A 139,417-nucleotide genomic window follows, 5' to 3' on the forward strand; every position below is an offset into this window, starting at 1 on the left:
CAAGGAGGCAGTCACCATGTACAAATATGTCACCGTCTGAAGGTCAGTGAATGACTCACAGCTCAGACATTCATTTGATATACTGTGAAGACTGTATATAATTAAAATATTAATTTAATTATATATGCATTACATAGAAATCTTAAGGTTATAGCACAAAAAATATAATGTGAGATGAGACCTTGGTGACCTCATATCTGGCTTCAGAGACGTATATACGGTTATTTATGGGGTTAAGCTTTCATCACCATCACCTGCCTTTATATTTTATGCACATTTTTATATAATGAAAGTTTGTTACAATATTTTTTACTTTTAACTGAAAATTTTTCTTCTACTTGCCTCTATTATATGGTTGGTCTTTTCTCCCTGGTCACTCTGTGTTTCCATGGATTTGAATTGTTGGAAGTTGAATTAAAAACAACTCGTCAGCCTCACAGCTGTGTAAATAGCCAGCACTTACCACAGTTCCCACAACTTTCCACGGCACATTTCTGACGTGGGGTGTTTTATATGTGTATCTCATAGTGTTGTCACAAAAGGAAGCAGAACATGATGATGAATGTGCTGGACCTTTACAGCACACTGAGTAGTTAAAAAAATAAAGTGATGCATATTAAAGTACGGCTGACAAAATTACAGTTAGAGCTTTAAAAACTGAGAGAGATCAGTATCAGTGCCAGTATCAGAGTCACATAGAAACCTCTCCTCTAGGACTGCTGACAAATCACAAAGAGGACATCTATGACAAAAACAAATGCTCTCACGTGGATCTCTGCGGGTCACATGAGTTTATTTTAATTAGACTCGATTTTTTTCCCTCTACTGTGCAGTTTACATTTGTCAAGCTGATATTTACTTAGGTATTGCCAAAAGCATTTGCTCGTTTGCTTTCACACGTATGTGCACTTGAGTGACATCCCACAGGGTTTAATATGATGTTGGCCCACCCTTTGCAGCTATAACAACTACAACTCTTCTGTGAAGGTTTCCACAAGGTTTAGGAGTGTGTTTAAAGGTCAGCAAATATGTCTGGAGTTTTGATCTCCTCCATACCTGCTTCATGCCCTGGAGGACGGGGCTGTGGCCCCCCCACACCCTCTAGCAGATCATTACATGAAGGAACCTTTTAAAAAAACAAAAAACAAGCGCGTCCATGCTCACAGGTGTACACACGGGTGATCACACCCACAAACTACACCCTTTTTGGCTCCTACCTCAAAGCACACTGTGTTCTGTTGATCTTATGTGCTGCACAATAATGTTTAATATTTAGTATTTACTGTCATATTCCCATATATCATTGTGATGCTGTTTATTCTATTACTCTTGTTCTCTTCTGCTTGTTTTCTTTTTTCTTTCTCAACAGGTGATCCAGGTGATTGATATATGCATTTTTTTATTTCTTTTTCTCTTTTTTTTTCTCTGCTCATTCTGTTTGTTTGTTTTTTTTGCCCTTCTCCCCCGTCCCTCTTCTCAGCTGTTTCTCTTTCCCTTTTTCTTTCTCCCCTTCTTTCCCCCAGTCAAGTCTGTCCCGTATTAAGCAAGTGAAAATAAAATAAACAATAAAAGGTGAATCAAATGGACCATTACGGCAAGGCTGGGATGGTCAATTTGGTAAAGTAAATCCGTTGGGCATCTTTCTTTGCCTTTAGACAACAATTCTGAGGGCAAAAGAGCCAAACGGGACAGGCCAAAAAAAAAAAAAAAAAAAAAAAAAAAAGGTCAGCAAATATTTGTGGAAACCTGACATAAGTAACATGCCAGAACCTCAATGCGCATTAAGATAATCCCCCAAAGCTTCTCTTAATCTGCTTGAATTATTTTCTATAAATTCATTCTTCTTGCACTGTGCTACTGCTGCACAGTAACTATTGTAAGTGACCACAGGGAGGCAGTATAACAGCCTCCCTGTGCTGAGGGAGCTGGAGACCCAGCCCTAACCCTAACTTTTTTGAAATTCCCCAAATGTCCAAGAAATAACATCCCTCTACTCTTTAAAGACCTCTGCATTTTTTAATCAACATCTTTGACATCTTGGAAATCTTGAAAACATTCTGGAGACATTACATGCTAAAATGTGACTGCTCTGTAGTGTAGCTCTTATTTGATTCAGTGAGCAATGACTGGTACTCCAGGCCTGGAGGCTTTAGCACACCTGCTGGTGACTGTGACAGGCAACACTGCTGAGCCTATTTAGGCTGTCTGTGTCCGTGCTGTGACCGTAACTGCTGTAAACAGCCTTGCTTCACAAAGACCCAAAGAGTGGATCAAAGAAGACACAAAAATGATCTCTGGGAGACTCACAAAAAGCAGCAGTCTTAAAAGCATCATTAATAAAGAGAACCACCAGCAGAGCCATGACAGTTAAGTTACACCAGGATACAACTGTTCAATAGGACCGTTGCTGTTAGGCTTTGCTCTGTTGCACCAGTAAAACAACTGTATTCACTCATAGAAACTTTGAGATATGTGGCCTTCTGTGTTTTCATGTTATGCTCTCTTATTTTGAACAAAACTGCTGCATGTATACTAAAGCTACATATACTTGAGTGTTTCTCTGAGCAGAAGCAATAAAAAGACAACAAGCATTTCCATTTCCTGTCTCCAACATGACTCCTAAAAAGACAGCATTTATCTTCTCATGGACTCCACTAGTAACCTATTATGTGCTCCATAACTCAGCACGAGTCGTCCAGTTGTGGAAATGATTCCTCGTGAATGTTCAGGAAAAAAATCATCTCTGTCATTCTTAGCCTAATTTCCAGGCAATGTATGATACTAGAAGTGATGTGGTAACAGTGACTGCTGTACACGGTGTAACAGCAACAGACGGATAATTATCACACACTAAGGAGGAGGAATGGTGAATTAAGCACTTACCAATACTGCACCAATACCTTACTAATATCCTACTAATGCTTAACAGCCTGACATTGTTATAAAGTTACCCAATTACCCTATTTGGGCTTCTTTTTTTAAAATTTTCCTGAATAACGTGGTCTATAATGTATTTCTACATTTTCTGCTTACTCTGTGCTCCCTTGGGTTTGGATTACCTGGAGTCAAATTAAAACTTGAACATGCACCTGTGTAAATAGCTAACATTTGGCACAGCTCTCATGACCTTCGGTTGCACCTTGCTTGTGTTCGGTGTGCATATAAGATCAAAGGAAATTAAACTTTACACAACAGAAAAAAAAATCAACCAAATATAAAAAGCATTAATGTGTTTGTGCTTGCTCTTATATGCATGTGATTGTGTATGCACCTGTTGCTTATTTACAATACATGTGGATCCATATACGTTGTATAAGGTATTAAATAAGGGACTGGATGAGTCCCAGCAGCTGGTCAAAGCAGGACCACCTCTCAGTTGGACGGTCAATATAAAGCAACAGCTTTACCCCAAAGACCATTGAGACACTTCTCCAGTAAAATGCATCTGAGTCATTCTCTGCTCATTGTGCTCTTCGGCCTCCCAGCTCGTAAGTTTAAAAGTATTTGTCATGACAGCTCTCTTTCAGTGAAACTGATATCAGAAAATCTCCCAAGAGGCTTGAGTTTTGATTTTGCCTGATGCAATGCCAGACAGTTCTGGGATGTGAACCTGCTACATGTCTCTGTTGGGTCTCGTAGTGCTGGGTTATCGAGCTCTGTGGCAGTTCAGGTCCATGATCCTGTGCACGGTACCCGATAGCTGGCCAGCGCTGGACTACGCTGATTACGGCTGCTACTGCGGGCTGGGAGGCTCTGGCACACCTGTTGATGAGCTTGACAGGTAAGATTGCTGGAGTCGTACTGCTCATGCTGCCTGCCACGTTCTGTCCCCCAGTGAGATATCCACCTCTGAGTCTCCCACAGTCACTGTGAGTTATACGGTGTATCGCACAAAGTATTTAAACAAACTTAGCAGGAATAGCAAATAGTTTATGTAATCCAAGTGGATGTATCAAAAAAAATGTCATTAAACCCAAGAGTGTTTTTCTGCAGTGTTAATATCACATGTGAGGAGATTTCCCACAAACTGCACAACTGCATGATTATTACTTAGCTGAACACAGGCTGGAAATCTTTATTCACTCTAATCTTGGTCATGGCAGACACGAGTTAAACTTGTCTTTTCTCAGCCACACAAACAGTAGAAACCACATGAGGACCACAAAACTACTTAATTCATTATTTGAACATTAACAGTCCCATGAGCCTTTGTGCTCACAGTAACTGTTTCCTCAGAAAAGCCATTCAGTTGTATGTGTAAATTAAATCTATTGCATTAATGGAATTTAGCTAGAATTTACAGTGTTCAGTGAAAAGCGTTTCTTGTGCAACTTTGCTTTATTATCTCTTTTTGTTTTATTAATTAAAAGCTCATTAGATAAAATTGATTAGTGAACTCAAGGCGTTAAAAATGTCTCCATGGACTGAGCCGCACTGTTACAGACATATTTTTTAATGTTTGCTTTTTGCTTGTTATAGACACAGATAGATATAGATAAAGAAAATTAGTAAATTTAAAAGGGTTGCTTTAATGGTCTGTGTTTGTTGTAGGTGCTGTCAGGTCCACGACCAGTGCTACAGTGATGCCATGCAGCACGATGACTGCTGGGCCATCCTGGACAACCCCTACACTGAAATATACAGCTATAACTGTGACAAGGCCAGCAAAACTATCACCTGCCTGGGTGAGTGTTAACAACAACAGCAGTGTACTATCGATCAACCTTGTCTACAGCTAGATTTTCTCTTACTGTGTACAGCAAACACTCAACCGTCTTCTCTGCCTTTCCCCTTGTAGATGACAACGATCCGTGTGAGAAATTTATCTGCGAGTGTGACAGGAATGCAGCCATGTGCTTCAGTGAGGCTGGTTACAGTGAGGAAAATGCTGACATCCCGAGTGACCGCTGCCAGTGAGCTGAAGAGGGCATCATCATTTGAAAAAATAAAACATCAGTAAATGAATAGAAGTGCTATTGTTTCCATAGCTATTTATTTATTGTCCAAGAAAAGACTTAAAGACATACATGCACGTTTCATCTATTTCTGTGACACATCAGCACCAGTAACATCTTTTCCATCATTCTGGACTCCTGCCTGCCATGCAGGGTCTGCCTTGCTGGCGAGGAAGGGGCGGGGTTGCCATCTCAGGGCGTTCCCCTGTTCCTCATGCCCTTTTCTCACAGATGTAGCGGTACGTGATGTTACAGTCGGCATCATTCCACAACCTGCGTTCACGTCTTTCAGGCGGATGAAGCTGCCCGCAGTCCTCTCCATTCTCTCTGTATTCCCAGTCGTCTGGCTGACCTTCATCCCAGAAACTGAACACAATCAGAAGAGGGAGGAGAAATAATGATGCCACACACAGTGATGACTTCCTTCTGCCTCGATTTGTTCCTCCCACTCATCTGTCTTTACTTTTTTTTGTTACATTTCTCTTACGTTGGGGTTGACCTGTAGTCAGTTCCGTCCACCCAGCTCCACTGTCCCTCGTGATGTCGTTCCACGAGTCCGATCCAATAGATATACTTGATTGGAACAATTCTGGAAATGTAGTCCTAGAAGTGATTAAAAAACCCCTTTGTTTAAGACTATGTGTGCTTCTTAACTGGCATGTTCACAGCAAGCTGATGTGATAAGGAGCTCACCAATTCCTCCGCAGTGTTCAGAACCAGCAGGTGTCCTCCGTGTGCTTTGCACTGCTCCTCTGCTTTGCTCCAGGTTATACTGGTGATGGATACCAGGTAACAGCTACTCTGGTAAGACACCCAGCCTTCGCTGCATGTTCCTATTATGATAACGATTAGCATATGTTGACTGTAAAAAGAAATAAAATCTGATATAAATGATTTAAAAGCATGCGGTTTAATACCTCTAACTGGGGTGAGCTCCTCTAAGGCGTCACTGTGAACTGTCATCTCGCCTTAAATGTGGAAAACCACAAAACGACAGCGCAAGATTGTGAAGAGGACTAAAAGGTTTATGTGTGCACATATTCAAACCAGATATCATTTTGTTTTTTAACCTGAACTGAGAGCTGATGTTGTTCCTCCATGGTTCGTTTTCCCAAGATACTGTTTGAGATCTGTGATTTCCCTGCTTAACTGTGAAACTTTAAGATAAAGGAATGATAGAAAGAAAAAGGTTAGATTCTTATACAGTTATGTAATAATATATGAATGAACCAGCTTTACTTGACTGTGGTCAATGTGGACTATAGTCGTACATTTGATCCCAGTTACCAGCAGCAGACTCAACAACAGCAGCACCAGCAGGCCATAGAGCACAAAAATCACAATCCTCTTCATACCTACAAACAGTAACCAACCAAATCACTGGAAACTACTGGAAACTACTTGATTAAAATGAAGTGACGTGAAAATGTTACCTGTCTTTGTGGTGTTTTCATGGACAGAGCTTCTATCCAAAGATCCAACCTGGTGATACTGAAGCTCCATTGCTGAAAGAAATCAGCAGATGCAAATGTGTGCATAAGTACTTAAAGCGCAGTTACCAGGATTCAGTCTAGAGACATGATCAGACTACAAGAGGTTAACCAAATGGTTCTTGTTTGTTTTTAGGCCTCATATTATGTTAACTATTAATGGTTCAATAAATAGACGCTGGTCTTTTAATAGTCTAAAAGCAAACACTTTCAAAGGTGTACAGCTAAAATTTGAGTTATTGTAAATTTAAATTATGTAAATACTTGTTGTATTTATTGATATTTAGATGATTACATTTATAACCCCCTGTGTCATGCACTAGTCTAAGCCTGCAAAGCCATATCAAGAGCAAACAATCCCAACCAATAAAACTTATCACTCACCTTGATCAGCCAGAGTATCTGCGTATCTGGACTCTGACCATGCAACCCCACAAAATCCTCCCCTGTTTAAAGAGAAACACATTCCAGGCACAGGAGACGTTCATAATGTGTTATAGTTATTTAAGGTTCATGAATCATTCTCTTGGGGTGAAGTTGAGAGAATTTAGGGGCTGTAACAAAAAAAAATGAAAGTCAAAAAAAAAAAAACTAGCTACAGTGGTGTTGGGGATCTAATCAAATTTGAGTGAATTATAAACACAGAAAAGTACAATCAGATTTTGATCCACCATGCAATACCATGTGGAAAGGATCCCAAACATTACTGGAGCAGCGTGACAGACTACTTAAAGAAATTAGAAGAAAGCTTGCTTAAGACAGTTCAGGCTGTGCTGAAGAATAGAGGTGACTTTCAGGATCATTAGAAATATTTTTTTCCCTCCATATAAACTGTATTGCATGCTACATAAATTGCTGCACATAGACTGCTGGGGGACTCCCATGATGCATTGAGTTTTTCCTTTCCTTTCACCTTTCTCACTCACTATGTATTAACAGACCTCTCTGCACTGAATCACACTTGTTATTAATCTCTGTCTCTCTTCCACAGCATGTCTTTTATCCTGTCTTCCTTCTCTCACCCCAACCGGTCGCAGCAGATGGCCGCCCCTCCCTGAGCCTGGTTCTGCCGGAGGTTTCTTCCTGTTAAAAGGGAGTTTTTCCTTCCCACTGTCGCCAAAGTGCTTGCTCATAGGGGGTCATTTGATTGTTGAATTTTTCTCTGTATGTATTATTGTAGCGCCTTGAGGCGACTGTTGTTGTGATTTGGCGCTATATAAATAAAATTGAATTGAATTGAATTGAATTTTGCATTCAATATACAATATACAGAAACTGAGGGGAGGCTGAACTAAATTATATATAACAATATTTTACAAAGTTACAAAATATGAGAAATACCTTTAATAAATACAAATAGCCCAATTATAAATATTCAGGATATTATAGGGATTAAATATATACGAATGATACATATAGAAAACCTCACATCACATGAAATCAGAGAAAACAGATCACGGTTACAGCTGTGTTGTATTAATGTGAAATGCAGGCTGCAGTTCTCCATCTCGCCGCTTGGTGACACAGCAGAGCTCACAGTTGTCTGGCCTTTACGTCACGCATGTGTACAAACCTCTTCCGGTCTATTCGTCAGCCAGAAAGGAAAATGGCGGCCTTTGGACGTTTCTCTCAAGTGTTGCTGAGGTCTTCTTTGACCCAAACCCGGCGTCAGCTCTCTGCCGCTGCCGGACACGGCGAGCAGTCAGGTAATTATAACGCTCTATTTTACACAAGTGGTTGCATTTAATTTGTTTTGGCTTTAAGACGACCTGTTATGTTAGATCCAGTGACCTTGCTGAGCTAGCTAGCGTTAGCATTAGCAGTAGCAATGCATCCTTGAGAGGAGAGCACGTAGTCGCTGCCCCCCGAAACTTGTGATTTTCTTGCATTTGTTGTTGTCTGTGTCTCACAGCAGCGCAGTCTGTTAGTTAATATGATTTAAAAGTGGAGCAGTGTGACGGAACAGCATGTCTTACGAGCTAAAGTGCAACAAAAGATGAAAGGATAGTCACAAAGACACCTGATAATCGTTATGACCGACAGCTTGTAAAGGAAGTATTTATTTCAACACGAGAAAGGCAGACCAGTGTTAAGATAAAGAGAGGATAGGCATGCGTTTTGAGCAGGAAGGAAAAGGACAGCTTTGAACTGAATTGACTTGAGTTGAATAATTGTGGAGATGCAAGGAAGTTGAACTGTTCTTGTATAAATGCACAGTTAATTTTGCATTTCGCATTGACAGTCTTTTAAAAGAGAGACTTTAAACCGTGTCTAACTATTCACTAAGTGAGGTCATATCTTACAGAATCTTATCAGAAATCTTACAGCTGAAAGTAACAACATGCATCCAGTGGGGCCTTTTTATATGGTGTATTTTTGGACCAGATTTGAATGTAACTGTCTTTTAGTGAGTTAAACTGGTTGTATTTCTTGGATTTAGTTCTGGTCAAGGGCATGCTCTGTCGACTGTCTCAGGGGCGTTCATATGATCTAACAGTGTCAGATGTCAGCACATTGTTATCATTTTACTTCTCTTTCGCTCTTCTTTCTATTGTTACTTGTTAGTTAAATAATTCTGATTTCTTATCCCCAGGTAAGACCTGGAAGATCCTCACCTTCGTGGTTGCCCTTCCAGGTGTTGGAGTTTGCATGTTGAACACATTCTTGAAGGAGCAGCACCACAGCCATGAGCAACCAGAGTTTGTCCCCTACACCCATCTCCGCATTCGCAGCAAGGTCTGACTTCATGAGACTTGTAATTTTAAGTGCTGCCTTTAAAAAAACAACAACATTATTTTTGACTTAATTATGTTTTTCTTATGCTTCCTCTCCCATTAGCGTTTCCCCTGGGGTGATGGCAACAAAAGTCTTTTCCACAACCCACATGTGAATCCTCTTCCTGATGGCTATGAGGGACATGAGTAAAAAACAAACCTCCAGATGTCACAGATGGGATCAGTCCTTGTTAAGCAGTTGTTATTGGACCACACTCCTATTCACAGTTTACTCTTTCCTCTTTAATCGTTTTACCTCTGTGCTCTTAACACAGGGCACCTGAACCAATAGCTCCTTTGTTCTGGACCATTATACAAAATGTCTGACTTAACATAAATAAAGTAACTTCTATTACCTCACTTCATGTTTCTTGTATGTATCCATGCAGTTTGACCCATTTTATTTCCAGTTAGAAAATAAGTAGAATTACCCAGTTGGGCTGTTGTTTGTTTACCCTGTACATGTCCTTGGCAGTTCCAATGCCCTGCTTTGGGTTTGCTCTGGCACTGGAATACTGCACCTTGTCCTTTGGCCTGTAGGTGCTGTTGCAGACTCTGAGGAGGAGCCGCACGTCACTCATCCTGGCTGGGGAAAAGCTGGCGGTATTTTGTGACAATAATGTTGCCAGTGCAAAAAGTGAAATAGAACAGCCCAGTCTCAGTATGTTCCTCTACATTCTTGCTCTCAAACAGTGACCAGTCGGTATCCATGAAACAGTCCTGTCACAGAGACGGCCTGTTCTGGCCAGATTTTAACCTTTTTTGTGAGAGGTTTGGATCCAATTTCTAATTACTAACAGCAGTTTTATTGAAAAAGCATACTCACAAAGCACAGGAGTTACAGTTTGTAAATAATTATCATTCTTCAATATAAAGCTACTCTCATCGGCTGCCTTAGTCACGACAGGTAGCAGAGCATGTTGATTTCATGGTCACGGTCACGTGAATCACTACACTATGCAGCCATCATTGTTTAATATCGTTTGTTTTTTCTTTTAGATCATACACAAAATCTTAATAGACCCTGTTCATAGCAGACACTGAGAAGTCCTAATAGAGGAGCTGGCAGTAACGAGTGTTCTTTCCCCAGTAAAAGCTTTGATGTCTTGCTGAGGGAGTGCCTGCAACTCCAGCGCTGAAGCAGCTCTTGTGTATTGTTCACACCTGTCTTCCTCTGTTACACATAAAAGAAAAAACCCTTTTCTTTGTCTCACTCAGTAAAATCTGGGTCAGGCTTGTGCCCGTTCAGTCTGTGGCTACCCCCCCAAACCCGACATGACTCCTACGTTTTCCACAGGTCACCAGTGTCTATAAACCAGCTCCGTAAGCTTGTCCCGACCCAACAACCATTAACGTTATCAGTGATGATGTGATGATTCGCGCACGTGACTCGCTCTTTGTTACAGACTCCACCTCTTTCACGTGAACGCGCTTTAAGCCGAATTAGAAAATCCAGGGTTAACAAAGCTCGCTGATAGACAGCTCAATGACACCGTTTACCTTTGCCCGCTTCTGGTTTTTTCGAGGCTAACTGATGATGGGACTCGTGCCGTAACTAACCGTGGCATCGATCAAGCTCGGCTTTACTCCGTCTCGCGACCGCGGGTTACGATTTGATTACTAAATCTAGCATTGAAACATCTCGGATAACTGCGCGTCCCCGCTCCTCCACAAAGGGAAGATCAGTCGCACGCAGAAACCCGGATCGAAATCCATGAACGCAGACGGAGGTGAGGAGACTTTGTGCAAGATCACACAAACTGTAACAAAACCCCCAAAAAACAATCAAAACCAACAACAATCATCACGTGGTTTTTGACTCTCATTCGTGCACATTTATAGTACATTTATATTTCTGTGTTATTTTAAAACAGATTTTCAGATAATGAGGAAACAGGAGAGGGCGCATTTTTTCAGCTCCAAAGAGCAGGAGCTCATTCTGAAGTTGTATGAAGAGGAGAGAGAGATACTAACAGCTAAATCCAACACCACCAGTGCCTCTAAACTCAGAGAGGAAGCCTGGCAGAGAATTGCTGATAAAATAAATGCGTAAGGACATTTATTCACTCGTGTGAGTGTGATTGACCTATATTCAAATTATTGAATATAGACCCTACTGACACATCATCTTTATTTTTCCTGCTTCACAGGGTCTCAGACAGTGGCTACAAAAGGACATGGCAGCAAGTAAAAGTCAAACACAAGAACATTGTGCAAACAGGTGCAAGCACTTTGTCTTAGTTTTGATCTCAGCGAGTCAGCAGTTGCTTCGTAAAAGAGGTTTTTCTTTGTGGTTTTCTGTAAATCATTAAGTCTAAATGAATGAGTTTATGATCTTTGAGCTTATGAACTCTCCGCATCATTAAAATGCTTTATGCACATACATGCACTAGCATGACGGAGCTGTATAACATTCAGTGTTTCTCTTCCTGCACTGGCTCAGAGTCGGTAAAGTCCAGGTGTGTTACGTACCTGTCAAATCTGTCCCTGTGCAGCAAAAAGGAAAAGGGTTGCAATGATGAGAAACGAGGGCGGCTCGGCGACCCCGTCTCTGAACTCGGGTGAGGACGACGTGCTGCATCACAAAGACAATGGGCTGAGGGTGGAGGTTCTCCCTGGAGGCGCCTGTATTGACCCAGCAGCTGTGTCTGACAGCTCTTTCATGAGCGGTAGGTGAAATTCACGAGCATCCCTGCAAAAGTTTCCACATTGGCTTATTTAAATGTTTCTTCGCTGCTGCAGTGTCGGGCCACCCTGTCCTGCTGCTGCCCATAACAAAGACTGAACCAGAGAGCCTCAGCAGCGACGAGACGGACATTAGTGACACTCAGTTTGAAGGGGTGAGTACTGCTGCGCGTGCATCTCCTGGAGCTTTTGCCTGTGAGTACTTGGCGTGAAGACTGGATTGCTCTTTTTAACAGGACGTTCACGGCAGCAGCTTGCAGGAGGGCGCTAACGCGGCCGGGGCTACAGCTGGTGGCAGAAGCGGAGAGGTGAGGTCCATTTGTCACAGCTGTCCTGTGCTAATGAGAAGAAACGAATGCAACAAGAGCGCATGTTTTGTGTAATCTGATTCACAGAAGCAGACAGAAAACCTCAGGTCTCTCTACTGCTCCTACCTCAAGAAGGAGATTGAGAACCGGGACCAAGAGATGGCTTACAGAGCACTTAAAATGAGGAAGCTGGAGAAAGAAATCTTATTACTTGACAAGCAGCTGATGTGATTGCAAGGAAAAAACAAAAGTACTTCTATCCTTTTATGTGGAAAAACAAGAATTTGTTGAAATGACATGTTGCCTTTTACCCCGGCACGCTCACAGAGGTGTGTTTAGGTTGTAGTTGGCTGCAGCTGTAGGCAGCATAATCTCTTACATGCTGGTCAGGGTTGTAATGATACATGTCACTACCCTTTTTTTTTGCAATATTGCATCACACAACTTATGCAACGGTGCTGATGCTGCCGTACACCGATTCTCAGACCACGAGAGTGTTTAAAGCGCACTGATGGAAGGCAGCATGGCTGCTTGAGGGTTCACAGTAGCATGTAAGTGGAGCCTGTGAGAGCACCATGTTCACTGTACTCTACCACAGCAGGTTTAAATGAACGAATGCAACAACAGATGGCTTTAATGTCAGAAGAGACTTTTAGGGCCTTTTATATGTATTTGTGACAACTGGTCCAAATCTTATGCTTAAAATTTTAAATTGAAATTCTCAAGCTCCTTGGAAAACATCCTGAGGTCCAGGAAAGATGTGACAGAGAGTTCTTGCTGATCCACTTTTATTAACCTTTCTCTGAAGTCACATTAATGGATGCCGTTGCTAAGCAGATGCAGCTAATGCAGTCGGTGTTCCACCAGAACCCTCGTTCTGTTTTGATGATTTTATTCCGGCCAGTTGTGGTTATTTATAGAGATACTTCATTAAACCACACAGTGTCTCACACAAGGAGACATCTTCATGACATGACAGATTTGTAACAGTTCATCATTTTCTTGCGGTTGCCTAAACGAAGCTCAGCGCGGGAGATTATGTGATGACTTGCGTCATTTCTCAGTCATGTTGGTTTTTTAATACAGGACGCTCCAGCCTATCCTCTGCTAAAGGATAGGAAGCATCTGAGCATCTTTAGCGTCCAAGGAATTTCACCAGCTCTTATCATGGCTGCCATGCAGATACATCTAAGTCACTTTGCTCAGTTGGAAACCTTCTACAGCAAAGCTGACTCTTTGTTTTTAATCACCAGCACGCAGAAAATTGGTGCTAACTGTTCTGTCACTGCTGGAGGCCTCCTAATAAACAGGCCGCTGGGTCACGTGATTTTCAAACGCATAAACTTCGCAGTTTATAAGAATCGTTGTCTGCTCGTTGTCTATGAACAGCTCTAACTCTCTGACATTTATCTCCAAAGAGTGATGTAAAAATCATGAGGTTCAGAGTAGAAAAAAGTCAACTGTTAATCATTATGTTGATTAAATATTAATTTTGGTAAAAGTGTGTCTGCTTAGTGTAACTATTACTACTTCATATCATCGCTGTTGAGTCCGGTGTGCCGGAGAATGGGTTGTGAAGACTTTTATACAGAGACAGGTGTGTCCTTGGACTCCCACAGTGCACTGCGCGCCTGTTTGTGGGTCCAGAGTTCGCCGTTAGGCGTGGACATTGCCCAGCAGCTGCACGTCCTCAGGAGGCTTGGACACTAAATCAAAATGTCTGGGCTGGACTGAGAGTGAAAACAGCGCTTCCTCGCCAAAAATATTAAACTCGGGTCCCTCCTTTTGAACAGCTGCATGCTTAAACGTCTCACTCTGTCACCTGATAAGCAGCTGAGTCCAGTGTCATCGCGCTTTCCTGCAGCCATGGGCTGGCTAGCGGTGCGCGTTCACGGCCCACGAATGGTAGCCATCATTAATCAAGAGCGGAGAAACGGATGTGCGATGGCTCTGCGGAGGAAAATGTGAAGTCAAAGCGGCTGTAAGATGTAGAGCGTTTCAAAATTTTCCGATCCAGTCCCAGTGGAAACACGCGTGATGCTGAGAGGGGCTCGTTACAAATGCGTTCTTATTGCGCAGTTTTAAATCCACGCTCGACCTTTAACACCGTGCGCGAGAGTGGAGCTGCTGGAGGTCACCTTTCCTGCCAAAAGCCTCTGGCACTGCCTTTCCCAGGATGAAGAGCACGCGGGCATCTCACGTTTCCAGGCTTATGATCGGTTGTTGTCGAAGTCTTATGGAGCAATACACAGAAACGGTCCATGTAATGTGCCACCGGTTTAATTTAAAAATAAAATACAATAAAAACAGAACATTAGTTTTGTGTGGATGTGATTTCTTCGTCTTTTTTAAAAGTTCTACCTAAAGCATCCGTTTCCACATAAATCAAAGAGTAATTTAAACAGTTGTAAATGACTTCTTGGGCTATAATCTGTCAAAAACACCTCAAACATAACTCTCATGAATGATATCAAGTCATTCCGAGGCAGAAAGAACGGCCCTGTCACAAAGTAGAAGCTGCAATCAAGTTTTGGTAAAGGGACTATTTACTGAGACTAAAAAAATGTCTCTTTAAAGAGAGATCTGGCCAACATGGAAACAAATATCACATTTCTATAAAGATGTTTTAAGTGTCAAAAAAGAACTGGACAGACTGTAAATATGGAGTAGGAGCAACCAGGCTTGCAATGCTGATCATTACTTGATTTTAGCCCTTCATAAATCCTGTTCATTTCCAATAAAAATGGCTTAAAATAGACACATTTGACTGTGCAGGATTCATACATTCAAAGATGTTTAAGAAGCACGTTGTCTGAAAACGCCATGATGGTTTTACAAAACAAACAAACAAAATAAGAAGAAAGTGACACTTTTCACAACAATTTCACGTAAAAGCACCGACACTGGGATCATAATCAATGTGACACTAAGAGGCAATCCGCCAACCAGCAGTGAGTAATCCTCACACACTCTCGTCTTCACCTTTCTAGTAATGTGCAGCGTAATGGCGCACTAGTTTGTCCCTGTGAGCTCGCCGTCCTTTCACATGATTTCCACTGCGTGTGACTGCCCTGCATTCCTCAAGTGGCGATATCTTCTCTGTGTGGAAGTAATTAAAACTTACGGCGAGCGAAACGTAAACATGGCGTGAAAACACGCTCCGTGGCCGTGTTTTGAGTGATCTGCGGCAAACAGCGGACCGTCTGCGGCGTGACAGGCGATTACTAAGATCAGAATTCGCGGATAAAACATCAGTTCCACTTTTTGTGTTTTAGTAGTTGTGTGTGTGTGTCAGAGTGCATCTGCAGCCTGCTCGGGCGGATGGATACAAGATACTGAGGGGCTCCTGGGGGCTTCGCGTCGGTCATGGCTGAGCTTCTGCAGCCAGATTCAAGAATGTAAGATCCGCTGAGAGCCACCTTTACTACAGACACCAGCTACAGCATGCAGGATGGACCATAAACATACACGGCTTTGCTACTTAGCTGATAGTGAGCTACTACATTATTATAGCAAACCAAACACATATCTTTATGCACAAAGTTAATTAGATGCTTGCTTCCAGCACAGTATTACTACTGCGTGGTTGAAATGTGTCTTTTCTTGCTTCTTTATTTCTTAAATGACACATTTAGCCACTCGTGTGTGTTTACTTCTGCAGGTGTAACTATTTCTTCCTATATGATGGATCCAAGGTCAGAGGAGAGGCTGATCCTACAAGAGACGGAATCTGCTACTTCTACCCTGAAGAGGTCTGGCTGACACAAAGTGCTGCAAGCTGCACGTCTAGTGTGTGTGTGTGTGTTAGGGAGTGTGTCGAAGATGATAACAATCTCCCAGCACTTGTATTTGTGTGCGTATGTTCTTAGCTTGATTTCAGAGAAGTCTGTGAAAGCATCACATGTCTCTGTCAGACCCCACTAGACAAACAGGAGCTGCTGTGTGGGCAGCTCGCCGGCGTGGGCCGCTGCGTCTCCGAGCTCTCCTCCTCTCCAGCGCGCACGCTCAGGCTGCGGCGCAACAAGTTCGCCATCCGCATGAAAGACGACTTCTTCTGGGTGAGTGGGGCTCTACTGGTGGTCCAGCAGCAACCTCTTGTGATATTTCAGGCTTCCCTAATGGTTATTCTGGGGATGTGTTTTCTTTTCTCCCCCAGGCGCTGGGCTGCTCGGTGGATGTCCCTACTGTCAGCGTGTCTGAGTTCCTGGACCAGCTGATAGACCTCTTCTGTTTCTACAACGGCCCTGTCCGCCAGAGCTATCAGGTGCAGCTGCACAAATACTTCTGCTTTGTTCTACGTAGGTTTAAGAAACATTTACATCAGCCGTCACAAAAAGATCAAGATGTCTGACAGCACAACCAGTGACAAGTTAAAGGGGCAAAAAAACCTTTATGTGTGTGGCTTTCAGCAACACTGTGGGGCTTTTTATTGAAATGGTTTTGGGTGGACTTAGTGTGAAGGGTCAGTGCAAACTTCATGTCTGGTCTCTTCTCTGAGGAGCCTCCCTGTGCTTCATCCGTAGCACTGACTATGACAACAAGGTGAATCACACGCTGTGGCAGGCGAGCAATCTCGGCCCATGTGAGACATTTCGGGCCGTGCCGTTAAACAGTGGTCTGCCACCTTTATGTTTGAATTTCCTTTAATTTGCCACCTGTCTGAATAAAATCCCCAAATGCTCATTGTCATCGAGTTTGACCTTTGCTTGGCAGCTCAACAGTCAGGAAACCCTGGCAGCCCAGTGGGCGAGGTACCTCTCTCACCTGCAGTCAGGATCCTCAGAGCTTAGTCACATCTTCAGCTGCTTGAAGACCATCGACTCGACTAACGTAAGTACTAAAGGTCACATGTGGGGTTCTGCTTTTAGCCTGCCGCCACTCAGAAGGCAGAATATATAACAACATCTTGTGGTGTTGAGTAAGACCTCAGCATGGCTCGACAAACCATCAGCGGTTCATTTCTGCTTATTTAGTGTGCCTCCAGGATACATGTAAACAATACAGTGGGCACACGCTGGAGATTTGCTCAGTAGATGATAATATAAAAGCAAAATCATTTTTTTTATTGTTTATTTCTGCATGAGCTGCAGGTAACATTTCATCGGATTCATTTCCTCAGGTTGACCCTCTTCTCCTGCTCAAAGCGGCCCTCATTCTTCAGGCCTGTCAGCGCTGCCCTCTAGTGTTAGCTGGATGTATTCTGTTCAGAGGAAGGTGAGCTCGCGTTTGAAGAGAACGGCCACGACTTCTTCTTTTAAATGTCAGCTTCTGAAATCAGAAATTTTTTTTAATGTATTTTTTTGTGATCTGCTTCAAAGAGTTGTCAGCACACAGATGTCTCCAGGGCTCACAATGAAGGTCATGATTCACGAGAGTGAAACATACACCAAGGTAGGACTTCAACATCTGTCCAGAGGTTTCCTCAACTTTTTTTTCTTTTTTCTTCAGATCAGCAGTAGTAAAATCGTAGATATAATGAAAAGTTAACGTAAGTAAAGCAGCCTGAAAAGACGAGACGCACCAGCCCCCTCCCCCATTCACACGCATACACATAATTAGGGGATGGAAGCTCAAGGGTACTTCGCAGGTCCCTCCGCTGTGAGGACACCATGCTTGATTGATGCACTGTGCAGTTAGTGTTTTGTGACAAATTTCTTTATTTGAGCAAGCTGCAAAAGCCATACTTTAGAAGTCAGAGAATAACTTATTCTTCATCCAGGGTCACTCTCTTTGATGTGATAGGTCTATAAACGCATAATATTTCCACGTCTCCACTGACTCTATATATTTGTTTCTCTAAGACGCAGGCAATCTTTAATAATGTCTAAAATGTAACAAAAAATACAGCATAACTTTGGCCTGCTGTTAAAGTGCAGAACGTCACTCGTGGACGGGCTATAAACAATCAAGAAATTGTTTAAGTTTGAAACAGCAGCTTGTATGCATTGTAAAAATGAATGAATATTAAGTGTTGGCATATTTTCAGCCTGATGAAAACTTGGTGTATCTCAACATGGTGTGCAGTGTGTCCTATTAATCTATAACAGATTAATAGAATCTGAAAGCAATGTACTTAAGAAATAGGGGAGAAAAATCCAATAATAATGAAGGGAAACGGGGAGAAAGGTTTTATGGAGTGATGAATCCAAATCTCCAAATGTAAAAGTTTTGTTTCAAAGACACTCCGAGTGTCTGTGACCATCTATAAAACACAGCGGAGGCTCTGTCATGGTTTGGAACTGCATTCCCACCAGTCGTTTTTGAGATCTTGTCAAAATTAATGGAGTTATGAACCCAGTAGAGTTCCATCATTTTCATCCACTGTGCCAAAAAGTGTTTTATTGGAAGCAGCTTCATTTTTCAGCATGATGATGATCCCAAACACACAGCCAGTGCCCTAAACCGGGGTAAAAAAGACACAGTGGAACACCATCAGTCATGGACTGACCACTCCAGAGACTGGACATCAACATTATTGAAGCAGTGTTTTGACAGACAGACAGAACAGAAGGCAAAAAGAAGAGCTTGTCCGTGAAGAAGCCTGGTGAGCTATTCCTGAAGACTATTTAAAGAAAAGTATAAGAAAGCTCGTCTAAGACAGTTCAGGCTGTGTTGAAGAATAAAGAATAAAACCTATAAATGACAGAAAACAGAAAAACTGGAGTAAACCATGACAACTAATCTCAGCACACGCAGTGATTCATCCTGTATGCTGCTGCTGTGACCCCGGGGTAGCTCAGCTATAAGCAGCTAATGCAAAGACGCAGGCAGAATTGCAGTGTGGTGCCAGGTGTTCTCACAAGCTAGCAAACCTGTTAGATTCCCTGGGAGGATGTGGGCTGGTGGATAATTAAAGTGGGCTGATGATGCAGCTCTCACTCTCAGAGGTGCTCAGAGAGCCTTTATTGTCATTGTGCAGAAAGACACCGAAGTAAGGAGTGCTGCTGCTCCTGGTTGTTGCATTTAAGTGTTGCTGCTGTATAACAGGCAGCAACAAATAATAATAATATTTTTGTTTTTTTGTGTAGGCTCAGCGGCCTAATGGAACAAGTGCATCAAGCTCATTTAGCGGTACTGTCAGCTCCACAACTGTGTTCCTGACCGCGCCTGAACTCCAGGACCTGCAGTCCGCTCCTGTCGACAAAGGTTTCAGGTGGTTTCTCCTTATTTATTTTACAGATGATATTCAGTGAAGCTTATTTAAACAAGCTGCTTGAATCCCTTTGTTACACAGTTCTGACATTCTAAAACCTTCCAGCTGTCCTACCACGCCACAAAGAGATGGTCCCTCAAAGAAGACCCGCCTGTCAAGGACTTTATCCGACACTCCTTCTCCTGAGTCACAGGTGTCAAATCCAAGTTTATCCAAACCTCCTCAGAAGGCGTCCCTCAGCCCTCGTTTGTCAGACTCCGATGTGTTCAGCCCGGCTTCGTCCCACAGCGCTGCCAATTCCCTCAACCCATCTCCACAGTCGCTCAGGTTTCTCTCAAATGGAGAAAACACTGTTGAAGATGAGGCGGAAGAGAGCCGCTCCCGCGACAGCACAGGTGGTCGCAGCCAGATTCGCAGTGAAGGAGACGGCTCCGTGTTTGAAGAAGACTCCCATCTAAATGGAGGAGAAGTGGAGGGAGCTTTTGGGGGTGTGTTTGAGTTTCAAGCGGTCGAGTCTGGAAATGAGCAGCCGCACGATGATAAGGTGGTGGAGGAAGACAGCAGAGTCTCCCGTGGGAGTGTTTCAGGCCACAAGGCAGGGAAGAGCGATCCTCCTCCTCTTCTTCCTCCTCCTCATCGTCTCTCTGACGCCTCAGAGGAGAATGCGCTGATCCCCATGACGTTGTACATGCACAGAGTGAAGGGCTTGGTGCTGGCTCTGCTGGTGGAGCCTCACTTCATGAGTGACGCCACTTCTATGGAGGAAGTGGTGAGGGCTGTGTTTTGTCTTTCCTCTGCAAACTGCAGCTCAATTTAAATTCAAGCAAATGAGTGCGTTGTTTTTGCCTTTGTCATGCTGATACGTGGCATTGTCGATCTGTCTCCAGTATCACAGCAGCCTGGCTTCACTCAATGGACTGGAGGCCCATCTGAGGACCATCTCTCCGGGTGCCCCGGGAGGTCCAGGGCCCTACACCTTTGCCCATTTCGACTGCATTCAGAGCACGCTCACAAGTAATAACTGCCCCTTAAATATCTAATCAGCTGTCTCCCTGCATTAAATATTCGGCACTCCCTGCGCTTGTCTTTTCAGCTTTTTTTCATATCTGATATTCCCAAACATTCTGTCTCTTCCAGTTTTCCAACTTTCACTTTTCTGCTGAAGTGAGTATAAGTCCCTGCATCTCTACCCAGGGCAGTGGGGCTAGGAGGGGGGAGGGTTGGTAGATTGTCTTTGCATGAGCTAACTGCTAATTTCAAGGACTGTGATCAGCATTCTTTTGAGCTGCAGGCATGCCTGTCCAGGTTAATGTGCCTCTGTTATTGTGTGTCTCTGCAGCCAACCTGTCTGGCCGGTCAGGGGGAGCCTGGGATCAACCCTTTGTCAGAGCCACATCACTTCTTCACTCGCATTTCTGTAACACTGAGACTCTGCAGGAGGCTATTATCAGGTCAGCATGGCAATGATGCAGTAGCTTTTGGTGTGAGAGGGTGGAGGGGGCAGGGGGATTTCTTCTTCTTCTTCTACTCAAGTAAAGGTTAGAAGGGAGGGGGGATTATTTGACAGTTTATCACGTTCATCCCTCTGAACCTAAACCTTCCCTTAACTAGCGTGGATCTCGCTCTGACAGCTGATGTTTACTGGTAAAAACCTCCCACACTGTTTGCCTTCTCTAGTGTGTTTGTTTGTTGCACAGCGGGCTTGAAATTTAAATCTGCGTGACATTATGTCGGCAGGAATGCCAGCACAGCTGTGTATGGCACCCGCAGCGTGGCCCAGGAGACTTACTTCCAGCAGAACGGAGGCTCGCTGAGGAACTCGGGCATCCCGAACCACCAGGACAGCGCTTTCTCGCTACCCAGCAAGGCCCGGCACAGACTGCTGAAACACGGGGTTAACCTGCTCTGACAGGGCAGCGTCGGGTCGCCCGTTCAGGAGGAAATGTATTTCACTGGGAGAAGAACTGCCCTGTAAGTAACATTAAAAAAATAAAATGGAAAAAAAAGCTCTGCTGTAGGAAATTTTACAACAGGATTACATCTTCTTTGCTGCCCTCCAGCTGTGGTTTACTTGTTCCCATGCTGTACATTACCGTACACTGTGGCACTGTGCTGTAAAACCCTAGTGGATCTCATATTCACAGCAGAACTGTTTTTTTAAATTTATATTGTAACTATAAATTTGCTATGACAGTGGATGCTTGTTAAAGCTTAGTTAAAGTAGGTTATGTTTACTTCCATGCTTGTATGAGTCTAATTTTATTTGTTACATTTAGACAAAAAAAATAAATAAAGTAACTGTCTGCAGCAGATGTTTCTGTTGCTTTCACTCATGCATTTAGACTGAAGCCAGAATCGTTATCCTCTCCCACATTTGAGAAGAAAAACGTGCTTGTTCGCTGCTCCTGTATTGGCTTATTTGTCTAGAAGTTCTAAAGCATTTTATAATCAACTCTATGTCAGCAATCAAAAAGTGTTATTTAAATATTTGGCTATTAGGACTGTGATTTGTCTTTATTGCTGCCATTTACACAAAATGTGTGTATTCGAAGGTTGTCTGAGAAGAGGTTTGCTGTGATGAACTTCTGTGTGTTTTAAAATAAAATGTGATCCGCTCTGAGTTGGCCTCTTATGAGTTACTTTTCTCATAACTTGTTGAAAACAGCTGGGGTTGCCTGACCTTCTTATGACTTCAGTGTGGAGCCTATTGTTTTCTGCCTCTTGCTTAATGCCTCCGTTCAAACGACCATGAACAGGTGTCTGAAATGCCAAACGCATGCCTGTAAGATGTTCATACTTTTGCTCTCTCAGAATATCCTCCCCTATACGTGTTCCGAGTAAGGTCGTTCTCGACCATCCAGCTATGGAGTAATTAGGGCAATTAGCTAAGTAGCTGAATGTGAATGGGCTTGCTCGGCGCTCTGGGGGCGCCTAATTATGCAGGCGCATTCAATAAAAGGCAGCGGGGGTCAAATGGGTGGGCAAGGCACAAAAGGAGGGGCAGGGACTGTGAGGAGGGCCAGGATTCAAATTCTAAGTGGTGTGTTGTCCCCCATTGTCAGTGGGGTATAATAGCGAGGGGTTCAAACTGGCCGCAAGGCTTTGGAGAGCTGGCATCAGAGAAGAAGTGGCCGCTCCTCGTCGCTGGAAAAGCACTGGGCGGAATTCGGGATTTCACCATGGCCTCTTCAAACTGCACGCGGATTACATCACTTTTCATTTTAATGATGCTGAGCTGCTGTGGAGTGTTCGGGCGCGCGGTGGGCACATCGGAGCGTTTGTCACGGGAGCCACACGAAGCGACTTTACGCACGGACCGGTGCGCGGAACTGGAAGCACCTTGGCTGGAGAACACGCAAGAAGCTCGCGTGGATAGCGGGACGCGTTTGGAGATCAGCATGCGGCACTTTTCCGCGAGAGCTTCACGTGGGTTGGTTTTTCCAGGAAAACCTCTGTTCGGCTTCGTCCGGCGCGTCTACCGCTGCTGTCAAGAAGGAGAAAACTGCAGGAGGCTGAAAGGGATTCAAGGTCGCATGAGAGGAGGTAAGAAAAAAAAGAAAGAAAGAGAGAATACACCCAGGCAAAAGAAACTTTAACTTTTCACTTTAACTTCATGCTCGTCCTGTGGAGGTCAGATGTGCTGAGCGGGATTGATCCTGATGGGAGGGAGTATTTCTAAATAATCCCCCAAACAAACAAAAAACCCAACTAAAATCGAAGATCGAAGATAATCCCTGTGGTTAATCCTCCAAAACAGAGTTCAGTTCAATACATAAAACTAGCTGTGTGGTAACCACGGGAACGGACTCTTCACATCTGTAAGCATCAGCTGGCCTCCACACAGCTTCTTCTCATATTTCTTGAGCTTACCTGCTATATTAAGAATCTTAATAATTCCAGAGTTTAAAAAAAGTTGTGCTGCAAATTAATCAGGAGAGAAGAGAAACTTTGTTCAGTAAACCATTCTGAATGGGTCTAATGAGCGATGAACTAAGTGAATAAATTACAGGGATGAATTGGTACCTAATTTAGCAGAAAATTAAGCAAAAGAAACATGAATAACACGAAGCAGCCACACACAGAGTATGCATTCTGGCTTTTCCCTTTAAAAATATCATTTTTCAGCAGAGGTGAAGTGAAGACAGAAAGGCAGTTTGGGGGTGGATAATGACTTGAATAATGCAGCTGCAGGGAGGACTGTGTTATCTGCACACAAATGAGTCTTAGCTGGCTTAATGTTCCCTTCAAGAATTGTTGAGACATCCTGCTGACTCATTAACAAGGCATTAGGAGTGAAAACATCACCTCTGCGGCAGAGCCTGACATGAGTGAATGTGCTTCTCTGTGACATGAAATGCTGTACCGTGACTCTGGCAGACTGTTAATTGCCTCTTCTCCGCCTCACCAGATACGGGTGTGGAGTTTGTCCTCACCAGGGAGATCTTGTCATTAACGGTTACAAGAGCCGAGCTTCACCTTCAGCTTTCCAACCCGCAACATCTGGACATCCGCCCTGTGCTTCCATCCATGGCGAAGCACAAGCTTCCTACAAGGTACAGGCTCAAAACTCAAGAAATGTACTTTTGGTGTTTTTACACACACTCTTATTCAAGACCCAGTAATATCATTTGACTGATGGGCTCTGGGAATGGCTAGCCTGATTGTGACACTGTCTCTTGCCACCTTTAGGTACACTCTGGGGTCACGGGGTCACACCGTGGAATTGAGAGTGGACCTGCTGTTCCTTTTCCACAGCGCACAGGAGGTCATAGGTGGTCGAAGGCAGGGCCCCAGCTTGACAAACATCTGGCGGGTGGCGTTTTTGTCCGGTGGAGATCCGCCGGGTGAAAACCCCTTCGTAAAGGATCCGCAGGACAACATGTTGGGGAGTCGTCCTCTGGATCTGGGCTTGGTCCTGGGTTGCAGTCAGGGTGGAACTGAGGTGTCATGTAGAGCTGGTGGTGTTGACTTTACGCACACACCTTTCATGGCTCTTTATTTTGGATCAGGTTAACAGTTGGACCTGACTGTTTTTGCATGGCAGCATTCATCAGTCTATTGCCATTACCAGCTGAACACAAAAGGATGCACTTCAAATGTCAAAATGATTAATTTATAGGCTAAAGCTTATGTAAACTATCTATTTCTCTCTCTATATATGTAAATATGTACATTGTAAATATGACATACTGTAAGTTTGTGTAATTTTGTGGTTATGAGACTCGGTCCAGCAGCAAACCGCGTGGCCTCAGTCTGCTTTGTTCAGCAGCTGTCCTCCTTTAGCTACGCATGAATCTGCCTCGTGCTTCTATTTAAAGAAGTTTTCACAGTTGGTGGGAAAAGAAAGAAAAAAAACAACACCTGGACAAACAAAGGGCTTGCACATGTGCTGCGACCATGCTGAACTGAGCTGTGATTATTCTGTTCATTTGTGAGGACGTATGGTTAGACCCTCGGACCCTGTGACACTTTTCTATCCTACCTCAGAAACCGATGATTATCATCGTTCACTTTTTTTTGTGATTTTCATTTGTTTCATTTGTTTACTCAAAATTTGCTTTGCTTATGTGGTTGAACTGACCATAAAATAACTTATTGGCTACACAATAAATCAGCTATTAATAAAATTCTTTAGACGACAGTGTTGACTTTATTTATCTGTGTTGCTGTCCCTAAATTTATGGCACCGAGGAACACAAGGCATAAGATGGCACGACGCTGCTGCCATTCAATAAGGATTTCAAAATAAAAATATATACTTATGAAGGACAAACAGAAAATAAGAGATGAGAGTCCCAGCTAAAAACACCCCAAAAAAAACCTGAGGTGGTGCTTTGCCTGACTTGGAAGAGATTCTTTTTTGTTTATGGATTCAAAATTGTTATTTTCTGGAACGATTCTTTACCATTGTGAGATACAATTTTGCATCTTATCGCCAAATATATACCAAACTGAAGGAATATGACACAAAATGAGATCCAGATGTTCCTGATGTGGTGTGGCATGTGTGTTTTCAGCCTCTGTGGAGGTATTCAGTTTCAGGCTTGTTCAGTTTTTAGCCTTTTTAGACTATTTGAGTATTTCTATTATTACACACACACACACACACACACACACACACACACACACACACACACACACAATATCTCACCCTCTGACTCAGTTTGCCAGTGGGGGGTGAGGCACTCAAAGCTATTTGAGAGCTGCTACCCTTAATCTGAATAACAATAATCTGGCCAAAGGGTTCAGGCAGTGAGTAGCCACCATCATCTGAGAGACAATTATCCATTTGTGAAGTAATTTAAAAAAAAAAAAATGAATAATGTATGTTATTGTGTTATTTATGCAAGGCGTCACATGACACGGGCACTTTTAAGGTTAAGAGGTTTAAGGTAGAGCCTTGCTTGTCCTGGATTTTTAGCTAACGCTGATATTTAGGCGGTATCAAATGATGTACTGGTTTTAAAGTAATAACAAGAATTATCTGATGACCTGATCTTTACTGCAGTTCAGTTAAAAAACAAATTCTTAAAAATATATTTGCACATATCAGACGACATATACCCTGATACAGACAAATGTGTGATAGATCAATAATAATTACCAAGCCAAGCCAATATGTTGGAAGCTATTCATGCATCAACAAAAGGTACAGTGGTCCCTCATTTCTTTATATGTTGTTAAGAAAATGGGAAATAGGTGCTGTGGATGACTGAACCATGCAGTCAAACTTGGATCTAAATCTTTTTTGAACTTTGTGTTCATAATTTCACCAATTTTGGAAAGATCGCCAACGCTGTGTCTCAAAGATGGCTGTCTACACTCACTGTTGTACCTCTGTACATACTGGATTAATCACTCCATAAGATCTGTTGCTGTTCAGTCCAGCTCGTGTCATTTAGCATAGATCAGTGTTTTCTCCTCGTTTCTCTTCATTAAGCACGACTTCTTTCCACTTAGACCACTTCTGTCCAGATGCATCTCTCAGTATCAGATCTTTTATGGATTTTTCAGTAAAGACCTCATTAGATTCCATAAATTACTTTTGCAAACTGTTCATCTGGTGAAGATATATTTGTTTAGGCTTTTGCCATGCAGAGAAATACCAAGTTTTCAACTAACAGCTCTGTGGGAGTCTCCTTGTTGGAGTAAAAACACTAGTTTGTGTGTCAAACTGTTATCTTTACAATTTTTCATAAATATAGCTAAAGAAATAGGAACAGATGTGTTCCTGCAACAGGCTACAAGCAGTAAAATGATTAAATACTACTTTTTGTTTTGCCAAGTTCTCTATTATGTGTAGATATTACTGGTTTATCCCTTACGAGTCTTTTATGCTCAAGTGATTGGTAACGTAACAGAATAAGTTCCTCTGAAAGTGGGGGAGGAACAAGGACTGCAGGGAAAATGAGCAGATAACACTACTTAAATACAACTCTGGCTCCTCGGAACAAAAGAAAGAGAAATGAGGGGTGGCTCAAGACTTTTGTACGCTACACCAAGTCCAGCATACTTCACACTTTAATTCCAAAGTACTCGGCCTAAAAGAAATTCAATTAACCAGAGCACTATGTTCAAATATTAACTGACCTGGAATAATTGTAGGTGGTAACTCCTGGGTGGTGGAGGTGGAAGAACAGCAGCAACACATTCTGATAAAATAGCACATTTATTAAAAAGACAGCATTTATCAGCAGTTCCCATATATGCCATATCTGAGGCAGAAGATCAGGGGTCTCGTATACAGTTTCTCAGTCCACCTGCTGCTGCTTACATCCCTCAGAAGAGCAATTATTTACCAAACACGTGCGTATAAGGTACAACTTGCACACTCCATGTCTCACGCATACACATTCACGGCAGCAGACCCGGCTGTTCAAATTGAATGGGCTGCTGCCTGGGCAATGGGCAAGTTGGCTGATTTCTGCTGTTCAAATTTGTTTCCGTTTAAGTTGATCTCACGTTTCGTTTAAAAAAAAAAAAAAAAAGTTTAAAAGAAAACATGCCAAAACAAAAACAATTTTACAATAATTACAGAGCAATTCAAACGACTCTTTTACAATGATTTTTAAAAAACAAAACAAAAACAAGATTGAGTATTCTGGCATGGCCTCAATAAACGCGATGACAAGACATGAAATGACGTGTTAGCTTGATTTAGCACGTTTCCCAGGTGAAAGAAAGGATGAGAGGTAATTATTTTGCACCATGTTAGGACTCTGATGAACAATTTGGATGGAATGACTGAAATTCTTTGGTTCTCTTGTGGGAAAAGAAAAAAAGCAGAGCAGATCTTCATTCCACTGCGGTAGTTAACTACGAGACCAACAACAAAAGGTCTGGAAAGAAGGATGTGAGGACACTGCTTGAAATAAGTTGTGGGTATATGTTTATTACACTTTTCCTGCAAAACTTTTGTGTTTTTTTAGTTGAGGTTAAGAACAGACTTGATATACATTTTAATTCTTCTAACATGTGTCCTGTTCTCCTAAAAAGAGTCCTTCCTGTGGAATGAAAATCTAGCCCTGAAAAGTTTTTTGTACAGAGAAGGAAGAAAAAAAATAAAATAAAAGGCTGTTTTGACATAAGCCAACAAAAGAGCCACCTCAAGGCGAATGATGGTAAAGCGCATTTGTATTTAACAATTCAAGGCAACAAAGACGCATGCGCACACACACACACACACACACACGACATTTTAAAATACACGAGGCAGTGCAAAATGTCACACCAATAATATATCACGTTTTAAAAAGTCAAACTAAAACAAATCCTGAGGAAAAAAAAATTTCAAACAAATCCAAGCGTATTATAAAATATCTCCAGGTCAGCCCCGCTCCGATTTAAATTACACCTAACGCAATGGAAGATCCCATATATTCAGAGATAATCTCATTTGTTTAACAGACAGCTCATCTGGCTGCCTGTTAGAATTTTTATACTCTGTACCAATAACCATTTCTCCCCAGAAGAAAAGGCCACAAAGTCATCTTCATAAGAAACAAAACAAGATCAAAAACAAACCCTCACTTAAAACCCCAAATTAAAACCAAAAACATTGTCGTCACACGATAAAAAGTGTGATCTTGTACCTTATATACAAACGCGACTGTGTAGACTTGCAGAGGAGCAGAATATGGTGACTTTGGCGCTGGATTAAATGAACGTCTTGCATCTTTTCAGAGGAAAGAAAGGCGCTTACACAGATTGGTGACAAATGAAATAAAGAAAAAACAAACAAACCCCAAAACAAAAATCAGTCACACACTTGACGACTGCAGCGAGGAGACCTTATTTTCTGCTGTGCTATGAGGCATTTTGATGGGATGGCTTGGGTCCACTTGGCCCCCTGAAGCTGGTGTTATATTTTCCCTGCAAGGGGTGAGACCAAGGCTCCAAGAGGACATTGTGTGCCCCCCCCCCCCCTTTTTTTTTTTTTAAACCATGCAAATTGTACACTATATTATAAATAGTACACTATTTATAATAAAGAACTATAAAAATTTCTTGATGGCTTCTTTGAGCGATGGACGCAAGCTTGCACATGACAAGGGTGGAGAGTCCACACCAAGCTGGGAGCAAGTTGTTGCCCCAAGTGGAGGTGGTTGAGTATCTCCAGGTCTTGTATGTGAGACAGAAGGAAGGAGCAGGTGTATGCTCCAGTGCTCTGTCATGGTGAGGAGAGCGCTGAACTTGAAAGCGAAGCTGTCGATTTACCTGTGGATCACTTATGGCCATGAACTCTAAATAGCAACCAAAAGAAAGACTGAGCAAATACAAGCGGTGGAAATGAGCTTCCTCTGAATGGTGTCTAGGTTCTGCCTTAAAGACTGGATGGCTATTCAGGTCAGCAGAGCTGCTGGATCTCTGCAAAAAAATGAGCCAGTTCAGCTCAATCAGGCATCTGACTTGGACCTGATCTGCGCTCCTGGATGAGGTGTTTCGGTTACGTCCAACTGGGACTAGGCTGGAGTAGACCCCGGACACGCTGGAGAGATTGTGTCTCTCTGTCTTAGGAACACTTGAAGGTAAAGGAGGTGGCTGGGGAGAGAGAGATCTCTGCTTAAGGAGCTGTCCTGGGACCTGGATAAGTGGCAGAAAATGCAGACAGATGGAAGGACTACACATTCTCGATATCCGTGTCATCAAGCGAGCCTAAGTGCCACCATAAAGGCAAAGGTCAACGCAATCAAATGGTCATCTTTGTCCTACAAGAAGAAACAAACAAAAAACAAACAAAAAACAAACAAACCTTCAAACCCGATGGGAGTGACTTGAAGGAGGGTCCAAGTCTAGTCTCACTTCCAATTAAAAAAATAAAAAATAAACATGCTGAGACTCAGTCAAGGCATTTTGGCATCACCAGCAAAATTCTGAAGATACTAACAATTAACCACTTAGGAAACCCCACCAGGTTTGGCTGCCTTAACCCAACCAAAAATAAAGTGAAAATATGAGTAAACTTCACACTAAAACAACCCAAACATGCTAAAGCTCCCGCATAAGACACCAGTCAGTTTCCTTCGTGACACACTTATCTGGAAACTTCTGGAATCAGTGCCAAGGCACACTGAAACACTGTTGGTTTGTTCTTTCATTTCTCACCAGTCTGTATGAAATAAGAGTAAGATATTACAACATTCAAAAGAAACAAAAAAACAAAAAAAACAAAAAAAAAAAAAAACACAACACTACCATAAACTGGCTAAATATTTTCTGGCACCAAATTTTTAAACCACCATCAATCACAATGAGGAGGACTGAGGAGTAAGGAAGCATCCACGACGCCTGAATTATTAATCACTTTTCAAGTACTGCGTATGGCAACAGCAATACTAGTCAGAGAAGGGAGAGGAGGATTGGGTGGATGGGTGGTGAGTACTTAAGACGCATTAGTGAAACAGGCAAAGTTACAAAATCATCCTCAGAGTAGAGCTAAGCACTTAAGGTAAGTAACTAGATACATTAACAGGAGACTTCACAACAACGCCACCAAAACCAAGAAACAAAGCTTCTTTTCAGTCTGCGTGGAAAGCCAACAAGAACATTTTTGTCCAAAAGATCAAAGCGGACGCCGACAACATAGATATGTGGGGGGGGGGGGGGGGGGGGGGGGGGGGGCCTCATAGATTTCATTTTGTCCCAATTTGATCAACTCAAAAGACCGAAATATGACCCCACGGGAAATTCACAATGTAACTACTCAAAAATGTACAGGCAACACTGAAACGTTTGACGACAACAGAATGGAAAAAGCTAAGAGAAGAATTGAATAAAGGTTCACACATAACATCCGGTACACAGTTGATTATTATTTTTTTTTAAACTTATATTATTGTTGTGCTTTCTCACCTCTCAGAGGACAAACATCCGATATACAAAGAGTGACTTGGAGAATACATGGCAAGTGTATCGAGGGGGGGTGATTTGTAATCATTTAGAATCCTAATATCAAGAAGTCCTGACCTGTTGTGATAGTTTAACACTTCAGAGTCAACTACTCACATTTGTTTTAAAAACACATTTTGGACAGAGATATAAAATTCAAATTTAAAAAACAAAACAAAAAAAAACAACAACAGGCCACCATGTTTGAAGTTTTCTGATAAAATAACAAAAATGACATTCTTTGGTGAAACAAAAAAGACACGCACTAGTGAATGAACAGAAAAAAAAAGGCAGATGTCACAGAAAATACAGCGATGTAACTGACTCAATGAAGCTTTTCACAGCATGAACTTTGCCTCTCACCAAATATGAATATGGCGTCTTTTACTGAAGGAAACTGCTTTTTTTTTTTTTAAAGATTAGATGTGCGACTTATAAAATAAATCCATCCTCGGGATGACCCCCCCCCCAAAAAAAACAAACAAACAGACAAACAAAAAAACCGACCAAACAAACTCCAATAGGGTCTTGTAATTTGTTATCACAGATGAGCACATTTTTTGATGCCCCTGATTTAGTATTTGGTGGAACAATACCAAAGATGTTCATCACTGCACACAGACGCATTTCTGAAACCCAACCTACATTTACGTAAAGGCAAGGCGAATTAGACAGCAAGTGAGCCCACCGGTTTGCAAAGGACTTTCTGATATTTCAACATGGCAGGTAGAAGATGGCACGTCAACAAAAAAGGACCAACTAGAACAGAAAGATACGAATATTCCATCTCTGCACTTGTCTCTCAGATGACAACTGCATTTCCATTAACCGTGACCGTGTTTGATTTCTAGTTAGTTCTATTTAATCAAATTCTCAGCAGTACCAGTTCCAATTTGAAAGTAACATGTCTGGCCAGATGCTGAGCAGGAGTGCATTCTTTCTACGCCCCGTACAAAGCAATGCTTTTTAGTTTACAAAAACCGTCCCGGACCAAACACTCTTGAGCATCCTTTTAATGCCGAAATGTTTGTTTTTTTTCTCCCCAGCCTTTGAAGGACTGGTGTGGAAATGGCTAACACTGTTCAAAAGGGTCAGCAGAGGTGGATGCAAACAAATTCACAGAGAAGCGCACAGCATACACTTCCTGCATCCCCCCCCCAATTCTTACAGCATCTGCGTCGTCTTGCAGTGGGTCTTCCAAAAGTTATTGTCTTCTTTGTGTACTTCCTTGTCCAGCCCTCTCCTGTGTGTATGTTTTACCTGTGCTGCTGTTACCATCCCTCCCCCCCTCATTCTCCTCCTCCCTTCCTTCACAGTCCCGTGTCCGTCTCGTTAGTAGATAGTTTTAGCTCACAGCCGGCAGAGGCAGAACAGTGTTGGGATGAACACCCCAAACGCAACGAGGATGGGAAACATTAGGCTGCTGTTGTCAGCTGCGTATGGGTTTGGTGTTCGGGGGCCTGACTGGACCCTGTGATGGGTACCTTTTGGGGGCTTTTTCTTCCCACCTTCCTCGCCTACTTCACCCTCATCATCGTCGTCGTCATCGTCCTCAGGCTTCTCTAAGCCAGGGTGAGGTTGAAGCTTTGGTACATCTTAAAAGATGTAGAACAAAAGTCAGGGAGAGCTCGCTGGTCCCAGAAAGTCAAAATGCTTTAGTCAACACACTTCACTGTAAAGTGCTGAACAAGTGTTTAACAATCTCAGGACTCACCTTCTAATGTCCCCTTCATCACGTAGAGAGCGCAGATCTTGGGGTTGTCATAATAACCCTGAAACAGCAGATTCAAATGTAAGCAAAACGTGTATCCACATATACTTTCAAAGCTCCCATTTAGTTGTTTGAGTTTTCATATTTGTTTCTCGACTTCCCATTCAGTTTGTGGTGTACATTTAATCCCATTTTGTGTCCAAATGGAGTTCAACTGATTCAGGGAAGGAAATCTTTTTAGACAGGAAAAATGCAAAGAGTGCCAGTGGTCCACAAAAAAAATGGAAGAAAGAGGTCACTGCAGAAACTTTCCCAAGTATGCCACTTTATACATTTAGCATACAGTTGCATGCCCTACAAACAGGCTACCTGCTGTCATTCAGAGCTTTAAAAGGAATCAAAGCTGTATTTTTTTCCCCTATGGCTGCAGCTCATTGATCAACATTTATTAGTATAAACTGAAAAGTAATAATTATGATGCATGTGTGCGAAAATAAATGGTGACTAGACAATTTCAATTTGGAGTCACTCAGTGAAACTAGTTAAACACATTTGAAATGAGAACACTACATAGAATATTTGTACAGTAACAGAACCCATGACTTAATTTTGGTCATGTTGCCACGTCACTCCAAAACCGCAAATAGCAGTCAATAAGAAGTCACACGCATGTGCGCATTTTATTATTTTATTGATTTATGTATTTTTATATGTGTGTGTAAGTAGTCCTACTTAATTAGGTCAAGTAAATTTGATTTTAATTCATTCATGCTCTTATATCTCAAAAGTCTAAAGTCGAACATGATGGATTATGTGAATGGGAAACACAATACTGCTGCTACACTCACACTGGAGATACTTAACAAAATAAGAATTATTAACTTCTGATAAGGAAATAAATAGCAGGTCACATCAATGAATTAAAATAAATCTCAAAAAGAAAAAACCAACAACAATAAAAACTTACTTGACCTAATTAAGTAGACAGACAGACAGACAGACAGACACACACACACACACACACACACACACACACACACACACACACACACACACACACACCATTTTCAAAGGCACTTATTGGGAACCTCACTGATAACATCGACTCCACTATTAACAGGAGCATGAAAGAGATTCAAGATATAAAAATATGGTACAAGATGCATGATCTAAACTATTCTAAAGACAATTAGGTTGAAAAGCTTCAAGACACTATGGGGGATAAATGATACCAAGGAAGGCAACAAGGTTTGTGAGTCAGCTGAGACAAGGGCATGCCTCAAAACACAGGGTTCAAGCACTGATGAAATTATTATTATTATTTTTAATCATTACATTAGCATTACATTGTTTAAAGGAAAATAAGATGTTACAATGTTAACCAATCCAACCATTTTGACACCCCCAACTTTCGCAGACATTACCCACAAAACTCTGACCACCTGTGTCGATATGAAAATAGATGCAAGTAAACATCCAATAAATTCACAGGCAGCGCGGTTGTCCTCTACTCAGACAACACCCTGGCCTGAACTAAATAAACCACTTCTAGCAGTGAGAGTCCTGTTTTGCGCTGAATGTTGGAAAGGACAGCTTCAGATAATATCTTGATGTGATTCTCCTGATATTTACCAAAGCTCGTGTGTCAAGATGATCCAGAAATGAATAAACGCAAAATCACTGAAACGAATGTGAAACAGCACGCTACATCTGTGACATGAAAACAGACTGTTCAGAAAGAATGAAAACCACAGATGTGCCACACTCTTAGTAATCCTGTCCTTCCTCCGCTACTAATTTGAATTCACCACCTGCAAGCATCAAAGCAAGTGATGTACACCTAGGTTTAATTTTTAGCTTATTTATAACAATTCATAATCTAACAGGTAGTTGTAGTGATATCAGGGAGGAAAAAAAACAAAACATCATTTAATTTATTTATTTGTTTTTTTTAAGAAGCATGGTAGGGTCTGGGCTTTAGGCTTTTTTCTTCAGGGGCTTTTGAGTTTAACAGGTTCTGTGACTCCACCCATAAACAGCATAAACAGCATCTGCTGTGCCAGTTATTTTCTTCAGTTCCTTGACAATAATAGTAGGAACAGGAAAAAAAAAAAAAAGCCACATCAAGTTCACTCTCCCCTAAGAGCCAATAAGATACTGGATGGTTATCAGTCAGTTTCACAGCCCACACACCAACTGGCTATCAAGAGACACTTTCACAAAGGGAGTTCATTATGCAAAGCTTTATGTGTGTCAGGGGTAATGGCACCCATGACACACAAGTAGTTATGCTCATATCTAGATCAAACTGCATTTGAGTTATATTAACATAAAGTGAGTACTACCTTTTCTCCCAACCTCTGACTATTACACATAGCTGCGTGTTGCCATCTTACAATGCTAAAACACTATTAAAGATATAGAAAATAAGAATTAAACACTTAGTTCATCGCTGTTTTTGGACATGTTGGGTTTAAAAAAAGAAAAATAAAGAAAAGTGTTTTAAGCTCAACAATTGACAAATACTTCCAAATACAGCACTCTTATGTAAATGGCCTGCATTACACATTCATGCACTGGTGATGGCAAGCTACATTGTAGCCACAGCTGCCAGGGGGGCCCTTTGACCACCACCAGTTGGCAGACATGGGGTTGCCCAAGGATATTTAGCATGCAGCCAGGAGGCAGCCTGGGATCGAACCACTGACCTTCTGATTAGTGGCTGACCTGCTCTGCCACCTGAGCTACAGCCCCATCCCACACAGTATGTAAACTGTGTGTAAAAATAGCCAAGCTCAGATAATTCAACAAATTAGAACTCACCTTTACAAACTCCACAGTGAGCTTGCCATTGAAAGTGGACACCTCTCCCTGCACGCTCAGCTTGCCCCGTCTAATAGAGAAGGGCACGATCTCATCATGAGCAGTACTGTGTCCTACTCGATCAAATATATCCAGGTCCTTCACCACCACGTGGCCATTTAGACGAACATCAAACACCTGGAAAAACATTCCTGAATCAGTAATGATTAACACCTCATTCTTGTACTGTCACTCACAGACACGTTTAACAGGGAACATTAACAACTCATAAAGTACAAGAAAATGTGGATTAAAGGTGAGGTTATGATGTTCCTTTTACACAGTGGTCATGAGATGGGAAATATACTGGGCCATAACCAATTTAAATGCAACAAAAAATGTTTTTATATAAAAATGCTTCCTGTCCCTTTATTCATTATTCTCACTAAATTAACTTCTTATTAATTAGCAAATCATACCATGAACAGCCTTTTAAAACTGCCTTACCTTTTGCTGTGACTGAGCAAAGTAAACTTCTGCATACTTCATAACCAGTATATACTCTCCTTCTTCACGAATGGGGACGTCATATCCAAAGCTGTCTTCATTGTAGCGCTCTGTCTGGTACAAAATCTGGTCCTCCTGATTGGACCGTAGTATTGGCAGACGCATCCCATAATTAGAGGCTACAAACGGACAACATCATCAGGCTCGGTATGCAATCAGAAGACAAGATCTGCCTAACAGCAAGAGTACTAGAAATGTGCTGCTTTAGTTGACTTGCAGCATATTGCAAAACCCCACAGACCTTCTCTACATTTGATGACATAACAGCACCGTGCGTCAAAAAAGTAACCAACCATGCTGCGTTTTCACCAAGGTTCAATAAGTTCGCCTCAAAAATGGAACCAAAAACTGTTCTCCAGTCACGCTGATCACATCACTACCTGCTTCCTCTACATATTGAGTGGGGCGGGGCTGTAGCCCTCTATGCTGACTCCTCATAAGTTTGGAGCTACTTGCGGAAGCCAGAACACGCAGGGGTTTCTGCAGGAAATGCCAATTTTACCTCCGTGGAGCACCTACCTTCACAATGTCACTCTCACTAGAACATCAGAGGTGAAGCCTAGCGAAGACACGCACGCATCTTAACAGTTAATCACGTTCACTCACCTTTACCAAGTTTCCCTTCCAGTGGGTCCTTTTTGTAGTGAATACCGTGCACATCTACATGCGCGTCGCCCCCGGCATTTACAGCCCAGATAACCCGTTCAGAGAGGCTGGGCCCCCCACCATCTGCCCAGGACTGCTCGGACAGCAGCGACAGCACCGCTGCGACCAGCCCGGCGACGAGCTGCGCCGTGACCCGCTGCATTACCTCACACCGCCTGCTCCTGGACACACAGACAGATATTCAGCGTCGGTATTTCCCCGCATGCGGCATGTAACATTAACTGTACCACATTAGCCAGTGTCAGGAGCTAGCAAGCTCGTCTTGATGCCATGAAACATGATATCTTTAAGTTAGCCAGTATGCTAACAGTACCGGCAGTGGCATTTTGCACATACACACGGAAAATGTCAGTCAATTATTAAACAATTATTGTAATTTCACGGTGACAAAGTCACGACATATCACCTCTGTATTCATTGGCCAAAGAATAAAAGACGACGAGAAATTAGCAGTGAATAACGTTGGTTATTTAGCTAGGCTAGCTTGCTAGCTAACCTACCTGTCTAACCAGAAATTCTTGGTGAATGAGAGCCCGGCAAATCTTACCTTCCCCTGCCACAAATATCTCCAACCTGGATTTTTCCAAAGTATAGGCGTGTCTCTGCTTGCCCTGTGAAGCTGAGTGCCTACAATCTACACTGTGCGATAACTTCACCTAGTGCAGATATTGTTAGTTGCTGCTGACTACAGCCTCCTACACTGACTTTCATTCAATGTGTGCATCCAAATGAACATTTGCTCTGCTGCTAGCTGCAGCTGCTGGCAGTTTGCAGGGGGCGGAGCAACGCTACCTAACTACACTTCAAATGACTGACAAGTACTTCGTCCAATCACTTTACTCCGCCGCTTAAAGGTTTCCCGGACCGTCAAACACATTTTGTATAACACAAACCAATCACACAATTCTTTGTTTAAACACAAAAAACACAGCTATTAATTCACTTTTAGAAGAATATGACAGAAAATTACTTTTTGAGGGCTGGAACAATTATGCACACTTAATAGAAACAGGCAAGACTTGTCGTGCGTCTTTTTTCCACGTCAAGTGAGGGATTTCAGCTTGAAAGCCCCGAGTTTAGCCTTAAAGGCAACATAGCGCAGAAGAGTCTTTAGAAGAGTTTTAGGAAGTGACTATGAGGCATAAAAATATTTTAAAACTTCTAAACTCTAATGAAACTATCATTGTGGACTTCACAGCGTGTGAAGTGCTGTATTTTTCAATACTTGCTTAGGATTAAAGCTTTTTTTTTGCCCGTCGGTTTAACCATCAGTCCCTTCAAAAAAGCCGCTCGAGGGAAGGCTGTTAAGAAATCTGACAGCTCTACTCACTCTGTAAAAACAAAGGGGAAAAATATTCAACGCTGTACTTCCAGTATTTTGTTTTTTCTTTTAAATACAATGAACTGAACTATCTAGTCATACAGCATGCAGCACGTGTTCTTTAAGAAGAAGTACCGCCCCCTGTTTTTCCGGTATGGTAGGGTCTCGGCCAATTGGGAAAGTCCAACGCAACGCGCATCCAGGAGAGCCCTCTGCGCGAACACGGGGCACCTGAGATTTGACCAGAAAGAGATGAATGAAGATAGTTGCTATGGCAACGGCCAACCGCCACGGATGACAGGTGTTTTACGACTGCCCTTTTCCCTTTTTAACTTGCTAAATATCCTTTCTTCTTAAAATAAAGCCTAATAAAAAGAAATAGTTTAGTGCAGCTGTTTCTCTGTTTGAACCAGTACTGACCGTAGTGTTACGGCGGCACACGCCTACAGAGACCTAGTGTTTCCACGAAGCACATTGGCTTGTTGCTGCTTTACAGACATTTAGGGCTCGGCTACATCTTTTTCTCCAGAAGACAAATAACCCAGAGGCAGCACGTGATAGTGCAGCTATGTCGTGGGTGTTGCAGTGCCCGCCTCAGTGTTTGGTTGTTTGTGCATGAAAACTTCATCTTGCACTGAAAATGTAGGCAAAGCATTAAAACAGACGTGTTCTTTAACTTTGTTGGTTGCTGCACATATCAGAGTACTCTGAATATGGTCAGTTTCTGAATAGTCTTACCTGTGAATTTTAATAAAGAGATTATAAAAACAAATGTATGTATGTTTGTTTTATGGAAAATTATTAATTTGCATGTAATTGTCAAACATATTCTCAATAACGAAACTGATAAAAGTTCACACAGGAAGAAGGCACAGTTAACCTCACCCACCTTCACCCACCACTCCTTGCATCCTCACTGTTACACCAGAGCATACCTCCAGTTCTCCAGGCTCTGTTGCACCTGTCCCCTCCTCTCACTACAGATCACAATGTCGTCTGCAAACATCATAGTCATAAAGACTGCTGCCTGACCTCATCTATCAGCCTGTCCATCACCACTGCAAACAAGAAGGGGCTCCCTGATTGATCCCTGATGTAATCCCACCCCCTTCTTGAACCTTTCTGTCACACCTACCGCACACCTCACCATTGCCTCACTCTGCTACTCCTCACTTCCTCATGCAGTACCACAGTTCCTCTCTTAGTACCCTGTCATATGCTTTTTCTAGAACTGTAGATGACATTTGATGATTGTACAATAATATCAAAACATACCCAGCTAGCAGACTCACAGACATGCCCAGTACAGTATAACAGTCTTGAGCTACCTCTTTGGTTTTAAGCAAGCCTTATTGGAAACACCTTCCGTTTTTAGCATGAAAATGATCCCCAAAACACTGTCAATGCACTAAAAGCATGTCTAGATAGAAAAACACACAATGTTACATTATCAGTCATGGATTAGGCCTCCCCAGAGCCTGGACCTCAACGTTACAGAAACATCTTGAATGGAACAAAAGGCAGAAACATCCAAAGAAGAGCATTGAATGTCCTCCAAAAAGCTTGGAGAACTATTCCTGAAGACAACTTTAAGAAATTACAAGAAAACTTGGCAGAGGGAGTTCAGGCTGTGTTAAAGAACAACATTTGGTCTCACCAAATGTTGACTTTCAAGCTCTTCAGAACTGCACAAGCTCTGTTTTTGTCTTTTATACCGACTGCATTCCCACGCATGTTTGCACATATTTAAATAAACCGCTGCATCTGTTTGCCGCGTTCCTAGCAAAATATAAAGGAATCAGGGTTGGCTTGTGATTTTTGAATACTGCTATATGAATGACAAATATTATAAGGAGGGCGGAGATTTGTCCTCAGGACATGCAGTAACAGCAGTCTCACAATCATTCTTAAAATGAATGCATTATAGAAAAACAAACAAAAGGTCCACACTGAAATAATCTGTTGTCATGTTTTCATTTTGATCGAAATATCAAACTAAAGACAGCAACACATTTTCCTTGGCAACATCACCACAATAAAAGGGGCTCAAATGTAAACACCTTTTATTCTTCTACAGTTAACTTGGCGGCTATTTTGTTTACTTTGTTAGACAGGAATGCAAATGTGCATACTGAATGTAATAAATGTCTTTGGCATGCATAGAATTTTCTTTTGACAGCACTGACATGTGGAGCATTACCACAAATACAATCATTGAGACACCGACAGACAGTACATTTACAACGTTATCACATCCACTGTAAATACGCTTCATATACGTTATTTCTACTGTGTAATCCCAGACAGGGCAAGGTGTTTCTTAAAAGAGAAAAACAATCTTGACATTGGCAGGATAGTGTCAGTTTGGCTCCACGGATTTAAAAGCTGTGCATCTTGTTCTTCTATAAATATTTCATCTGCCCTTCATCCCAGACAAGTGAATAACATACATGAAAAGTATTTATATTCAGCAGCTCATTATCATCAGTCTACTGAACTGCATGTCACACAGTGGTGCATTTTATCAGACTTTAACTGGCACAGTGAAAAACCACAGATGGTCACACAGTTAGGATACACAGTTAGGACATTGCCACCACATGGTTTCCTCGGTGGAGCACCAATGTCACACAAAGGTCGTTCTGGTTACAGTTTCTAATATAACACATACTGGGTGAATATATAGTGGAATTTTCAACAGTACAGTGACCTTTAACATCTTTTCTACAAACATTCGGCCTCTCATTCTGACGCCGTTGTACATCAAAGGTGACATTTTGTGAGACGCGTAATTAGACCACGTAAAGACTAAGACACCAGCGATTTATCCACAGAGGAAGTTATTAGTGTTAATTAAAGTGCAAAAAAAAAACAACCCAAACATAAATTAGGTAATCATCAGCTAGGCTACAGCGAATTCTGCCTCAGTTGAACTGGAGACTTTTCAGGAAGAACACTTATTGACTGAAAGCGTGAGGTGACGCCTTCACTCTGTAACATTCAAAGTAGTTTTATTTTCCAGTGTCATTCAGAGTTGGATGGCTCAGAAGTTCTCAGTATGTCGTCTTGTTGTAGTTAGTCTAGTGTAGAGAAGGACGTAGCTTCACATTCAGGACCGATCATTTTAATGATCTCAGCGAGACATCATCCGTACAAACTCTGAAAGGAGAGAAGAAAGAGCACGAAACTGCAACTGCAGCTCAGCCACACTCTACGCTACACCTTAAACAGGTTGTCTGAAAAGGACGTTTTACCTTCAAAGTCGACAAGTCCGTCCCCATTCAAGTCCACATCCCTTAGGATGTCTTCTACTTCCTTCAGACCAACCTGAAAAACCAAAACCAAACAGGATGGTAGCAGTGAGTAAAGCACAACAAAAAACGTCTATTTCATTAACGATAACTCTCTCGCTCTGAGCTGAACCTTACTTGTTGTCCCAACAGTTTTCTCATTGCGTCTCTGAGCTCCGACGTGCTTATGGCACCATCTCCATTAGTGTCGAACTGAAAACAACAAGCCGAGGTTCAGTATTGAAAACAGAAAAGTAGCTAATAAAACCACTTGAATCCAGACAGTCTCACCTCCCTAAATGCGTCTTTTAGCTCCTTTATTCCAATCATGTCCGCAGTTTCGGCGAGGAGTTTTGGGCCCATCAGCTCTACGAAATCCTCAAAATCAACATGACCTCCCACTTAAAAAAAAGAGAGGATTTAGTACAAATTTCAAACCTCAAAAGACACAGAGGATATAGTTATATGTGTGATGTGTATAGATGACTGCTTGTCCTTACAGTTCATGTTGATCTGTTGGCTTAGTTCTATCAGCTCCATTTCAGTTGGCATGTATCCCATGGTCCTCATGCAGTTTCCGAGATCTTTGCAGCTGATGAAACCGTCCTTGTCTTTGTCAAACTCTTTGAAAGCATCTCGGAGCTCTGTTATAAAAATAGTAACAGAAATCGTATTAGTAATTGAATTGTATTGATCCCTAGATGGTATATATAAAAGATGGCTGTAAATGTACAAGTATAGAGCAAGTGGAAGGGCAAAATTGCCTTAATTATCCATTCTTACAAATGACCAGAACGGGGTGACTAATTTGATTGCACTTGATTTATGACCCCAGTAAACATGTTCCTTTTTTCAAAAATCCTAGTTTTGGGTCTCATTTATTACACCAGGATGTTCATTTAGTAAATTGTTGTCTCATTAGAAATTAGACAATAGCTAATAAATCAAAGTACGATGTGGCGTGTTCTTGTTTTTGCTCAAAAACACCAGTCGCTCCTCACATATGGTTCAAAAAAGCAAATAATAATAATAGTCAAAATATTGAACTCAGAGCATGAATACAGTTCCCCCTGCCATCCTCAGAATCAGGTTAAAGTTCTGCCAAAACGAAGAAGAAGCGAACATGATCCAGAACACGTCTCTCTACTTTTAGCTACAACTCATTTTCACTGACTGAGGCAAAGTATGAGACAAATCAAAATTTATAATCCTTTTTGGAAAACATGGATGCTGCATCCTCTGGACTGAAGAAGTCGGGGACCATCCAGCTTGTTATCAGCACCCAGTTTAAAAGCCTGCATCTCTGACGGTATGCAGGAGCCTATAGAATTTGCAACTTGCACACCTGGAAGCGCACTGTCAATGCTGAAAGGTATATATGAGTTTTAGATCAGCAAATGGTCCAGGCATCGTCTGAATGGGATGACCTCACATATTTAAAAAATATTGGAAACATTGCAAAAGGGAAAATATGACGAAGAAGAGCCAGGACTGTTTAGCAGCTAGAATCACATATCAGACAAGAATGGGACAACATTCCTTTCCCAAAGGTCCAGCAGCTGGTCTCCTCACTTCGCAGACATTTACAGTGTTGTTAAAAGTAGAGGGGATGCGACATAGTGGTAAACATGGCATTGTCCCAACTTTTTTGAGATGTGTTGCTGCTATTAAATTTAAAATGAGTTCATATTTTTTCTTAAAATTATCCATTTCCTCAGTTTAAACATTTGACATGTTTTCCATGTTCTGTTGTGAATATAATATTTGTTTATTAGATGTGCATTTTGTTTTTATTTACATTTTTGCACAGCGGACTGGGGTTGTAGCGTCTGTGCATTGATCTGTACTCTAGCCCTTTCATTTGCACGTTGTTTCCATTTACAAATCCTGGTAATTTTAGACTTATGTTATGAAGGATTTGAATAATTTGTTTCATCTTTTCACTCTCTGTTTTGTTTATCTTAATGGCCTCAGCAAAGAAAGAAAGCGACAGCATTAAGCAAAGGGAAACTTACCATCCATCTCTTCTGGCCTCAGCTCTCTGTCCTGTTGAGAAAAAACAGCACAAAATCAAAATTACAATCCGCGAAGAAAACATTCATCATCATCATCATCATCATCATCATCATCATATCAAATATTCTTCTGCATATGTGCTCTATGTAGACATACTGATGACAATGCTGTGACTTGAGTGACGCCTGACTCTAAATCAGCAGTATTTTCCATAACAGTCCGCAGACGCCAAGTAAACTTCAGCTAAAGTAAAGATGTAAGAGCAGATTGGAAACGATCTCATGTCGTGATGACCAAACTTCTGGCATAAATAGGCCAATTCCTATAAAGCATAGCTGGGAATAAAGACTCTGGAGATCATAGAAGAATGTGACTGTTTCTATTTTTTTCCTGCTTGCTTACAATGGCTTACAATAAGTGCAACCTTTAAAGGACAGAGAAAGAGGCAGACATGTCCCAGAGTCCTCAGGGGTTAACAGCAGGAGTCGTGTGAAGTCTAAACACAACACTGAGGGCTGACATTGGGCCCGAAGAGCTCTCAGATGGGAAAAAACTGACATAGAAAACAAAGAAGAAATATGAGCCCAGAGGACCAGCCAACCCAACATGAATGCACGTGCAGTCCACGAGCAAAGCCTGTGTCAATCAGTCACTGCTAATACATCAACCATTATCGGTTATCCAATATACTTATGCTACAGAAAAAGCTGAACGTCTTTGCAGCGCAACACATCAGAGCAAAACGTTTCAAAGACGCTTGTTTGTTTTATGCAAATCACCATCGCGATCAGTCACCACAGTGCAGACAGGAAAATACATGAGCTGTGGATTTTGTGTGTTCTTACAGGAATAGGTTGACATTTAAGGCAATAAAAACTTTTTGCCTTTCTTGCCAAGAGATAAATTACAATGACATCATTCTCATGTCTGTGTGATAAATATGTTGACTCAGGGGGGAAACAGCTAGCCTCAATCTGTCTGAAAGTAGCAAAATCCACCTATCACCCTCTAAAACTCACAAACTAACATATCACACCCTTTTCTTTACAGTGTGTTGAAGTGCACTTGCTGCTCTAGCAATAGTATAGCAAATAACCTCTCTAAAAGGGGACCTATTATGTTTATTCCAGCTCTATATGTTTGTTGGACTCAGCTGGAGTGGTTGTGAATAATTCAGTTAAAAAAAAAACCTTGTTTATCTCAGAAAAAGAGTTTTTACAGCAGTCTGAAGCCTGAGGTTTTAGCCACAAGGATTACTTCTACACACACCGTTCAACACCTTGTTAACACAGACATCTAATCAGCCAACCACAAGGTTGTTTGTACCAGAGGTTGATCTGGGTATTTTAGAAACAGCTGATCTGCTGGGATTTTCCCCACACAACTGTGTTTTATGTGGTTCGCTTTATAGATACTGGTCTGAAAAAGAGAAAATATGCAGTAAGCCGTAGTTCTCTGGATGAAAACACCTTATTGATTACACAGGCCAGAGGAGAATCCCCAGACTGCTTCAAGCTGATAGGAAGGCGACAAAAACTCAAATAAAAACTTGTTATAACCAAGCTATGCAGAAGAGCATCTCTGAATGCACATGTAGAAGACCACACTGGGGGCCACTCAGGTCAGCTTAGAACAGGAAACTGAGGGTACAGTTTACACAGACTCACCAAAATTGTGCAACAGAAGACTGGAAAAACCGTGCCTGACATGACGGGCCATGATTTCTGCTGTGAAATTTAGATAGTAAGATCAGAATTTGGCCTAAACAACATGGATGAAAGCATGGATCCATCCTATGTTGTATTAAAGGTTCAGGCTGGTGGTGTAATGGTGGAAGGAATTTGAATATATTAATGTATTTTCTTGGCTCACTTTTGGGTCCTTTGGGACCAAATGAGCATATAATCACCACAGCCTACCTGAGTATTGCACATTGTGCCCATTTTCTGATGGCTGCTTCCAGCAGGTAACACACCATACCAAAAAGCTCAAATCATGTCAAACTGGTTTATTGAACATGAACATGAGTTTACTGTAGTCAGATAGCCTCCTCAGACACCAGATAGCAATCTATAAGAGCACTATTAGGATGTGGAGAAACAGGAGACTCTCATCACGGATGTGCGACTGACAAATCTTCAGCAACTGTGTGATGTTCTCATCTTAATATGGATCAAAATCTCTGACTTCCCCACACCTTGATGAATCTGTGCCATAAAGAATTAAATCAGTTCTGACTCAAAAGTGAGTCCAACTTGAACTAGCAATGTCTACACTACATATACACATTATCCATCTATTTTCTTCTGCTCATCAAATTCAGAGTTGTAGGGGCTGAGGCTCATCCCAGCTGTCACAGGGCAAGAGGCAGGATACACCCTAACCCTGGACGGATTGGCAGACTGCTGCAAGAATAACACATAGAGATAAACAACCAATTACATCTACAGTCACTTTAGAATCAACAATTAACTGAACCTCATTCATGTTTTTGGACTGTGGGAGAAAGCTAGAGTACCTAGAGAAAACATACAAACTCCACACAGAAAGACCCCAAGCTGGATTCAAACCCACAACCCTCTTTTTATGAGGTAACAGCGCCAGCCACCATGCCACCTCTATACACTATACTGCAAAAATGGAAAAGCATAATAGGCCCCCCTTAAAACCACAACATGCCCCCCCCCCCTTAATACTTTTTTATATGGATCGAGTAAACAAGCTGCAGCACGTTAATTAATGGAAGCTTAAGCAGTGCTGGGAGGCGTATGCTGTTATCTTTGGACAGGAACAGGCTTGATGTTTGCCCTTCTTTTTAAATCTTGGCACTAAGCTAACTAATCCAGCTCCAGCTACACATTAACCTGACAAGCGGAGCAGTATGTCAGAATGCTGCTGTAATATTTTGTGCACTCACTGCACAAACATGCAGATTTTTGATGTTAAAGCGAGAACAAGAGAGACAGAGAAAAGGTGTGTCTGCATTGCTACAGCTGGTTGTCCACGTGTGACACATGTTTGGACTGTTGTTGGGTTACATGCATTGCATTTAATCTTTCTGACCTTCTTCTTCACCAGTGAATTCCAAGCTTATAGCTGAAAATGATGTACAATTAAGTTGCAGCTTCTTTAATAATTGCAGAAATGACAGCTTCTCTGACAGGAAGGAGTCATTAAAGAGAATTTTTGTCCAGACTTACGTACAGCCTGCCTGCACTTTGCCATGCCTTTACTCAGGAAGACACAGGATTGTCCCAGTATGTTGCTCACGAGAACGCAGTTTTGTGTCACCGAAACAATGGAGTCCTGATAAGACCCAAGATACCCAGACTGGCCCATCTCCTCACAGGACAGCACCACTCTGACTCTCCGCTCAGCATCCTGGAGCATCTTTCCAGAGGGGTGCAGAGACACAGCAGAATGGAACAAAGATACAAGTTGAGAGGGGAATCGTGAGCTCTTATGAGAAAGTCACTATAGACCTCCTGTATACTTTGAGGGATGACACAGCTGAGCTTTGCAGAGTAGAATAATACTATCTAAGAATTATATATCAGTGCCTGTGTGTGTGTGTGTGTGTGTGTGGTGGTGGTGGTGGGGTGCAAGTGTGTATACAATAGAAACAATGTGGAAAATATGAAGACACGACTGAAAGGTAAATACATCAATAAACCAGCATGCTGCCAACTTTCCACTCATCGTTCATAACAGTTTACTCGCCACATTTTACGGACTGGCACCTCACACCTATACAGTGTCACTGGAACAGTAAACACACACACAGAAGCAGAGAAAAGGCAAGTGAAAGCACCGGGGAAGAGGTTACACATATACTGATCACAGACAGACATCACAACATCATGTCTTCTACAGGAAAGCAGTTCTGGATGGTAACAAAGATCTGCAAGTTTCTGAAACCATCAACCTGACTTGAGTTTAACAAACTATACTCCAGAGCAAGGTTACAAAGCAGTGCAGTGCACGCACATCTGCAGAATTAAACATCAAACTCTGTTCTTTTTTCTTTCTTTTGTTTTTTCTGTGTGTGTGTGTGTGTGTGTGTGTGTGTGTGTGTGTGTGTGTGTGTGTGTGTGTGTGTGTGTGTGTGTGTGTGTGTGGAGGAGGGGGGCTAAAATGAGTATTCATCTAATTAATAATTAGGTGCATGCTTCTTGCACTACCATGAGCATTTGCAATAAAATAAACAGAAACAACTGCAGAAAACTATGCACCACCTATGCAGCAGTACAGTCTGCTTCCAAGTTGCAAGTGCTACTGTAGCTAGTACAAGAGCTATGAAGGAAGCTGAGAAAGGCAGAGTGCAGCAGCACGGGCTTACCGTTCTCAGAGGCCAGTCTAAGCAGTTTCCCATACCAAAGGAAAGAAGAAGCACCGAAAAGGACCATGTGGGCCTTCTCTCCGTTAAGCTTGCACTCTGGGTTCTGAGAGGAGTGTAAACTCTGGTTTCAACAAGACCCATGAAGCCTGGGCTTCTAACCTGTTCCTACAGCCGAATGAGAAACTGTGAAGGATGCTGTTCTGGACTGTGGAGTGTAGCAAAAGCAAGACCAGCAATGATATGGAAAGAGTGAGAGAGAGTTGTGGGGGTAGGGGTAGAACATAAACGAGGGCGGGAAGTGGATGGACCAAAGAAGGAAACAGAATTATGCAAGGAAAAGAAGACATGTGAGCAATATTTCACCTGACTGTCACACTAACCAGACTACTATAAACAGCACGGACAGCTCCAAACAGATTAACAGACCTCCAAACACGAGAATAAATGAGAGAAATGGCGTAAACTTTCCTACAGCAAAACACAACAAAGCATTAACAAATGTAAAGTAAACCTTTACGTCATGGGTTGCATGCACTCTGGGAGGGTTTTGGAAAATCTGTAGCAGGCAAGTTTGGAGGAACATTCTGTGATGACCTATTTACAGCTTTGTTTTCCTCCTTGGATGAACTCTCACTCCAGAACAGTTTGTCAATGTCCAGCCTTCAGATTACATTTGAATTCATTTATGGCCTTTTTATATTTTATGAATTTTGATTTTTTTTTTTCTTTCTCTGCCTTCCACCCACTCACCCACCCACACACACACCCACACATCATCCTTTGCCCTCTGCAGGCTAGAGGAAGGTCATGCTGACCTACAGCAGCCACATGGAAGAGACACATATAGAAAGACTGTGAGTGGCAGGAATACTGTCAACATGTAGTCCAGCCATTGCAGTTAAATGTATATCTACACGTGTAAGTGCTCATTTTCATGTGTGTTTCTCTTCTGTGCTGCAATCAGTGCAATGTAAATCCTGCTTATTTTGTATGTACTACCAGAGGCACCATGCGTTGGTATTGCTCAAACCATGCGTTACAGCATCGTTGCTTCTGTAGCTGTCTCATCAAAGCCCCCTTTCAGGTCATGCTAATGTTTTCATAGAACTGCTCACAGACTGACTCATGGGTTATTTGTAGAAATGGCTTTTGTACTACAAAGCAATAGAAAATGTTTCTCTGGAAGCCACAAAGGTTGATCTCCATGTTCCGGTGCTGAGCTTATTTTACGACTGAGATCGGCCTATTTTGGCAACGTATGTAAATCACTCCCTGATTCATAATCTGACTAAAACCCAAACACTATAAAAGCAGCAAATAAACTCTTGGCCTTTGTGGAAGAGAAAGAAGAGGAAAATGTCCTCAGTAAACATCATTACCAGCAGTTTAAGCAGCAAGCTGGAGCTTAGTTCGGATTTTTCAGTGTAAAATGAAACCTGGCTGCTTTTATACATACCCCCCCCCCCCCCCCCCCCCCCCCCAACACACACACACACACACACACACACACACACACACACACACACACACACACACACCAAAATGAGCACTGATAAAAATCCAAGCACATTAGGCTGAACTCCTTTCTTCTGTATAAATAGATTTGTCGCCCAAAATAGAAGCCCCCTCATCATCAGCAGGAACATCAATTTTATTTCCTTCAGTCACAAAACAGAAAACGCAGCAGTGTGCCTGACAGACTGATGCTGGAACATGAATGAGCTCCCTCCCCCCTATTTTTTCCTTTGAACAAATACACATTAACACATGTGAGATTTTCACCTCTCTGATGTTGGACCATACAGGACTGAGCAAACCTGTAGGAGGAAGAACTGTAAAATTATATAAGAAATGAGATGTTTAGATGAAGCTTTTTCTTGTACGTCCAGCAGTGTCAGTGTTTGCTGACAGCATCACAGGACACACACAGGACTCAAGGGAAGCCACATGTACACTTCACTGCTTCATATCTGTGTGCACCTCATGCATAAAAATATACTAACAACAAGGCGGCCTTCAGCAGAGAAGCCTCAGAAATCAATGCAGATATAGTCTTTTTTTTAAAAAAGGTTTCTAGTAGGGTTAAAAAAAAGAATAATCATTTTCATACAGGTTATGGAAATGGGGTGTCACTGTCACAGCGTGTAAAATGACATTTACCCAGCTGTTGTGTTCTAACTGAGACCACACTACTGCTTTAATTCTCCCGTATATTTCAGGGCCTTACCTGCCCAAAGAGTGAATTGAGGATGGTGCGTAAATTAATATCTGATGCAGAAGAAGCAGCGCTGGACCTCCGAGAGCGACGAGAAGACCTGCTGGACAGCGGGACCAGGGAGTAAGAGGACGGGGATGGACTGCTGACCTGACCGCCGCTGTTGGCCGCACTGGCCCCGTTGCGGTCCCTCGGCTCGCAGAGGGGAACCCTGTCGTCATTGCTGTCCGACAGAGAGGGCACCCTGGGGACCGCGCGGGAGTGCGTGTGACAGCGACGGGGATGCTCCGGTTCGTCCGGTCCCGCTGCTGCCGGACGCTCGTCTCGGTTGTGCTTCCTGCGGTGGTGGTGACGGTGTTTTGATGTCCTGGAGCGCTCCCTCACACTTCGGCCTGCATCTCCGTTCGGCTCCGGCGGAGCGGAAACTTGGCTGTGAGGAGCATGTGACTTGCACTTGCCCCGAGTGGCTGCATTATTACTACTGTCCTGGCTGCCGACGAGGGAGGGATGGCACAGGGGTCTCCGGGCACTGACGTCGCACTCGGCCGACCAGAAGGATTCCTCGGCTTTGCTGCTGCTGCTCAGAAGCGCGGCGGGACGCTGGTTGTGATGCTGATGGTGGTGCTGATGGTGGTGCTGACTTCTCTGGCTTTCTGCCGTGTGCTCTGGGAGGTGTGTCGGTCTCCTCGCGGCCGAAGACGATTTCAGTAAGGAGGTCGTGGAATCAGATTTTGGAAAGGGGGTGCTCATCGCGGCGAATCTGGTCCGGTCTCTGTGTGCGGGCTGCTCATCGACACCATTTGCCGTTTTCTCTCCATTGTCGACACATATTCTCCCGCAGAGCCCGCTCGCTTCAAGTTGAGCTACCACCTGATTGCTGTGCGGCAGCGGTGCCGGAGCGCGCACAGACAGTGGAATAGAGGCTGCAGAGCGCGTCACCTTCTCATTGATGTGAATGTCTGTTTGTGTGACATCGGCTGTGATGTAGGTGAGGATGGTAGTATCCCAAGACAACACGGTGCTCTAGTTTTCAGTGAGAAAATAACAGATACTAATCTGCTCCTTAAATTTGAATTCAAAGACTCTAAAAATAATAACGTGAACTGAAACAGGTGGAGAATAAATATCACAGGAGCTTTAATTAATGACAGAACTACGCATTTGGATAATATTTACCTAAAACTGAGAAAGTGGCTATTCTGCACCATCAGGGGCGTGGCTAGAGCGGGTGTGGTTCAAATTTGTTTTTGGCCAGCATCCTCGAAAATTATGTAATGGTCAAGGTGGTGGGAGGGGGTGTCGGGATCTGGATCCACCTCGTCCTAAATATAAAACTTTAAACCCTATAAAAAGTTATGTTGCTAATGTTTTATTAATGTAAACTGCCCAAACAAACAATCAACAGAGGAAGAAGGAATAAAAAGAAAGCATTATTATGCACCGTAAGCTCTTATGTAAAACAAGACTATTCAAGTTTTGAAAATTGAACTCCCCCGCACATGTCTCACAGTGGTTTGCGCCGTTTTCTAACTGTTTTACTCTGAAAAGTTGAGTGTTAGACAAAGGAAGTGTGAGACCCCACACTTTCTGCCACATAGGCAGATAAACATATTTACACATTTCGATATGGATTTGGATTGTCTTCCTGTTGCGTCATTGTGACCACCAAAAGGAACTCATTGCAATAAAGTAGCATTTTTATAGCATTGTTCTAGAGTTACTGACCAATCACAGGAGTTTGGACTGCAAGCCAGATTTAACCTCACTGATACAATGTTATATACTATATAAACTTTAGGTACTTTGTTTATCTCATTATGGGAAAAGCATGGACTGTGGGAGGAAGCAGATTACCCACAGGAAACTCATGGAGGAAGAACATGCAAACTTCACAGAGAGAGGCCCCAGCCAGGTCTCAAACCAGGAACTTCAGTGCAGTGAGTGACAGTAGCTGGCAGGGGTTAGCACACTTTACTCACAGCAAGACGGGAAGGTTCCTGGTTTGAATTATAAGATTTTTTTGTATGTTTTTGCACTTACCTGCTTATTATTGAATTTTTCTTTGACTCAGTGACATCAGTGCAGTGCATATATCTTTTATCCACTGATAATCCTTGTTTGTATATATGTTGCTTACATTTCAATAACTATATAATCTTAAAGGTGGTCTAACCTTCCACCAACATCAACTATTACTGCACAGACTACTATGACAATGTTGTGCCTATGAAGGGTGCAGCTTAGACAACCACTGTGTTTCCTGTTCTGTGGCATTGGCATCAGGCCTTGAACAATCAGAGCTATAAAGCCCACGTATGGAAACACGAATGAAACTTTAGAGAGGTACTACAAATACAAACCACACTGATCTACCGTGTTGTGCAAAAGTCTTGAGCTATCACTCATTTCTTTATATTTTGCCAGGAGAAGGGGAAATAGATGTAGTATTTAATTGAAACGTGTGCAAATATACATATAAATACAGTATATAAGGCAAAAATAGGATTTGTACAATTCTAACAAGCTTGAAAGTCAGTATTTGGTATGACCGCCTTTATTTGTTAACTCAGCCTGAACTCTCTTCTTGTCATGTCTTTAGGTGGTCTTCAAGAAAATACATGGGAAATCGGAAGAAATTGTGTTTTTGTGACAGACTGCTAGTAATAAAGTGGCTGTTTGCTAAGCTGTCTGTTATCTACTTGAGTTATGTGCCTCTCTGGTCAGAAACAAGCACTGTACTGAAAATGAGTGAAAAAGCAGCCAATGTCCAAAGAAAAACTTTGAATGACCTTCAGAAAGCCTGGACCACTTTAAAAATTACACGAAAGTTTGACTGCTTAGAAACAAAATATAGACATGAGAGATGGCTCAAGACTTTTGGACAGCACTGTATAGGAGACACACAATTTTTTTTCATTTGAAATTTTTGCATTGTGGCACAGTGTTTCTGACTTGACATCATATACAAGTAACAAGTTTGAAAGGAAATAACTGTCACAAGCAGAAACCGGAGCAGTGACAACATTGTTGCACTGGTATGCCTCCTTGTGCCAAAAGTATAAAACTGCATCTAGATGACAACAGGGAACAAACTCTTGCTTTATGTTGTGCAAGTAAAAAACCATAAGACTTTATCCTTCACACAAGTTTTCTCTAGCAAATTGAAGCCTACCTCCGACTCACATCTGTAACTCCTGCGTGCAAGTGAGAATTCAGACACCAGCTGGTTAAATAAGATACTCGACCATTTATTAAATGTACAGAAATACTGTTCAAAATTCACACAAGAAGGTGTCAAACAACAAATCCTCAGTCCAAATGTAAACAAAACGGTTGCCCCATCATCATGTAGAAAGCTTTAGGAATGACAGTTTTCATTCTCTAAGATGGATTAACAGCGCTCATGATTCGAACCCAATCACTGACAGCTGAGCGTCAGCGTCATCCGATGCCGTCGACAGCTCGGAAATGATCACGCCTTTGTAAACATTAGAACTGATGGGTACCTTGAATTGCAGTGGACTAGTAAAGCTGCTGAAGACTCATTTTCACTAGCTTTTAGACTGTGCACATATATCCATCAAGTGCTGTTAAAGAGTTAAGACTGTGGCCTTGAGAATAGATACAGTGCTGCAAAATTACAGTGATTGAAAGAAAAGGGAAATATAAACCCATCACAGAACATCAGAGCTTTACTTTATAAACATTTTACAGAATATACTAATTTAATCGATCAAAATGACCTCATGGATGGCTCTTTGAAGTGGACAATGAAATGCAATCACTTTAGCTAGAAATCAGGACAACACAAAAGTCTGAAGCATCGAAGACAATTGTTTAAAAAAGAACAAACATCTGAGACCATTCAATTTTTTTTGCTTTTTGTGTTTTTTGTTTGTTTGTTTTTTACCTCAACCTTATTTACAGAAATACAAACCTCATATCAAATGCAACCAAATTACAAGAGTTTAGTAAATTTACCAAAAACACTTCATCTCCAGTGGTACGGCACAGGTCGACTCACACACTCGGATCTAAAAATGTGCTTGCCTAACCATGTCTTGTGAAAGCGGGGGGATGTTTCCAAAGGGGAGCACGACTGACTAGCACACCGGCAGGAGCTGGGACAGAGGCATTAGCTGCGTCTGTAAACAATTAGGTCATGATCGGCATTGGACCTCAGTTAGCAAACCACACATGGATGTATCGGTTCGCCTTACTGCTGACAAGCAAAGACAACATTCCTCTGTAGCTGCTCTAACACTGTTACAGCTCTATCTGCGATCCATTTCTATTTCCGTATCTACGTAACGGCTGCCAGTTGGGTCGGAATACTACAGAAATCCAACACGGCACCCAGCTCCAAATTAGATTTCCAGAAGGATCCTGCACTGCTTATTAAATCATTTTGTACAAATGGCTGAATCTGTCTTGATGTGCGTATCACAACAGTTGGCACAGCACGCCAACAAACACCGGAGCCTTTTCTTCACCTTTACTCCATCACTAACCATGTGGTGGTTTCATATAAATTATTACAATCAATAACAATATGTTAACATTCAATAAAAAGGAAAAAGTGTGTCCTATATGTTACTATAAATGAAACCCTCTGACAGCTGAGCTGGGAATATGGCTGAATGATAAAAAGCTGAATTATCAAATCTCCCCCAGCAGAACTTCAAGCTTTTCTGAAACATACCCCCTTTATTAGATTCATCAGGTCGGATCCCCCTTTTGCCTTTCATCGTAGCACAGATTCAACAAGGTGCTCTCAGAGAATTTGGTCCATATTGACATGATAGCATCACACTGTTGCTGTAGATTTGGCACGTCCATGACTACTCTCTTGTTTCTCTACATCCCAGAGGTGTTCTTTTGGATTGAGCTCTGGTGAATGTGGAGGTCATTTGAGTACAGTGAACCTAGAGTTTCTAAAATCCTCACACTAGCCTTTCTGGCACACAACAAACATGACACTTTCAATTTATTAAATCACCTTTCTTTCCATTCTGAAGCTCAGTTTGAACACACAGAGGCTGCCTCGATTATGCCATGCGAGTGGCTAATATGATCTGGGTTCATGAGCAAATGAATAAGTGTACCTAATAAACTGGACAGTGAGTGTACACTACACTATATATAAAAAACTGGTATTGCCAAAATAAACACAGTCAAAGGTTTAAATAATGAGGCAAAGTTATGGAAAAGTAATCAGTTTAGGGCAGAGGTTCAGCATTCACACAGCTCTAAATGCTTTGCTCCCAAAGGTTTTTTGTACTATTTTGCTCGACTGACATCATCTCGACAAGGTTTTCCTTATTTGGTCACCTTAGGCACAGATAGAACTGTGGCTCTTAAAAATGGCTTGCTTCAAACAGACGGAGTGTGACTCGTAAAAGACAAATAAAGGATGTGTTCAACAATGACACTCTAGCAGTGTTACAGAAAAATATTATGAAGTTAAAAATGAGTTAACAGATGTTGGCTGTCACCAATTGCCTTTCTTAAGGCCTCGAAGGAAGCGAGGGGTCTTTAATTCATGCAGAATGACTTCACTTCTTTGGGACATAACAGGTCAGACTGACTTATGGACCGACGTGTGCTGTGAAAGACTTCCGCGACAGAGTGACGCGCTATTACCTGGCTCGCAAAGAGACTTTGCCCCACATTAGCATACTGCTGCTGAAATAAATGTGACGCAAGTAGAAGATAAAATCCCCAATTTTTTGCTGTTCGGTGACGTCATTCATCTGTACTCGAATAAACATTCAGTGATTCAAAATAAAGCAACACAACAGCAAGAAATGAGCCAAAAGGTCCCTGCTATGGTGTTATTACACATTAATAAAAATGGCTGCGTGCACCTACTAACCTCTATTTAAAAAAAACTTTTAAATATGGCTGCATTTTATACAATTAGACAGAGAAAAGGTGTTTGATAAAAGAGGCCCAATGTTTGGTCATGTGCTAAGAGGAATTAAGAGCAAGACTGCATGAGCTGGAGAATATGTACACAGTGAATGTGAGAGCTGGTCTGGAGGCAGGAAAAAAAAGAAGAAAAAAAAAGGGCTGCTTCTCATACTACACACACCTCCCTAAATGCCATCTGTGTCTCACTTGGACACACGGCTTCTCACTCACACCTATTTCCCCTCCCTGTCCTCTAAACGGCCCGGTGTAAAAATGTAGTCCAAAGCCTGTCTCTCAGCGGCGGCCACGTTGGGGTGCCACAGGTCCACCATGAAAACCACCCTGGGGCCGTCCTCCTGGCTCCCTGCGTGCATAAAAACAAAATCGATGTTGTGAACTTAAATCTATAACAGACTCGCATTAAAAGGCTCTACATCTACCTTAGCTGCTGGATTGAATTAGGCCAATCCTCTTTTAGAATAAATAAAATGACACAGCCTAAGCCAAGATTGAATTTTAATGCCTTCTTACCCTCGTGGAAAGCCCTGTGAAGGAAGGAGTCGTCGAAAAGCAAACAGCTGCCCTCAGACCAGCACTGCGGCTCTCCACCAACCACAAGTTCACAGGAAGGGGGCACTCTGAGACCTGTCGAGAAAAAGACAAAAAAACAACAAAGTAATAAACGAGCCAATGTGTCGTTATAATAGTTCAAAAATAAATGCACTTAAAACATTTGTTTTGTTTGGATTCTACTGCGCAGGTGGCCTAATGCACAGGTCATAAAGGGCCCTGTGTCATTACAGCACGCTGCTCTAAACGCTCTCACTAAAATGACTGCATACGTAACGATAAACGTGACTGTTTAGAGCCATCTCACAGGGTACAGATGGAAAGGGAATCAAAGCTCAGCTGCATGAAAACATTTTCTAGCATAACACGACATTTTAGCCTTTTGCCTCCATGACTCAAGAGAATTCAGGTTTTCAAGAGCAGCTGATTCTCTGCGTTGTTCCTTATAAATACACTGAAATCATCTGCTGTTGCATTGGCTTAAAATTCACACTGAGACTCATTAGTTCCAGTTCAGTGAACTCTCTTACCCAGGTGGCATCGGAGCCTGACATTTGTCGGGCCGTAATGCTCGGTGATGAGCGCCCCGGGAGTCAGTACTGAGAAGCAGGCGTTCCCAAACACGTTGTTGGAGATGAAGGTGCGCAGCTGGCCCAGCACCCTCCAGGCTCGGGGACATCTCCTGACATTTAGAACCAGAGGGGTGCCTTGGTTGACCAGGTAGTAGGTCCACCACTGCCCGCGAGGAGTATTGTTGGCCTTCCACCCCGGCGGGAGGGAGGAGCCGCTGCGACCCGGAGGCTGGTGGTAGATGCTCTCGAACTCAGCCAGGAGTGCAGGGAAGCTCTGCTCAAGCAGCTCCACGTCATGTCTCTGCACTTCCCTGGAGAAGAAAGGCGCTGACGGCAGGTCGGGCAGGAAGAAGACCTCTGGCCGCTGGATGGTCGGTCGGCTGTTAAGGTACCGGCCTTGATCACGGACTCCTTTGTGCACCCTGCCCATCCCTGACCAGGTGTAGCGCTTGGCGTATTCCTGCAGGCTGTGATAGAGCCTCTGGTTCAGGCTCTCTCCAGCGCTGGTGCAGCGGAAGCACTCTGACGACTGACAGAAAGCAAAGCCGTTCTGCTCCTCCAGCATGGATCCGTGCTTTCCCTTCCCCCTGCTACGACAGTCTGAACTCATGAAGCCCCCCACCACACCTCCAATCCGTCCCGTGCCAGCTAGATACCTCCCACGCAGAGGGCTAGAGCCATGCTCCCGGCCCACCCGATAACAGTACCACATAAACAGCAGCAGCACACACATGGCTATGGCAAAAGCACAGATCTCACACTCCCTTATAGACTGCATCCCTCCAGCCACCATCTCCCTCACACTCTCTAGTGACCACTCCATTCTGGCTCGTTTCTGGGTTGCTGAATCGGTAGGAAACGCAAAACGATGATGGGGAAGGATCAGTGAATGTGTCTTTTCTTGATTGTGATTGAAAGGTGGCCGTAAACCACACACACACTCACACGCGGGGCCACGGGTCTAGTGTCAAGCAGCTCTTATCGCCCCTCCATGATGGAAACAGTCTGCTGATTCAATCTGACACGCTCGCTCTTCAGGCCCAACATTTCAGCACTTTGCAGCGAGTGAAGGTTTCTCGTTGCATGATGTCTGGCCGTGTGGTATTTCTGCTGCTGCCTCTCCTGCTCTTTCAGACAAATGCAGACAGACACCACGCCTTAGGGTTATCAGTTCTCTGGAAAACAAAGACAGAAGGGAGAGAAAAGGGGGGCCATGAGAAGACAGGAGGGTATAGAATTCACAGCAGGAGGACGGTGCCATCAGTGCGCCAAACTCTGTTTACGGTGTGACGTGGGACTCGTTACACTTTGCTTTGTATCTGTGTGAGACACACCTGCCTCTCTGACAAAAACTTACCATCCTGGATCCACCACATGTTAAACACAGCTGCTGGAAGTCACCCACACACTGTTGACTTCAAAACAACTGCACCCCATGCACACACACACACACACACACACACACACACACACACACACACACACAGTGAACACAATTTTGAATTCAGCCTTACACACACACCCACACACCCCTGTTCTCCTCTCTATAAAATCATGAGTCATGGGTACATCGCTGCATTTAATTCAAATTTCTCCCCTTTTCTATTTTTTTGCGCATGCACACACACGCACGCGCTCGGAAGAGTGAATTATATAAACGTAAACAGTTGCTGATACCCACCCACATTTATAATTTGGCATTCATAGGTTGCTCAGCAGGAGCTGCATAAATGGATCCTCGGGGGGAGGAAGGAGAAGGGGGAGCGGGTTCTAGTCTGTGGAATCGTATGCTGAGTATATAACAATAATAAAAAGGCTGGATTACATGAGTATGATTATATAATGATAATGGGACCGGCAGCCAGAATGCGAGGAGTGCAATGCGTCAACTGTGATCAGAACTCCAGTCTGCGCTCTCACCAAAAATGGTCGGGTAATCCTGCTCCAACAGATCCTCCCCTACATCCTGTCTGACACCATCAAGACGCCCCCACACCCCCCTACACACGCACACAGACAAACACTCGCTGCTTTTAGGACACACTGACCACCAAACCCTGCCGAGGAGAGCGATATAAAACGCTCATTCTTCCAAACACTCCACTGTTTGAATGTAATCCGAGCACTCACGGATGCTGCCACCGGGATCGAGCTGTCTACAAACTGATGCCCAAAATATTGATGAGCTGTAACGTTCCACAAGGCTCGGTAAACAAGCAGAACTAAGGTCACGTTTCCTCCCCTCTACCTGAGTGTCTGAGGCGGGTTTCAGATTCATACCTACTCAACATTCATGACTGTGGGCATGTCGAAGAGACCGGCGCACAGGTGTTTCTCCAGGCGAAGCTGCGCACCACTGCAGTGCACACGGCAGACGGATATCACTCGCCAACATCACAGGAAACAGCTCCAAAATGCACAAAAGAAGTCGTGACTGGAACCAACAACAGAAAATAAGAAAGAAACAGAAATGAGAAGCTGTTCTACCGACAGGAGGAATCTTTGTCTGGCTGTCTGTGGAGGACGGCAGCGGAGGACAGGCTTCAGATAATATTGATGTAAATACTAAAAGCTCCACCAGGGAAGCCACCCAACACAGAAAGGAAAGGAATACCCACCAATATTTCCGGTTATGACTTTCAAAGTAAAAGTCTAAAATTGTAAGCGGAGGAGGGCAGACTTTCAGTCGTAGATTCTGCTGTAAAACTGTCCCTAAACAAATAACAACAACAACAACAACAATTATTATTATTATGATAAGAGCTTCCTCATTAACCACACACTAACCTTTGTGCATAAAATTGTGTTAGCTATGTAAGATTTCAATAAATTCATTTAGGGTCTTGGCATTTTCCTCACAATGTTAAGAAAAGTAATAATTCCGAAAAAAGTAATAAATTACCGTGGCAGTAAAAGTAATATATGGGAACACCATTAACAAATGTCTTGAGATTCCATTTACTGTAGTCAGTTATTTTACTTTGAAAGAAAAACTGCCTTCCCTCTGATTTTGGTCTCTTGATTATTTTTACTTGATGGAGCTCTTCCGCATGTCTCATGGCTCGCCCATCGACTGCTGTTTAACATTTCTGGAGACATCATTTCCCAAAATGCATTGCAACTTGCCCTGATTTCACCCACAGCAGTCACAAAGCAATAGTTTGCTGGTTATAGTTTATGACAGTGCACATCAAACAACCTTTCCTGGAAGGATTCAACTCACAATCTTAAAAATTTGAGCATTTTTATTTTCTTTGAAGTCACTTTGTCGCTATGTAAATGTGTATATATGTACTCGCATTCAAGGGGTTCCAAAGTGTTTTCTTTAAACAGGACATCTGACAAACACTGACAAAAAGAAAAAAAAAATTAACAGTACAGTTAGGCCCATATATATATTTGGACACTGACACAAGTTTAGTTTAGTTTTTTTTTAACCTGTTTACTGAAACATATGTTTTTTATAAGAGACCAAAGGTATTTGGACAATTGGCTCAAAGGCTATTTCACGGGCAGGTTTGGGTAATTCCTTCATTATGTCATTGTCAGTTAAGCAGATAAAAGGCTTGGAGTTGGTTTAAGGTGTGGTGCTTACATTTGGAAGATTGTGCTGTGAACAAACAACATGCAGTCAAAGGTGCGCTCAATGCAGGTGAAACAAGCCATACTTAAGCTGCAAAAACAGAAAAAACCCATTCAAGAAATTGCTACAATATTAGGGGTGGCAAAATCTATAGTTTGGTCCATCCTGTGAAATACAGAAAAAAACGGATGAACTCAGCAACACAAAGAGACTGGGATGCATACTGTGTGCTCAAATGCAATCAAACTGATTGGGCAGTGTTTCATAATACAGATGGACAATGACGCAAAACATACAGCCAAAGCAGCCCAACAGTTTATTAAAGCAAAGAAGGTGAATATTCTTGAATGGCCAACCTGATCGTAACCCAACTGAGCATGCATTTCACTTGTTGAAGACTAAATTTCAGACAGAAAGGCCCACAAACAGAAACTGAAAGCTGCTGCGGTAAAGGCTTCAGGCTGTCATTGCCCGCAAAGTGCACCTAAGTTCTTTATTTTAAATTCATTATGGTAATCTACAGAACCAAAATTAGTAAAAAGTTGTCTCTGTCTAAATATTTATGGACCTAACCATATTTGCATATTTAACAATATCCAGAGCACCTTTAAGCTAGAATCACTGCTATGGTTGTTTTGACTCAGCCAAACAGTTAATTTGTGGTTTACATCCATGTCTGTGCACTCATGATACAGTATACATATGCAGTCAGTTATGTCCAAAAACACACCTTTGATTACAGAATTGCATTCACGTCATGAATGAATCCGAGTGAACATTTGTCCTAGATTACGGTACCACTGTCGATTCTTTACCTTACGATATAATGCGCTCTGAGACAAGAACTGTTGATTGTTAAGTGGTGCTATATGAATAAAACTGAACAGATCTAAAGAAGGTGTTCCTGAAATTTAAGTTTATTAGAACAGGACATATAATAAATAAAACACCGAATAAAACATGAGCAAAGTACAATTAGAAGTGCTTATTCTGATGGAAACATTAGAACTGTAGACAGCAGCTAAGTCAATAAGGATCTGTGTACACACTCCTCCTATGTCCAAAAATCCCCAGAAGTGGCATCGCTTGAATAGAATAGAATAGAAGAATAGAATAGCTTTTATTGTCACTGTTACAGGAACAATGAAAGGCTGTTTGGCATTTCTCCAAGTGTGTGAAGTACACAATAGCATAAGTATTTACACAATCACACACAAATTTACATTTACACAAGAAAGATATGTACAGGTTATACCTGCAAACATACGGATACACCCATACAAACATACATACATATGTGTATATATACATGTATGCATGCGTACATACATGCACACACATATTTCCACATACACGCTTACATATATATATACATATAAATACATGCCATCTATTGAGAGGTGCATTGAGAGGTGCAGTGTGATCAGTGATATTGCACATCAAGTGGGGGGGTGCTGTTGCAACTATACTAAATAAGGCTATAATAAATACAGTTTAAAGAGGTAAGGATGTTGGTTGCATTGAAGTATAAATAGAAATACGGTTTATAAATAAGGTGTAATGTCCATGAATGTTGTAAGTGCAGTTATCCTCCAATCAGGGTGGAGGTAGGGCATATTGAGTGCCATAGTTCAAAATCCTCAGTGCCACTATTTTCTCTGCTGTCTTCAAGATGCTCGCAGCTGTTTAATTTTAGGTAGGGGAGAAAAGTTTGACATATTTCACGACCATTAAATGTTAGAGAAATCTCTGAAAACCAGGTCACGGTTACTTCCTGAGCAAAAACCTCTGCTTGTGCAGGAAGACAAAACTGCTAAGTGGCACCAGCTGAAGAGCAAGCATTGAATTGAGACGCTGTGTGTGTGTACAGTGCACACTCTTGTTCTTGGTACCTCTCTTCATGTACCAGTGTGACAAAGTCCAGAATGGAGCCTTCAATGTCACCCCATCAAGTTCCACCTGAGCTTTACAGAAAATAAACTCAACTTTTCCTTCGTTTGAAGTTTTTCAGTTCATCCAAGAACCTCAGCAGTTTCTGTTAACATGTTGCTGTTATGCTCCTCCATCTCAACAACTGAGCCTGGTCAGGATGTCTTTAGAGGGAAAAGACAAAAAGGAACAAAAGGATTTTTTTGAAAGTTTTTTGTTGTTGTTGCTGTTGTTTACTTTAAAGCAAATAAATAAATAAATAAATAAATAAAATGAAGAAAAATGCAAAGTTTAATACTGAGAAAACTGAGGTAGAAAATAACTGAAGAATAAATTGATGTAATCGATTTGTATACTTTACCATTAAAAGAAAGAAGTTTTTAGGTGCAAGAAAAGGCGTTGCCTGCCAGAGTCTCTCCATGGGAGATACTGAGATAAGTAAGTAAGTAAGTAAGTAAGTAAGTAAAACTTTATTTATATAGCACCTTTCAAGATAAAAATCACAAAGTGCTTCACAGAAGCTGAAACCTAAAAATCAAAATCAACTAAAAGCAAGTTTAAAAAGATGGGTTTTTAGCTGTTTTTTAAAAGTGACCACTGAGTCCACAGATCTCAGGCTCAAAGGGAGAGAGTTCCACAATCTGGGGGCCACAGTTCCAAAAGCTTTGTCGCCTTTTGTTTTCAGCCTCGTGTGCTGGACAGCAAGCAAGCCCTGGTCACATGACCTCAGGGACCTGCTGGGTATGTATGGATGCAAAAGTTCACTTATATATGTTGGTGCTTGTCCATGCAGGGCCCTGAAAGTCAAGGTTAAAACCTTAAACTGGATCCTGAATTTAACGGGGAGCCAGTGCAGCTGAATCAGCAGGGGTGTGACATGGGAAAACTTGGAGGACTTGGTCAGAAGCTTTGCAGCAGCATTCTGAACAACTTGCAGACGATCCAAAGAGGCTTTACATAAACAAGTAAACAAAGAATTACAGTAGTCCAGACGAGATGAAACAAATGCATGAATGACAATTTCTAATTCGGAGCGCGATACAATGGGACTCAGCTTAGCAATGTTTCTCAAATGATAAAAACAGGAGCGAACCAAAGATTTTACATGGGCATCCAAAGTCAGAGCTGAGTCAATACTAACACCAAGGCTCCTGATAGACGGTTTTGCAAATGTAGCAAGTGGACCCAAGTTTTCCATAACACTAGGTACAAAAGTTTTAGGAGCACAAACAAGAACTTCAGTCTTCTCCTCATTTAGTTGAAGAAAGTTTCCAGCCATCCAACATCTAATGGAGTCTATGCACTTGTGCAAAATTTGTAGCTTGGAAACATCATGGGGCTTAAAGGAGATATATACCTGAATATCATCTGCATAGCAGTGATACGAAATGTCCTTAAAAGTGCTCAATAAGTGTTGAAGAGGAAGTAAATACAGTAAGAACAATAAAGGCCCCAAAACTGAACCTTGTGGCACACCATAGGCAAGAAAAGTAGAAGAGGAACTGTACTTAGAGGTAGCCACAGAAAAGGATCGTTCATGCAAATAGGATTCAAACCAGTCCAAAGCAGCCCCTGATATACCCACCCAGTCTCTCAGCCTATCTAGCAGAATATGATGGTCCACAGTATCAAAGGCGGAGGTCAGGTCCAACATCAACAGAACGGAGCATTCTCCTGCATCACATCTCATTAAAATGTCGTTGGAGACTCTAAGAAGTGTAGTTTCAGTAGAGTGAGCTCTACGAAAGCCAGATTGGAATTTATCCAGAATGCTGTATTCATCTAGAACAGCTATAAGCTGCTTAGCCACAACCTTTTCTAAAATCTTAGAAATGAACGGTAAGAAACTCACTGAAAAAAAATGCTACTAATTCTAATTTTAGTAGTAGTAGTAGATTGTTGTATACAGTTAATGACCCCGCCCCACTGCCACCCCATAAAATAAAACATAATATGTGTGAGAGATGTGAGATGAGCAAAGCAATGATACCAGAGACTGCTTATGTATAGATCCCTGAGTTATTTCCTTCATCCTTACATGTAGGCCTGCATAAATACAAAGGAAGGCAACTATATCATATCTTGAAAACTTAGCTAAACCAGGAAAAGTGCAAATATGTAAATATAGCAAAACAAATAAATAAATGTAAAACTAATAAAACTAAATATTTATCTCTAACATACTAGTTATAAATGGACACAGCATTTAAAAAGTACAGTGTTTCCTTGTGATGTAGTAGGTTAGAAATCAGTTGAAGTTTAATTATACGAGGACAGGACATTAGAGTATACTCAAAACACGAGCAGATGTATGCGTTACCTTCCAGCACTATCCATTATTCATCTGATCAGATAGTAAATTGATTGGTGTTCCTGGAGAAATTCGAGGTAGTGCAGAACCACACAGGCTTTATGGGAAGTTGCCGTGGGCCGACCTCTTTCAGCCGACCATCAAATTAGCCAGAGAAGGATTCCCTATTTCTCAACTCCAAGGTCAACACAACTCGGAGACTGTTAAAAATGACAGAACCCTGTTGCTTCGGTATGAAATACACCCACAATGTGAGTTCAAAAATATGAGGATCAAATGATGATTGTTTTCTCTCACTATGTTTGTCTTTTAAGACGTTTTATTCATATATAACTGGGAACCTGCTTAAAAGCCATGATTTTGTCAAATTTGAGAAGCTGGATAAAAACTTTGGAGATGATTGCAGAGCAGGGGGCAGATGTGTTTTACATCAGAACAATAAAAAAGGATTTAATCACTGACATACAGCAAGCAGGTATTGTCAGACAGGTTTCATCCTGCTCTCTTTTCTGACCATTTTCTATGTCTGCCAAGCACAATGATCTAACTACAAACAAACAAAGCAATTGGCTCTGTGAATATTTGCTATGATCCCTCACAGGCTACACTGTGAGTTGTCTGGATCAATTAAAAGTATTGATTATAAGATGCGTTGTGTTCAGTTTTGCTCAACAGATTCATTTGTTTCACTGTTTTTGCTCAGGAGGAAACTGGAGGACTCGGCCTCGTGTAAAGTTACAGTGACTGATGCGTGGAATATGTCTTTGGGAGAATACCAGATGTACTTCCCTCTTCCCCCTGCAGGAGGAGCCCTCCTCACCTTCATCCTCAACATCATGAAAGGTTCCAATAGACACTGACTGTTGAGCTGCTGCTCATGTACACGTTGAAATCACAAAATCACAAACTGACATTTTCTTGAAATCTTAATGTGTTGAGCTGAGCTGTTTAATTTAATAACTGATTTAGTTATGGCTTGAACAGTGGTGGAAGCAGTATTTAGATCTGACTGGAGTAAAAATAGCAACATTCCAGCACAAAACACTAAATATAGATAATATATTTAAGTGAAGCTCCTGGTTTCAAAAAATGATTATTATTATTATTACTAAATTGATGGTTATTTCAAACTAGAAAAAGGCATAAAATTTTAAACAAATAAGTATCAGAGGTTTTTGAACTCAAATCTCTTTAAGATTCAGCTTTAATTTGTTGTTTGTCTTTGTCTCTCATTATTTTCTCTAATGCGTTTGTTTTTGCAATCACAGAGCTTTGCAGACAATATATGGAGCTTGATCAGCAATACTCATGATCTTCAGTATTACGGCATCACATCGTATTTGGAGAGCATGGGTACCACACATGTGTCTGTGCTGACCGAAGATGGATCCGCTGTGTCTGTCACCAGCAACATCAACCACATGTCAGTGTCTGGATGAATCTGTTTTACTGTTAGGAAGCAGCTATCAAAAATGTGTCTTCCTTTAAAACTGAAAGATTGAAAAGGTTTAAGAGATTATTTTTAGAAGCTGCTTTGTAAAATGTCTCTACTTGTATGTGTTGTAGATCATTTAGCATTTTGTACTTACAGATTTGGCTCCAGATTCCTCTCTCCAAGCACTGGAATCATCCTCAATGATGTGCTGTTTGACTTCTGCACAATATCTAATTTTGGTAAGGGATCAGCTGGATACATTTTACACTTATGAAATACAAGCATAGGGCAGAGCAATGTTCCTCACAGCAGTGGAGGAAAAAGAAATAATTGACACTGTACACATGTGCAAATATAAAACATCTACTGATTGTAATGATATTTACATGAAAATCGTCAAGAAGGTCATAGAAAGAATTGTAGGACCTCTAACATATATTTGCAACTTATCATTTGAGACGGGAAAAGTTCCAAACAAAATGAAAATAGCTAAAGTTGTGCTGTTGTATAAAACTGGGGACAGACACCATTTCACAAATTACAGGCCTGTTTCTTTACTTCCACAATTATCCCAAATCCTAGAAAACCTGTTTAATAAACGATTAGACAAATTCTTAGATGAATATAAATTACTTTCTGACAGTCAATATGGATTCAGATCAAAAATATCAACATCTCTGGCATTAATCGAATCAATTGAGGAGATTACGAATGCTATAGATCAGAAACAGTATGCAGCTGGAGTATTTCTGCATCTCAAGAAAGCATTCGACACAATCAATCATGTTAATTAATAAACTGGAACGGTACAGGATAAGGGGGGTTGTACTGCACTGGGTCAAAAAATATTTAAGTGACAGGAAACAATTTGTGAAGCTGGGTGTCCATTCCTCATCATGCTTGGACATTGCTTGTGGTGTTCCACAAGGCTCTGTACTGGGTCCAAAATTATTTATTATTTATATAAATGATATTTGTAAGGCATCTGATATATTAAAATTAGTATTATTTGCAGACAACACAAATATTTTTTTCTGGAGGGAATCTAAAGGAGCTGCTGGATAGAATTACTTCAGAAATGTGCAAAATTAAAAAATGGTTTAACAGGAACAAACTATCGCTAAATCTAAGTAAAACTAAAATAGTCTTATTTGGGAATTCCCTTAGAAATGCACAAGTGCAGATTCATATAGATGGTGTGGAAATTGAAAGAGTACTTGAACATAAGTTTCTTGGTGTGATTTTAGATGATAAATTAAACTGGAAGTCTCATATAAATCATATACATAACAAAATTTCAAGAAGTGTTTCATTTTTGAGTAAAGTAAAACTCATTCAAACTGTTTTCTAAAAGAGAACGGGGATACAATTTGAGGGGGGAATTGAATTTAAAACATCCTTGTGTCCGTACAACATTAAAAAGTTTTTGCATCTCTGTGTGTGGAGTGAAGCTGTGGAACAGACTAAGTAAAGATATGAAGCAATGTCCGAGCATGGCGCAGTTTAAAAAGCGGTTTAAGGATATGGTTTTTGCAGGATACAGGGAGGAGGTAGAGATTTGATAGGGTGTCCTTGTCCAATATTTTCATGTGTGTGCGGGTGCACGGGTATGCTGGTATGGGTATATATATCTGTAGGTTGTGTATCCTTTGAGGTCTTACTGGGGTTATTGAAAATGTGTATATGTGTATGTATGGATAGAGAGAAATATATATATATATATATATATATATATATATATATATATATATATATATATATATATATATATATATATATATATAAAACAAAACACAAACACACATAACATATAATATAATTGCAAGGAGGTATTTCTGTAGTCTATTGATTACTAGATAAGGGGTGGGATTAAATAAGCTTATGCTTCTTCCTGCTCCTTTTTGAACATGACAGTTATTTGTAGATGTGGTTGCTCGTTTTCCTTTTGTTTTGCTTTGTTTGTTTGTCTCTTTTTAATTCTATGTGTTTGTACTTTTTCAACATGTTCAAAATAAAGATTCAATCAATCAATCAATCAATCAATCAAACGTCGTAGCAGCTACCTCTGCTTACCACAAACACACTTCTCTGCTACGTTGTGCCTGTCAGTACTCACACAGCGGATATATGTGCGCCATACGTGGTTCTGGGAAATCAGGCGGTTAACTGTCAGAGGAAGTGAATTACCGACGTTTATGCAGAGAAGAAAGCAGCGATGCCTGAATCAACCGAGCACGTTGAGGGAGGAAATATGTCTCCCATTTCCCCCCTCAACGAGGACACTGAGGACGAGGACGTTGGGGGGGCAAATATGACTCCTATGTGTCCCCCCAACGAGGACGTTAAGGACGAGGATGTTGAGAGCGCAAAAATGACTTGTACTTGCCCGCCCAAAGTTCACCCCCTATTAGTTGTAGGTGCAGTTTGTCTAATTGTAGGTGCTCTAGTAGTTGGTCTACCAGCTTTTATCCTTTATTTGAAGGGTAAAAGTGAGTGTGTCAAGGAACCCAGTGCTGATTGCCCTTTTTCAAAAGCTGCTGTGGCCGCAGACTCCGAGAAATGTTCACGGATTGGACGGTGAGTAACATTTTAAACTTCTGACACATTTTTGTTTTTCACATTACACATAATATTACGCACCAAATGCAAACTTTAGCGCTAAAAACATCTTTGAGAATTACGCATGTATAATATTTATAAAATGTTTACAGTTACACAACAAAATATACCTTAAAATATGCTAAGCAAAAATTTTAAAAAAGCATCAAGGTAACAGTTTGACTGTTTAATTTTTCAACCTTTCCAGACGGTTTTCTTTGTACCCACTGTTGTGTGTGTGTGTGTGTGTGTGTGTGTGTGTGTGTGTGTGTGTGTGTGTGTGTGTGTGTGTGTGTGTGTGATCAGATCCCATCATTAACTTCAAAGACCCGGATCTAAGACCTGTTTTGTTCCCAACTGAAAAATCAGTATTGTTACTGACATCGTCTGTACTGACAACATAGAGGCATATAGGGAATAATATCAGTACAATATCAGGGTAAAGCGTGTAGACATGCTGGTCCAACATGTGGATATCACACTTTGCCTCTCCTAATTTAAACGCATACTTGTGTTGCAGTAAGCTGCAGTACCAACAGTGATATTTTATTTCAAGCCAACATGAAAAGAAATTTTTAAAGATTTTTTTGCTGCAGATTGTGAAGAACAATGCATACTATTCAGTCAGTTAAACACTGGAATGTATCTGGAGTGTATCTTATTCGAATGATTAGTGGCATATGGGGTGGCTGTAGCTTAGGTAGTAGAGCGGGTCACCTCTTAACCGGTTGTTGGTTCGATCCCAGTCTGCATGCCAAATATCCTTGGGCGAGATACTAACCCCAGGTTGCTCTCCCATGCATCCATTGGAGTGTGAATGGTTTGGATGGTAGTTAGGTAGCACTGAAAACCTGGGTGAATGAACAAGTTGTATAAAGCCCTTTGCTAGTAGAAAAGCCATTTACTATATTACGAAAACATTTACATGTAAATGCATATCAGCTAACTAGCATAACCCTTGGTATCAACTTGTTTAGGTCACAATTCTAGTATCAAGTCTTCCCAGTCACCTAAAGAATATCAGCTTACATTCACCATTTTTCTGATTCTGTCATTTCTTTTTTTAATTACTCAGCTTTTTCTCGTGTAGCGTTCAATTCAGTTAATTTAAACCTTGTAATCTTCAGTCTTATTTAAGCTTTTTTGCTACAACTTTTAATATTTTTCTCAGTTTTTTTGTTTGAAACAGTATGTAATAATTTACTTCCACTTTTTTTTTTTATCTGCAAACACAATGCTACTGTCTTTTCTGCATTTTCTGCATACAAATTTTAACTTTCTCACTAATGTATAAGTCTTTGGATCAAAATAAAGTTGGTCCTCCTTATTCACCTAAATTCAGTGCAGGTTCAGTGCAATTACCAAAACCTAACACAGGATTAAATCCTTTCACTTTTAAACTGCTGTTTAAATTGCGTTTCTACTGAAACTGAGCGCTCAAAGTGCTTAGTTCCATCAGAGAGCTTTGTGGTCAGCTTCATCTGTCCAGCATCAAACCCTATGGAAAAAATCTTGTGTGTGATATTTGACATATTTAACTTGGTGGTTAAATACTGAAATGAGGACTCTTCTTTCTGTGATAGATGGTTAAATTGGAATTCATGCTCTTATTTCCTCCCACTTGGACGATTGCAACTGACTTTACACTGGTCTCAGTCAGTCCTCTCTGCCCTGTCTCCAGCTTGTCCACAGTCCTGATGCTAGGCTCCTCACAGACACCCGAAAAAGTGGATTTAGGATTTATACAATTTAAGACCCACCTGTTTGTCTGGAAATGATCACGTTAATTAAAAAAAAACAACTTTTTGTTTATCGAGTGTTTTTTTTCTTCCATTTTTATAGACAATAACATTTGAACATAAACAACAAAAGGAGGACCAACCAAACAAAAATAAATAAATCAGGGAGATTAGGCCATTTAGGTATAAGTTTGACATACACAAGGTTACAAGTTGAAAATTATGTACAACCTGGATACATATTATTACCAGAGATAATATAAAGGAATACCACAAGACTAGAGAGTAATTTCTCAGAAAGAAAATGTTTCCATTTCTTCAAGTATTGCTCACATTTTTCTGAGGACAGTCTCAAGGAGAAGGTTAGTCGCTCCATAACGTGAATTTCTTGTAGTATTTCTGTCCAGTCCGAAACAGTTGGAGGTTCCTTTTTCAACCACTTGTGTGTTATAGCTTTTTGGCTGACCACCTGAAATACCTGTAGCAGGTATCTGTCTTGTTTCTTCAGTCCAATTGGGATGTTGGCTAAGTAAAAGACACTGAAACTCCTCTCAAGATGTAACCCAGTTATCTGCTTGGTTCTTTAGACCACTTCTGTCCAGTAGGGGGCGATTTTAGGACATTCTCCAAAAATATGGAAGTGGCCTACTGAAGTTTATGGAGTTCTTTAATCTTAGGGGCGATTAAAAAAACCTCAGAGTTTTGTTTCCAGGTGAACTCTCTCCATGGATCGGAGCTTGAAGTAGTGGCTGTGGTTTTACATATTTTAGACCAATCTTCTTCAGATGGATTTATTCCAGCCTCTTTCTCCCATCTGAGTTTAATGTAGGTGGTAGACAGTTTCCTTTCTGTCTGTAGTATTGAGTAGGTCATAGAGATTTGTTTTGTCAGTTTCCCTTTACATGCATTTATAAATATTTGCACTAATGGCTATTTCTCCTTGGACACAATATCTGTATTAAAATTATGTCTTAATTGGAGATATCTAAAGAAGGTTGTAACTGTCTGACATTTGTTGAACGGTATCAACACCTTATTGAGATGATATTTTTCAGTATGCGGTAATACCAAAGTTTCACCAATATTTAAACCTACTATCAGTTTTTGCGGGGGTGAATTTTGTGTCATATGCTGGCCAGTGTAGTATTCTTGCATCACTTTCTTTTTTTTCTGCTCTTGACGAAGGCGGTCGCACTTTTCTCCTCTCCTCCTCTCCCTTAGCTTCCCTGCTTAGCCTCTTATGTCCTTGTCTAGTCTCGTGTATTACTTTTCCCTGGAACACTCTCTCACAGTCTGTTCTCTAAAACCTAAAAGAGGAATTATGGATTTGATCAACTGGTCCCTAAATGCAATTGACACCCCTTTCTCAACAAGATGTTTGGGCTCGGGTGAGCCTGAGTGCTGAAGATATCTACCTATTCGGAACCATGGTAACAGGGTTCTGGCTGATCGGAGCTGGCTTGGCCCTGACTTATCGAAGGATTAAGAAAGCGGAACGGGCTGTTCAAACCCCCACAAGGCTGCCCGCTGGGATTGGAACGATGGGAGAGGCGTGAGTTTCTCAAAATGGGCTCATTGAGTCAGCACGGATAAGATCTTGGAGAGGCTACGGCTGCTGTGAATACTCAGAATAAGATCTCTGACTGCAGACTGGATACATCTCGGAAGGGCTAGCTCGGAATAACATCTCTGGGCGCAAATTGGATGACATCTCGGGGAGGCTCACTGCCGTGAGTTCTCAGAATCGGCTCCTTGAGCACAAGAAATGGCAACATCACAGAACGCAAGTATGGTGAAGCTCGCGGCTCTCCAACGGGAGATTGAGAGACCAGTGTTGGACTGTAGAACTGCTTTGAAATTCATGTGAGCTGTTCGCACTAAAGTAAAAACCACCATCACTTCACGCGGATACCCCTTTGGCCCCAGCTGCAGTGGTCTCAAGGCTGGAGCTGAACAACACCCTGATAACGACTGTTGAGTCTGTTCTTTCCCATTCCATGCAAGGCCACCTGGGTTGGCTGGAAGACTGTTTACTTAGCTTGGCAGGGCGAAGGACACTGTCTCAGCTGAACTCTGGACACGCACACACATACATATACACTGATATGCACACACTCATCCCCCCTCCCTTTCCAAACGCCTTCGATGCTTATTCCCTTCCGATGCTGACGGGGATCAAGGAGACCAACGCACAGGCTGCAGGCCCGGATGTACTGTCTAATTCGGCTGTCTCTCACCCTTTACCCACTCCTGTTGCTTGTCATGTGTTTCTTTGGCGTATTAAGGGTTGTTTCATGATCTTTGTGCAGAGGTGTTTTTTTTCTGTTCTCAAACTGATCTCCCTGTTGGAGCTCAGTCTGGGGGGAGTTATTTTTTTTCTCCTTATCTTTCCTCATGTGGTGCATTTTCCATTGTTATACCTCTCTGACCTGTCTTTCCCATTTGATGTTTTGTGTAATGTATGTATGGTCGGAGGGTAAGATGACGCTGCCATTGCGTGCAATAGGTTGGTTAATTAGGTTAATTTGATTGTGGGACGTGATTGAGATTAAAATTCAGTGAACTGTGCGTCCCTAGCACATGCATCAACGAAGACAACACATCGTCGTGTTATTCAGTCATGGCAATTTAATTGCGGGACATTATAATTTTAATAAAGATTAAAATTTAATTGTGCACACATGATAACAATAACACTAAAGTGATAACGATGAACTCTTTCAGGGACATTCTTCGGAAAGGCGGCTCTGCAGTAGATGCTGCCATTGCTGCGCTGCTGTGCACCTCCATCATCAACCCACAGTGCGCAGGGATCGGAGGCGGGGTCATATTCACTGTGATGGACAGCTCTGGTAACAAAACACCCTCGCTCCTCTTAGCTCAGCCCTGCTGGGGAATAACATAATAATATGTCATCTTTTCAAAGGTAAAGTGAAAATCATCAACTCCAGAGAGACTGTCCCCAGAAATGTGAACCCTGACCTGCTTAAGTTGTGTCGTAAAACCACAGAGCAGACCACGGAGTGGCTACAAGGTGGGCTGTTTTTCTGCCATAATGCTAATATTTATAATGTTTTAGTCTAATCTGCTCTTGGACTCACCTTTATGCCACAGTTAATTTATTCTGTACAGGTGGCTGCTAATGCACACTGAGTCATTCCTCTTTCCTCAAGAAAGCAAAACAGAAATGATAAAAAAGAGAGCAAACCACTACAGAGGGTTTGGCCGTTGGCATTTATTAAAGACAGCGAGTCAGTTTCCTATATGACATCTGTCAGAGTAATCGAACATAAACACAATGAAACACATGCTAATTAGATTCAGAAAAAGCCAGAGAGATTGGAGTAGTTAGATCTTTCTCCAAACAGGTCTTAACAGGTCTTTCTCCAAATCATGCACAAGATGTAACACAAAAATGTTAAAGCTGTAGTCAGTTATCTGTAGAGGTTTTTTTTTTTTTAATTCAGCACTTTAGTCTGCAAGACAAACTCAAGATATGAAGGATCATACCTTTGTTTTATCACCTGAGAGGGTTCTTGTCATCAAAGAAGCGAAGGAAAGAGACAGCATGACAGGTATCTCGTTAAAATGTCATCCTCCTCCTCACCTCAAACCTCATCTACTGAACAAAAGTCAGGACTCTAACACACTAAGGAGTGCATAAGCATTATTATTTAATTACTGTAAACAGACTGGACAATCAGCGCTTCCAACTCCAGGCAGTCAACAAACCAGCTAAAGTACAACAGCTGGTGATAAGCTAACATTAAAGCTTTCTTGCCAGAATGCTGTCCCATCTTTCCCATTTTCTGGTCTTCAATTAATGTTAATTCCTCCCCAGGACAAATCTTAACTCTCCTCACAAGTCCATCTTTATCAGTCATTGTTTCTAATTTGGCTAATCTCCACTCATTCTGTGGCAGATTATCTGTCTGTGGAGGTGAAGCTGGAAATGTTGTGAGATGCTAAAGTGGGGCCAGAGACACAGGCTGCTGTGGATGCACATGTCCCTGTCCCATATGTTCCTGTCAGCAGAGTACAAATGACCTTCATGCATTACTCCCTGATTGTCTATAGTGTGTTGACTTTGAAGGGAAGCTGTGGATCCATATGTAGAATCAGCATAGTCTCTGTTAAGAAGCGTCTTTTGACAGGATTTGAGTATGGGATGGACAGCAATAAGAACTGGGAGTAGTTATTGGAGCAGTTCACTTGTGTCAGACATAAAAAAAATTAAGAAAATAGAAATTAGAATATGTGTGAGAAAGATGAATCAAGAAAAAAAAAGGGGGCTACAGACACCATTTATTTATGGGGCCCAGAGTTCTGTGCTACACTCCTGCACACAGGCTGCATAAACAGTAAGAAAAGTAAATATAAGATATGCTAAATGCTTCTTCGAGCCAGAAATAGTGTAAATATAGTGAAATAAACTAAAAGTAAGTGTAGGATGCAAAATGTTATTTATATGTATGTTAGTTAGTTTATATGTTAGTTATTTACACCAAATTATAACAGACATCATCTCAGATCATTAAAGGTCAGGACCTTACAGTTTACTTAAAACACGAGCAAATGTATGTGGGACTTTCCAGCACTGACTATCCATTATCTATCTAACCAGATAGCAGATGGATTGGGGTTCCTGGGGAAATTCGAGGTTATGAAGCGGCACACCGGCTTTATGGGAAGTTGCCGTGGGCCGACCTCTTTCAGCCGACCATCAAATTAGCCAGAGAAGGATTCCCTATTCCTTACTACCAAGGTCAACACATCCCACGCATTAATAATACGTCAATACGGTATGAAAAACACCCACAATGTGATTTCAAAAATACAAAGAGCAAACAATGAATGGTTCAGCTTTATTTCACTGTCTTTGTCTTTCAGGAAGTTATATTTAGATAAAAATGGGAACCTGCTTAAGACCGGTGATACTGTGAAATTTGAGAAACTGGCTGACACTTTGGAGACGATCGCAAACGAGGGACCAGATGTGTTTTACAACGGAACAATAGCAAAGAATTTAATCAGTGACATTCAGGATGCAGGTATTATCAGACGGGTTTCATCCTGCTCTCTTTCTGACCGTTTTCTATGTCTGCCAGGCACAATGATCTAATTACAAATTAGAAAATTAATTGGCTCTATAAAAATCTGTCATCTCTCAAAGGCCACACTGTGATCTGTCTGGATCCATTCAAAGTCTTGATTATGAAATGCATTGTGTTCATTTTTGCTCAACAAAATCATTTGTTTCACTGGTTTTGCTCAGGAGGAACACTCACACTGGAGGACTTGGCATTGTATCAAGCTAATGTGACTGATGCTTGGAATATTTCTTTGGAAGAGTACCGGATGTACTTCCCTCCGCCCCCTGCAGGGGGAGCCATACTCAGCCTCATCCTCAACATCATGAAAGGTTCCTGATTGTTGCTTCTAGCATGTAGAGTGTTTAATAAGGATCATTTTCTTATATGAAACAATCTTTACAAATGTGATACACTAAGAAATGATGTTTTAAATGAAATAAATAACAATTATTTATATTTTCAGGATACAAAATGAATTCAGAACCTAAGACGACTGATGAAAAGATTTTGTTTTATCACCGTTATATTGAAGCTTTAAAATTTGCCAATGGATTAAAGAAACATATCAGAGATCCAAACTTCAGCTCAGATAAAGTAAGTATCTCAAAATCCTACAGATTTGCACCTGCTTTATTGCATATAGTATGATTATATTTAAGTGACTAAATGGGTAAAAGGAGCAATACCACATCAGCCTCTGCTCTGCCTGAACCCACTGCTCCACCCCCGCCTGCAGCTCATCCACAAACCACATCCCACCACAGTCGGTTTATGCACACTGATAATGAGTTGTGGTCTGAAGTGTTGTTTTTTTATTTTTGTTTTGTTTTTTGTAATATCTCTGAGCATTGCACAGTCGGACTTTGGGTTAATTTGCTGCGGTGAGATTGTGACTTTGTGTTAATGATCAGTTTATCAAGGGCATTTGCATATCACTACCGGTACTTACCCTCTTCTATAAGCTCTTATAGAAGCACTGAGGATGTACTTATTATTTTAAGATAAGATAAGATAAGATAAGATAACTCTTTATTGTCATTGCACAGTCATACATAGTACAGTAGTACAATGAAATTGGAAAAACTGTCCTACGTCGGCACTACATATAACACAACACGACACGATATGACACATCACAACGTAACAAACAACACAACACAGTATATTAACTTAGTATAAAAAAGAAGAATAAGTGTATGTGTATTGCACACTGTTATTATTGCACATTAATTATTATTGCACCTTGTTATAAATATAAATATTATTGTTATCGTTTTAAACATTGTTACCTCCCCCTAAAAAGTCCAGGGAGGTATCCAGTCAGGTCAGCTATTTACATTGATCAGGGCTATTGCCCTGTTGTAAAAGCTGTCCTTGAGTCTATTTGTTCGGGACCTCAGCAGCCTGAACCTCCTGCCAGACGGCAGCAGCTTAAACACCCGGTGTCCTGGGTGTGTGCAGTCCCGTAGGATGCTGCGTGCCCTCTTGAGACAGCGAGTGCTGTACAGGTCCTTCAGGGAGGGAAGAGGATGTCCAATGATTTTTTGGGCCATGTTGATGACCCTCTGGAGTGCCTTTCTGTGTGCTGTGGTGCAGCTGGAGAACCACACACCGATGCAATATGTCAGCACACTTTCAATGGAGCAGCGGTAGAAGACGGTCAGCAGCTCCTTCTTCAGGTCCATTTTTCTGAGGATTCTCAGAAAGTGGAGACTCTGTTGGGCCTTCTTTAAGACCGCAGAGGTGTTAGAGCTCCATTGGAGGTCTGTGTCTATGTGCACACCCAGAAACTTGAAACTGGAGACCCTTTCCACGCACTCCCCGTTGATGCTGACAGGCTGCAGCTCGGACTTCCTCCTTCTGAAGTCAACTACCAGTTCTTTTGTTTTGGTGGTATTGAGGTCCAGGTTGTTGTCTGCACACCAATCTGACAGCCTCTGAACTTCAGCTCTGTATGCAGTCTCATCTCCCCCTGAGATGAGCCCCACCACAGTGGTATCATCTGCAAACTTGATGACTGTGTTGTCTGGGTGGGAACTAACACAGTCATGTGTGTACAGAGTGTACAGTAGGGGACTCAGTACACAGCCTTGTGGAGAGCCGGTGTTGAGGCTGAGGGCTGAGGAAAGATGAGGCCCCACTCTAACTCTCTGTACACGGTCTGAGAGGAAGTCTCTGATCCAGCGGCAGGTGGTGGAAGGAAGTCCAATTTCCAGCAGTTTATCTATTAGTCTGTCCGGGAGTATCGTATTGAAAGCAGAGCTAAAGTCAACAAAGAGCAGCCTGGCGTAACGGCCCTGCACTTCCAGGTGAGAGATGGTGGTGTGGAGCGTTGTAGCAATGGCATCTTCAGTTGATCTGTTAGCTCTGTATGCAAACTGGAGCGGGTCGAGTACTCTATGCATTTTACTGCATAGAGTACTCTGAAAAAATGCTTTGTGTCTCAGCCTTTCCCAGTAACTCTGCATTTTTATTTCAGCACAATTCTGAGCAGTGATGTAACTTTTAAAACCTATAAGTATAAATAAATGTTTTTAAAGCAGATAAACCTAAATTACTTTTATATTTGTCTCAAAGTATTTTAGTATGTATTATTATTCATATTATGATTATTGTTAATTTTGTGTAATTCCGATGCTCTGTATTTCACACAGATGGCAAAGAATTTGACAGAGGATAGCTTTGCCAACCACATACGGAGCTTGATCAGCAGCGACAAGACTCACGATCCCCAGTATTACGGCAAAAACTCATATCTGGACAGCATCGGCACCACACATGTATCTGTGCTGGCTGAAGATGGATCTGCTGTGTCTGTCACCAGCAGCATCAATGATGAGTCCGTACCTGCATCATTCTGTTTCACTGTTAGAAACCAGCTGACTTTTCCACAACAGTGTCACAGGGTTTAGACCTAGTTCATTTAATGTTTACTCTTTACAGATTTGGGTCCAATGTCCTCTCTTCAAGCACTGGAATCATCCTCAACAACCACCTAAATGACTTCTGTGGTAGAGCTGATAACATCTTTCATGGTAAGGGATCAGCAGGATTCCTTCTAAATTTAATATTTAATAACAAATATTCTGGACCTCTGAGTTCTGATAGTACTAATTTGCAATTTTAATTCATCTTCTAAACTAATGTGTTAAGCGTGGTTAATATAACATATACTTGATAAATATGCATGTTTGTACATATTAGCGTGTCGCAACATAAGAAATTTGAAAGAAAATACAACAACACCTGGGGAAACTGCACACCATGAATTTTTAATCTAATAGTACCAAAAAAAGCACCACTGAGGAAATTTGCGGAGAAAATGTCATTTCATAATTCATTGTGGCGCATCATGTTTTGTTGATCATGAAAATGGTCAACAAAACTGCCAAACCAAAGCACATCAGGTAAATTTGAATTAAAATTGCATTTTTCATTTAATGTCATAGCCTGCTGAAATGTTTTGAATGTTTAAGAACAGGCACAGTTGAGCTCTGAGTGAACTTCTATAAACACAAATTACATAAACTCTCTAAATCTGTCCTCAGCTGGTCACAGCAGATGACTGCCCCTCTGTGAGCCTGTTGCTGTTGGAGGTTTCTTGCTGTTAAAAGGGAGTTTTTCCTTCCCACTGTCACCAAATAGGGGCTCATCTTATTGTTGGGTTTTGTCTCCATTGAAGTGGGTTAACCTTAGAGATGGGCCGATCTGATATTACGTATCGGTCCGATACTGACCTAAATTACTGAATCGGATATCGGAGAGAAATAAAAAATGTAATCCAATCCACTGAATATCACAAAAGCACCTCACAAAAATTGCGACATAGCGTAACCCAGCTTATAACCTTGTAGCACATCGGAGCAGTATGCGTCACGTGATAGAGTGGATGTAGCGTGCAGTACCGATCAGCAGTCTGGATGAGCAAAGTTTTGCCACAGGGCCAGGTAGGGCATGAACAGGGAGAGGGGGCACAAAGACATGCTTTTCTTTCTTATTCTAATGTCTAGTTTAAAAAAAATTATCTGAATCTTACAACCAAAGTTTTCATCTGATGCAAAAATGTATAGAAATCCATTATTGTATATAGTAACTATTAAGCATCATGAGGTGGAGGGTGATTCCCTTTTATTATTTTTATTTCTTTTTTTTGTTGGGAATTGGTAACCCTATTAGTTTGGTTCTTTAAAATTGCTGCTAAGTACTTTTTAACATATCAGAATAGGGAGGATGGTGTAGGTTCATGTTTATTAGATTGATCAGTTTTGCTGAACTATGAAATATTTCGGGTGCAGTGCATTTTTTGCACACAGGTATAACAGAATGGCTTTAGCTTGATCTTCTCATCATTCCGAGATTCATGGAGACATTTTGGACTGTAGTTTTGTCCTGCTATTCAAGGTCTTTGTATTTCTCAGGGGAGCGGCCTCCCTCCAATATGGCCCCTTCTGTGCTGAAGTCTCCGTCGAAGACGCTGGTGATTGGAGGGTCTGGTGCTGAAATGATTCCACCGGCAGTGGCCTCGGTATGTATGCATGGTACACACACAAAGGTGCCATTACATATTAAATAAAATAAATTGATACGGACTGATGCCCGTCTTTGCTGCATCATAGCAACAAGATTCTTCGACCTAATTTATCCTGTAATCATCACATTCTCACCTCATAGATTTATTTTTTCTCTCCAAGGCGCTCATGAACCACCTTTGGTTTAGAAAGAGTCTTAAGGAGGCAATTGATACTCTGGTTGTTCTTGTAGACTCTAAAAGTGAAGTAAAACCTGAACCCAAGCTTGAAAAGGTAATTTATTCAATGTATTTAAATGATAAATTAATAAGTTCTACTTCTCTTGTTCCATCTGAGTCTCTCTCTTCTTTGCCCTGCAGGATGTAGTTGATGGTCTTGAAGCTCTGGGACATAAAATAGCAAAATTCTACAACACAGTTAATGCTGTGGAAAAGGCGAGCAGCTGTATCTCTGCATGGTCTGATAAAAGGAAAAAAGGCAAAGCAGCTGGTTACTGAGACCAAGAATCAGTGATGTTAGTTATAGAGTATGGTCTTAAGGTTATGATAGCAGAGCTGTTTGTTTTCATTTTTTCGAAATCTCTCAGTCAGAACATGGTGTATTATGTTTAAGTGGAAGCTAGCGAGCTAACTTCCTGCTAACTTCTAACTCTGTTAAATTTCATAAATTTAGACAGTTTGTAACTCTCAATGATGCCACAGTGATCGTTTGACTGTGGGACCCAGAAACGGTTAATGACATCAAACTTAAAGACCTGATAACTATTTCAAACTATTTACAGAACACCAATAGGAAAGGATGGTTTTGTTTTTTGTTTTTTAAATTTTTGCTGACAAGCAGAGGTGAAGTTTTTACTGTTTCTTCCCTCAGTAAACATAAACAACGATAGTATTCAGGAAAAAACATTAAATATATATTTATTTATCATGACTCTAGTTTTACATGGCCTATCAACACACTTTTAACACAAAAGTGAAGACTCAGGGTTGTCTTGGGTTGTTGCTATAGCATCTTAAATTGGTCATGTGATTGGTTTATTGTGGCTATTTTTCCTCAGCAAATCAGCAGCACTTTTGCGATTGTTTCGCCCTGAGGACAGCTTCAACTGTCTGAGTGTTGAAAAATAGTAACGCGTCCGCACCGCATTTTCTTGTTAGTAAGGGTAACTGCGTTGTAAAGACTGAATAGTAATTAGATTACTAGTTACTGATAAAAGTACTTTTAACGCCGTTATTCACGTCACTGCTTGTGTCTAAAAAAAAGTTTGTAATATTGAAAACATAATGTGATGATCAGATTATTTAAATCCCAAATTTAATGCAAAATAGTGCAAAGACAGCATTGTAAACTAGAATGTTTTTGAAAAATGTTAGGGATTTATATATCTGCCTCAATTTTATACGATCAATATGACGTTTTAAATATTTGTTCATCATAAATCATAGAATATAAAAAAACAAGGACACAGCTTTCAGGTTGAAATGTGAAGCCTATGACGATGTTTCTTCAACCTGCATCAGGCCAGCAGGAAGAGACTGACTGCAGAAATCTTTGGTTATATAAAAGATTGTTGGAAAATGAGCTACAGACTTCATGTTCCATTCCACCAGTAAACAATTCATATTTTCAAGTCTCATCAAATTTATGTTTACTTTGTAAATTTTAGCCCACTGAATTGTCCAGAAGTGAGAGAAAGTAAGGTCCACTTTATGGCAGCCCCAAGTTATCTATCAATTGATTTGTAGTATAAACAAAACCAAAAACATTAGGAGTCCTACTACACAAGTGCAGTTACTAGGGATGGGTACCGGTGTCCGGTGGTCTGACATAAACGGTAGTAACCAGACCGAAAAGCAGCGCACATTTCGGTGCTTTATTTCGGTGCTTTTTTTTTTCGATTCTAGCCAATCATTTTACGTTTCCGAGAATGGTAGGCGGGGCCAGGTACGTACGTTCTTTTAGAGCAGAGCTACAGATTAAAAATGCCCAAGACGAAGCGGTCAAAAGTCTGACTGTACTTCACAGCAAAATATGCAAACTCAGCAGCAACAAGTGCTTTAAGCTGATACTGTGATACTGTCAAAGGAGGTAACACCTGGCGACGCATAGCGTTTTTTTAAAAAGCCGAGAAATGCGCCGTATTTGATAGCTTGCTGCGAGACCTCACACCGTGCACATCTACTGCGGGTGGGTTGCCTGTTATCGGACCCGGAGCAATATCCCCCAAAAACCCGAAGAATGGAGTCTTGGCCCCTAGCCCTGCCAGTGTAGCAGAAATGATGACGGATGATGATGCAGCAGCAGCCGTTCTTCTCTGCGTGAGTAGCTTAATGTTGTCCGTGTGTAATTTTCGTTGAGTAGGCTAACCACGTTATTACATTAATGCATATAAGGTGAACTAGTATGGAACGCCAGGACTGCCATAATGAAATAATTAAATACACCATTAAATAATTAATTAAATTTGTCAATAATTAATTAAAATTGGAATTAATTAATTAAATAAATTGTTATGACACATGTAATTAATTAATTATTGACACATTTAATTAATTATTTATGTATTTCACATTTTAATTAATTATTGACACATTTAATTAATTATTTAATGATATATTTATTTATTTCATTTTGGCAGTCCTGGCGCCTGGCTCTCATCATGAAATAATTTTATCTGTCAGCCTCACCCATCAAACTCAGGGGGCGGGGTTAACGCTGCCCATGCAGCTTCTCTAACATTTGATTGGTTGCCGTGCAAAGTAAGTCAAAACAGGTCGATCCTAGATAATCGATTGCTTGTGTAGACTTGGGGCAGCCAGGTATCCCAGAATGCAGATCAAATCACAAGCAGCAATGGTGGTGGTGTAGTTTTAAAATACCCCGTTTTTCTGTCACCAGCTACACTTTTAACAGTGTTTTAGCCGCGAATGTCGCGACGTATGTCTGGTCAGGTTGTCAACATAGAACATGTTTGCAAAAGTGCTCAGATGTTTTCAGAGATTTCACTAGCTCTGCTAACAATTAGCATGCAGAGTGCACCCAGGGGGTTACGTTAACCGGTTTGTTTACATATTCCACTCTCCGTGTTCCACATGTTGCATTCGCAGATTCTCATTTTCACCGAACGATCGTCTCTTTCCGCCTGGTCTTGTGTCTCTGTGCTTCTGTAACATAAAGAACGAGCTGACATTTTTCTTACGAAACCAGCGATCAGCTCAACAGACCCTCAGTTTACCTGCATGCATCCTCCTCCTCATCTGTCAGCTGTTTAACACCTGCTGCTAATTCAAGAAACACGCCTAGTTACCTGGTGATAGTCACAGTTTAACTGGGCAGCCGGTGCTCGATATAAAGCAATGTCAGCGCATTTTTCTGCACAAGATAAGTAAATATAGTGTTTTCCCCGAGCGCAGAGCTGCTGGAGCTCGTTTCCTTACAGAGCACTTTATAGGCGAACAGCTTTATCAGCGGCTGATGTCCAATCACCGGCACACAGCTTTCAAACCTCAGCTGAGTTTTAGCTCTCAGTGGTTAAACGCTGGACTTCATTCACTCAGGTTCTGTCTGTCGGGTCACGTTTACTTCGCTGTTTTATTTACAACTGAGCAAATCGGTTTGGCTGAGGTTAAAGTTTCTCATAACTACATAGTTTCACAGACGTTTAATGGTTCACTGGCACATGTGTTAGACTGAACTATCATCTAAATATCATCTGTTTTTTAATAGTTATTCAACTGTATTCTAAGCACCAGCTGTCTGTTAGAATGTGATTTTTTTTTTCTCTCTCTGTTGGCAGAGGTATAAAAATGCGCAGGAAAATCTGACATGCATGGCGAACTTCACCGACGATATTTAGGGAGGAATAAACACACATCAAACATAAATGAACCAATTGCCTGTCTCCATAATTGAGAGCATTTTCTCTTCTTATGTCAACACTCTCTCTCTCTTTTTTTTTTTTTTTTTTTTTTTTTTTTTTTTTTTGCTTTTTCGGTCATGTTATGTTTACCTGTCAAAGGCTTGTTACAAACTATGAAACACATTGTGCAGACTTCTGGATGTTAGAAGAAAACTAATACTGCTCATGAATGAGACTAAAGGCAGGAAGGTGTCCTTTAAAACTAAACATGTCAATAGGACCTCCCTGTTTATATCATAGTTTATGATATAGCACGTGTATTTCAGTAATAGCCTGCTGATTTCAGTGTAGTGGTGACCAGTCACACAGCTCACATAGGGGTTATCTGTGATACTCCTTAACTATAATTTATCCAAGTTAACTTCAGTTAACCATTCAGACGGTTCTTTTGCAATGAAAAACATAAACACCCATGCTGCCGGTAGGTTTCCTCAGTGCCAGCTGTTAACATTATAGCTGCTTATGCAGTAACCATGGTAACCACGGACTCTGAGCGGCTGGATCGATGGAGGTCAGACGACAATTTTACATGTATGATCTTAAAACAGGACACAGCCACTATACGTGCTGGCCTCATATCAAATGTGAAGGCAGACTGAGTCTATGTTTGACGTTTTTTATATCTAATCTTCCTTTTCAAACATTTAAACAGCAGCGAGTCTGCAGCTGAGGGAATACAAACTCAAATTGTCGGAACAGGTTTGCTCGTTTCTTGGATTCATTTGGTGATTTATTAAATGTATAACTGTTATTCTAATCTGCTGCTGAGTCTCTTACACTTTTCTTTATGCTGTATATTTTCACGTCTCTGGAATAGTTGGCAGTTAGATAGTCAGCTGGGAAACTCTGTGTTAACTCATGGAGCTGAGGATATCGTGGATATGCTGACCTCGCTGCGTGGTGTACAGAGCGAGGTCAGCATGATTAATATTCACTATAAAAATATTAGCCGAACATCATGAAGTCTGTATGTGTTTCATAGTGTCGAACAACCTTTGTACAGTTAAAGCCAGCAGTTACTACATGACGGAAACACCAACGTTATCTCTTTTATGTGTTTATACACAGGTCACGCTGATTACTGAACAAAAACCCAAAGATCAGATGTTAAACAGATCTATTTGCTCTCTCTCCTCCTTAAACATGTTTTTAATGTTAGTTATAATTCAGAATTGGCGACTGAAACACGTAGGACACATAAGAACATCAGGAAATAAAACATCGATAAATATAACCTCAGTAAAAGAAGTCAGCGGGGGTTACTACAGCTGTGTACCGGGGCCTGCGCTTTGTCGGTGGGATTGCTTGCGAGGCGAGCGGGTCTATCCCACGCTTTGCCGTGAGACTGGACAGACATCTCCGACATCATCGAAGCACTTTTGCAAAGAGGCTGTATCTTGACAAACCGACCAGACACATGAAGATTAAACCACTACATTCTCGGCTAAAAAAATATTAAAACGGTATTTGGTAACACACAAAGAGGGTTTTTCAAAGTCCGTTCTGTTAGCTTCCACATGCCGGTTGTTGTGTGCTAGAAACAATGGCCACCAGGCCAAAGCAATGGTTTTGACTCGATCAGCGTTAACCCCGCCCCCTGAGTTTGATGGGTGAGGCTGACAGATAAAATTATTTCATGATGAGAGCCAGGCGCCAGGACTGCCAAAATGAAATAAATAAATATATCATTAAATAATTAATTAAATGTGTCAATAATTAATTAAATGTGTCAATAATTAATTAAAATGTGAAATACATAAATAATTAATTAAATGTGTCAATAATTAATTAATTACATGTGTCAATAATTAATTAATTACATGTGTCATAACTATTTATTTAATTAATTAATTCCAATTTTAATTAATTATTGACACATTTAATTAATTATTTAATGGTGTATTTAATTAATTCATTATGGCAGTCCTGGCGTTCCATAAACTAGCAAACATCATCATAGCTACATGCGGCTGTCTTCTTGTTTGATGGCAGATACTCCCTTCACCCTGGCCAAAAAGGCTAAAATGACCAAAGAAAAAGTGGAAAACAGTTAAACATGAGAGGTTTTTGGACAAAGTTTGTGTTTTTTCCATTGTTTAAGCACTGCTTCCAGCCAAGAGTGATACCATATATGCCCCATAGCTGCAGAAAAGGCTAACATTGTTATCTTTTTACAAAAAACAGCTGAACATGAGAGGTTTTTGGACCAATTTTGTGTTCTCCATTCTTTAAGCACCGGTTTGAGCACCGTTTGAGCACCGGCACCGTTTCAAAAGTACCGATTTGGCACCGGTATCGGATAAAACCTAAACGATACCCATCCCTAGCAGTTACTGTTACTGGCATGTCAGTATCAACAAAGCTAGATCTCACACACTGTTAGAGCCAAATAGAAATGTCAGTTTTTTTATCTGAATATTCTAAGTCACATTTAAATGCTTTTCAATATTAGTTTTTTTTTTTTCCTTCAGTTTGCATATTAAGATTTTTTTGCACAGTTCATCCTGTTATTGTTTTGCTGTTATAAAGTGTAGGTAATTCTGCTGATGTGCTCAGGGTTAAAGTTAATCAGAAAAGGAGTTTGAAAAGCAACAGTTTTCTTTTTATAGCTGTTTAATGGGTTTTATTGACAGGAATAGATAACCCGGACTTGAACTGAAAATGTTTTATTTTCAAACTGACAGTTTTGTGTACAATAAATTCCTTTCTTCAGTGTTTAATGTCTGCCTTGTTTTCATTATTGGATTACATTTAAGCTGCCTTTTGGAAATCACGAGTCAGAAACTTTATGTTCTGCAGAAGAGACAGAAGCTTATAGAAAACAATTGCTTTCAAAACACACGGGTCATGTGACTGTGACAAAATCTGAAGTTTTGGTGCACTTCACCCCAGTTCCAACACGTGGCGTACCTGCTGCTTCAAGGTACTGCCAGGCGCCAGAATTCACATTTTTGTCAACCGGAGTGATTTGTAATAAAGATTTGTTTTAGATAGTACCGCTTTAATTTATTAAATGTGCATGTGTAAAAGAAAACAATACCCTCTCTCTGACCTGGATTTAAAGTGTAATCAAATAAATATTATATAGATAAATATTCTACTCGAATAATTACTGGCATAGAGATGTGAGAAGGCAAGATACTGCTGGGTGAGCTCATATATGCACTTGTATAAGCAGAGAGAGAGTGGCACACAGAGCTGCAAACTCTTAAAAATATCTCATTAAAAATATCTTCCTCACTACAACCGTACATTCACATACTGTGATCAAAAAATAAAGCAGACCGAGCTCAAAACCAACTGTAAACCTGTGTGGCTATTATAGTAAATGTAGTAATGTTACCCAGAGATATATTTGAGGGCTCACTTGTGACCCATCCCATGTCCATCCAAGAGAGGTGGGTTAGTGCAGCTCGGACAAGCCATTGTATCTCTGCCCAGAAAGCCAGTTAGCGGCTAGCTGACTAAGCTATCAGAGTTAGCTCCAACGACGGACACAAGTTATAGCAAGGACTGCATGGGACATAACACTTTAGACAGGCGAGGCTGCTTGTGACATTATCCACCAAATTTCCCCTTGTGGGACAATTAAAGGATTATTCTATTCTATCCACTCTGCCATAGCCTGGTTATAGACTCAGCACCCGAGTGCCTTCATTGCTATGTATGGGTGACTTCAACCATGTCAGCTTTGACTATACTGCTAACTTTCACACAGGGAGAGAATTGTAGACCTACTGTATGCTAATGTTAAGGATGCATACAGTTCCTCCTTCGTCCCCCGACTGGTACGCCATGTCCCAGTGGCCCCCAGAATTACAGGCCTGTGACTTACACGTCATGAAGACACTGGAAAAATTCATCCAGCTCCAGCCTATTGTCATGCCACAACAGGATCCCCTTCAGTTCCCCCACCAGCCCCGCCTCGGAGCTGAGGACGCCATCATGTACCTGCTCAATCATGTCTACGCCCATCTGGACCAGCTCTCTACCCTCTACACCACAGACTTCATCCACTGCACAGAGACCTGCCATCTTCAGAAGTTTTCTGATGACTCTGTGGTGGTTCGATACATGGGTGATGAGAGTGAGGCTGTGAGTAAGTCCTTTGTCACATGGTGCAAGCAGAATCCTTTGCAGCTCAATGTGACAAAGACCAAAGAATTGATTGTAGGGGTCCTCAGGAAGCACAAACTGGACTCCAACCTGCTGCTGACCTTCTACTGCTCGTCTATTGAGAGCCAGCTGACATACTGCATCACAGCATGTTATGACAGTTGCACTAAGGTGGATAGAGGAGTAGTCAAGGCAACACATATGATGACCTGTGGCCCTTTCCCCTCCCTGATGGACATCTATTCCTTCTGCTGCCTCAACAGAGCAACAAACATCAAGGACAGCTCCCACCCTGGTTTTGACCTGTTCAACCTGCTTCCCTCAAGAAAGTGCTACAGGTGCATCGGCACAAAGACTGACAGACTCAAAAATAGTTTCTTCCCAAAAAGCTATAACCACCCAGAACTCACACGTTCACTGACTTCTTCTCTTTGGCTCTAACGGAGGCGGTTGCATCTCTCTCCCTCTCCCTCATCTTATCTTTCCTGCTTGGTTTCTTATGTCCTTGTCTAGTTTTGTCTAACTTTAACCCTCAGAGAGTCTCTCAGTCATGTTCTATAAAACCTAAAGATGGGCTCTGAGTACCCAGACTGTTCTTATTGAACACAGATCATTGACGGACATTTAGATCTGCTGTAAAATTGGATGCAGCTCGATCGCACTAAACCCAAACAACCACCATTTCTCTCATCTAACTACCCAAGTTACTGCTAGAAGGACCTCAAGGCCGAGGGTGGCTGAAAACAACAAATTCTTCTCCCTTATAACGAGACTGTGTTATGGCTCTCTGCGCTACACCCTTCAAGGCGCAGAGAGCCTAAAAGGTTGGCTGTAGGACTGTTTACTTCTGCCCAACCGGGTGAAGGGACACTCTCTCAGCTGAACACAGGATACACATGCGCACACACACACGTATACAGACACAGACATACCCTCATCCCCCTCCTCCCTCCAAACACCTCAGATACTTGCCTCCAGCGCAGAGATGCTGCAGGACTGGATGCTGCTGTCTACACCGGGAAACTCTTACCCCATACCCACCACATGGTTTTTTTGTTTTCTGTTCTCATACTGATCTCCTACTAGAAGCTCAGTCTGAGATAAGTTCTCTTTTTCTCTCCTCCATGGATATTTAAAAAAAAAAATACTGTCCATATGTATATAGCGCAGCAGAAACTTATAATCATAAAACTGGATATTTATAATTGAGCTATTTGTACATATTACATCTATTTCTTATATTTTGTAAACTTTGTACTAAATTAAAAAACAACATATGCAGTCTGTTACTGTTCTCATTGTCTTGGAGCAACTGTAACCTTATAATTTCCTTAGGATTTGATAAAGTATTCTCATTCATTAGAATCAGAATTTAGATTTGAACATTTTTATTTTTATGTACAAATATTATTTTAATATTATTATTGTGTGTGAGGGTGAAAAGCCCAAAGTTTTGGAAGAGGCATACAGGCACTGTGGAAAAAGTAAAAATGTGTGTGAGTTCTCTAAAACCGTTTTTGTGAACACTTTTCTAAGTACCGTATGTTTTAAAATGTGAAACATGATTTTATTGACATGATCATCAAAGAACATGATTTTTACAGGGAGTGCAGAATTATTAGGCAAATGAGTATTTTGTCCACATCATCCTCTTCATGCATGTTGTCTTACTCCAAGCTGTATAGGCTCGAAAGCCTACTACCAATTAAGCATATTAGGTGATGTGCATCTCTGTAATGAGAAGGGGTGTGGTCTAATGACATCAACACCCTATATCAGGTGTGCATAATTATTAGGCAACGTCCTTTCCTTTGGCAAAATGGGTCAAAAGAAGGACTTGACAGGCTCAGAAAAGTCAAAAATAGTGAGATATCTTGCAGAGGGATGCAGCAGTCTCAAAATTGCAAAGCTTCTGAAGCGTGATCATCGAACAATCAAGCGTTTCATTCAAAATAGTCAACAGGGTCGCAAGAAGCGTGTGGAAAAACCAAGGCGCAAAATAACTGCCCATGAACTGAGAAAAGTCAAGCGTGCAGCTGCCAAGATGCCACTTGCCACCAGTTTGGCCATATTTCAGAGCTGCAACATCACTGGAGTGCCCAAAAGCACAAGGTGTGCAATACTCAGAGACATGGCCAAGGTAAGAAAGGCTGAAAGACGACCACCACTGAACAAGACACACAAGCTGAAACGTCAAGACTGGGCCAAGAAATATCTCAAGACTGGTTTTTCTAAGGTTTTATGGACTGATGAAATGAGAGTGAGTCTTGATGGGCCAGATGGATGGGCCCGTGGCTGGATTGGTAAAGGGCAGAGAGCTCCAGTCCGACTCAGACGCCAGCAAGGTGGAGGTGGAGTACTGGTTTGGGCTGGTATCATCAAAGATGAGCTTGTGGGGCCTTTTCGGGTTGAGGATGGAGTCAAGCTCAACTCCCAGTCCTACTGCCAGTTTCTGGAAGACACCTTCTTCAAGCAGTGGTACAGGAAGAAGTCTGCATCCTTCAAGAAAAACATGATTTTCATGCAGGACAATGCTCCATCACACGCGTCCAAGTACTCCACAGCGTGGCTGGCAATATATATATATATATATATATATATATATATATATATATATATATATATATAATTTTTTTTTTTTTTTTTTATCTTATTCTTTCCCAGTTAAATTTACCCTTCATTCTAATTTGTGTTGTACAGTTATTTCATTTTTAACCTTAATTTATATTTTATTCCTTCCTAGTTAAATTTACCCTTTTTAATTTTTCATATTTATTTCCTGTCTTATTCATAGCCTTTTCCTTTTTTGTTTTCTTTAGGTCACGAGCAGTTGTCCAAGCATTTCACTACATATTGTACTGTGTATGACTGTGTACGTGACAAATAAAATTTGAATTTGAAAGGGTATAAAAGAAGAAAAACTAATGACATGGCCTCCTTGTTCACCTGATCTGAACCCCATTGAGAACCTGTGGTCCATCATCAAATGTGAGATTTACAAGGAGGGAAAACAGTACACCTCTCTGAACAGTGTCTGGGAGGCTGTGGTTGCTGCTGCACGCAATGTTGATGGTGAACAGATCAAAACACTGACAGAATCCATGGATGGCAGGCTTTTGAGTGTCCTTGCAAAGAAAGGTGGCTATATTGGTCGCTGATTTGTTTTTGTTTTGTTTTTGAATGTCAGAAATGTCTATTTGTGAATGTGGAGATGTTATATTGGTGTCACTGGTAAAAATAAATAATTGAAATGGGTATATATTTGTTTTTTGTTAAGTTGCCTAATAATTATGCACAGTAATAGTCACCTGCACACACAGATATCCCCCTAAAATAGCTAAAACTAAAAACAAACTAAAAACTACTTCCAAAAACATTCAGCTTTGATATTAATGAGTTTTTTGGGTTCATTGAGAACATGGTTGTTGTTCAATAATAAAATTATTCCTCAAAAATACAACTTGCCTAATAATTCTGCACTCCCTGTATAAAACTTTTATTCTTATGCTTTGAATAAACATGTCAGATTTTCATAAAACATTCATTTGTATGTTATAATGTTTTTCTACACCATGTGTAATTTTTATAGAACCTTTCTTTATTCTATGTATAATCATGTATCTTTGAAAAATAAAATATCTAATCTTATCTTTTGTACTTTGTGGTTATTGAATAAATATTAGCCACTGTGGTGGGGTGTGGTCTGCGGTGCGGCTGCAAGGTAGGCGGACGCATGTGGACGACAATCACACCTCGCTGGCTTAAAGTCTGAATTCAGTCCTGACTGTTTGTTCATGTTGGAGTTTGTGGCTGCAAGCTGGAAAGCTGCAGCCAGTGTGTGAACGACAAGCGTGAATAAAGTGCATGCTGAAAAGCATGGAAACATGGTCGGGTCTGCCGTAGATTAATTACAGCCACATATAAACTGATAAAAACAGATGGCTGAAAGAAATGTTTGATGGAAAAAGGAAAAAGAGTGTTGTGCTGCTAAACTTTGAGGTTCTAAGTCACCAATGTTTAAATAAGAAAATGCCAAGAGGAGACTAGCAGCCCTGAGTCTGCATGCAAAACATGAAAACTCCATAGCAGTGATACTTGTTCTTACATAAGTGCAAACATAGGTGGTATTGTTCAAGTGAAACAAGAACATATCATTTTACAGTACATTTTTGCCATCCTGTGATCTCATTTGCCACATTCTCCTAACATCTTAGAGCTATTTCCAAACAAGAATGTTTATGTTAGATTCTGTTTTAACATGTCACCAATTATAATTCTGACTTTGAAGTAAAGACACTTTTTGTTTTGGCTGTTTTTAATCAGTTCCAGTCGTGTTCAACCCCCATTTAGATTTACTTTCCCAAACTTTGTGGCACTAATGATTCTGTGTCCAGGTTTAAAACACCTGCTCTCTGAATTTGTACAGAAATTCTAGTGTAAGTCTGAGTTTTGGGCTGCTTTGGAGTATTAGTTGTTTTATATTACCCGAGTCCTGAGTAAAGTGTGGTATAAATGCAGGCATGGTCTCAGTGTTTTCTTCAGTGTTCTGGCTGATGTTGTTGAAGCCACAGTGAGCATTTTTGTCCGTTCACCAGTGTGGCGGTATTTGAAAAATATACATCACGGGTGAAATGAAGATGGTTAAACTGTTACATCGCAGCTTTAATTTGAATTAACGTGTTTGTCTGTCTGCAGGCTTCTCAGCCAGACGAGTTGACCATCGAGGAGCAGGAAATCTTGGAGGTCATCGATGATGGCGACATGGAGGACTGAGTCAAGGTACAAAAATAACACAAACACAGTTATGTAGCAGAAGCACTCTCATGTTTGAGGGTTGGTTGTTTTGTGTATTAGTTCACTCTCTGGCTCTTAGACTGTTTGACAAACATTTAGTTTCAGTTTTTATAAGACCTCGCACCGGTACGGACTATCTACTGGACGTTTTAGTGTTTCTCTGGGATCAGCTGGACTGATGTGGCTTCAGGAATTAGAATAATTCAACTAAAATGCGTGCGGTGCATTGGGGCAGGTCAGGTTGGCCTGGGTGGTAGAAGCTCTGCTGAACATAAAGACAAATCAAAAAATGTACAAATACACAGTTCTCTGCTTCTTTTTTTGGCCCCGCAGCTGTAAAGGGCTGATGGGAGATTCTCGTCACCCAGCCGGGCAGGCAGGTGGGCGGGCATGGCTGAGAGTCTGACAGGGGTCAAGTGGTGAAACGACACTTGACCCCCGACTTGAACGACACGTCTCCCTCATGCATGAGTAACACGAAGAACTTTGCCTACTTGGTGTTCAATGCTTTTGCTGTGTAATTATATTGTCTTCAACGTTCCAGCGAATAGGTTCAAGCTACAAACCTATCATTAATTGGTCCTTCGAGAGCCGGAGCCCTGGAGTCGACATTCACCGAGGGGAGAAGAGACACGCTGAAAGACTGAGGTCAGCCAGGAAGTTCCTGTAGTAAAGTCCCGAGACGTGAGAATTTGTCATCGGGCAGGTGGATTAGCTGTCTGTTTTCTCTCCTCGATGAATGACGATCGGCGGGATTCGAGGCTGATATTACATGCTAAGCAACACCAAGTAAGTTTAAGTCTTTGCCACTGTGTGCGGCAAAGCACGCAACCACTGTGTGAGTTTGCGTTGAAATTCTTTATCACTGTGTGCGATAAAGTGCATGATCATTGCGTTGTAAGTCTTTGCCACTGTGTGCGGCAAAGCACGCAGTCACTGTGTGAAAACTGCGTTGTAATGGATGATGGAGAAGCTGAATTGAATATGAAAGTGCAAGTCTATGCCACTGTGGGCAAAGCACGCAACCACTGTGTGAGGTTGCGTTGCGGTCTCTTCTGAGCTGATGAGCAAGCTACACATTATCAGATCGAGAGCTGGCTGAGAACTCCTCAAAGAGAGGGAAACAGAACTGTGATAACTGGAGTGTGCAGCGTTTCCGTGAGCAGTTTTTCTGCATCTTGACTCATGTGTGTAGAGTGTTCATAGCATCAGCATCATGTTTTTGTTATTTGTTTTGTTGGGTTGAAAAATAAATAAACTTGTGATCATACTCATGGATCACCATGGCACATATCACCAGCCATGTGATTTATTTATGCACATGAAAAAAGTGAGTGTGAATGTGTCTGACGTCACAGTGTTTTTGTGCGCTGTGTAAAAGTAATTGCCTCCAATTGTGAGAGCGGTGATTCTGCAGGTCACCAGCTATTGTAAAGAAAAAAAAGAGTGAAAAAGAGACAAAATTTACATTGTAGATGAAAAATAATCATAGGAAAAAGGTTTTGTGTTGATCAGCCAAGAACAACTACAATTTCATTTTCTGCTTTTAAGAAAGGAAACATGCAGGCCAAGTTTCTGGCTGACTTATTTACGGTGCCATGTGTTTCTCAAACTCACAAGCGAGCTCTCACTCCTCCCTGAAGACAAGGAATGCAGCTCCAAAGAGCAATAACATGGCAGATAAAGAGACAGCAGCAAAGTCCTGAGCAAAGAGTCCCAGCAAGCAGCAGCAGTGTGGACGAACAGCATCAGAGAAGAAGAGCAAACCCATCATCCTGCCTGATTGGATGAATGGCACTGTGTTTCCAACAAGCTGCAACTTCACTGTGCATGTGACAAGAACATTTGAGGAGAACTGAGGAGACTGTAGGAGTTTGACATTTGCCACTGTCGCGGTTCGAATTTTTGAGGAAGAGACATAGGACAGAAAGTCCATAGTGGGTCAACACAAATGATTTTATTAAAATACATATGTGGTGAAGATGGGCTCTGCAAAACATCAGGCTCAATCTCCCGCCTGACAATAGGTGGGTGTGATATTTATACTTATGATGACCAGTAACTCCAGTGAGGACATATTCTAAAAAAGGAACCGCTACTTCCTCTGTTCCTCCAGATGCTTCCTGTTATTCTACTCTCTGCACTTCAGAACAGAGCATGAGCATACCGTTTACAAGCAACACAAGTCTGTGTGCAGGCAGACTTATGTCTGTATTTTAACCTCAGTACATGACCTCACTCAACAAACAAAGACATTTTAGAAGTATACTTCCTGACTCCGTTTGAGTCATCTGTTACCAGGCAAACTCCAATGCAGCAGGCTGCTGAATGCACACAGGCAATATGTAGTAAATTATACTGTAAACATGTAGGCAACCTTTCAATAGCTGAACTTTGCTCCATTGATCGGCCAGACATTGCGCTGCCCGTAGCTTCAAACCATTAATTAACTTGACCAAGCTTCAACCCTTTAATTATGCAATATGTGTATAACATGATTACAGTTGCACCTGCAATGAAAGATTATGTGCTTATGCTAACACCTGAAATACAGACTTTAATATAACATCATCAGTTTCAATAAATGTGTCAATGAAATGACAATAATGATAAATCATAAATGATGCAACAGTAATAATAAGGATTATGAATAGTAACATAGATTATGAATGTAAAATAATATTTCATCTCGATACTCCTCCTCTTTGGCCTCGAAAAGGCCAACACTCCTCTTATTGTCTCACTCCTCGGGCCACGCAGCCACCTCCTCTTTGAGTGAAATGATGCTCTGCGATCCTTCTCTTCTTTCTTCAACTTCCCAGGTAGACTACTGGTTAGTCGTTGCACGGGTCAGAGGGTTTATTCTGCCTCTGTTTTGCCACCCGTGTTATTTGGAGATGAGCTTGTCTCCACCAAACTCTCATCTGCTACTGCACATTGAGACCAATGGAACTAGGTCCCGCCTGTCCCCTTCAACTGGACTGCTGTTGTGGTACGAGCCGTCACTTTTGGAGCTTGGCACGCTCCCTTCATCCCTCAGGTTCTCATGTTCCAACGCTGCTGAAGATTTAAGGCAGAGCACGTCGTACACCTTAGTTGTCTTCCTCAATGTCCACGATGAATCTCTCATTTTATTTAAAACGTTGCTGTGGGAAGACTCCTCTCAATCTCCTGCAAGCTCAGTAGCACAGCTGCCTGTACTATTTCTGCCGTTCCTCAAGATGATCACTGATCCTCCTCAAGCCTCTATCCTGGCCTCCGCTTCCATCCTGTAGGCGCCCTTCCTCACTCACTTCTCGTCATGGCACCTCACGACACCTACAAATTAAAATGACCCTCCTCTTGCACCTGGCTTCCGCCATGTGTCAACTCCCTACTGAGACCTGTACAAGAATGTTACACATTCTCTCTAAAACAATCTCCCGCCAACCTGTAACCCTGTGTAAAAACATTAGTCAGCAGTTACATGTTAAGCTCATTTAACTTCATCTGCTTCTCTCACCCCAACCGGTCGCAGCAGATGGCCGCCCCTCCCTGAGCCTGGTTCTGCCGGAGGTTTCTTCCTGTTAAAAGGGAGTTTTTCCTTCCCACTGTCGCCAAAGTGCTTGCTCATAGGGGGTCATATGATTGTTGGGTTTTTCTCTGTATCTATGAAGCGCCTTGAGGCGACTTTTGTTGTGATTTGGCGCTATATAAATAAAATTGAATTGAATTGAATTGAATTAACTCCCAGCTCCACCTGGAACCTGTATCCTGGAAAACAAATCTGTTAAATCAAACATCTTATTTACAACCAACTATAAATCATGAAAGCGATAAAGTATTCAGCATAACAGACAAGTATCATGTTCAGGATTTCTCAAATCATTAAATCACTATTAGTGCCACAATTTATTTTATCCACAATTTAATCAGTGACTTCCTTAAGCAATGTCACTCCACTTGTTTTATCACTATGAGCCCCCTATTAAACTGTTCCATAAAAACTGCATCTCTTATTTGTTTTCTCATGTCCCTTGTCTGTTTTGTACCGAATCCTCCACATGCACTCTTAACAAAAGCAAAACAAACATTAGCAACACATTGACCATCTCGGGTTAGGCGTCAGCCCTCCACATTCCAGAGGTGCTATAAAAAGATTTCCTGTAAAAAGAATCACACTGTTTTCAAGACCGGATGTGTCTCCCCCCATATTCACTCCCCTGTAGTATTCAACATTTTCCCAAGAACACAGTTTAATAGCATCACCAACTCATAACCTATAAACACAGTTTCTTCACACATAAGCCCAGAAATCCTGTAGTAGGAAAACATTATTAGAAAACATTAACTATTTGTCCAGTTATAAATCACATATTCAAAGCACATTAAGAACTGTAATGCTGTAGAGAAGAAAATGCAAATGTTAACGCTGCACAGGTGTATACACCCTTTCTCACAGTAATCTCTGTGAGCAACACAAACCCCTGAACAACACACCTGTTAGATTCACAAACACAGAAAGTGGCATTTAAAAGTTAAATCGTCATGCAACCTCAGATGTTGCTGTCATCCTTCTGCTCCTGTAAAAAGAAACACACATAAATTCATCCACCCTTTTGGCCTATCTAGGTGGAGGTTAACCTTGAGTCGTGGTCAAGTCTTGTCAGCTTTTACCAGTCAGTCAGTTTGTTTTTATTTCCAGTCTTTCATTCATTCATTCATCCATTCTTTGCTGATAGTGGAAACCATCGCCGCATTTAGATTTCCGCGCTCAGCAAAATGACGTCATTTCAAAAAGAAAAACTCATGACTCATAAAGTCACAAACATGCTGCCAGCTGCTGTTTGCAGTAAAGTCAAGCTGTGTGTCTAGTATATTTGTCATGTGACTCCAGACCTTTATTATAAACATGTAAGTGACTAAACTGGGAAGAAAGTCAGTGTATTTCACCTGTATCTGTGTCACAGATACTAAAAACTTTCTGGTTTCTCAGCAAAAGTAAAGGAATATATTAAATTTCAATTCTATTTAATTTATATAGCAACAAATCACAACAACAGTCACCCCAAGGTGCTTTATATCATAAGGCAAAAACCCAATAATAATACAGACAAAATCCCACCAATTAGATGACCCGACCCCCCCCCCCCCCCCCCCCCCTTCCTTAGAGCAAGCACTTAGTGACAGTGGGGAGGAAGAACTCCCTTTTAACAGGAATAACACTCCAGGAGTTCCAGGCTCAGGGAGAGACAGCGATCTGCTGTGACTGGTTTGGGGTGAGGGGAGGAAGACGGGAAAAAAGACACACTGTGGAAAAGAGCCAAAGATTAATAATAAATAATGATTAAAAGCAGAGTGGAGCATAAGAAAATAAATCCAATAAAACCACATCATGGGAAGCCTCCGGCAGGCTAGACCTATTGTAGTGTAACTAAGGGAGGATTCAGTCACCTGATCCAGCCCAACTATATGCTTTATGAAAAAAAAACCCCAAAAGGTTTAAGCCTTAACAGTAGAGTGTGTCTGACTCTGGTTGCACAGAAGAGGGCCCCGAAAGCTGAAGGCTCTGCCTCCCTTTCTACTTTTAAAAATCCCTCAGAACCAAAAGTATATTTGATGACTTTATGGTGTACATTTGTGAGTTATACCAGGGAGTCCATTAGCTCTAAATTTGAGGAGCACAGTATGCAGACTTGAACGCACTGAAGATGTAACACTATTAACAAGATAATCAACCTCTGTGGGAGTAGCGTTTAGGTAGCTCCCCTGCACTGTGTTGGCACATGGTTCATTGAAAGCATCAACTTTCCCTCACTGTGATGCACAACAGTTTAACAGTAAGACTTTATGCCTAAAACCAGGACTTTGAAACTTCATTTAACATTTTAGGTGAATTTCTTGTTTAAAAACAGTTGCTTCTGTAGTGTTATAACAACATTTTTGTAAGGACACTGTTTTCATTTCCCCTCCCTTTAGGACCCTGTCATCAAGATACCATTCAGCAATGTGTACCAGCATGTGTGCACATACCGGGACCTGTACTATAAAACATTTGAGCTTCCCGCCTGCCCACCTGGTGTAGACCCGATCGTCACCTACCCTGTGGCTTTGAGTTGCCACTGCGGTCGCTGTGCCATGGACACATCTGACTGCACCTTTGAGAGCCTGCAACCTGACTTCTGCATGAATGACATCCCTTTCTACTACTAAAAGAAGCTCAATCATATTTAAACACATTATACAGAGTATACGGAAGCTGCCCTGTTGTTTAGAATCAACCAGTAATTACAAAAAAAAAAAAAAATGTTTCTGCTATCGAAATAAACACATGATGAATATTTCTCTCAAACAGTGTCTTAAAAAAAGATAAAAGGTAATTGACGCCTGACGTCTGAAAGTTGACGCCACAGCTGGAGTAACTTTAACTTTCCTCATATCTTAAGGCCAGCAGAGATTCAAAATGACATCTGTGTAAAATTTACATGGAAAAAAGTTCTTTCTGTAAAGTGATATATAACCTAATTCAACAGTTTATGAAGAATTTATGTCCCATTGCTAGTTTCAAGTCTTACTGATGTGACACGATGCATTCACTTCATAAACTGTGGATCCGATTACAGTCAGCCTTAGTAACTCTAATTTGTGACTCTAATTGGATTTCATCTACTTTAATTGGACATTAAAGTAGGCAAGAAAACTACATTGAAGATGGTTGAGCTGGCTAAACGCTGGTGGTAGAGATGAAGATGGCGGCTTGAATGGATCACCTATTAGTGAAGAAACGATTTGACTTTTACCAATGGGATCTTAATATCATAGCTGTTAACCTCCCTTGTGGCCATAAAATGTGGAAGCTGCAATGCCCATCATGTTGAAAAGAAAGTTCAAGTTCTCTGTTCAGCTAAAAGAGACTTTTTCACTGGGATGTCAGACCTCAGGATCTTAAGCAGAGAAACAGCCAGTTTTTTATTGATGAAAAATGTATTTCTTTATTTCTTTATGTGAAATAATTATGGAAGATAAGCAGTCAGATCGGGGTGTCGCTTCAGAACGCAACAACTGACAGCACCTTGGGTCATCCCTTTGTCGCTGACAATGTACCACCTGTTGGTCTTTTCATCATAGCACTCCAGATTGCAGAATAAGCCGCCATTGTAGAAACCTCCAACCACATACAGCTGGTCCTCCAGCACTGCAATGCCGAAGTTTTTACGAGGGTGTAACATGGGAGCAACGTTGCGCCAGCGTCTTGTTCTTGGGTCATATGCGATGACACTACGCAACTGAGTGATACCGTTAAAGCCACCAACCTGTGCAGACAAAGGACTTGTTACAGTCTGTAACGTAAAAATGTTCTGTTGTAAAAAAGTAAATAGGTCTCCAGATTCCAAAATATCTGATTCTAGGGTAATTATAGAAATCACATTCCAATAACCCAGTACATGGTACTTGGAAAATAATACAGACTCCCAAATACAGGTACAGTAAACATTCCATGTTTGAATTTCTGTCCGTAATAAGAGTATGTTTTAAGCTCTTCTTACTACAAAGATTTCGTTATTGTAGGCGACCACGGCTCCCCCAGTCCTCCCGGTTTCCATGGGTGTGATCAGTGTCCACTGGTTGGTGTCAGGGTTGTAGGACTCAGCACATGACAGAGGTTCATCTTCAGTAAGACCACCACAAATGTACACCTAGAAATTAAAATCAAGTTTAAGTCAAAATTACTAGTTAGTTTGTTTGCTTGCTTGTTTTAATCAATTTTAAATCATGCCTTTTATCTGTTTTTGTTTCTAATGTCTCTGTAAAGCACTTTGAATCACCTTGTTGTTGAATTATGCTATACAAATAAATTTGCCTTGCCTTGCCTTGCCTTACTAGAATTAAATGTTTCAGCTTCCAGAAAAAACTTACAAACACTAAAAATGTCTGTGAAGGTTCTCAGTCATCCAGGTCATCGTATTCTAAGGAGCTTGGAAAGAAAAGCATCTGGACTTCTTTAAGTTGCTTGAAGACTTTTCACCTCTCATCCGAGAAGCTTCTTCAGATCTAAGAGTCAAATGGTGGAGAGTCCCAGATTTAAGCCCTGTGGGAGTTTCCCCCCAAGAGGGACAAAGGACCCCCTGATGATCCTCTACCTAATTACATGAGCCAAGGTGTGGGTCACAATCAGCCAGGGTTTCAGGTGAGCTCATTGTGAAACCTGGCCCCACCTTATCAAGCGAATTCCTGAGATCAGATGGCCCAGGATGTGAGTGGGCGTTAAGACGTCTGGGAAGGGAACTCAAAACTAGATTATAGATGGCAGACAGCTGGTGTCGTAAGCCACCGCCTCTGTTCAAAGATGGTCGCTCACAGTGGTCATAAATGGCTTCTTTCACTCCTCTTTCAAACAATCTGTCCTCCCTGTCCATAATGTGAACATTGGCATCCTCGAAAGAGTGACCTTTGTCCTTTAGATGCAGATGGACTGCTGAGTCTTGTCCCGTGGAGGTGGCTCTTCGATGTTGTGCCATGCGCTTGTGAAAAACTAAAAATGTTTTCATCAGATTTCTGTGTAGCTACTTTGCATAATAGTAGTAAAAATCTAAAAATGATGGTGTTATCCTAAAACATTTAGTTTTAGCAGAGGTTTGCTGCATTTATTTTCTGTATTTTGCAGACTTAAAAAATATGGATGCAGAAATTATAAAATTGCTATTTTTCACGATGTGAGGGTGAAGTAACCATAACCTTCTCCCTGAGCTGTTGGATTAATGGTAATAGAAATATTTAGCTTAAAAATAAAATATTATAAAACTGATACAATTCATAAACTATTCATATTTTCCACAGAAAGGTCCAGTGATGATTAAGCCCTCAAGCTGAAAAGTACATTTGCAAATCAGTGCCATGTTAAGCAAAACAAATAAAACAGGAATAAAGAAATTGCCAAGCCATAATATTCTTTTAAAAAAAACATATGTTTACTGAGATTAAATTAACAAAGAGATCCCAACCGAACCAAAAAAAACCAAAACAATCCTTTGCAGGATTGTTATAAGTTTGCAAGAAAAAAAGTACCAACCAAGGAAAGAATGTCTTTCTCAATACTCATGACATAAATCTAAAAAAAATAAATAAATATTCACTTTTTAAAAATTACTCCCATTGGCCAGCTTTATAAGACTATTAAAAAATGTTTTTTGCACAGAAACTCACAGAAAAGTAATATTTTACTGTGCTCTCATGTTCCAGTGCATAAATGCGTTGGTTGGCTGGCTCCAAAAGATAATAAATCCCCATATGTTGTAAATCCAACTACATAGCCTTAAAAATCATTTTTACAGCCAGACACAAAAGGCCAAAAAAAACCTAATCCATATGGATAGCGTCCTGGCTAAAATTTGGGTTTGTGACTGCTTTGGGACGTGTACTGACAGATTAAGGCAGTGGCAGGTGCATTTCTAATGGAATTATGTGACTGTACATTTTATTGACGCAGCTTGTTAACCAAGGTTGTTAGCATTACCAGTTAACTTTGTCCACCACTTTCTCCACAAAACCAACATGGCAGAGATCTTCCACTACCTCAATTCCACTTACCTTGCCGTGTAGTGTTGCAGCACCAGCTTCTGCCCTGGGCTTGTGCATCGATGCAATCATAGTCCACTGGTTGGTGTCAGGCTCATATCGTTCTGCAGTTTTCAGTTTCTTTTGGTTTTGGCACCCGCCCATAGCATATATGCAGCCATTCAGTGTGGCCACACTGAGAAAGCCCCGCTCTTCATGCATCGGCCCCACCTCTGTCCAGGTTTGGTTGGTGAGGCTGAACCTTCTCACATGACGTGAATAGCTTATGAAATCAAAACCTCCGATGCAATAGACACATCCATTGAGGTAAGCACAACCGTAGAATCCCAGAGAAGCATACCGTGTCCAGCTCAGCGGCACCCAGTGGTCAGCTCGGACATTGTACAACTCAATCTTGACACTTGGGAAATGACTCACCCATCCACCAACGGCCAATAAGACTTCAGACGGCAGGCGTGTTTGGGGCATAGGTCTCTCCACAATGGACTCATTTAGCATCTTCATGGCAGTGGTTACCATATCCATGCATGCCGGACTACTACTCACCACATCATTTCTGCTCACAGTGCCAACCAAGTACTCAGTGGGTATTAATAGTAGGCGGACCTGGATGAAAACAAGAATCATAAGGGGAAAAGGCAAGAAATACAACATTAGACTGTATATAAGAGTTGGATGTAGCCACCATGCCACCACCCATTAGTGAAGTATAGCACTATCCCTATAATCAAAATGTCATGGAATCACCCAGATAGCTATGGTAGCTCCTGGCATCGCCTCCAATCAGCTGTGGCATTGCCCTTAAAGACCCTAACATTACCTGTAAAGAGCCACAACATCACCTGCCAAACAGCAATGGCAGGTCATGGCATTACCTCCAAACAAGCAGTGGTGCCACAGTCAAGTTTCAATGCCATTATCTGAGCACTGAGTAACCTCCTGCTGTAGAAACAGGTCCCACAATGAGGGTGTGTCCTGTTGTAAATGCCTAAGGTCCAGTCAGTAAGTTCTGGCAGAACACGATGGGCATAGTCAACTTTTCTGTCAGAAAAGCTAAAGTGCAGTTCAGACACATTATCAATAATGCACTTCTGAAAGTACAAAACAACGGCCAGTTTTATCTGGACGCAAGTGTAAATAATACTTTTACAATTTATTAAGGACTAAATGATGAGCACCTTCTGATGCACACTCCCAAGTGAATTAGAAACACCCCCCCCCAATGTGATTAAGAATGAAGAAGAATGATTCCCCTACATTAACTCTATTACCAAGCCTTAAGTTTGAGTAATTCTGCCATTGCAATTTTAGCTTTTTACACGTCAGCCATAAAAGGCTGATGGGCGAGCAGGTGGGCGGCCTGGACACCCAACTCTGTAAACACAATAGTGTACAATCAAACTTCTTTTTTTTTTTTTTGCATCAGGCATCAAGCTTATGTTTTATTTTTTATTCCTGATTCAAATTGCTACAGCGGAAGTTGCTTTCTATACTTTCAAACTGTACCATTCATTCAACAGCCCCTCACTGAGTAATAAACAAAATAAATGCACTTAGAGGTGCAATTAAATTGATATCCCATTTTCAGTTACCTGCTTGAGCAGTGCGGGCATGTCACACCCACGTTCCACAGGGGAATAGTTGATCCATCTGAGAATGGCCTCAAACACAGTGCTCTCCTGCTTCACATTGAGCTCATCATTCTCGATAAGATCTGATAGTTGCTGCACAGAGAGCTGAAGGAACTCCAAGGAGAGTGCACCAACCTCTTCAAAGTGATGGAGGATGTAGAGAAAGGCCTTTCCCCTGAGGTCAGGACAGTTGTGTAAGTGTGCCAGATTGTAGATACTGACGCAGTTATTTACACAAAGCTTCCTCTCCAGGAAGTCGCAGCAGGCTTGAATGACGCCAGTCACGATAAAGTGGTCTGCTTCCGCCAACAGCTCCAGTACATTGTCCTCCGTCACCACAACAGATTGGGTGTAGGCATATTCCAAAATGAGGCTCATTGCTTTTGGAGACACAGTGGGGAAGTTGTAGACCTTGTTTGATGGTAGTGGTTTGTAGCAGAAGAGATCCCTGTGCAGATTCAGATCAGCATTTTCACATTGTCTCTCTGTCATGGAACTTAAAAAGTACCTGATGTCGTGCAGCTCATAGTTAAATAGCATTTGTATAATTTTTCAGCTGCATGCTTACTTGAGCAAACTGTGATCAAAGAGATATGAAATTAAAGTAACAAAAATCTAAAATGACTTGATTTCAAATGGGCAATCTCCTATTTAAGGTCATCTATTCAGACGTGCAGAAAAACATTCAGCATTGCTGCTATGTTTAGACAGACAGAAAGATATAGAGTTGTCTAGGCATTGTAGCAAATATTCCTATACAGTAACAGGGTTAGGGCGACAGGGGACAGCAGGCATTAAATAGCTGCAAATATAATAACTGAATTTCACATTATCAAATTTACTGACTAGACAGAATTGGAAAGAGCAGACATGTCCCACTGCAACAGAAATGGCATATCATTGGCCACCTCTCAGTCTGGCCCTAAATTGATTACCTGCCTATTTAGACATACAATTTCAGCTAAACTGGTGAAGGCACAGCTAATATCACCACTGATGCGGTCCTTTTGGTGCAGGCCAGTTTGTGCACAAATTTATTAGAACTGCTGCTGCTGTTGTCGTGCTGATGAAATATAATGAGAAAGCCAGTTTATAGCGTCTGTAATCTTTCAAACTACCTCTTAACGGCTCATTGTGGAGTCAAACACAAACCTACACTATATATGTATCCCAACAAACCTCCCAAAATAAATAACTAAATAAAAATACAGGACTGATTTTTTCCCCCCTAAAAATTGCTCCAGAACATTTCTAGTGGTCAAAAAGTACAGTGTAACATTGAAACCTCCCAATACCTGCTGCACTGTGTTACATGAAAACTTTGAAGTAGGATAAATGCAGAACCAACCACAGCCAAACAACACAGGCCTGCTCACCTGAAGTATGCACTGCAGTTACAGAGGATGATCCTGTGAATTTTAAACTCAACATCTCCAGCTCGGATCACAGAGTCACAAACCTGTCCATCCAGAAAAAGCTCCCTAAAGACGGTACTACGGGCGCTGGTCATTATTCAGATGTTACTCAAGATGTTTAAACTTCTAAAAAATCTCCTGTTTAGTGTTTTCCTTTAGAGATCTGCCTACAGTTTGTGAGGTACTTTGTCTAAATTACTGATTACGTTAACGTATGCTGCCTGGAAAGTGTCACTACTCTGTTTATATTTGAAAATCATAGTGCATCATTCCGTTAACTGACTGTGTGCACGTTAGCATATGCTACTTCCGGTGCGGAAACGCCTTTGGGGAGCTTTGTTTCCGGTGTCCTATTCGCGCCTGGTTTATGGTCCAAAACAAGTTAAGCAAATGAATGAATCAAGCGGCAATTTACATTTCTATAGATGTCTTGGGCATTTACCCAATATATCTGTAAATGATGTTCATCGACTTGTCGATATTTTTTCCCTGCACCTCAGGGCAAAAGAGAAAAGGGATTCAAATGTTATATTTCTCAGCTGTCCCTCGTTTATCGCGGGTGTTATGTTCTAAAAATAACCAGCGATAGGTGAAATCAAGTTGCCAATTTTATTTTTTGACGGTGCAAAACGTTTCGTGGACATCGTGGACATACAGTACTGCACTTCAGAGTCACACTGCAGCGATTCTGTACTGTACAGGAGAGACGTCACGGAGGAGATCGTCTGCAGCGATCAGGACACAATGTGACATAAAAAAAAATAAGCATGCAAACTTGCACTAAAAAAATCTGCGAAACAGCGAGGTGAAAGGTGAACCGCGTTATTAGCGAGGGACCGCTGTAATTTTGAAGGTAAGTCACAACATACTCTTCGTAAATACTAATGTATAGAAACCGTTACCAGCAATCATTCATTTTTTGTGTGGCTTTTTTCAGGGTTTGTTAACATGCTGTGTAGGTGTGTACTTGACTAGCTGATCTCGACATAACGGGGAAACATCTGGTTTGACTATTCTTCACCTGTAGTTTGAATGCTGAACATTTGCCTGTTTAAATCATGAGACCAGTCACTATACAGAGATGTGCTTCTGAATGTGGACGAGGTGTCTTCTGCTGCAGTGATGTAAACAACTGATCGATCTAAACTCTTTAAATGTCAAAATTGATCATTAGATTTTTTATGACACAACAGTGGTGAGTGTTCCCACCTTCTGCTCTTTGTAACTTAACGCCATCTTTCCGTTTTCGAGTTTTGGACATGATTTTGGAGTATATCTTCGCAGTAGCGATTGACCGCAAAGTAAAGCTACCGGAAATGTACAACCCCACATCCGGTCTCAAACCAGGAATTTAGCATTTTCTCGTACACAGGGTCAATTTGGTTCCACATATTTGTGAGAGCAAACATTCTCTGTCATGAACTTAAACAAGAACCGATTGAGCTCAAGGATGAGTGACTCCCACTTGCGTGATATTTTATGCATCTCAACCACTTCCCTCAAAGCACACCTAATTGCTTTACTAAACTCTAGATCTCAGTATCACCCCTCTCATTAGTCCAGGGATGCCCAAATTCTGTACTGGAGAGCTGCTATGCATGTTTTAGTTCTTTCTGGTTTAGCACAGTTGAATCAAATGAAGAGCAGGCCTCCAGGAGTGACATCCCTGCATTACTCATGTGTTTCTGAACAGTAAAAAGCATAAAGCATGCTAATGCAATACACAAAAGGAAACGTATTTTGTTAAACTCTTAAGATTTGGTTTTAAGTGTTGATGTTATGCTCTTAATTCATAGTTGAGTGTGTTGTGTACATATTGTGTAAATTTACAAATGTGTTTATTTCTTGCAGCAAGTGAACTTCCAGTTGTGCAATCTTCCAGTATGTGAAAAACTTTGGCTTCCTGAAAGGTCTTGTAAAAGTCAAAGGGCGAAATTCACTTTAAAAAAAACTTTATTGATAACAGAACACTTTTCATTACTTATAAGGCCTGTTTAAATGTTCATTAGGCAAAGATATTGCAAACTCATGGAAATGTAGGGTATTCTATACAGTTTGTTCAATGTTGTCTGACTCTCCAGATATAAATGAAAGGTGGAATTGTGTCTTTAGAGTTGTAAATGCTTGCCTGAGTGTCTTTTATTTAGGTACATTTCTATTTTAAAAATAACGGGTAATTGTGACTATTAAAATTGTTCTTCATTATATTTTCATGTAACTTTGTTATGAAAAAAAAAGTCAAAAGGAACCATTGGCCCCCAGGCGTCTTCACTTTATAAAATTTGGCCCTCTTTGCAAAAAGTTTGGACACCCCTGGCCTACATAATAAGAAGTACACACTTGGAGTTTTTTTTTTGAATTAAAAAAACTGTTCGATCGTGGCTCAAGAGTTGGGAGTTCGCCTTGTAATCGGAAGGTTGCCGGTTCGAGTCCCGGCTTGGACAGTCTCGGTCGTTGTGTCCTTGGGCAAGACACTTCACCCGTTGCCTACTGGTGGTGGTCAGAGGGCCCGGTGGCGCCAGTGTCCGGCAGCCTCGCCTCTGTCAGTGCGCCCCAGGGTGGCTGTGGCTACAATGTAGCTGCCATCACCAGTGTGTGAATGTGTGTGTGAATGGGTGGATGACTGGATATGTAAAGCGCTTTGGGGTCCTTAGGGACTAGTAAAGCGCTATATAAATACAGGCCATTTACCATTTACTAGGGCTGCCACGATTAGTCGACTAGTCACGATTACGTCGACTATCAAAATCGTCGAAGACTAATTTAATAGTCGACGTGTCGTTTGAAGCTTTGTACGGAGCCCCGCAGGGGACATGGGAGAAAAAAAAATTAAGACAGACTTTTGCGAGATCTCGCAAAAGTTGAATTCCAACAATGGCGGCAGCTACTTAGTTGTAATATTACTCTTTCTGGGTCACAAAATACACTTTTAAGATATTTTGAGGCGTGAATGTAGTTGTGTAAACGTCAGATACCTGCTCGGTTTACAAGACATCACATATTTGCAAAAGTGCTCCGACGTTTTTGGAGATCTGACACCCACTAGCTCGAAGCTAACGGGAGGTCGAGACCTACTACAGCCGGGAGGAACACCGCTTTCCCGGCACATCGTGCCTCGACCTCCCGGTCGGCTTCGAGCTGGCGGCCTCCGAAGAATGCGGCTAAAACTTTTGCGAGATCTCGCAAAAGTCTGTCTTAATTTTTTTTTTCTCCCATGTCCCCTGCGGGGCTCCGTAGCTTTGTAAGATCCCAAAAGACACATGAATAAGTAGTAGGATTTGAGAGTGTAATAACGGACTGAAACAGAAGATGGCAGCACTGCATGTACAAGGACGCCAGCTGCAGTGTTGCCAACTTAGCGACTTTGTCGCTATATTTAACGAGTTTTCAGACCCCCTTAGCGACTTTTTTTCTAAAAAGCGACTAGCGACAAATCTGGCGACTTTTTCTGGTATTATTGGAGACTTATTTATGACGACTTTTTGACGTGAAAACGCATATCGCTCTTACTCGCAACAGGCAGCGGTGATACCTTGGGCACCTCACCCATGCCAAAGCGCTCACAGGCGGAGGATAGTCCTCCCCCAGCTGCTATCAGGGCAGGAGACCTGTGATATCATGAGACAACACCTGTGCGTCCAAACGGCAAATGAATCGCGCATGAGCGAAGCCGCTGCTCCCACACTGACTGTAACGCAGTCAGTTCTTTTATCGTTATACTTTTTGTGGATCACAAGGTTTAAAACTACTTATCTCTCACACTAGAGCAAGAGCACTAGCTCGATAGCTAGCTGGGGTTCAAGGCTCGCTAGAGCCGGTGAGAACACCGGACTCCCGGCAAATCGTTTTCAAACCCACCGCCGTCTTTCGCTACTCAGGTTAAACATGATATCTAAGTCACTTAGATAACTTAAAAATGTTATTGTTTGGGTTTTTTCAGTATTTTATTTGTTCCTGAGTAAATCGGTTTGGCTGAGATTAAAGTTATAGTTTTTACACAGCTGAATAAACGTCAAGCAGACAGCTGATCATCAGAAGTGTGAGATGCTTGAGAATTTACTCCGGTGCCCTGTTATATTTTAGATAGCAAGGAGCAGACGGCTGAGTTTATTAAACTTCACCGAAACAATCTGCAAATTTAATTAAAATTTAATAAACTATCATCTTGTCTTTATTTTTTAGTTAGCACATACACTTAAAGCTGTAAGCTAATGATAGTTATATTAGAGCAGATGCATGCTGGTGCAGTAAGCTCTGTGTTGCATGATCTGATTAGTGGACTAATCGCAAAAATAATCGGTGACTAGTCGACTATCAAAATAAACGTTTGTGGCAGCCCTATTCGATACTGTCAGTCATGAAATTCTAATAAAAAAAATGGAAAGTATGGGTTTAGGGGAGTGGTTTTGGGCTGATAAAAAGCTATGTAGTGACTATGCAACAATATGTACAAATAAATGAGTAGGAATCTAAATTGATGGATGTTGCTTGTGACATACCTCAAAGATCAGTATTAGGTCCAAAAGAATTCATGGATTCTTTATTGTCATTCGCATCACATGTTTACATGAGGTGTAACGAAAATTACGTGCACGTGGTCCCGGAGCGAAAGAAACAGAATAACGAAGAAACAGAATAAAAAGAAAACAGAATAACAAGTAATAAGTATTTCAAATAAATCTATGCAATATATCGGGTGTGACTGCTTTTATTTTCTATTTCTGGTACAATACTAGCCTGCAAGCAGGAAAGAAATGATAAGGCAGGGAGTACATGTAACATTATGAGAAAACAGTGCTGAGCATGCTTCTGACTACTAACAACAGGCCAAACCATGGTCTCACACTGCCACCTACTGGTACAAAAATGGAGCATCAGCTACAAATATCCCAGACTAGTTACCAGGTCTATAGTTAAAACTAGTTAATTTAGAGGATTTTCAAAAGAAAATATCACTTACATTTAAAGTAAAATAGCTGAAATATAAGTTAATTCACATAAGTGTGATTAGACGTTAGTGGCTATCACACACACACACGTTCATACTGTTGCTCTTTGATTAGATAACTCTATGGCTGCTGTCAATATACAGGCGAAGCTTACGGGTTATGCAGCCAACTTTGTAAGTTGGAACATTAAGTCTATGAATCACCCTGTTAAGCACAAAAAGGTGCTTACACAACTGAAAAAATCTGCTATGTCTTTTCCACAGGGGACTCACCTTTGTATAGCAGACCGATATAGATTGAAGACTGGTTGGGTTGGCCAAATAGTCCATTCCAACTTTAACTCTAAGACAGAGGGGTGGCCATCCTTATGGGTAAAAACGTCCCATTTCCTGTATCAACCATTTTATCTGATCCTATGGGTCCTTATTATGGGTCCGTATTACTGTGGTTGGCCAACATTATGGACTTTATGGACAACTTTATGAACTGATTTAAGCCAACATTTACGCCCCCAAATGGGATGATGAAACCTTAATTGTCTATTAATTCTCGTGAATTCTGGATATGACAACACACAATCTCATTTTAGCTGGAGGTACAAGCTGTGTGCTCTCTAACCTAGAAAGAAGCTCTAATAAGGATACTCATCCAGGACATGCTCCGACTATATTCCTGTCCACAAAATGTTCTATTGGATAAATTCATTTGTCACTGATAAATGTCCTCTTCCACTTATTGAAACTTGCAATTATCAATCTATTGTTATTTCAGATCATACCCCCCTATTGATGAGATGGGGGTTGGATGCCTCACTGCCCTCCGCCTCTGGCAGTGGCCCTTTCTACTAAGGAGGCAAGAGTTCTGCATGTCCTGGTGACCCTCCACCTGTTTCACAGGTGGGTGCAGCCTGATCTATCTAGTGAAAGTCTAGACAGACCAGACCAGCTCAACCACACAGACACTTCCTACCTGTTTTTAGGACAAAAGCAGAGTATGCAATATGTGGGACAAACAAACACACACACACACACACACACACACACAAATGGCAAATGTGAGATCATGGGAATCTAAGCAGCTTGAACCGAAAGTGACTAAAAATTGTCAAGGCTGAGCAGGACTCAAGCGCAGACTACGAATCACAATAAACATTTTTTTTATTTACATGACACAGAGTGCACTATATACAAGTGGGGAGAAGGGGTCCAGCGAATCCAGAGGTCCATGGAGGGTGGGGGGGGCTCCACAGGCTCACTGCAACTGCCACACTCACGAACAGGGTCTCAAGGCGGGGCACGGAAAATCTATATACAAGGACAAAATGTTAAATTCCAAGCAAAGCACAAAGAGAAATCAAAATATTTCCAAAGCTAGAATTGCACTAACGAATGTTACACAGTAGTCCAGCGACAAAGGGCTCCAAGCAACTGCCTTCAGAAGTGGCTGGTAAACAGGATGATGAACCTCAGGTGAGAAATTGCTTGCAGGTGTGAGGACAGCAACCGGGAGCCCATGATTAGGTCCGCCCAGGCATCGCGTTGTGAGCAGGGAAGCAAGAAAGAAAGTGAGAGAAACAAAAACAAATACATATACATGTAGCGTAACTGGACCATGACAGTAATATTTCAGTTTGATCAACCATCTCAACAAGTTCAGTTACTTTCATTTCAAGCTGCTTACACTACATTGACTTATGTTTTTACAGAATCTCAGAAGAGGAGAGCCACTGAGGGAACGCCTTCCGCCCTCCAACGCCTCCACCGTGACCTCCACTTCTGACAGGAATTGCCCACAGATCAAGCATGGAGTGTGCCTGAATGGACATACAGAACTCCAAGGTTCGGCCCAGTGTTGAGGGTTTTCCCAAAGGAGAGGGCCCGGCGGGCGGTGCCTCACAGCCCTCTGCCTCTGGGAGTGGCCCCTTTCTACTAAGGAGGCAAGAGGTGGCCAGGAGTCTGTCAGCGAGTTCTGCATGTCCTGGTGACCCTCCACCTGTTTCACAGGTGGGTGCAGCCTGATCTATCTAGTGAAAGTCTAGACAGACCAGACCAGCTCAACCACACAGACACTTCCTACCTGATCTTAGAGATGGACCGATCCGATATTACGTATCGGTATCGGTCCGATACTGACCTAAATTACTGGATCGGATATCGGAGAAAAATAAAAAATGTAATCCGATCCATTAAATATCGCGAAAGCACCTCACAAAACTTGCAACACGCTGTAACTCACCTCAGAACGTTAGCACGTCGGAGCAGTGGCTGTGGCATGCGGGACCTGTCGTGGTCTGGATAGCATGTGGAGCTTCGCTAGCAACCTGGCATTTCATCTCCGACAAAGTTATCCCCGAGAGAAGTAAAGCAAGTGTGTAAGTCCATCTCTGAATGTTTGTAAAGCATTCCCACGTTAAGCTTAACAAGCGACTGTCTCTCGCTCTCCGGCTGCTACTTCAATCGTGAAACTGATCAGCTGATCGGCTTTTCTGTCGCGAGTCCGTCTCTCTTGTTTGTTTTTGGTCCACTTTGCACCAGAAAGAGCAAACCAGCGGCTGAACAACAGCAGAACGTTTAAGCTTGATAAGCTGTTGTTAGAATTTATTTAATATTTCTTTCTACACCAGGATCTTTTTCTACGTAGCTGACGGCTGTAACTGTGCAGGGGCGGATCTAGCAAAGTTTAGCCAGGGGGGCCGATAGGGCATGAACAGGGAAAAGGGGGCACAAAGACATAATTTTCTTTCTTATTCTCATTTAAAATGTCTAGCTTTTAATAAATAATTATCTGACACCCAAAGTTTTAATTTGATGTAAAATGAATAGAAGTCAATTACTGTATATAGTGACTATTAAGTCTAATATATATACCCTAGTAAGCTATAGTACTTTTTACTTTGGGAAGGTACCATCTGTGCAGTCTGCAATTTTGTTGAAGAAAGATGTTGAATCTATTTAATATTTCTTGAAAAATAATTGATTTCTGTGCATTTTTTTTCCACACTGCATCAAATTAAGGTTGATTACGTCGATTAAGCATCATGAGGTGGCGCGTGAGGGGTGGTTCCCTATTTTTTATTTATTTATTTTTGTTGTTGCTGGGAGTTGGAACCCTATTAGTTAGGTTGCTTAATATTTACGCTAAGTACTCTTTAAAATACCAGAATAGGGAGGATGGTGTAGGTCTAAGTTTATTAGATTGATCAGTATTGCTGAACTATGAAATATTTTTTTTGTATACAGGTATAACAGAATAGCTTTAGTGTAGTTGTTGTTTTAAACTTGAGTATGAACTTGCAGACTTGCAAAATGCAGCAAGATATTTTAAAAAACAGTTTTGTTGATTAAAAAACACTATATCGGATTCATATCGGTATCGGCAGATATCCAAATTTATGATATCGGTATCGGTATCGGACATAAAAAAGTGGTATCGTGCCATCTCTACCTGATTTGAGGACAAAAGCAGAGTATGCAATATGTGGGACACACACACACACACACACACACACACACACACACACACACACACACACACACACACAGATCAGTTGAAAGGGACAGAAGAAATGGCAAAAGTGAGAATATCTCACACACACACAACAGAGGGGGAAGAGATAGAGAAATTGGCAAATGTGAGATCATGCTAAGCAGCTTGAACTGAAAGTGACTGGAAATGTTTACGTTAGATCAGCCACCCATCCATTCTCTGCTGTGTTTCTTTTCCAGTGTCACAGGGCAGCTCGAGCCTATCCCAGCTATCTTAGGGCGAGAAGCAGGGTGCACCCTCGACAGGTCACCAGTCTGTTACAGGGCTAACACATAGAAGCAGAAAACCATTCGCACCTATCGCCAATTTACACTCTTCGATTACCTATTGCCACTAACTGCAGGTCGTTGGACTGTGGCAGGAAGCAGGAAGCCGGAGTACAAGGAAAGAACCCACGCAAAATCAGGAAGAACATGCAAACTCCACACAGAGCGACGGTAGAGCTGAACTCAAGACCTTCTTCCTGTGCGGTAACGGTGCTAACCACTGTGCCGCCCGCGTGTGAGCAACCGTCTCCCAGAAATTTAAAAAAGTTCAGTTACTTTCTTTCAAGCTGCTTACACTACATTAACTTTTGTTTTTACACAATCTCAGAAGAGGAGAGCCACTGAGGGAACGCCTTCCGCCCTCCAACGCCTCCACCGTGACCTCCACTTCTGACAGGAATTGCCCACAGATCAAGCATGGAGTGTGCCTGAATGGACATACAGAACTCCAAGGTTCGGCCCAGTGTTGAGGGTTTTCCCAAAGGAGAGGGCCCGGCGGGCGGTGCCTCACAGCCCTCTGCCTCTGGGAGTGGCCCCTTTCTACTAAGGAGGCAAGAGGTGGCCAGGAGTCTGTCAGCGAGTTCTGCATGTCCTGGTGACCCTCCACCTGTTTCACAGGTGGGTGCAGCCTGATCTATCTAGTGAAAGTCTAGACAGACCAGACCAGCTCAACCACACAGACACTTCCTACCTGATTTGAGGACAAAAGCAGAGTATGCAATATGTGGGACACACACACACACACACCACACACACACACACACACACACACACACACACACACACACACAGATCAGTTGAAAGGGACAGAAGAAATGGCAAAAGTGAGAATATCTCACACACACACAACAGAGGGGGAAGAGATAGAGAAATTGGCAAATGTGAGATCATGCTAAGCAGCTTGAACTGAAAGTGACTGGAAATGTTTACGTTAGATCAGCCACCCATCCATTCTCTGCTGTGTTTCTTTTCCAGTGTCACAGGGCAGCTCGAGCCTATCCCAGCTATCTTAGGGCGAGAAGCAGGGTGCACCCTCGACAGGTCACCAGTCTGTTACAGGGCTAACACAGATACAGACAACCCTAGACACTTAAGAGCATTTCAGAGTTTCTCCACAAACTAGGATTTTGGAAAGAGGCCGGAGCACGTGGAGTGAACCCCCACAAACACTTTGAGAACATGAGAAATCCATACAGAAAGACCTCAGCCTGATAGTGGAGTTGAACTCAGGACCTTCTTGCTGTGCGGGCAACTATATTAACCACTGTGCCACCGTGTTGCCCTTGTTTGTTCACCCGTCAATGAATTCATTTACTTCATTACTAAGCTTCTTACCTTTACACATGCACCCACACACAGGGGAAAGAGCTAGAGGAAATGGCAAATGTTAGATGATAATCTCTCTCTCACTCACACACACAAGACAAGGGGAGAGAGAAAGAAGAAATGACAAATGTGAGATCATCGCACGCGCACACACACACTCACAAACACACAAGCACACAAACAGACACACACAGGGGATAGAGATAGAGGAAACGGCAAATGTGAGATCAAGCTAAGCAGGTTGAATCAAAAGTGACTGGACATATTTACGTTTGATCAACGGTCTCCAAAATGTGAGTGAAGTTGGCCCCCCCACCTTCTTCAAATCCAACAAAAGTGGTATCAAACGTTTGTGCTACGTTTGTGCTGCAAAAATTTTCGTTTGTGCTGCTATCATTTTAAAGATATTAATAAAAATTTCTAGAGGTCATCAGAGGTCAACCAGCCCCCTCATATTAATGGAATCAAACAAAATTGGTGTCAATCAGTTGTGCTATGTTTGTGCTGGTTTGTGCTCCTAAAATTGTTGTTTGTGCCGCTATCATTTTAAAAATATTAATAAAACAACGTCTTGATGCGTGCTTAATCATCCGGGTAAGTAAATTCCAAAAGGTTGATTCTGTTCATCCGGACACTTTCAGTGGGAGAAACGTTTCGTCACTCATCCAAGTGACTTCTTCAGTCTCAGCTGACTGCAGTTTTCCCCAATCTTATAAACAGTACATTTGACCTTTACATTTTCATTAATGTCTTTGAAAACAGAAGCAGCACAAACGACAACTTTAGCAGCACAAACCAGCACAAACATAGCACAACTGATTGACACCAATTTTGTTTGATTCCATTAATATGAGGGGGCTGGTTGACCTCTGATGACCTCTAGAAATTTTTATTAATATCTTTAAAATGATAGCAGCACAAACGATGATTTATGCTGACACGAGGAAATCAGATCGTCCTATACTGATATGTGTGTGAGCACATGGTTCCTGACAGTTATTTTGTATCCGTAATCATAATGCAACAATCAAAAAGAGAGGTGTTTGGATAAACTGTTATTTATTTTCAGGCTGTTTTTTCAAGATCCAGTGCATTTAACAGTGCATTGAAACATTTGATGCTGTGACGCAAAATTACCTAAACACCAATGAAAGGGTAATCAGAAACTTACAAAGTAGCCAGTAATCCTGGTGATGACTCGTGTGAACTTAAATCTTCTAGAAAAATATATGTGACCCTAGGACTTGTCATAGGATGCCAATTTAGCCTGCAGCCTGAAAATAGAGCATAAAATGTAAATCATGGATGGAAGGTTACATCGGACACCAAAAAGCATGTATTCATGCACCGCAGACGAGCTTTTCTACACTTCACCCAGACAAGCTGTATTTAAAACCACTAATGTCAGAACCAGTCATAACGTACTGCATGTAATGTGCCTAACACAGATCATCTCCTGTCTTTTGCCATGTGTGTGAAAGGGCCACAATGTCTAGCGTTCATGACAGAAAATGGCATCACACCAATCTTATATTTACCAAATTACATTCAAGCTATAATTTTTGAGAAGGTTCATGACATGTAGGTAAAATATTTTCCTCTACAAAACTCTAAATGTCCTTTGGCATCTTTGCTTTTTTTTAAAAAATTAGCATACATCTTTAAATTAAATCAAAAGTAAGAAATATATGAAACTGATGTTAACGAGGCAGCTAGTGACTAGCTGAATAAAAAAAGTGCTGATGAGTCTTTGCGGTCACATGAGGCTCAGCTGAAGGAGATGGTGAGGAAAAGGTAACGGAAGGAGAGATGATGCAGAAAGGCACAGAGTAGGTTTCCTCCATTGTGTCTTCACTCCTGCAGTTTGAACTGGAAAGAACTGGTGCTCCATTTGGTTGTGTCACAGTCAAGCATGGTGCGCTCTGTGAAGATCACATTCCCTTCTGCATCTATCAGGATAATTGTATTGGTTCTGAATGGATAACAATACAGAGAAGAAAACAATTGTAAATTTAATATCTAATAAGTATGACAGTGGTTATGAAAAGTCACTTTTCAGACACTGTTTGCCGCTGCCCTGCTAAATGATGTTTTGATAGCTTTGGAAAGGACTAACCCTCTGACCTTTTGGCTACAAGAGAGTGTCTGTACCCAATAATCCAGTGTTTCATTGCTGTGGAGGATTGATTACACTGGGGATTTTTTGTGTGTGCCAAGAGTTCACTGTTCTGTGATATTGCTGTCTAGCACAGTAGTGTAGGTGGAGTTTGGGTGCCCCCTCGAATCCAAGAAATATATTATTATTTGAGGTCTGTCAATTCAAAGCTGCTTTTTACCTGTCCATTTGGAGACAGTAAAAACTAATATTCTTAAAATTCTATTCCTAAAATTAAAATCACAATTCAATTTCAAGTTAATAATATACAATCTTTTGATTTGACTAAAGCAGAACAATATTTAAAGAAATTCAAAAGGCCTTCTGGGTTTTGTTTGTTTGTTTGTTTGTTTTTTTGCTGTATTATGCTTTTAAAAACATCAAAATCCACAGTCAGATTACAACAAAAACAAACAAGAAGCACTCTGAGAGTGCAAATTGTATTCAATTCAATTCAATTTTATTTATATAGCGCCAAATCACAACAAAAGTCGCCTCAAGGTGCTTCATAGATATAGAGAAAACCCCAACAATCATATGACCCCCTATGAGCAAGCACTTTGGCGACAGTGGGAAGGAAAAACTCCCTTTTAACAGGAAGAAACCTCTGACAGAACCAGGCTCAGGGAGGGGCGGGGCCATCTGCTGCGACCGGTTGGGCTGAGAGAAGGAAGACAGGATAAAAGATTGTATTTTATCTCTATTAATATTCATTGCAGATGCAGATATGGAAAGCTGGAGTCTGTGTCGGGATCGCCAAGTAGCTGTTCCTGGTTCTTGGTTCTCCGGCTGTTGTACCTGTGTAGTTGGTGCACTGTCCCACAACATCACTCATGCTCAAGATTTACACAGGGCCAGATACCTACATTCAAGCTACCTTCTCGTAACAGCACAGTGATACAGAATTTTAGGATTTGTTTTAATAATGCACAAAAGTATTACAACTTAACTCTTAAAAATGTTAATCAAGAAACTGGGTTTTATGACGTGCAGCATGTCATAGCACGTAAAGCACGTGCAGTGCTTTAATTTGCTTCTCTTGCTATCTATGCATTTTTTCTGATACCTTCACAGGTGTTGAATAAACAAATGTTTGACCCTCACACAGAGCAGCTGTGCACGTCAAATAATGAGAAGTGCCACAACTTTCAATGTGTTAATGCATCAACTTCACTTGCAGCACAGGTGGTGGACTTTAAAGAAGGGTAACAAGATTGAATACACGGTTGTGCAACAATGCTGATGAAGTGAAGAAGCTTCTCGGATGAGAGGTGAAACGTCTTCAAGCAACTTAAAGAAGTCCAGACGCTTTTCTTTACAAGCTCCTTTGACTACGATGACCTGAATGACTGAGAACCTTCACAGACAACAATGCTGATTCTGTAGTTTATTGTATGACACCGTTATGTTTCCTTTACATGAACTGTGGGCAGTAGTAGCACTGATGTTGGTCGCTATGGTATTTGTAACTGTGGGTGTTCCTGTAGGGCTACGCGTGAGAATTCACAAATGTGCTGTTGCAACTTCCTCAAAAGCTGCAGTTGCTGCAGCCTCTGAGAAATGCTCACAGATTGATAGGTATGTTATGGAGCCTCGCAAGGCACATTGAAGAAAAAAAATTTGAACATGTATTTTGCGAGATGAAGATAGTGCTCAGTGGAAGGGGAAACACTCGTGGCTAGGTGTACTTTGATCTGGTGGTCTTTGTTGCATTCATTAACAACCAGCTGCAGTACTCTGTACAGCTTTACAGATACTGATGGAAGCATGATAAATGCAAAGAAAAAAACTCTCAAGATCTTGCAAAACATTTGTGGGATCTTGCAAAAGTAAGTTTTGACAGAATTTGTTCTGTTTAGTGTGGTGCACAATAGCAATTTTCTAAGATCACACTTTAGCAATAAATTGACTTTGTGAAGTCCTTTATCATTCTTTTTTTTTTCCATATATTTTTATTGAAATTTTTTATAGTACAATACAAACAAATGTTGAACACCCTCACATTCACACATCCATCCATACATCAAACCTGCCTACATCACATTCAAATGTAGAAATGAGCATAGTTCTCACAGCAATACAAAAATACAATGGGTTAGGATAGACAAGATTCTCCCCTCCTGTCCTTCTTCTTTTCCTTTTTGTTCATAAATGTCCTTCACCTCCACTCCCTAAAATAGTCATATATGGCTTCCACATATTCACAAAGTCCCATTGTTTGCCCTTGGCAATATATGTCAGTCTTTCCAGGCCTAGAGAGATTGCAATTTCCTTCTTCCAGAGTCCCATGGAGGGAGCATCCATACTCTTCCAACATAGCGCAATGGCTCTTCTGGCTTGAAGTAGTCCGTAGTCCAGTAATTTAGTTTTTTTCCCCGATTGCTTAAATTCCCTTGGATATATTCCAAGTACACAGAGTTTTCCTATTAAAGGGATTTTTACCTTAAACACTTCAGACAGATATTTGATAACATCTTTCCAAAAGTCCTGGATTTTAGGACACTCCCATAGACAATGAAGAAGAGTTCCTTTTTCAACTAGACATTTAGTACAGATGTCCGGAATATCATTGGACATATGATGAAGCTTGACAGGTGTTATATAGGTTCTCATGAGCCATTTATATTGCAGTAGTTTAAAGCGTGTGTTTATTGTTTGTTTTTGTGCTTTTAAGCAAGCCTGGTTCCAGTCATTTTCATCTATGTCCTCTTGGATCTCCCTTCTCCAAGCATCCAGTTTATCTGCTGCTGAGTCTTTGGAGGAAAGCATCAGTAAATTATAATATATAGAGAGAAAGCCTTTCCCTTTTGTATTCTTAACACATACCTCCTCTATTTTTGTCAATGGTGGAAGTTCAGCAATCCTTTGCAGTTTTGATGACAAATAGTTTTTCAATTGTAAATATTTAAAAAAATGCTTTGGGGGTATTAAATATTTTTTACACAACTGATCAAATGTGAGCAGTATGCCATCTGCATATAGGTCTTTAATTTTTTGAATGCCTTTATTTTTCCATATTTTAAATCCCCCATCACTTTTACCAGGCGTGAACTTTTCATTTCCCCAAATAGGGGTAAATTGCGAAAGCGATGGAGGATCGCCCACATATTTATGAGCTGCATGCCAAATTATAATTGTATTTTTCAAGAAAGGGTTCCTTGTAGTTTTTTTTAATATCTTAGTGTCTGAAGAATATAGAAAAGTGTGTAAGGGAAGATCTGGAACAGATTTTTGCTCGATGTCAACCCAGGCTGGAGGTGTTGTTGGGCAGAAATAATGGGTGGCTGATGTTAGTTGGGCAGCCATATAATACCATCTGAGGTTGGGGACTTGGAGACGACCTCTTTCATAGGGCAAGTAAAGTAGTTGTAAGCGGAGCCTTGCCTTCTTATTATTCCAAATAAATTGGTTAAATAGTTTGTTTAAACTGTCAAAAAATGAAGTTGGTAGGGGCAACGGAAGTGTCTGGAAGTAATATAAAAATTTGGGTAAAATTGTCATTTTTAGGATATTTATCCGGCCTATCATAGATACAGGCAGGTTTGTCTAACGGTTTAGCATTTCCGTGACCTCTCCTACAAGGGGATCGTAATTTATTGAGGTTATGTCCTTAAGGCTTGGAGTGATCCTAATGCCTAAATATTTAAAGCCTGTTGTAGTTGTCTTAAATGGGGTGGCCACCACAGGGCTTCTTCTTTCTTCCTCATTAAGAAACATTAATTCTGATTTAGAATTGTTAATTTTGTATCCTGAAAATTCCCCAAATGTTTTTATTAATGTTACTAAATTAGGGATACTATCTTTCAGATTAGTCAAAAAAAATATAATATCATCTGCAAATAAAGAAATTAGATGGTCTCTTCCTCCAATTCTTGTCCCTGATATTCCTGCATTTGCTCTCACAGCTATGGCCAGAGGTTCTATTGCTAACACAAAGAGAATTGGTGACAGAGGGCAGCCCTGCCTGGTTGATCGCTGTAAATTAAAGGGTTTTGATACGTTATTATTAGTTAAAACTTGTGCTGTTGGATGTGTATACAATAATCGGATCCATTTCAGGAATGTTTCACCTAGTCCATATCTGGGGAGCACTTGTAAGAGATAATTCCATTCTATTCTATCGAAGGCTTTGCACGCATCTAGTGATAGCAGCGCAGTGTCCTCCCTATTGTTTTTCTCATAAAGTACATTGAGGACACGTCTTATATTATGATAGCCTTGTCTCGTTTTAACAAAACCTTGTTGATCGTCTGTTATCAAATTAGGCACACATTTATCTAGTCTTCTAGAGAGTGCTTTACACAAAATCTTCGTATCACATCCCATAAGACTAATTCCCCTATAAGAGTAGCATTCAGTCGGAGGCTTATTTGGCTTCAATAAAAGGGTTATTGTAGCTAATCTCAGTGAGTCTGGGAGTATTCCGGACTTATATGACTCCTCATACATGTTAAGAAGTGGCAGTATTAATTTATTTTTAAATGTTTTATAGAATTCCATTGGAAGTCCATCAGGACCAGGCGTTTTACCGCTATTCAGGTCGTCTATGGCTTCTGACAGGTCTTTTATTGTTAAATGACTATCAAGGGCTGTTTTATCCTCTTCTGAGAGGGTTTGAAATTTTAACTGATCAAGAAATGCATCTTGTGTTTCTCTGTTTCCCGTATATTCAGATTGGTATAAAGATTGATAAAACTCTCTGAAATTTTCATTTATTTTTAAAGGGTCTGTTGTTATAATACCCGATTTGGACTTTATGTGGGTGATGGCCTTTTCTGCTTGCATCTTTTTTATCCTCCAGGCCAATAATTTTCCTGCCTTCTCTCCTTGGTCATAAAATAATTGTTTGGTCCACATTAAACTTTTTGCCACTTTCTCTGCTGTTAATTTATCATACCTGGCTCTTAGAATAGTCAGATTGTTTAGTTTAGTGGGATCATTGCTCTGGTAAAATTCTGTTTCATTAGATTTAATTTGCCTTTCTAATGATTTTAATTCTTGGTTATATTGCTTACTCTTGTTGCTACTGTAGCTTATAATTTCCCCTCTTATGTAAGCTTTAAATGCTTCCCACCTAATACTAGCTGTGGTTTCATCTTTATTTATTTGAAAATATTGATCAATGCAAGTTTCTATAAATTTGACAAATGATGGGTCCTTTAACAAAAATGTTTGCATCCTCCATCGCTTTACACCTTGATCAACTTCGCCCAATCTAACTGATAGACATACTGCTGCGTGATCACTAATCACAATACTGTTATACCAACAGTTCTCAACACAAGGTAATAACTCTGTAGAGATAAGAAAGTAGTCTATCCGCGAATGACTTTGATACGAACTAGAATAACATGAAAATTCCCTGTTATTTGGATTCCTTGTTCTCCAGACCTCATTTAATCTCAAATCTTTCATATAGTTAAAAAGTATTTTTTTAGTCTGGGTATGAGTAGTGTCAGTTTGAGACGACCTATCCAGGTTAGGGTCCAGGGCGCAATTGAAGTCCCCTCCTATGATATAAAGGCCCTCCAAGGTTGATATTGTGAGAAATAGATTTTCATAGAAGGATGGGTTATCCTCGTTGGGGCCATAGATATTTATCAGGTTTATTTCTAACATGGAGATACGGCCCTGCACAATTACATATCTCCCGTTTGGATCTGTAATCACCCTCGTAGTTTGAAATGGGATTGACTTATGTATAAGAGTAATGACTCCTCTGGCATGTCTAGTAAAAGAAGAGAAATATACCTGACCCTGCCATCTTTTGGTTAATAAATGTATCTCTGATGCAGTAAGATGAGATTCCTGTAGGAAAATAATCCTAGAGTTAAAATGTTTTAGTCGGTTTAATACTTGTTTCAGTTTAGCTAACTTCCGTATCCCCCTAACGTTCCAGGTCGTAATGTTAACCTTCAAAATGTTCTCTTTAGTTGTCCTCTCCATAAAATATTGTCAGACTGTTCACTCAAATAAACAAAGTAAGGGAAAATTGAAGAAGCAGGTTTGCACATACATTCACACACTCACACATACCAGATAAAGAACTTGTAAACAATTTCTGATTGAACATTTGCATTTCCTTGTTGGAAATGTCTCCCCCCTCCCTTGAACAAATTATTTGGAGGGCGTTAATCCACATCACTGAGGAGTAACTAGTCAACGCGACCTCTCCAAAACCCCATAAATCAGACAGTGTACACTAACCATATAATGATACTGATTCTTCCCCCACAATAAAGTAAAGTTTACCCTTGGTAGGACAAAACAAAACAAAAAAAAAAAAGACTTAGGTGAGGTTCAGCTGTTAATCTACAACCCAAAAACGATTGCAATCAAACTTAGAACGAATATGCGCTTAAAAACGCCCAGTTATGGTAACATAAGTCCCACATAAATTCGAGCTCAAAATTTTATCTGTCTCTTATCAGTGACTCAATTACTGGTCGGTTATGTTGAAGCAGAGGCAGTCTTATGGAGTGTCTTAATGGTTAACCTGTTGTTTAACCAACTCACTGGTGATGAGCATCCTCTGCTGTTTCCTTCGGCAAATTCTTGTAGAATTTTTCGGCTTCTTGAGGTGTTGAGAAGAGGTGGATCTTCCCACCGTACAGGATTCTGAGTCTGCATGGGTTGTGCTGGAATCCACGGAAGGCATTGATATCAATAAACAGTTTGACAACCGGGTGAAATCCCCGTCGGATCCGAACCGTCTCCGCAGACAGATCCTGTGCAAATGTGATCTTGGCCCCATCATGTGTAATTTGTTGTTTTCTTGCTTCCCGATATACCAGTTCCTTCTCTTGGAATTTTAAGAAACGAATAAGCACCGCTCTGCTCTGGTTTGGTTTCCCAGAGGCAAGCGTGCGATGCACTCGCTCCAGTGTGAATGACTTGTCGGGCGCTAGCCCCAGCCACTTAGGTAGCATGATGTTAATAAAGTCGAAGAGTGATTGTTGCCCCTCTGCTCCCTCTTTTATGCCGAAGATGCGCAGGTTCTTTCGTCGTCCGCGGTTTTCCAAATCATCTGTTTTGGCTTCAAGAAGTGCGATTCGTTTGATAGCCGAGTTCAGTGACGTTTCTGTTTTCTCAAGTGTGCTTTCAACTTCGGCAATGCGGGCTTCGGCCTCTTCGATATGAGCCCCCTGGTTCAATATGTCTTGCTTTACCTCCGAGACTTTACCCTCCAGTGCAGTCACTGCGCTCGCCATCCCAGTCAGTCTTATATCGATGCTGTCCAACTTGGCTCCAAAATCCGACCGGAGTGATTTGAGTTCATCCAAAACCTCGGCTATGCTAGCCATGTTAGCATCTGTGTCGGACGTTGATGGTATAGCGCCTGTCTTGCGTCGTCGGGTAAAGATGTCACACTGTTTCACAGATGAAGCTTTTGACATGTCAGTGCCGTATATTCCAGACCACACTAACAGCATATGCAAGGGTTTTTTATAGAAAGTTTGTACACTGTCCTGAGAGCGACCTCGCTAAGCTGCCATCTTAATGCTTGGCCACGTGACCCCCCGTCCTTTATCATTCTTATTGTCATGGGCATATCCTATTATCTTTTTTCTATACATTAGATTTTATTTGTTGTCCCGTATACCAATTTGTCATTCTTTGTGAAATGCAGATGCATAAAACAGTTCTATGCAAAACATGCATGCTACTTTCATGCTGCACATTCTACAACAAACACTTATTTTGTGTGCATTTGTCTCTTTCAAACAGGTGCCGGTCCTCACCTCTGCAGTGCTGCCGTCTCCTGTAGCGCTGCATGGTTCTAAGCTAAGTTTCCTTTCCTTTTTCTGTTCTCTTAGATTTGTCCTCAGGTTTGAAGTGTCTGTGTTGTGCAGCTGGTCTGGTCTGTCTCTAGACAGTTCAGGCTGCACCCACTAGTTAAATGGTGGAGGCTCACAGCGACATACTCAACACACAAGTTTCTGAACTCTGCATGAGGGTTTCTCCGACGAAGTGAGGGCCGTGAGGCACAGCTCCCCGTCCCCCAGTGACCCTGCTAGGTCCACCTTCTTAGGGAAACCCTCTGCAGAGGAGCTGACAGAGCCAGGAACTTGTGAGTTGTGTGTGTCCACTCAGGCATCATTCATGCTTGTTCTGTAGGCAGTTCCTGTCAGAAGGAGGAGGCGCAGCAGGAGCATCGGGGGGCGGAAGACGGTGCCTCAGTGCCTCTCTCCTTCTGACATTGTTAAAGAAAACACAACAAATTTATAATTATTTATAACATAAACGAGGGAGCGCTGTTTACAGATACTGAGAAGTATAAAATCTGAATCCTTTCTCTCGTTTGCTCTGAGGCGCGGGGGGGAAATATCGACAAGTCGATCAACATCATCTACAGATACATTCGACATCTCGAAAAATGTAAATTGCCACTTGATTCGTCCATTTGGTTGAAAAACCCGACCGTGAACAAGGAGCGAATATCACACCGGAAACTAAGCGCTATGCGCCGGAAGTAGCATATGCTAAGGCGCACACAGGTCTAAGTTATAGGTCTAAGTTCCCCATAATGCACTGGGTGTTTCTTCTTCACTCAACATGTGTTAGTAGACCTCTCTGCATTCAGCCCGTCTGCCCCTCATCTATCGATGGATGTTTGTTAGAGGCTTTGGTTCCCACTGTCGCTCACAGACGGTCACCTAATGTTTCCCTGTGTAACTGCAGGGTCTTTGCCTTATAACATAGAAGTAGCTTGAGGTAACTGTTGTTATGATTTGATGCTGTGTGTGTGTAATAAAGCTCCCTTACTGACAGTGGGTCACCACAGCTTGTAGCTCCATGTATTTGATGTGGCACGTTTGCCCTCGCTGACACAACCCTAAAGGGATTTGTGTGTATGAATAAAGTTTATTGTTCATACAGTTCATTGCCGTATGTCTATGAAAGGCTGAATGAGGGTTGTAGCTCCCTCAGCAGCTGTGGAGCGATGGCTCGTGGTCACCTGATTCAGCCCTGGAGATGTGGTTGGTTAGACACGCTGCTTTAGTTGGACACTACAAACCACACTCACCTGTTTACACAAACACATACACACCTTTTGTGTTACAACCACCTTGTTACACTCAAACACCAGATGATGCATCTGAGCCAACTAAGGATTCACTGAGACTGAAGCTCGAGATCATAAGAATTTGAGGCTCAGCTGATACAGTATCATAGGACAATCCAACCATTGTATGTCAAGAGACTATAGGCAGTAAAAGCTCCATCTGGAGGAGGAACGACGTGGTTCAGAGCGTTGCCTCCTGCAGCTGGTGACATGTTCAGATTTCAGCTCTGTCGGTTAGAAAGTCTGTTTTTGTTTTTCATCTGTGTGTTGCTCTTTCATCCTTTTGTTCTTCCTCTTTCTTGCATCAAGCTGGCTGACTTCACCACTGATGAGGTAACCATGAGCAGTAAGCCTCGTGTCGCTCACAGTTACATTTAACATAGTGCGATAAACACACTCAGTCATTATAAGGTACATCCTCTAAAGGTTCACATAACAGACAAACAGGATAATAAAAATAATCTGGTTCTCTGCAGCGTCCTCAGATGAACAACACACAACATTATTAGACGTCTCAGTATTTGTTACACTGAACACAAATATAAACACAACACTTTTGTTTCCATGAGCTGAACCGGATCCTGACTGGTTTTGCGACATGTGTCATTGTGCTACACATGTACGGCATATTTCAGAGTGGCCTTTTATTGTGGGCAGTCTCAGACACACCTGTGCAATATTCATGCTGTCTAATCAGCACCTTGACATGCCACACCTCACAGGTGTGGCATGTTAGACTACTTTTAATTAACTGCTTCAGCCCACTTACAATGAAAATGTAACAAAAAATCTTGTTCCTGACCTGTGCAGTATGTTAACACTATTGGAAGTAAAAATAACTCTAATTTTGAAAACACAACTTTCTTTCTTTCTTTTTTTTTTAATAAAGCTCTGACTTGTATTATGAGTCTGTGGTCTGGGAGAGAGTCTGTAACTCTGTCTGCAAAATACAGGATATAATGACCAATGTTGGGCAATTAATTATATAGTTACTTCTTCAAAAAAGTAACCGAGTTATGCAAACAAAGTTTTTTGCAGCTGTTTACCTAAAAATGTAGCCAAGGCGTTTTTTAATTAAACATTTCAAACTATTTACAGAACAATCAGCTGTTCTGCATCAAATCTGATGCCACACAAATTATTTGTGCCACTCCAAAAAATAATTTGTGTCCACTATGAGATGAAGGAGAACAACAGCCTGATACCTGCAGGACAACAGCAGATGTATCACTGCTGTAACACCTGTAACATTCAGCAGTCGCCTCATTGTTCTGACACACACAACAAAACTGCTGACTACACTACACACTCACTACATAAGATTTGCGCTAAACGTCGCAAATCTCTCACATCTCCAAGCACCGCCGTCACTCCTAAAACTTCCTCCCGTTTCTAACCCTTGCCATATAATTTTTGATTGGTCCACATGGTACATTTTTCCACCAATAGGAAAGGGTGGTGGGGTGTTGTTTTTGCTCACAGGCTTTCGAGCGTTTTCCTTATAAAACGGCGTTTTCACCGTTTCTTCCCGCAGTAAATATAAACAACGACAGTATTCAGGAAGAAAACCAAACATTGCAGATATTTTTATCATAACTCTGGTTGTACGCGGCCGATCAACACAATTTAAAAACTGGTATAAAGTCCACACTTTTCCCGTCAGTTGTTCCGTCGGTCCTGCTCACATCTCCAATGGTTGTACACGTTGTCATTAACGTGGCTTCACTCCACATCAGCCGCTTTGCTAAAACACCGGTGTCGGCGCATAAGGACGCGTCAGAGCCTGACAGCGACGTTGATTAGCTGCGTATATACGAATGTGAATCGCGTGATTGGCTGGACTACGGGATAAGGTGGCCTCGTTCTAATCCTATACGGGAGCAGCCAGTCACTGACTAACACTGCAAAACAGGATTGTTAAAGTTTTCATTTTAATTTCAATTCAGGTGAATTTTTTTTTTTTTTTTTTTTTTTTGTGCGCGCAACGCAGATTTTCTGTGCAGAGACCGTGCCAGCAGTGCGCAATTGTGTACGCGCGCAGCTTAGAGGGAACATTGCTTGCGAGTGTCGGGTCTTTTGTGTTTGTAGAAAATGTTTCATATCTCTGAGTTCAGCTCATGGAAAACAGGAGCAAAAGCAAAAGTGTTGCGTTTATATTTTTGTTCAGTGTAAATGATAAAACATCAGGTTTGACCCAGAATACAGTTTGGTCCACATGGTGGCGCTGTGAAAAGTGCGCGCTGTACTGGTGGCACCAGTGTCCCCAGCCCACAGACCAGTGCTGCCACTAATCGAGTTTCATTAGCAGCATCTAAATGCTGTTTAAAGGTGGACTTCATCTGTCACACAGGAGCAGTTTGGCTTCGCTTTGCTTAAATAATGACCTGGTGTATTTCTGTATACACACCTGCTAAGGATCAGGTGACTTTTATAATAAAAGGTTAATACGTGAAACCTTAAAAATAAAAAGAGCTGTTTTTAGCAGTATTTAGGCTGCAGTCTGTGTATTATGTCCATGATATTCTACATTACAGTAAAAACAGTAATTATATAAAGAACAGATGGATCAGGATCCTGTCTGTGTCTTTACTATGATCTCAGCTGATAATGAGGCTTGAAAGAGACATGTTTGAACTTTTGCATTGATCAGACAAATAAGCCTGCATGTTTGCATGAGCTTTACCTTTAACTGTAAAACATGAAGCCTTTATTATTAAAAAAACAAAACCCTTTTGGTGTCATACAGGTAAGAAAGCAGCGAAGCGTTTTTCTCTCTAACAGACCTTTCATCTGTTTTCTCTGCCGTTGCTCTGATGGGACCTGCAGGGTGTTTTTGGTGACGTGGAGGTTTGCACAGTTGCTGCCTGTGGTGTGTGTAGAAATGTTCATGTTCTAGTCCCACTGTGAAGCACATAGACGTGTCCTGACTTCCTGTCTGTCCCACACTCTGTTGTCTCTGTTTGTTGCTGCCAACAGTACAAGTCATCTTTGCAGATTTTACTGAATTAACAAAAACATTTTTACTGAAAGACTTATTCAGTAAACACGTTTGTTACACTGAGACTGAAAAAGAGATCCCTGTTTACGCTCATAGAAAACGAGCCTCTGTTTTACTTTATTGAAATCATTTCTAATCACAGACAGGATCAGCAGCGTGCAGCTGCAGTGAGGTGTTAGTAGAGGAGCTGTGTTTGTGAGCTGTAGTCTGGATCAGGTCTCTGTGGGAGACTCGGGTTACAGTACTTCTGAATATCACACAGCACATTTCTTCAGAATCGGTTGCTGTTTGCTAACATTTGACCTTTGCCCTTTTAGGCTGCCCTTCTGGCGCCCGTCGATGAGGACTTGGGATCTGACAAGAAGCAAACTGGGGGAAGCAGCAGAGTACCAGACTTCCCTCCTCCAGCAGGCCGGGAGATCTTGTTGCGCACCTGTGTGCCGCGACCAGCAGCGTACTCCAAGGCGCTGCCTCAGCGGCTCTTCTGTGTCCTGATGAGGGAGGAGTTTAGGTTGGCCGGAGCCTTTTCCACAGACATGTCCTTCTTTTAAGTCCTGTGAACAATTCACACCTGGGATAAAGATAAGTGAAGGACACAGGATGGAGACTTTCACATAAAACAATAAAGCTGAATTGAACTAAAGTGAATAATTTGAAAATGACTCAGTGTTTTATCAGCGACACGTTACCGCAGCCTTTTAAGATCACTGAACCTGTTACTTCAAAAAACAACATGTAATGTTGAAGGGGACAAAGAGTTAGTTCATGTTTGACACTGATGTTAATCAAAACTTCCAAGATCCAGGTTGAATAAAACAGCATTAGGTGTGTGATTTCACTCTGCTCCACACACCTGCGTGCTCCAATCAGAGACACCAGAGGAACAGGTGATGAATGTGATGGGGAAGCATACGCAGGTGTGACATACAGAGCCGTGGGAATTACAGGACATTATTACTGTTGATATATTCTCAGCGATCAGCTGTTAGTGAAGAGCATGAAAACCTTACTGCACGTCGGTCAGCTCAACTTAGCTCGCTGGATAATTTACTTGTCAGCTTGAAAACATTTAACTTTAACAAAATGTTCACCAACACGGGTCAGTGTAGGTCACTGAGTCATCCTGCACACTAGCCCTGCCCCGCCCACCTGTGTTTATACACCTCTGCAGCCCCTCCTCCTTCAGCCGGGACATTTGTTCTAGCCTTCATTCATAAACTCGGCTTTCTAACATGCAGCTAAAGTTCAGTCTGCATGCTCGACCCACATACTCCTGGTAGCTGAAGTGAAATACTGCTGTGCGTAAGGGTCGGGCGGGTGACCACGTCACCTGGTCATGGGGTAAATGCTGCGGCCGGGTTCAACTCTGACCTGAGGCCCTTTATTTCTCCCTCCCTGCTTTGCTGTCTGGTCTTCATTGTGCTATTAAATACAGACAAAAAAGTTTGTTCTCCTCCTTCCATCACCACCTTTGTTGCATGTAGAAAAGTGTCATATAGAACCAGTCGTTACTTTAATGGTCTGAACTAAACGGTCGGGTGGCGCCAACAGCGACTAAGAATTTTCTGGGCCAACAGGATTTGTGTTTCAGTCCCTGATAAACTGACCCATCCTCTAAAAAACAAAACCCAAAAACTATATTTACAAGATAAATGATCAGAAATAGTAACGACAACAAAAGCACAGGAATCATAGATCCAACGGGACAGGCTCGTTACAATGAAGGAAAACACTGAGCGACTGTTGAGGCCCTTATTAGTCCTACAAAACATAACAGAAATGTTACAATAAAACACAGAGGCCTTTATTGTCACGTCCATCGTACTGTGACTCCTCAGCACATTCATCTCCAATCAGCAGCTTCCTTCACTGACCCAATCACAGGTCTCAGGCCAGCTGTTGTACTCAGGTTTGGATTATTTGCTGAGGTTTTAGATCTCTGGACCAAAGCCTTTAAAAGGAAACAGTTTCTCAGAGGTTACATCAGTAAATATGATCTCACTGTTACAGTGATCATTCACATCTCTGATTAACCTCTGAAGAGACACATTTGGTCCTTAGCGACGCCTCTGTCACAGGCGTCTGTCAGAACAACAGCGTGTGTTTGACACAGTCCATCATGAAGAGAAGCAGTTTTTCTTCTGAATTAGTGAAATAACTGGTCTGTAAATTACAGTAACACGAGTGTCATTGTTAAAACACAGTTTATGAAACACTTAATTTGTTGTTAACTTATTGACAACGTAAACATTTGCTGGTTGCCACTGTAACTGATGACTGTGTGGTCACATGACTGAAAAGTAAACAAATATCACAAAATAAAGAAATGCCTCCAACTTGTGTTACGAGTAGTTAGTGTGCAGAAACACGGCTGCAGGGTCAGCCCTCCCTCCACAGTCGCTCATCAGGCTGGTCGCAGCGCGTTTGCCTGTCTACTGATGTCTGCATGAGCAGAAACACCAATTTGAGTGATGTTATGTAATTCAGGATTCAATCAATGTGTCAGTGTTTGTTACTTTGTTACATTAATTTTTTAACCACGTTATTTTGTTGTGGGATGAACTTCTGCAAACAACAACATATGGCAACAAAAAACAAAACTTGCAGTTGGAATCGATGGAGCTGTGAGATGATGGGATGTCGACTGGTTCACTAACCATTAACATTTGGGATATTAGGATAACAGTAGCGTGTAAACATAAGCAGTGCAAACACTTCCTATAACGACACATTGACAGTCTAGTTTGGGGAAAGCTGAGGAATTAGGGTGAAGAGACGGTGGATGTTTAACCCTCCCTTGGTTTGACAGCTCGCTCAGCCAGCGAGTTATGAATGATGTTCTTGATAGACTCCGCCCCCGCGCCTTCTAGGAAAGTGTGGTGATCTCCCTTGATGACGTGGACCGACACCTCGCCATCACAGACCTGAAGAAAGACGCAGTACACAGTTTGAACATTGGAAGGCTCAGACAGAGTTTATAGAAACACACACAAGCGCACACACGCACAGTGAAGATAAGTACTACAGACTGATGTAAATGTGCATCGGTACCTCGCTGAGCTTATAGTCAGCTCCCAGGTTTTGCTCATATTCGCTGCTGGTTTCGGCGCGCAGCAGCTTCACGCTGCCGTGGTATTTTGCAGTAGGTACATATGCATCAGCAGCCTTTAGCTTGTAGTAGAAGGCGGAGGCTGCAAAGTGCAGTGAGTCTCGGTCGATGTCCTTGTGAGCGGAGGTGATTAGGTCCACGGCCACACTGACGCGTGCATTCAGGTCTGACAGCGGGAGCAGAGTCTCCAAAAGCTGTAGGATGTAACCATGGAGACGACTGTAAGTTCATAGCAAACGTTACCGCGTGCTCGCGGAGATATTGTTGTTTTCAGAAAAGTAAGTGACACATAATTAATGAACATCACAGATCTTATGTATATGAAAATGCAAAATGAAGATGTTTTGATATTCAGGAGTTACAAATGTCAGCTTTCAGTGAGAAACTGTACGAAGGTTTGATTTAACCGCATGTTTTACTTTAGTCTCCATAACAGCTCCAAACATCACATCATTGTTGAGTCAAACCTGCACCACACACAGACTGTGCTGGAACAGCAGCTCCAGACTGTGTTACAGTCACCATCTTTACCTTACAGGCGCCGTGAGGCAAAAGCTCAGGTTGTGTGGCCTTTAACGCTGATGCCACATAAAGGAATACTTGTGTGTGAACCTGTGGGTCAGAGACAGTATACCTTGTTGTATTCAATGCCAGTGAACTGCTGGATGAAGGCACACAAGGCTTCAGTCTCAGCCTCAGACTCGTTGCCGGGTGTTAGCTTGGCTCTGTAGCTCTGCAAATCAAAAACACAGTTAAACCTGTTCACATGCAGATCATGTGACCAGAGCTCATCCTTCAAAACCAACATCACACACGCTATACAGCATATACATGAAATAAAGATGCGCGAGTGTTTCTCTGACCTGTGTGTACGCTGCCACATATGAATGTGAGCCATCAAAGAGAAACAGGAACTCCACAGGCTGATTCTGGGTCTGCAGCTGAGAGCACATTTCAAATGCTACACAGGCACCAGAAGAATATCCAGCGACTCTGTACGGGCCGTCCGGCTGCACCTGCCTGACGCAGCTCACGTAGTAGGCAGCCAGGGACTCAATGCTATCCAGAGGAGCAGCTGCAAAGGAAACACATGAGGGGAGTTAGTTTGGCTGCACAGTGACATAAACAGCTGATGCACAACATGTGAGTGACAAAGGTCTGAGAACAGAACCACAAACTTTTAAACTGTGAAACAAAGAAAACATGAAATCACATCAGGTCTTTGGTTTTCCTCAGGCCATTATGGAGGGAGCTGTATATGTACAAGTGTTTGTAGTTTCACCTTTGAACAGTCAGACTTTCAGCTTTAACGCATTTTGCTGTTTAACAGTTACACACGTTTTGATACACATGATTGTGACACCTGGTGAGGACGCACACTCATCATTTGATGACAAGTAAGGACACGTAGTTTCCACGATGGTTCAAAGTGTTGATTTTGTGTTTTAAAGTTTTTCTCTGTGACTGTAAAGTCATTTTAATATGAGCCCCATTATGCTGACAAACCCACGCAGACGATGCACACAGCTCAGCAACACCAACAAGCCTGAAACTCAAATGACATGAAAAGTTATCCATGAGGCGCCAAAACACAACAACAGCTGCAGCAAAGGCTCTTTGTACTGTAAGATGAAGATCCTACAAAAGTAGAAGCCTCACAAACCACATGTAGACTGGTTGTGCAAACTCCCACAGACCCTGCAGTCGAGAGGATAACAAGCTGCTCCAGTGATCATGACCAGGACACAAACTGCTTCCTCCTGAATCAGAGGCCTGACTGACAGACACACCCTGGCATAGAGGAGGCTGAGGAGTGTGACAGTTGGAGCACACGCTCAGGTCTAGGTCTTTAAACAGGGGAACCACCACCCCAGTGTGCCAGTCCAGAGGCAGCATCCCAGAGCTTCACGCAGCGCCGTGTCAGCCAGGACGGCCCTGCAACACCCAGATCCTTCTCATCAGCCTCAGGTCTGTCCTAAATCCTAGCAGGAGCTACCACGACGCGTACCACAAAATGCATCGCACTGGTTCTTCCCAGTAGTTGGAACTGGTTGTCTGCTTGCCAATGAATCCTGCTTATTGGTTCCACTTGTGCTACAATCAGGACGAATTGTAGTGGGTTAGGGTTAGCTGGATATGTGCTGGATATGTGGTGGAGGGTAACTGCAGGAGAAGAAGCTAGTGGGGGAGTAGAGCAGGGGAGGATGTGGGTCCCCGGGGCCTGCTGGAGGGCAAGGGCCATGCCCGATGTGAGTAGCAGCAGGGCCAGTGCGCCCAGGAGCACATCTTTTTCGACCGTAAGGGAGACAGGAGGCCGACTCACTGCCTCGGCTAAATGGAGAGGGAATTTCAGAAGGGCCAGGGCACAAGCATGGACCTTTTTCAGCTGTAAGGGAAACAAGAGCAAGGTGTGACGTAGGTCCCCGGGGCCTGCTGGAGGTCCAGGTCCACGCTCGATTTGAGTAGCAGCAATGGCCAGTGCACCAGGAGCACATCTTTTTCGACTATAAAGGAGACAGGAGGCCGAACAGGTCTCTGACCCTTCAGCATAGACAGGTGGCTGAATGGGCCCCTTGGGCCCTCCAGCCGAGACAGACAGCTCAAACGGGTTCCTCTGACCCTTCAGCGGAGACAGACACCGAACCAGCATGTGTGGAGACCTCTGGCAGTGTGGACACTGGCTGGAGCTTAGTGGCACATTGGCTTGGCTCAGGCAGTGGTATGCAGTCCTCAGAGGGCTGAAAGTGTTCTCCAACACATCCAGCAGAGGACAGAGGACTCTACTAAAAAATCCGACTCTACTAACCTATCAGAGGCTGCTTAAGATCAGAATGCAATCATCTGCAGTTTTCTTCTTAATTAACAATAAACTTAGTGTATATGTACTCCTAAATTTGATGAAAGTGATAAATAATAGACAGCTCTCTCTCTCTCTATATTCTGACATTTAACTAATTCAAAAGATATTTCAATATTTATTTATCTAAAACAAAACAAGTTAGAATAGCCTTTATTGTCATTGTACAGAGTACAACGAAATTGGAGTGCCACTCCCTTGGTGCAAGTTTCAATAATAAATATAAATGTAAAATATAAAAAGTACAAAAAAACAATCGTAAGTACTCAAACAATAGTTTGTACAATATATACAGGATAGCAGCATTAATATAATGACAGTATGAATAGCAGCATAATATAATGACAGTGACGGTATGGAATAGGTTCAATTGTTTTTGTTCTTATTTACTACGGTGATAGCTCTGGGAAAGAAGCTATCCCTGAATCTGTTTGTCCTGGTTTTATGTGACCTGTACCGTCGGCCTGACGGTAATAGTTCAAACAGTTGGTTGCTGGGGTGAGAGTAGTCCTTGATGATATTGCCAGCTCTGCTGAGGTACCGAGAGTTTGCAGTGACCTCCATGCTGGGCAGAGAGCAGCCAGTGATCTTCTAGTTGCAAGTTCACTCTAAATTGATGTTTAACAGAAAAAAAAAATGTTTTTATGTTTTTTCCCTAAAGTGTATGTAAATATCTGGTTTCAGCTGTGAATATACTGCTGTGTATTGAAATTCCTCTTGTTTTGCATAGAAATATACTGAACAACATACAAAGCATAATATATAAAATACAATCTACCTGAGTTTTTTCTTTGAAAGAAGCCACTTATGTCAATTGTTGTGTTCATCAGTACATAACTGAAACCGATTACAGTGCTTTGTTTAGCCGTGGAGGGAAACAACTGAAAATATGAAATAAACACACATGTAAGCTAAGACTCTCTAAAAAAACATCATTGTTGTTGTTCGGATTTTCATTTCCCCATTTGTTGATTCACTCCAAGAGCAAGTAACGTAATATGGGTCAAGTGATCAGTTTGATATCAATCTTTTGTGATACACCGTCATATTTACATTATTTGTACAGTATGAATGATTTGCTTTGGTACCTGGTCAAACTTAAGCTCTCCTCTGTCTGCCTGTCTACGCTTCTCCTGCAGCAGTTTCTCCCCCCTCGCTCACATGCGTAAGTGCTATGCTCAGTCACCCAGTGCCTGAGCTCAGATCATACCAAAATTAGGGTGAATTTACGACTGTGCGCTATGTGCTTCGAATATTGTGTGTAGTTTTTTGTTTTATACAGTTGGCAGTCAGGCATCAGTAACAAAATCACCAGGCTCACAGTAGACAGATTCACAAGAAATTCATTTGGGCTTAGAAGGAATAAAACAAACAGAATCCTTAATTAAGCTTGCGTTAGATTGCAAAATGGTCCCAGATGAAACAGTCTTAACAACACGAAATGCACAGTTCTTTTGTAAAGGTTCTTTTTATTTGGAAGGAAAAATAAGCACAGACAGAGTCCCCAGAAGTGTCCAAAAAGTGATTTATTAAACACACACAGTTATACAGTGTGGGAAGCCGGTCTTCGATCTTCTCTGCTCGTTACAGAAAGCTTTATAGCCTAATATGACGTCAGAACATTTCCTAGAACTCAGCTTCTCAGAAACCTAACACTTTCTCAGGCTTTATGTTCCCAGATATGGATGAGGGAAAACATCTGGTCTAAACAATTGTGTGTCCGAGTGTGCAGTTTGTGAGATTGTCTGTCCAGGCCAACAAAAGGTCGCTGTCCTCATCTGACTTTACTTTGGGCCGCCTGGAGCCACAGAGATGCTGGTGGTTTTTGCATAATAGAATATTACAGAGGAATGTGTCTTATTCTGCGTGCTCTGGAATACAAGATTAAGCAGATTTACTAAATGATAAATGATACATGATAATGGTGATGATCAACTGATACTAAGTGATGCAGACTAATGAAATAATAATGAAATAATGGCAGTGAAATTACATGTTTTTCTTGACAACTCCTCCTCTTGGGCTCGCTTGCGAGCCCAACTTACACCAGGATTTGTCTCACTCCTCCGTCCAGCCTACAATCTCCCTCAAAGGCATCATGGACTCCGGCGCAGCTGAACCTGCTGAGCCTGAGCTCAGGGCTCTCTCCAGCATCTTTACTAAAAGCCGCCGGACCAGAGGGATGAGACAACATCCAATCATCAATATGACAAGAAAAACAACAAAAGAAAACATGGCAGACATAACAACACTCTTCCATTGCCCAAAGACAGACATGAACCAGTCTCCCGGTCCAGTGTTCACACCTGATTGCTCATGCATGGTTTTAGATAACATTTTCAGACTCTCAAGCGCCCTAGTAACCGTACCGTCTGGTGCAGTATTGTTGGGTATGAACGTGCAACACATGTCCCCAAACATGGCACAGACACCACCTTTCTCAGCCAACAACATGTCCAGGGCCATTCGATTCTGGATTCCCATTAACGACGTCGGGCCTAATTGTTCCGCAAGGCCTTCTACCGCGTCCCTAGTGAGATTAGAGAGTCTCAACACATTATAATGGACATAGTTAATGCGATCGACATTTTTATTCGGAGTTATCCATAGAAACACACTTTCAAAGCCGGCCGCTATCTGATTAACTAACTTATACTCATCTGGAACTCCCCTGGGAACTCCTATTGAGTCAATCCAGGTTGGCGAGTCCCATCTTGGGTCATATTTGTGCATACTGTTGAGAAATCGATCAACTTCAGACCAGACAAAAAACAACGGAGGCTCCGGAAAAGTGCAATCAAACGATGAGTTTTATTATCACAGGAGAACAACCAACCGTCAGCATACAGAATGGGTTGCTCTGACAAAAATACACTGGGTTCTGGTTTTATAGGATAACATATCACACCTACGTCAATACAGTTCAAAAATACAGGGTGACAGATGGACAAAAGTTCAATTCGTGCAAACAAGGGTACATCACATTATATTATATTATAATATGTTATATTATATCCCCTTTCACATTAGAGCCACAACAGGACCCACTAGAACATGGGAACAAGTAAAAGTGAAATATAAGAATATTCTACAGAATGGTAATATTTATCACATATATTGCTTGTCGTCTCTTGGAAAGAGACCCTGGAATACTCTGTTTGTTTGTTCATAACAGCAACCAAGAAAAGGGCAGAGCAAAAAAAAAGACAGGTGGTGGTCCTGCACCCCCTCGTCAACAAGTTGGTTAAGTGAATAATACCCTCACGGGAAAATCGATATCTCTCTATGAGCACACTGTCGCGCTGAGCTAAAGGATCCTGTCTGTCCCGCAATATACGCTGAATTCTGAGGACTCTCCTTATCAATCTTGCACCTTCCGCAATGGGTTGCTCGCGTAAACGGACAGGATATGACTGCGACAGACTTCCCAAATCCACCTTCGCTTTTATAGCCGTGGTCTCTCATCTTGATTACACGAAGTAATTTACAATTACTACTCTGAAATATGAATTACATCTGTAATAATCACATACATGTAATAGAATGTTAATAGTACATTTCCCTTTTTTAGGGAATGACCTGTATGTATCTGTGTGAAATCAATAAAAGGATCAAGTGCTGCATTATCTTTAGTTACATTGATGTTATTTATTTATGGTGAAACAGTGGTGGAATATCGCTGTTGCTTTCGTATGAATGACGCGGACATACCTGCGTGGCCGCGATCTAATCCTGTTTACATAAAGTAAACCTGCTCCCCAG

General features: G+C 41.5%; 12 protein-coding genes and 2 long non-coding RNA genes across 23 annotated transcripts; 7 read left to right on the top strand and 7 right to left on the bottom strand.

Moving 5' to 3' along the window:
* Positions 1–3,362: 3,362 nt before the first annotated feature.
* On the top strand, positions 3,363–5,014 carry pla2g1b (phospholipase A2, group IB (pancreas)). Its single transcript, XM_004558519.5, has 4 exons — positions 3,363–3,488; positions 3,640–3,781; positions 4,552–4,685; positions 4,799–5,014. Exons 1-4 carry the CDS (start codon positions 3,440–3,442, stop codon positions 4,915–4,917), a joined length of 444 nt encoding a protein of 147 aa, XP_004558576.1. The 5' UTR covers positions 3,363–3,439; the 3' UTR covers positions 4,918–5,014.
* Positions 4,975–6,780, bottom strand: asgrl1 (asialoglycoprotein receptor-like 1). The gene is made up of 7 exons (XM_004558520.3): positions 6,389–6,780; positions 6,227–6,310; positions 6,026–6,112; positions 5,873–5,923; positions 5,649–5,788; positions 5,443–5,558; positions 4,975–5,321 (listed from the first exon to the last, which is right to left on the bottom strand). The coding sequence occupies exons 1-7, from the start codon at positions 6,456–6,458 to the stop codon at positions 5,168–5,170; spliced, it is 702 nt and encodes a 233-aa protein (XP_004558577.2). The 5' UTR covers positions 6,459–6,780; the 3' UTR covers positions 4,975–5,167.
* Positions 6,781–7,994: 1,214 nt separating this feature from the next.
* cox6a1 (cytochrome c oxidase subunit 6A1) lies at positions 7,995–9,579 on the top strand. The gene is made up of 3 exons (XM_004558518.6): positions 7,995–8,151; positions 9,039–9,181; positions 9,284–9,579. The coding sequence occupies exons 1-3, from the start codon at positions 8,007–8,009 to the stop codon at positions 9,368–9,370; spliced, it is 375 nt and encodes a 124-aa protein (XP_004558575.3). The 5' UTR covers positions 7,995–8,006; the 3' UTR covers positions 9,371–9,579.
* Positions 9,580–10,571: 992 nt separating this feature from the next.
* On the top strand, positions 10,572–14,860 carry LOC101470150 (uncharacterized). The gene is made up of 7 exons (XM_004558517.4): positions 10,572–10,949; positions 11,094–11,268; positions 11,370–11,440; positions 11,715–11,888; positions 11,962–12,059; positions 12,141–12,212; positions 12,300–14,860. Exons 1-7 carry the CDS (start codon positions 10,934–10,936, stop codon positions 12,441–12,443), a joined length of 750 nt encoding a protein of 249 aa, XP_004558574.1. The 5' UTR covers positions 10,572–10,933; the 3' UTR covers positions 12,444–14,860.
* Positions 14,861–15,276: 416 nt separating this feature from the next.
* Positions 15,277–21,985, top strand: hps4 (HPS4 biogenesis of lysosomal organelles complex 3 subunit 2). Of its 2 annotated transcripts, none has more exons than XM_004558516.6 (12): positions 15,277–15,610; positions 15,874–15,964; positions 16,127–16,270; positions 16,369–16,476; positions 16,926–17,042; positions 17,332–17,426; positions 17,531–17,603; positions 19,241–19,365; positions 19,471–20,134; positions 20,253–20,379; positions 20,503–20,529; positions 20,705–20,794. In XM_004558516.6, the coding sequence occupies exons 1-11, from the start codon at positions 15,579–15,581 to the stop codon at positions 20,526–20,528; spliced, it is 1,602 nt and encodes a 533-aa protein (XP_004558573.3). In that variant the 5' UTR covers positions 15,277–15,578; the 3' UTR covers position 20,529; positions 20,705–20,794. The 2 variants fall into 2 exon arrangements, with proteins under 2 accessions (XP_004558573.3, XP_004558572.3); XM_004558515.6 differs by lacking the exon at positions 20,503–20,529 and adding an exon at positions 21,103–21,985 and having other exon boundaries at positions 15,280–15,610; positions 20,705–20,816.
* A 302-nt stretch (positions 21,986–22,287) lies between these two features.
* Positions 22,288–24,989, top strand: LOC101479262 (uncharacterized). The gene is made up of 3 exons (XM_012921142.2): positions 22,288–22,908; positions 23,774–23,918; positions 24,055–24,989. The coding sequence occupies exons 1-3, from the start codon at positions 22,545–22,547 to the stop codon at positions 24,377–24,379; spliced, it is 834 nt and encodes a 277-aa protein (XP_012776596.1). The 5' UTR covers positions 22,288–22,544; the 3' UTR covers positions 24,380–24,989.
* A 2,026-nt stretch (positions 24,990–27,015) lies between these two features.
* On the bottom strand, positions 27,016–38,011 carry mlec (malectin). Of its 4 annotated transcripts, none has more exons than XM_004558514.5 (6): positions 37,830–38,011; positions 36,440–36,660; positions 35,774–35,952; positions 35,288–35,464; positions 32,468–32,525; positions 27,016–32,348 (listed from the first exon to the last, which is right to left on the bottom strand). In XM_004558514.5, the coding sequence occupies exons 2-6, from the start codon at positions 36,639–36,641 to the stop codon at positions 32,104–32,106; spliced, it is 861 nt and encodes a 286-aa protein (XP_004558571.1). In that variant the 5' UTR covers positions 36,642–36,660; positions 37,830–38,011; the 3' UTR covers positions 27,016–32,103. The 4 variants fall into 4 exon arrangements, with proteins under 4 accessions (XP_004558571.1, XP_076746698.1, XP_004558570.1 ...); XM_076890583.1 differs by lacking the exon at positions 37,830–38,011 and adding an exon at positions 37,000–37,278; XM_004558513.4 differs by lacking the exon at positions 37,830–38,011 and adding an exon at positions 37,047–37,277.
* A 1,855-nt stretch (positions 38,012–39,866) lies between these two features.
* Positions 39,867–50,820, bottom strand: cabp1a (calcium binding protein 1a). 2 transcript variants are annotated; one of them, XM_004558512.4, is made up of 7 exons: positions 49,693–50,820; positions 43,126–43,156; positions 41,611–41,754; positions 41,402–41,511; positions 41,249–41,323; positions 41,075–41,147; positions 39,867–40,979 (listed from the first exon to the last, which is right to left on the bottom strand). In XM_004558512.4, exons 1-7 carry the CDS (start codon positions 50,428–50,430, stop codon positions 40,954–40,956), a joined length of 1,197 nt encoding a protein of 398 aa, XP_004558569.1. In that variant the 5' UTR covers positions 50,431–50,820; the 3' UTR covers positions 39,867–40,953. The 2 variants fall into 2 exon arrangements, with proteins under 2 accessions (XP_004558569.1, XP_076746700.1); XM_076890585.1 differs by lacking the exon at positions 49,693–50,820 and adding an exon at positions 46,331–46,498.
* Positions 50,821–52,904: 2,084 nt separating this feature from the next.
* asphd2 (aspartate beta-hydroxylase domain containing 2) lies at positions 52,905–59,342 on the bottom strand. Of its 2 annotated transcripts, none has more exons than XM_004558511.6 (4): positions 59,020–59,342; positions 56,694–57,910; positions 56,125–56,238; positions 52,905–55,957 (listed from the first exon to the last, which is right to left on the bottom strand). In XM_004558511.6, the coding sequence occupies exons 2-4, from the start codon at positions 57,556–57,558 to the stop codon at positions 55,827–55,829; spliced, it is 1,110 nt and encodes a 369-aa protein (XP_004558568.1). In that variant the 5' UTR covers positions 57,559–57,910; positions 59,020–59,342; the 3' UTR covers positions 52,905–55,826. The 2 variants fall into 2 exon arrangements, with proteins under 2 accessions (XP_004558568.1, XP_004558567.1); XM_004558510.6 differs by having other exon boundaries at positions 59,016–59,342.
* Positions 59,343–68,158: 8,816 nt separating this feature from the next.
* On the top strand, positions 68,159–98,863 carry LOC112435675 (glutathione hydrolase 5 proenzyme). Of its 4 annotated transcripts, XR_013101059.1 has the most exons (14): positions 68,159–68,570; positions 73,055–73,182; positions 73,257–73,364; positions 74,955–75,132; positions 75,221–75,381; positions 75,606–75,752; positions 75,887–76,017; positions 78,078–78,262; positions 78,367–78,458; positions 79,842–79,948; positions 80,115–80,225; positions 80,312–82,270; positions 92,683–92,766; positions 98,740–98,758. XR_013101059.1 is itself a non-coding variant. In XM_076890589.1 (13 exons), exons 1-12 carry the CDS (start codon positions 68,209–68,211, stop codon positions 92,758–92,760), a joined length of 1,788 nt encoding a protein of 595 aa, XP_076746704.1. In that variant the 5' UTR covers positions 68,159–68,208; the 3' UTR covers positions 92,761–92,766; positions 98,740–98,863. The 4 variants fall into 4 exon arrangements, 3 of the variants coding, with proteins under 3 accessions (XP_076746704.1, XP_076746705.1, XP_076746702.1); XM_076890589.1 differs by lacking the exon at positions 80,312–82,270 and having other exon boundaries at positions 98,740–98,863; XM_076890590.1 differs by lacking the exons at positions 80,115–80,225; positions 80,312–82,270 and having other exon boundaries at positions 98,740–98,863.
* An 862-nt stretch (positions 98,864–99,725) lies between these two features.
* LOC112435674 (kelch-like protein 10) lies at positions 99,726–105,667 on the bottom strand. Its single transcript, XM_024804506.2, has 5 exons — positions 105,344–105,667; positions 103,929–104,415; positions 102,349–102,942; positions 100,308–100,457; positions 99,726–100,073 (listed from the first exon to the last, which is right to left on the bottom strand). Exons 1-5 carry the CDS (start codon positions 105,475–105,477, stop codon positions 99,774–99,776), a joined length of 1,665 nt encoding a protein of 554 aa, XP_024660274.2. The 5' UTR covers positions 105,478–105,667; the 3' UTR covers positions 99,726–99,773.
* A 10,844-nt stretch (positions 105,668–116,511) lies between these two features.
* LOC143421427 (uncharacterized) lies at positions 116,512–125,491 on the bottom strand. The gene is made up of 2 exons (XR_013101061.1): positions 125,367–125,491; positions 116,512–117,441 (listed from the first exon to the last, which is right to left on the bottom strand). It is a non-coding gene; the product is annotated as an uncharacterized LOC143421427 (long non-coding RNA).
* A 301-nt stretch (positions 125,492–125,792) lies between these two features.
* On the top strand, positions 125,793–130,332 carry LOC143421426 (uncharacterized). The gene is made up of 2 exons (XR_013101060.1): positions 125,793–127,024; positions 129,518–130,332. It is a non-coding gene; the product is annotated as an uncharacterized LOC143421426 (long non-coding RNA).
* Positions 130,333–131,427: 1,095 nt separating this feature from the next.
* On the bottom strand, positions 131,428–133,887 carry LOC112432895 (fatty acid synthase-like). The gene is made up of 4 exons (XM_024801309.2): positions 133,662–133,887; positions 133,433–133,531; positions 132,741–132,992; positions 131,428–132,613 (listed from the first exon to the last, which is right to left on the bottom strand). The coding sequence occupies exons 1-4, from the start codon at positions 133,749–133,751 to the stop codon at positions 132,476–132,478; spliced, it is 579 nt and encodes a 192-aa protein (XP_024657077.2). The 5' UTR covers positions 133,752–133,887; the 3' UTR covers positions 131,428–132,475.
* Between the last annotated feature and the right edge of the window lie 5,530 nt (positions 133,888–139,417).

Source organism: Maylandia zebra, linkage group LG12, assembly GCF_041146795.1.
Source record: "Maylandia zebra isolate NMK-2024a linkage group LG12, Mzebra_GT3a, whole genome shotgun sequence".
NCBI lineage: Eukaryota > Metazoa > Chordata > Actinopteri > Cichliformes > Cichlidae > Maylandia > Maylandia zebra.

What these genes read in the sequence shown, in the direction of transcription:
- pla2g1b (XM_004558519.5), top strand. Translation starts at nt 3,440, where the DNA reads ATGCATCTGAGTCATTCTCTGCTCATTGTGCTCTTCGGCCTCCCAGCT. An exon ending in CCTGTTGATGAGCTTGACAG is followed by an intron (nt 3,782 to 4,551) that starts GTAAGATTGCTG and finishes TGTTTGTTGTAG; the next exon opens with GTGCTGTCAGGTCCACGACC. An exon ending in CAAAACTATCACCTGCCTGG is followed by an intron (nt 4,686 to 4,798) that starts GTGAGTGTTAAC and finishes TTCCCCTTGTAG; the next exon opens with ATGACAACGATCCGTGTGAG.
- asgrl1 (XM_004558520.3), bottom strand. Translation starts at nt 6,458, where the DNA reads ATGGAGCTTCAGTATCACCAGGTTGGATCTTTGGATAGAAGCTCTGTC. An exon ending in GCTGGTAACTGGGATCAAAT is followed by an intron (nt 6,113 to 6,226) that starts GTACGACTATAG and finishes TTTATCTTAAAG; the next exon opens with TTTCACAGTTAAGCAGGGAA. An exon ending in GGAGCTCACCCCAGTTAGAG is followed by an intron (nt 5,789 to 5,872) that starts GTATTAAACCGC and finishes TTATCATAATAG; the next exon opens with GAACATGCAGCGAAGGCTGG.
- cox6a1 (XM_004558518.6), top strand. Translation starts at nt 8,007, where the DNA reads ATGTGTACAAACCTCTTCCGGTCTATTCGTCAGCCAGAAAGGAAAATG. An exon ending in CGGACACGGCGAGCAGTCAG is followed by an intron (nt 8,152 to 9,038) that starts GTAATTATAACG and finishes TCTTATCCCCAG; the next exon opens with GTAAGACCTGGAAGATCCTC. An exon ending in ATCTCCGCATTCGCAGCAAG is followed by an intron (nt 9,182 to 9,283) that starts GTCTGACTTCAT and finishes CTCTCCCATTAG; the next exon opens with CGTTTCCCCTGGGGTGATGG.
- LOC101470150 (XM_004558517.4), top strand. An exon ending in ATTGCTGATAAAATAAATGC is followed by an intron (nt 11,269 to 11,369) that starts GTAAGGACATTT and finishes CCTGCTTCACAG; the next exon opens with GGTCTCAGACAGTGGCTACA. An exon ending in CTGGTGGCAGAAGCGGAGAG is followed by an intron (nt 12,213 to 12,299) that starts GTGAGGTCCATT and finishes TCTGATTCACAG; the next exon opens with AAGCAGACAGAAAACCTCAG.
- hps4 (XM_004558515.6), top strand. Translation starts at nt 15,579, where the DNA reads ATGGCTGAGCTTCTGCAGCCAGATTCAAGAAT. An exon ending in CTGCAGCCAGATTCAAGAAT is followed by an intron (nt 15,611 to 15,873) that starts GTAAGATCCGCT and finishes TTACTTCTGCAG; the next exon opens with GTGTAACTATTTCTTCCTAT. An exon ending in AGACCATCGACTCGACTAAC is followed by an intron (nt 17,043 to 17,331) that starts GTAAGTACTAAA and finishes TCATTTCCTCAG; the next exon opens with GTTGACCCTCTTCTCCTGCT.
- LOC101479262 (XM_012921142.2), top strand. Translation starts at nt 22,545, where the DNA reads ATGGCCTCTTCAAACTGCACGCGGATTACATCACTTTTCATTTTAATG. An exon ending in TCAAGGTCGCATGAGAGGAG is followed by an intron (nt 22,909 to 23,773) that starts GTAAGAAAAAAA and finishes CCGCCTCACCAG; the next exon opens with ATACGGGTGTGGAGTTTGTC. An exon ending in AAGCACAAGCTTCCTACAAG is followed by an intron (nt 23,919 to 24,054) that starts GTACAGGCTCAA and finishes TGCCACCTTTAG; the next exon opens with GTACACTCTGGGGTCACGGG.
- mlec (XM_004558514.5), bottom strand. Translation starts at nt 36,641, where the DNA reads ATGCAGCGGGTCACGGCGCAGCTCGTCGCCGGGCTGGTCGCAGCGGTG. An exon ending in TTGCTCAGTCACAGCAAAAG is followed by an intron (nt 35,465 to 35,773) that starts GTAAGGCAGTTT and finishes ATGTTTTTCCAG; the next exon opens with GTGTTTGATGTTCGTCTAAA. An exon ending in TCACTGTGGAGTTTGTAAAG is followed by an intron (nt 32,526 to 35,287) that starts GTGAGTTCTAAT and finishes CTGCTGTTTCAG; the next exon opens with GGTTATTATGACAACCCCAA.
- cabp1a (XM_004558512.4), bottom strand. Translation starts at nt 50,430, where the DNA reads ATGAGCACCCCCTTTCCAAAATCTGATTCCACGACCTCCTTACTGAAA. An exon ending in TCAATTCACTCTTTGGGCAG is followed by an intron (nt 43,157 to 49,692) that starts GTAAGGCCCTGA and finishes TTTTCTCAACAG; the next exon opens with GACAGAGAGCTGAGGCCAGA. An exon ending in GAGGCCAGAAGAGATGGATG is followed by an intron (nt 41,755 to 43,125) that starts GTAAGTTTCCCT and finishes TTTTTATAACAG; the next exon opens with AGCTCCGAGATGCTTTCAAA.
- asphd2 (XM_004558511.6), bottom strand. Translation starts at nt 57,558, where the DNA reads ATGGAGTGGTCACTAGAGAGTGTGAGGGAGATGGTGGCTGGAGGGATG. An exon ending in CAGGCTCCGATGCCACCTGG is followed by an intron (nt 56,239 to 56,693) that starts GTAAGAGAGTTC and finishes TTTTCTCGACAG; the next exon opens with GTCTCAGAGTGCCCCCTTCC. An exon ending in TCACAGGGCTTTCCACGAGG is followed by an intron (nt 55,958 to 56,124) that starts GTAAGAAGGCAT and finishes TTATGCACGCAG; the next exon opens with GGAGCCAGGAGGACGGCCCC.
- LOC112435675 (XM_076890587.1), top strand. Translation starts at nt 68,209, where the DNA reads ATGCCTGAATCAACCGAGCACGTTGAGGGAGGAAATATGTCTCCCATT. An exon ending in CACTGTGATGGACAGCTCTG is followed by an intron (nt 73,183 to 73,256) that starts GTAACAAAACAC and finishes ATCTTTTCAAAG; the next exon opens with GTAAAGTGAAAATCATCAAC. An exon ending in AGCTGATAACATCTTTCATG is followed by an intron (nt 78,459 to 79,841) that starts GTAAGGGATCAG and finishes TGTATTTCTCAG; the next exon opens with GGGAGCGGCCTCCCTCCAAT.
- LOC112435674 (XM_024804506.2), bottom strand. Translation starts at nt 105,477, where the DNA reads ATGACCAGCGCCCGTAGTACCGTCTTTAGGGAGCTTTTTCTGGATGGA. An exon ending in TGCCCGCACTGCTCAAGCAG is followed by an intron (nt 102,943 to 103,928) that starts GTAACTGAAAAT and finishes GTTTTCATCCAG; the next exon opens with GTCCGCCTACTATTAATACC. An exon ending in CTGCAACACTACACGGCAAG is followed by an intron (nt 100,458 to 102,348) that starts GTAAGTGGAATT and finishes TTTAATTTCTAG; the next exon opens with GTGTACATTTGTGGTGGTCT.
- LOC112432895 (XM_024801309.2), bottom strand. Translation starts at nt 133,751, where the DNA reads ATGTGCTCTCAGCTGCAGACCCAGAATCAGCCTGTGGAGTTCCTGTTT. An exon ending in CTGGCATTGAATACAACAAG is followed by an intron (nt 132,993 to 133,432) that starts GTATACTGTCTC and finishes TACATCCTACAG; the next exon opens with CTTTTGGAGACTCTGCTCCC. An exon ending in CTGACTATAAGCTCAGCGAG is followed by an intron (nt 132,614 to 132,740) that starts GTACCGATGCAC and finishes GTCTTTCTTCAG; the next exon opens with GTCTGTGATGGCGAGGTGTC.